We start from the raw sequence: 141253 nt of genomic DNA on the forward strand, positions 1-141253 counted from the left end.
CTATCTGTTCACAGAAGATTCCCACATTAGCTAAAAATGCTCCCAGGCATTACATCCTGGCTGGGAATTCAGGATGGAATTACGTGCAAGATTGATGAAAATTTTAAGGACGCTGTTCATTGTGTTTATCTCAGTTACATTTTAAAGTTAGCAGCCTGAAAACTCAAAAAGCTATTTCGGTTTAAAAAAAATACTAGTAATAACTTCAGGCCAGGTGCTCGTGGGCCACTGTATAATCTTAGCTACTCAGAAGACTGAGATCTGAGGATGACAGTTCAAAGCCAGCCATGGCAGACACATTCATAAGGCTTATCTCCAGTTAACTAGCAAAGAGCTAGAAGCGGAGCTGTGGATCAAGTGGTAGAGTGCCAGCATTGGGTGGAAAGACCAAGCAAGAGTGTGAGACCTGAGTGGAAAAAGTGGCACAAAGTAATCATAATCACTTGAGGAGCCCTGTGTGGTACTACATGTCTATAGTCCTGATACTTCCAAAATGAAGGCAGAGAGATCATAAACTCAAGGGCAGCCTGGGCTACCAAAGAGTTTGTTATTGAAAGTGCTAGAATTTTTAATTCATTTTCTCCTTGCTGGGCTATCTGAAATTCTAGGAAATAATCTGCATTCCTCTAACTTGCCCCTCCATTTAAAAAACAAAACAAAACTGAGGTTGACAACTAAAACAGCAAGACTTTTAGTAGCTGTGCTTTAAAAGATAAAAATATAACCTGTTGTGTAGATTTCTCCAAGGGACAGGTACTGAGAGGTACTGGTTTACAATGGATCCCTTGGTCTCCTGCCTTGAAATAGCTTAAGCATCAGGGCAGCTTCTTTAAAGGCTGGATTTGATACTGGTTGAACCACGTAAGAGAAGTTAGCTAATGGAAAGTCTGAGGAGAAGAAAAAGGCTAATTAGGAACTAATGCTTCTACCATGTGTCAAAAGAGCATACAACTCTGACTCACCCCACGTGAATGTTGTGTGTGCTGGCACAGCTGAGCTACCTAGTGAAAAGCAAGCTAAATCTGAAAAAAGGTAAGCCGTGGAGCTGGCAGGGGTGCGGTTTTCACCAAGTGTGAGCAGCAACGTCGCCACACAGGAGACAAGGTGTGAGGGTCTGGAGACGGTTCGTGTGCATGTGTGCTCGTGTGCACGTGCACCTCCAGGATAAGGCTGCAGTGCGCAGTCCTCATCTGTTCACAGCGCGGATGCATCATTTGGTTCTTTGCTTTGCAGCAATCCAAGTGTCTCTGTCTCCTCCCTTCCGCCAGCCAGGGAAGACCAGATCAGCTCCTCCATTCTTTCTCAGCTCTGCCTTTGTTTTCTCCAGCTGTTAAAGTCCCCTGGCCTGCCATGTGGCTGCGTTCTCCTCTGGGGCGTGCCTGGGTAGTGCCCGCCTCTCTCACAGGGTCCCTGCCTTCCCTGTGACATGTCCCACAAGGACATGAGCTGTATGTGTGTTGGTGGTGTTTGTGCCGGGGCTTGAACTCAGGGCTTGGGTGCTGTCCCTTAGCTACTGTGGCTGAAGTCTGGCACTCTACCTCTTGAGCCACAGCTCTACTTCTGGATTTTTTTTTTGTCTTTCTGGTAGTTAATTGGAGGTAAGAATCTCATGGACTTTCCTGCGTGGGCTGGCTTTGAACTGCAATCCTCAGATCTCAGCCTCTTGAATAGCCGGAGATGACAGGCGTAGGCTGTTTTTACTCCCTTCATCATTGTGCCCTTGGCCCTCCATATCTACACATTCTGTCTCCTCCACCAATGGAAATAATTGGGCAAACAATTATATCCCTATTACACATGTACAGGCTTTTTTTTGCCAATATTCCTAATCAGTTGAGTGTACCAAGTTTTGAACATCATTTGCATTGAACTAGGAGTTCTGGGTAGTCAAGAGGATTTAAAGAATGGGCCAGGTGTGCACAGATTATGTGCAGATCCTAGTGTGTGTTCTGCGGGGCCCTTGTACACGGGCAGAGTTTCCTGGAGCCCATCTTGTCTGAGTCTCCAGGGACAACTGTGTCGAATGGAACTCGTTTCCACTGCCAACTGTTTTCTCCATTCTGATCTTCTAGATACGGGGACATGAGAAAGGAGATCGGCTTTAGGATTCGGGACATGTGGTACAACCTGGGTAAGTGACCCTGGCCGGGCCCTGTACCACTCCTGCGATAAGCGTGCCACCGTGCTGTGGTTGCCTTCCTTCGGGTAACGGTGCGATTTCGTCACGTGTGGCACTGGGAAAGACGATTTCTGAGCTTCACAGCCTGGCCTCGGCTGGGAGTGTGGCTAAGATGCTGTCTTATCTCCTGCCATCACATGACCAGAGCACAACATTTCAACATCTGATTGTCAGTGGTGGTGGTTTACTCATGGAAACTTCCAGCATTAGGGGCCCTACGGAGGAGGATGGAAATGCCTTCTTGATAGTGAAGTAATTCTTGTTTTAATAGTTTCATTTGCTTTCGTTTCAGGTCCCCACAAAATCAAATTCATCCCATCCATGGTGGGGCCCATTCTGGAGGTCACTCTGACCCCCGAAGTGGAGCTCCGCAAAGCCACCATCCCCATTTTCTTTGATATGATGCAGTGTGAGTTCAATTTCAGTGGAAATGGCAATTTCCATATGGTAAGGAATGGCGGGGGCCGGGGGCGCGTACCCACGCAGTGCCCACGCAGTACCCACGCAGAACCCACGCAGTACCCATGCATTGCCCACGCAGTACCCATGCACTCAGCGCTGACTCTTGCTCATTTGCCTTTCAAGATGGAGGAGCCGTTACTGGGCAGAACAGACCAGGGCTCAGCTTGAACTCAGTTCTTGAACTGAGGACCCGGGCGCAGTCCCTTAGCTTTTTCCCCTCCAGGCTGGATCTCTACTACTTGAGCCACAGTTTCACTTCCAGTTTTTTGGCAGTTAATTGGAGATAAGAATTTCAGGGACTTTCTGTCCCAGCCAGCTTTGAACTGTGATCCTCAGATCTCAGTCGCCTGAGTAGCTAGGAAGACAGGTGTGAGCCACCGCACCTGGCTGGCTTCGTGCATTTTAGCCCCACGTGCTACAGAGTCGCATTGCCGTGTCTTCTCTCTACTTCCTCATCTCCAAAGGGTTAATACTGAAAACGATTTTGGTCCTGAGGTTTACCAAGAGCCGAGCAATCTCATTCCCAAGACTAAGATTAAAAAAAATAATAAGATACAAAATGAGACTCTTGGGTGTGGCTCAAGTAATGTAGCACCTGCCTAGCAAGGTGAGGCCCTGAGTTTGAACCCCATACCACACTCCCCAAAAATGAGATCATTAAGCTACTTTTGTATGTATAATTACTAATACAGGACAAAGAAATACAACCAAAGTGAATGTAATATTTTTGGTTGGTTAGTTGGTTGGGTTTTGATTGGTTGGTTGGTTGGTTGGTTGGAGTCAGGACCCTGTTGTGGTAGCTCAGGCTGGCCTTGAACTCACAATCCTCCTGCCTCGGCCTTCTGAGTACTGGGATTACAGGTGTTAATGCACGATCCATGAGGACAGGAAGTGGGATCAGCCCCCATATAAAGGGGTTGGGTCAGATGAGGGAAGATGGGCCGTCTGTCCGTCTGTCTGCATCGGCCTGTGCGTGTGACGTTGTCTGTGGACTGTTGACTCTGCTTGCAGTTCGAGAACGAACTGATCACGAAGCTGGACCAGGAGGTAGAAGGGGGTCGTGGAGATGAACAGTACAAGGTTCTTCTGGAAAAACTGTGAGTATCCCACAAACGAACCTCAAGTGGGGGGCTCTGTTTCCTAGTGGAAAGAAGCGGGGTTCTGTCACCCCACTGTGAGCAGCCTCAGGGTCGCCGGCACTGCCCTGAGCGCCCTCAGCAAGGCCGGTAGACCTTGGGGTGCCGCTACTGGCATTGTCGTCTGCTCTGGGCCTGCCTGGCCCCAACCCAGAGAGCAGCGCAGACATCAGAGAGATGCGCAGAGCCACCCTGGCATTGCGCCCAGGGTTTGAACTCCTGAACTTCAGCGACAGTGCTGGTAACTCTCATGAAGGTGTCCTAGCAGCCAATTAAAAGAATACAAAACAGCTGGGCGCCAGTGGCTCACGCCTGTCATCCTAGCCACTCAGGAGGCTGAGATCTGAGGATCATGGTTCAAAGCCAGCCTGGGCAGGAAAGGCTGTGAGACTCTCATCTCCAATGAACCACCAGAAAACTGGAAATGGCGCTGTGGCTCAAGTGGTAGAGCGCTTGCCTTGAGCTGAAGAGCTCAGGGACAGCGTCCAGGCCCAGAGTTCAAGCCCCACGACTGACAAAAAAAAAAAAAAAAAAAAAAAAAAAGAATACCAAGCATTCCAAGGTCCACTCTGTATTTCATGATCTTGTCACTTTAGGTAGTTGTACCAAGCAGTTTATGAAGACAGTGCTCTTGACACATGCCATCCCTCCCAGTGTCCTCACCCACCCCTCCCCACCCAACCCAACCACCTCTCCTCTTGCTTTTTTAAAAATTATGTAGGATGCACATGGAATTCTCCACCACAATCTTCCCCTTCTCCCCTTCACTCCACCCTACCCTTTTGAGTACCCACTTCCTGTGCTTATTGTATTGAACTTCCATGTTGCCTTTCCAAGGAGTCACACCACTAGAGATGTCCCTTGAATCTACCGTATTTCGGTTAATATATACGTAGGCACAGCGAATTTACTTAGGAGTTTGTGAGCAAAAAATCTAGCTTCCGCATACGAGGAAAAACATGCGTTCTTTGTCTCTCTGGCCTGACTTCAAGCCCGCCAGAAAACAGCAGCTCTGCGCCCACCAGGCTGGTCCCTGGTGGTCACTCCACCCCTCAGCATCTCCACCCTGCAGCTGTGCAGGGGTGATCCGAGGCTCTCCTTCATCCCGCCACCCTCCTGCCGTTCCCTTGCCTCTTCGGCTTCCTTTGCTCCTGAGGAGAAAAGAAGACCTGTAGGCGTTGGCTTAAAATCCTTGGGCACTGGGAAAATTTAAATGGAGGCATGGCTGAAGGAATAGAGTGCCAGCCATGAGCAAAAAAGCCAAGCAAGCGCATAAGGCCCTGAGTTCAAGCCCCAGTACTGGCCACACACACACATACACACACGCACATGCGCACACACACACACACACACACACACACATCTTGCTTTCCCAGGGCAGCCGTGGCTCACACCCGTGACCCTGTACAAGGATCACAGTTCAAAGCCATGCTGAGCTCTTCTAGTAACTAGCAAAAACCTGGAGGTACAGGTGTGGCTCAAGTGGTAGAGTAGCAGCTTTGAGTGAAAAAGCCAAGTGAAAGCAGAAGGCCTGAATTCAAGCCTAGTTCCCCCACACAAAAAGAGAGAGATTTCACTGCCAAGCCTCTTTTTACCACGGACTAGGAGTTCAGCCTTGGAGCTAGTGATTCAACCCACCCCATCCCTCCCCATCCCTCCCCAACACCTCTTTTTCTCCATCCCAGGGAGCAATATCTTCTTTTTAGTATTATTGTTATAATTCAAGGGACAGAGTGTCCAAATAGGATGGTCTATTGTGGAGTTGCTGCGTGGAGAATGCTGGCCGCATTCTTTCCAATCTTCCCGTCGTCCAGGCCTGTATCTGCTGAAAGTTCTCCAGACTTTCATCACCTCTGCCAGCTGTGTCACCCACGGTCATTTTGTGTTTGCCCTGCTCTGTAGGAATTTCCTGGTAGAGACTGAAGCCTGGAGACTCCCAACTCTTTTCTTTTATATTTTTAGGATTCTCTAAGGAACCAGCATGCTAATTAATCTGAGGTGAAATGAAATCGTTGAATGGCCTGTGTTTTAATTTTATTTTGTTTTTCATGATAAGACCTTATATATCCTGTTTGCATTGCGTGTCTGTTTGGCCTTCAAATCTCCCAGCTTGTAACTTTTGTTGTTCTGATCTCCTATGGAATTAAACAGAGCAGTTACATGCCTATTGAAACACACATAATATGTATCCACAGCAAACTACTCATTTACTCATTTAAAACAAACAACAACTCCAACGGTTGATTTTTCACATAAAAATCTTACCGGATTTTTTTTTCACCCTCGATCACTAGCTTGGTAAAGTATTACTGTATACAATAGCAATGCCCCAGAATAGTCCTAGAGCTGGACTATTTAGATTGCTTTCTCATCCATCCATCCATCCATCCATCCATTCATTGTCATGACTGGGGCTTGAACTCAGGGACTGGGCACTGTCCCTTGGCTTTTTTGCTCAAGGCTGGTGCTCTACCACTTGAACCATAGCTCCACTTCTGTCTTTTTGGTGGTGAATTGGAGATAGGAGTTTCATGGACTTTTCTGCCTAGGCTGGCATCTTCAGACCTCAGTCTCCTGAATAGCTAGGAATACAGGCACGAGCCACTGGGGCACCTGGCTCTTTCTCTCATGTTTTTGGGTTTTTCCCCCCCCCCCCGCCTTTGCCTGAGTTTTCTTTTGACTTTAGGAGCTCTGCCCAAAGGGAGAGAATTAGATCAGAAGTTTGGCTCTGCCTCCTGTTGACAAGTCTGCATCTCTATCTGAAAAGTCCCATTTTATCTGAAGTGCCACATCCCCAGGAGGTCCTAGGTTTCTCTGGGTTGGATGTTAACCCAAAGCTTTGCAGAATGCCCATGAGATACACACCAGGCTTTGGGGGGGAACGAAGACAGGAGGAGGATCTTTGATTAATATAGGCAAAGATCCTCCTTCCTGTGATAACGGAAAAACAAAAAGCCCACAAACTGACCTCCAGCGATTGACATTGCGGGCCTGGTGTCTAAGTACAGTGGGGGTTGAGTCAGGTCCCAGACAGCATGAAGGATTTGAGGAAAGGGTGGTATCCCTCACTGAGATGGTCAGCATTGCCTGGACTGAGGGTGCTGGTTTACCTAGCATCCTGTATCATTGAGTCTAGCGCCACCTGCTGCCGGGACCTCAGTCAGCGCACACCAGTGATGCGGGACTGGGGCAGGCAGGTAGAACCTTACTCTCTGCTTTCCCTCCAGGCTCCTGGAGCATTGCCGAAAGCACAAGTACCTGTCCAGCTCTGGCGAAGTCTTCGCCCTCCTGGTCAGCAGCCTGTTGGAGAATCTCTTGGACTACAGAACCATCCTCATTCATGATGAGAGCAAGGAGCACCGCATGAGCTGCACCGTCAATGTGCTGGTATGTTCTGAACCTGCATGCATATAGACACACAGACAGGCAGGCAGATACAAATAGATACAGCCTTGTCTGTGCCTTCCCATCTCCTCCATGGCTGTCTGGAGCTCAGCCCCAGGTCCTTCTCACAGATTCGGGGAACCTGGGGCCTTTATGGAGTCTGTGTCCTGCTGAGGTGAATGCAAACAGCTTTGGCCTTAGATGCTAGCAGCTAAGCTATGGACCTGGAGGATAAATTTGGGAGTAAGACTGGAAACTGCCTCCTAAGCATCCATCCAGCTCCTTCCATCGACCGTCCTCAGCCCCATCTCCCATCTTGCTTCTGTGTGGTTGCTTTACTGTTGAAATTGAAACACGGAGAGAAATTCGTACAAGATGAGTCAGTGCAGTTCTCCTGAGAGCAGAATCATCTGGTCTTACCTACATGAACTGGGACCATAGGTCATAGACCATAGGCCTCAGCGATACAGTGACCAGTGAGTTCCTCCCCACTGAAAACCAAGGCCCTGTCACTACTTGACTCCTCCAAAACCAGGCTAGCAGGCACTGTGTAGGTGAGTTATGGTATGGGTCCTTTAGAGGGTCTCCCACGTTTCTTAGAAGCATGATCCTTCAAGGGAAAAAGAAAGTTCTTCAATTTATCTTCCTTACAACCCAGCACTTCCTTTTCTTATGGGGGAATCTCCCTTTGGAGGAGGTGACACGCTTGAACAGCAATGGTTGTACTTTGGCCATTTTTATAGCCAGCTTATTGACAGGCATTCATTTACATTGGAATTTTGTGACCCTTTCTTGGCAGAATTTCTATAAAGAGAAGAAGCGGGAAGACATTTATATAAGGTAAGCTGGAGGAAATGTCTTATGTTCGCTCTTTATATCATGGTGCCATGTGACATCTTCTTTCAGCAAGCAAATACTCGCCTGCCCAAGCCACTCTTGGTGTATTGAGAAGATGCCTCAAAGTGAGTGAGGCACACAGCATCCGAGATGCAGAGAGTCTGCTCTTTAGACAGATAGCAAATGAGCACACGTGAGGGAGCGGATAAATGGGGCCATGTCAGGGCTCACGGTGGGATAGGGGACTTCCATCAGGTAGTCAGAAGAGGCTCACAAGGAAAATCAATCCACCACGACGTCTTGGCCTGGGGTCTGTGAGTCCCTAAACAGCTAGATTGTACACCAGTGGAGGGAGAGGATCCCTGGCTTTCAGGCACTTCCCAAAGAGGACTGAGACCTAAAAAGAAAAATATAAACACATCTGCCTTGAAGGGAGAGTGGAAGGTACACTGGAGCCAGAAAGCCACCGGGCAGGAGATGTTCAGTGAGCTGAGGAAACAGGAAGAAAGGGAGTCTTTCGCCTCAGAGAGGTGTTCCTATGCATTAGCACTTCCAGGGGCGGGGCAGGGAGCTGGCCTGGAGCTGATCTTGGGATGGGCTGAGTGCAGGATCACTTCCGGCCCCCACAGCTCCTCCGTCTGCCCTTCTTACCAGATACCTGTACAAGCTCCGAGACTTGCACCGAGACTGTGAGAACTACACAGAGGCCGCCTGCACCCTCCTCTTACACGCCGAGCTTCTGCAGGTGAGCGTTCAGCACAGCTGGCCGGCCCGGGCAGACCCAGTGTGCTCCGTCACAGTTCCCCCCTTGGGGACTGAGTTTCACCTGCTTCTTGATGCCAACAGGGAAGAACTTTGCTTAAGGCAAGAACGTTTTCTTGCCTCTGCAATAGCTCTTTTTCCTTATCATGTATTTGCACATGGATGGGAAGTAAAGTACAACCCAAGGGCCTCTTTCAATTGACATTCTAATTAAGGAGATAAAATACATATTGATTGATAAGTAGCCATCAGTAAAACTACTATAGAAATACTTTCCTGTTTATACTCTCTCCATAAGTAAAATTACACCACGGTATGATATAAACACATCTGTATGTTCCTGAGTGCCAGATAATTAAGTACGTTTTTCCCCCCTTTGGAGCTGGTCACGTGAGTGAATATGTGAATATAATTTTGGTGCTTATTAAACAATATGAAACAACAGTAGAAAGGAGTCAAGTTACAGGCATTTGTTTCCCTGACTTGCTTTTATTGGTCTCAATATTGATTGCATTCGTCCTTGATAATTAGTGAATGCATTGTGTTAACCCCAGTGCTGAATGGGTTTCTGTTTTTCAGTGGTCTGACAAGCCCTGCATGCCTTACCTGCTCCAGAGGGACACTTACTATGTGGGGACCCAGCAAGAGCTGAAAGAGAAACTCTACCAAGAAATCATATCTTACTTTGACAAAGGCAAGGTGAGTTGTGGCTTATTTGCTAAGGCGATCAAACTATCCCAGCCTAACTGCACCCCCCTCACTGCCAGCTGTGCCATATTTCTGGATGATTTGGGGTGCTTTTCTAGCTTACATCTTCCAATAACCCTCATTACAATTAGAGAGAGCTTTTCTCTGTCTTATAAGAAATCGAGGCCCACATGAAAAGTATATTTGTTGGTATTTTTGTTTGTTTTTGGTTTCTTCACCCTTTATGTTCCTAAAAATAATGGAAGACTTCAAAGCGCTTTTGGTCATGTAGATTTGTCTATTGGTGTTTATACTTGTAGAAGTAAAAGCAGAAAAATAGTCAGTTTTACCCATCAGCTTTTGTGTTTGTGTACTGGTACTTGCTGAGCTTTCTTTCTCATAGCTGGCACTCTAACACTTGAGCCAGGCCTCTAGCTCCAGCATTTGTCTGGTTAATTGGAGATAAGAGTCTCAAGGTCTTTGCTGCCTGGGCTGGCTTTGAACTGTGATCCTCTAGATCTCAGCCTCCTGAGTAGCTAGATCCCAAGAGTGTGATACTGATGCTTCCTTCTATTAGTACTTTCTTCTACATCACAATGACACACCTATTACCTATGAACATAAATCATTTATCGATTTCAAAAATGACTGTTTTTGCCAAAGCACTGGTGAAATACATGGGTCTCAAAATACCATCTGAGTCAGAAGTTGCTCACCTGCTTCTGTATGCACGCCACTGTAATACTGCAGGTCACGTGGCCTTTGGAAAATGCCACTGTTATATTCATGAGAGACTGGATGGACTAAGACAAGTAAGGTGGGGAGGGGTGTGATGGTCACTGAAACTTCATGGACCCCTAAGTGGGTCTCTGGGGCCCTCCAGGGCCAGGACCACCTGTGGAGACCACCGTGCCACCAGCATGCTTTCCCTTCCATTATGGGATGAGGCACCCTGGCTGCTCCTGCACCGGAGCGCACAGCTGCTGGCTGCCAGTGGTCTGGCTGATAACACATGGCCCATTGCATGGCCGTCTCTGACATCCTGGGTCACTAGCAAAAGATGATCTTAGATGATTTCATGTTACGATGCCATCTGAAGCACTCAGGCTGCACAGGTACACCTGTGGCTGCCCATACAACTGCTAATGACGCTGGAGCAGGGAACGGCCAGGTATAATAGTGCAAAGGAAACGCCAGAGCCACCCGAAGGCCCCATCCGAGAAGGTGGTGTGGGTGAAGTGTGTCAAATTCCACACCACCGTGCCATTAAATGGCACTTTTTCTTTCGTAGTACTGGGGCTTGAACTCAGCTCCTCAGGCTTGCTCGGAAGGCACACAACTGCATGAGCCACGTCTCCAGCTCCCTTTGCCTTAACTACGTTTCATACCACCTCATGGGGTTTTTGTTTTGTTTTTTGGCCTGGTGGGCCTACACCTAGAGCTTCCTACATCCACCTTCTAGATTGCCGGGCTAAGAGGTGCACACCACTGCACCCATCTTTATTTGTTGAGATGAGGTCTCCCCAATCTGAAACATGTCTGGTTCCATACCTTCCAAATAAGGGATATGTCGGGTTCATTTGATCAAGGGGTGAAGCAGGTGAGCCTGCAGGGGAGTAGCAGCTGCAGGGAGTCAAGGCCTACAGGGAATTCATGAGCTGCGGAAGAGTAGCAGTGCTCCAGGCGCTCCCTGGAGCCTTAGCAGGGGGTCAGTGACTCCTGTGCTCCCTCCTCACCCTGCTTCCCTTCTACAGATGTGGGAGAAAGCCATCAAGCTGAGCAAAGAACTGGCAGAGACCTACGAGAGCAAGGTGTTCGACTACGAGGGCCTGGGCAGCCTCCTGGTGAGTGTGGGCCGCAGGCAGCTCAGCCAGGTGCTGGTGGAAGGCCGGGCCCCTGTGCTCTCCCCAGCGCAGAAGCGAACCTTGCTTCTATTTAAAAATAGACAAGGTGTGGTCCCAAAGCCTTGATTATGGATCTCCAGGTCATCTGCCCCAGAAGGCTTGGGACTGAAAAGGGACATGCCTGGGGGGGGGGGGGGACCCAAAGACTTGGAGAACGGAGGCCTGCCCTGCGCAGCTGGCTCTCCTCAACAAGCCTCAGGGTCCCTGCCCCCCTGGTTCCTCCACGCACCCCAGTGCACTGTGCACTGTGCGTGTCTTGGAGCTGTCAGTGATGCTTTTCTGCGGGCTTCCTCCTTTCCCTGATGGCGCTCAGTGTCTCCACCTCCACATGCCCAGCCTGTGTAGGGAGCCCGACTATAGTCTCTGCTCTGCTGTTTAAAAACAAGGAATTAACAATCCTCACTGCTCAGGAGGCTGAGATCTGGGGATTGTGGTTTGAAACCAGCTCAGGCAGGAAAATCTGTGAGACTCTTATCTCTAACCTGTGAAAAGCTGGAAGTAGAGCTCTGGCTCAAGTGGCAGCCCTCTACCAGGGCTAGCTAGTCTTAAGTTAAAAAAAAAAAAAAAAGCTAAGGAAAAGTTCTTAGGACCTGAGTTCAAGCTCCAGGAGTGGCACCGAAAAGCATAAATAAATAAAAGAAACCTCTGGAAGCCGTACACTGCCTCCTGGCACAGAGGAAGTCACGGTGACTCCCTTCTGCAGCCTCTTGGTCATGGGCCACTTTCCAAACACCTTTCCTCTTTGTTTTTGTGTTACTTGTTCACCAGCAAAGCTAACTGGGCTGATCTGTTTCTTTCTGTTCACTCTCCTCCACCCCCACCCCCACTTCACCCCCAACTGTGTCCTTGTTACCTCCCAATGCAGTGTCTTGTTTTGTTTGGCAGAAAAAGCGAGCTTCGTTTTATGAGAACATCATCAAGGCCATGCGGCCGCAGCCGGAGTACTTCGCCGTGGGCTACTACGGGCTGGGCTTTCCCGCCTTCCTGCGGGTGAGGAGCCCACCGGGCCGGGCTGGGCAGGGGGTCAGTGCTGATCCAGATGGCCGGGGTGTGTTTGCAGCTGATGGTCCCACCCTCCATGTGGGAGGTCGGGGCGGAAGGCTGCATCCTGAATTCTGGCCTCTCACCCTACAACCCTGGACACCGCTGGGATTCTGGAAGTTTCTTTGTTACATGACTCCCCAGGTGGCTGGAGGAAAGGGATGGTAGCCAAGAAGCTGTTCTTCTTTCTCCAACATGGCTGCAGGGTGACTTTGGCTTTATGGATTGAAAACTAGAACTCTCTGCTCCTACAAAAGGCAGAGTGATCAGAGAAAGACCAAGAGGCCATCCTGAAAGGGTTTAGGCCATTATATTGTTTCATTCAGAACAGTCTACTGAAGAATCTGTCTGCACCAGTTTCAAGGAAGGTGCTGGAAATACCCTGCACTTACAGTTGCACAACTCCTTGCCCGCTGGTGTTTACAAGTTAATTGGGGGGAAAGGTCCATAATTACACATAAATGTAAAGTGTAAACCATAATCAAAAAAGGTGTCTTGTGCCATGGAGCTGTACCAGCCTGTAGCCAGGAAATCTTTAACTCTTTGCTTCCCAAAAATCTTTGAGACGTTCTCATCATCACCAAAGATGGCGTCCATCCGCCAGCTGGGAAAAGAGTTAAACAAAGTCTACTCCATCCACCTGATGGAGTACTACTCAGTAATAGAAAAAGAACAAAGTGAGGCTTTGAGTTACAATGGCTTCCTCCATCTCTACAAGTCTAGGTTTTCCATCCTCCTCTTCCTACTTAATGACTTCTCTTGCCATCTCTGATTTGCAGAATAAAATCTTCATCTACCGGGGGAAGGAGTATGAGAGGCGAGAAGACTTCAGCCTGAGGCTGCTCACCCAGTTCCCCAATGCCGAGAAGATGAGCAGTACCACACCCCCTGGCGATGACATCAAGTCCTCCCCGAAGCAGTGCATCCTTGCCTGGAGAGCATGGTCTCCAGCGGGGCATGAGGAGCTGGCTGTCTGCCCTTCCCTGGCCCATCACTCAGTTCCTGTTCAGGGGAAATCCTAGGTCCCTCCTTGAAGTCCTCCGAGAAGCGATCATAAATGAGTGTTGAAAGTAAAGGGCTATTGTTATAGCTAAATAAGAAACTTGAGAGCAGAGCTTTCCTCTTCTTCTTTTGCCACTCTGTTATAGACTTTGAAACCCTGGTATCTGCAAGGGAATTGGCTATAGAATCTCTTCCTCTACCCCACCCCAACCATGCCACGGATTCCAAAATCCACAGATGCTCAAGTTCCTTATGTAAAATAGTATTGCTCAGCTGGGCACTGTGGCTCTCATCTGTAATCCCAGCCATCAGGAGGCTGAGACTTGAGGATGGCGGTTCAAAGCCAGCCTAGGCATGAGATAGTCTATGAGACTATCTCCAGTTAACCACCAAAGAACTTGTTAGTGGAGCAGTGGCTCAAGTAGTACTGTGCTAGCCTTGAGCAAAAAACTCAGGGGTAGCACCCAGGCCCTGAGTCTAAGCCCTAGGGGACACACACACACACACACACACACACACACACACACACACACACACACACACACACACACACACACACACACACACACACACACACACACACACACACACACACACACACACACACACACACACACACACACACACACACACACACACACACACACACACACACTGCATAGAACTTGCACCCCCACCCTATATACCGATAAAATCTCCAATAGAATATAGAGATCATACAAGTAGTTACTGGTTACCATTTTAGGGAATAATGACAAGGAAAAAACTCAATGCATGTTCAATTCAGATATAACTATACACATATATAATTGCATGATCTATATTGCATTGTATCTATACATACCTGTACATTTGTTGAAACCATTTCTGACCGCTTATTTCTCACTATTGCATTGATTGCAAAGGATGCCTATTGCATCCTTTGGCCAGGATGGCATCTGACTACAAGTGTCCTACAGTAATCCCTTCCTGCCTTTGGGAGGCATCAGGCAGTGTGGTGTAGTCTGGGCATCAGAAGGGATGCCTGGTACCTGTGCTGTTTCTGGCAGCGATGTAGAAGCACTGCAAGACCAGTATCTTCTTTTCCTTAACAAGCTCTCAGACATGCAGTGTTTCACCGTGAAGCCGGTCATGAGCCTGCCACCCAGCCTCAAGGACAAACCAGTTCCAGAGCAGATCTTAAAGTAAGTAGCTCTTACTTTACACGTGTGTGTGTGTGTGTGTGTGTGTGTGTGTGTGTGTGTGTGTGTGTGTGTGTGTGTGTGTGTGTGTGTGTGTGTGTGTGTGTGTGTGTGTGTGTGTGTGTGTGTGTGTGTGTGTGTACTGGGGCTTGAACTCAGGACCTTTTGCTCTTGCCTGGATTTTTTTTGCTCAAGGACAGCTTTACCACTTAAGCCACACCTCCACTTCTGGCTAGCTGGCTAATTAGAGATAAAAGTCTCACAAATTTTTCTGCCTGGGCTGGCTTTGACCTGAGATCCTCAGATTTCAGTCTCCCTGGTAGGATTATGGGCAGGAGCCACTGGTGTTTATCAAGAAACTTCAGTCTTAGGCATCAGATCCCTAGCTCTTCTTTCCACTTAGAGGACTCACTCACTAGGGTTGGGGATCCCAGAACAGTCTCTTGAGCAGTTAAAAGGCTACAGAGATGGCTTGGTGGGACAGAGCTATGCGAATGAGACCAGGAAGGTGGGCAAGGAAAACCGTCATGGAGAAATAAACATGAGGTTCAGGAGGTACGCCCTTGTGGGGTTGGTGTGGGCACTGTTGGCTCAGAGATGGAGCCATGGTGGACTTCCACACAGGCAGTCCCGGTGCAGGGCAGGGGGGGAGGGTCCATGGAGGCATTGGGGCGCTGTGAGAAGAGGTGCCCCAAGCTTGCTCTCTCCCCGCAGCTACTACCGCGCCAATGAAGTGCAGCAGTTCAGCTACTCCCGGCCCTTCCGGAAGGGGGAAAAGGACCCTGACAATGAGTTCGCTGTGAGTGCACCCCATTTCTCCTCTCAATTGAGGTGCACTGGGAATCCTGCTCAGGCCTCCACCCTCACCAGCACCCATAGCAGAGATGGGGGCCCCCCCGGGAGTCACAAGAGGAGTCACCTGCCTGGAAAACTCCACACTGGGGCTCCAGAAATGGCTCTGGGCCTTCTTTCGACTTGATCTTGACCAACATCATTTTCCACCCCCGGGACCTTTGGAACACAAGGGCCTAGCTGGGTGATCCTGGGGAGCCCGAAGCACTCAGAATCTTCACGTCTTGTGTGGAAACAGGCCCTGTGGGGATGGAGCCTCGCTTTCCCCAGCCAGAGCAGCTCTGCCAAATCCCACATCTCATCTTCTGTCTTCCTTCCTGCCCCAGACCATGTGGATTGAGCGGACCACGTACACCACGGCCTATAGCTTTCCTGGGATTCTCAAGTGGTTCGAAGTCAAGCAGATCTCAACGGTGAGTCATCTGAAATTATAAATCAGAAAGGAAGGGACAAAAAACAAAACAAAACAAAACTCAGCTTTCTGTCTGCAAATATAATAGCAGCCTTTGTACACAGAGCTTGGCCAGACTTCTTAGGCTAACTTGGTGTTTTTCAAAGGAGGAATAAAAGGCACGCTTGTACACCAGTCGATGTTTCAACACCGACTGTGAAGGTCACCACAGTGAATGAGTCTTTGATGGCCCCAGGGGCTTCGTCTCCCCCACAATCTGACGGCAGCCAGCCTCGTTGCTGCAATGCTTGTAGGGGTGTCGTGTCCTTCACCTCGTCTCTCCCACAGCCTGCTGTTCCCTCCTGGGATTCTCAACTCATCATCCCCCCTCCTACCTCCCCCAGTCCTCCTGGCTCTTCCCCCTTGGCCGCTGCCCATCCTATTATTTGCTGAATGTGTAACATAGCCAGCCCTGACTGCCGTGTTTCTCGCCCTCATCCACCCCTGCTTGAGGCCATCTGGAAAGCCTCCCATCGCCCCCATGCCTTCACCTTCTCAGCCCGAGTTCCTGTCTGCCTCTGGGTATGAATCCCATCATGAAAACACCACCATTATGTGTGTTCTGTCATGTTCACATTCCCGCCTTGCCCCCCTCCTGCTGGGTCCTATAGCACTGGGCTGGCCTCCACTCCCTCCCTTCACCAGGCTCCACCTGTCTCCCTTCGTTTGCTCCCATCCTAAGAGGATGTATACTGGAACTTCCGTGCTGTTTCAGCCCTCTGTGACAGATAGAGTCTTGTTCTCTGCTTCAGATGTCTTCTAGCCACTTCTGAACCCAACCAGCTTCCACCAAGTGGCCTTCTCGGCAAAGCCGTCTCTGGAACACCCAAGCTGGGTTACATGCCCTTGGTCTGTGCCTTGTCACAACCTGGGCACATTTCAGACCCACCATGTTTGAATGTCCTGAGTTCCCAGTAAGGCCATAAACAACCCACAGCCTGAGTGATAGTGGGCCCCTGCATCCACAGCACCACCCCAAAGGCTCAAACAAGGCAGCCTTAGCCAGCCTGACTGACTGTGACTAAGTAGTGAGGGCTAGGATGGCTGTAGCCAGTGAGCATGGGCAGACTTTGTCACCATTCCCTGAGCAATACAATCTAACTGCAGCTTCCATAGTATTTATAGTGTACTAGGTTCTGTAATGATGAAACTAGTCAGGGAGATACTGATATAGATATAGATATAGATGCAAATTGTATGCCAAATTATGAGCACTCACAAATTTTGGTATGCTTGGGGTCTTGGAAGCAACCTCCACCAGATGGTGAGTGATGGTGGTATATCTTAATCATTTCTGTAACTGTAGTGCCTAACATGGTACTCAACATAAACTGGGTATAAAAAGGTGTTCAGAGCCGGGCACTGATGGCTCATGCTTGTGATCCTAGCCACCCTGGAGACTGAAATCTGAGGATCACACAACAAAGTCAGCCCAGGCTGACTGAGAGACTTATCTCCAGTTAACCAGCAAACAGCCAGAACTGGAGGCATGGCTCAAATGGTAGAGCACCAGCTGTGAGCAGAAAAAGACAAGGAAGATTTAGCCCCCGTACTAGCGCATGCGCGCGCACACACACACACACACACACACACACACACACACACACACACACACACACACACACACACACACACACACACACACACACACACACACACACACACACAGATATTCACAAAGATTTCCCCAGGTGTGTTAGTGGCTCACACCTGTAATTCTCGCTACACAGGAGGCTGAGATCTGAAGGTCCACAGCACAAAATCAGCTTGGGCAGGAAAGTTTGCGAGATTCTTATCTCCTGGTAACCATCTAAAAGTCAGAAGTAGAGTTGTGGCCCAAAGTGGTAGAGTGCTAACCTTGAGCAAAAAAGCTCAGGAACAGCACCCAGGCCTTCAGTTCAAGTCCCACAACTGACAAAGCAACAAAAAAGATTTCTTCCTGGGCTATGCATGTAGTTCAGCATTCGAGGGCTACCATAGCATATATGAGGCCCTGGTATGCAAGGGAAGGAGGAGGTTTCTTTAATGTGAGCTAAAGTTTGATAGATTCCATAGCATAATTTCTGGTTGGTTTGGTGGTACTGGGGTTTGAACTCAGGTCCCTGTGCTTGCTAGGCAGGCACTCTTACCAATGAGCCACACCTCCAGGCCTTAGGCACATTTTCTGGATTGAGTCTTTAGGAATGAACTCTGGAATACCCCATGGGGCTGACAATGGGCCAAACCAAGGAGGTGGTTTTTCCAGACACCTGGTTTTGAAGACATTGCCTAGGAGGAAATGACCTCTAAGGCTATATCCTACATAGGGATGATTTCCATCCCAGCTCAGCCTGAAGATCCGAATCCACCTGTCGTCTCTGACTTTGGGTCAGCACAGAATCTATCCTAAGGTACCCTGTACTTGGCTGCACACAGGCCTCTGAGACCACTAGCTTCTCCTCACCAAGGAGGCAGAGAACGTTCACCGTAGACACTGCTGGCCGTGTGAGAGTGTCTCTTCTCTTCACCTGTCATGGCGCGCCACAAAACTATCTGAGGAAACTTTGCCTGAGGAACACAACTCTGATGTGTTTGTTCTCACATTTTTTGTGGAATCTTTGCCAGCAGGAGACATCCTTCCACCTGCTCAGGCCATTTGTTTTTGTGCCTTGGACTCAGGATCTCTGACTCATGCTTAGCTTTTTTGCTTGAGGCTGGTGATTTACTGCTTGAGCCACAGCTCTACTGCTGAGTATGCTGATTAATTAGATTCCTTTGCCTGGGATGGCTTTTGTTGTTAGTGGTCGTGATGGTCATGGGGTTTGAACTCAGGACCCAGGAGCTGTCCCTGAGCTCTTTCACTGAAGGCTAGCACTCTACCACTTTGAGCATAGCGCCACTTCCAGTTTTCTGTTTGTTCATTGGGGAAAAGAGTCTAGCAGACTTTCCTGTCCAGGCTGACTTTGAACCGTGATCTCAGCCTCCTGAGTAGCTAGGATTACAAGCGTAAGCCACCCTGCCCTGCTAAGGTTATTTTAAATCGCTCACTTTGTATCAAAGCAGCATTGCTGCAGAAAAGCAAGCTAATTTAGACTAGGAGAATGTCAGTCCAGTGGCCTGAGGGGAATGCTTACATTTGCTGCCGCCCCTGCTGTGGGCAGGGCTCACGCATCCACGTCCCTGTGCTCCTCCTCCAGGAGGAAATCAGCCCCTTGGAGAATGCCATAGAAACCATGGAGCTGACCAACGAGCGGATCAGCAACTGTGTGCAGCAGCACACGTGGGACCGGTCGCTCTCCGTGCACCCGCTGTCCATGCTGCTCAGTGGTATCGTGGACCCCGCCGTCATGGGGGGATTCTCCAACTACGAGAAGGTGAGCACCCTACCCCACCCCCACCCGAGCCACGGCCTCCGCCGAGCCTTAGCGCAGCTGAGAAATCTGTTTCCTGTTCTGTGCTCTGTTGGGTGTTTCTTTGTTTGTTTTCATTGCTCTGCTCAGTGAATGAAATCATCAATAACTTCTTCCCTCCCCTAGCTCCCATGTGGTCCTCTCTGTAAAGCTGATGTTGGGAATTCACGTTGAGTTTTTGATTCCCCCGTGATGGGCCCCAGTGGTAGGATTGAGCATTGATTGGTGAGCATGGTTTTGTCAGGAAATCATAAATACAGCCAGCACACACTCTCCTCAGAATGCCTTCACCTCTACACCCCATTTTGTCTCCAATATAACCTTTTGGATAGATGATTACTGAAAAAGTGCAGGTATTAATACAGTAGGAAACAAATGCACAGCAGTTCATAGCATGTGGAAGACAGGAAAACCACCAGTCACGTCAGCCTCTTCGTGAGATCTTTTGTTGCCAGGCTGGGATAGAACCCAGGGCCTTCCCCATGTTAGCCAAGTGCTTAACCATTGAGCTACACCGCTGGCTCTCACGTTTAATATCTGTACACGTGATTATTAACCTTTAGATATTGTTGCTTGATCTTTTCTTCCTTCTTTGGGAAATCTGTTTTTCACTGGACGATGCTTTGTGAATGATTTTATTTTATTTTATTTGGGTCCAGTCGTGGGGCCTGAACTCTGGGCCTGAGCATTGTCCCTCAGCTCTTCAGCTCAAGGCTAGCACTCTACCACTTGAGCCAGAGCGCCACTTCCGGCTTTTTTCTTGCTTATGTGGTGCTGAGGAATCGAACCCAGGGCCTCAGGCATGCAAGGCAAGCGCTCTACCACTGAGCCACCTTCCCAGCCCTGTGGATGATTTTATTGTATTAGCACACGTGTGCTCACATATGTGGATTGGTGATTGCTGACAATGAACTCTGGCAAGGGATGTTCATGATCCCAGAGAGACCACTGGTTAGTGGTGCTCTTCAGTCACCCGCCGTGGAGCAGGACTGCCCAGGAAAGGAATGCATATGTAGTTAGACACGGCTGGTATGTGAGAACTGAAGACCTATTTCACCTTTCCAGACCTCTTGTGTCACTGTGAAGACCAAGTGCAGGGAAGAGGGGAAGGGGGGTGCATTCCTAATGAATATCTCCTCTGCTCTAGGCCTTTTTCACAGAAAAGTACTTACAGGCGCATCCTGAAGACCAGGAAAAGGTGGAGCTGCTCAAGAGACTCATAGCATTACAGGTACACAGAGCATTCGAGGTGTGCAGGGTACTGCAGGTGTGTACAGCATTGCAATGTGCAGAGCATCGCAGGTGCAGTGTTGCAGGTGTGTGATGCGTGCCTTGCACTCCATGGGCAGCCACAGCGCTTGGCTCCATGATACTCTCCAGGCAGGGCTGTATCTGCATGGCCTGATGTGGACACCCTAGCCATGGTCCTATTGGACAGAAACTGACTGTTACCCAGAGCCTCCCCAGAGCTGAGATGAATGTGCATAAGAAACTGGTTTCACGGCCTCTATTTCATGGACAGTGGTAGAAAGTACAGCCATTAACTCTCAGGCCCATCCCTTGCTGATCTACAGAAACAGCCGGAGTTGGGTGGGATCAGCCCCAGCTCTCGCCAGCCTTTCCTGGGTGGTGCTGGGTCCACTTGTGTCCTCACGTAGCCTTCCCTCAGTGGGGAAGTGGTGTTGGTATCCCATAGTAGCCCCTACCGGCTAACCTGTCCTGCCTCTGCCCTGCCCCGACTCCCCCTTCTCCTGAGCTGCCCGCCATCCCTGCTCTGCCCATCCCCGCAGATGCCCCTGCTCACCGAGGGGATCCGCATCCATGGGGAGAAGCTGACGGAGCAGCTCAAGCCTCTGCACGACCGCTTGTCCTCCTGCTTCCGGGAACTCAAGGAGAAAGTAGAGAAGCTCTACGGGGTCATCACACTGGTAAGCTGCGTCCGAATCGACCTCAGCGGTTCCCAGGCCCCTGTTTCCCTTTGATGACCTTGGCCGGCTTTCCCAGCCACAGCAGAGGCATAGCAAGGAAGAGCATGGAAATAGAGGCAGGAGAGAGACACACAGAGACACAAAGAGAAATGAGAATGTGACTGTCTTCTTCTGCCTTTGCCTTTCTTTTTCTGTATGGTTTATTTTTATGCCAGAATTGGGGCTTAAACTCAGGGCCTAGGCCCTGTTCCCTGGGCTGTTGTGCTCTGCCGCTTGAGCTATAAGCTTCATCCCCATTGAAAAATTTCATAAGACTCCATCTCCAGTTAATCAGCAGAAAGCCAGGCTGAATACCAGCTGAGCCAGGAAGCTAATCCAGCACAAAGCCCTGAGTTCAAATCAGTGCACACCACTTCACTTCTGGTTTTTTGGTGGCTCATTAGAGATAAGAGTCTCATAGCCTTTCCTACCCAGGCTGATTTGAACCGCGATCCTCAGATCTCGGCCTCCTGAGTAGCTAGGATGACAGGCGTGAGCCGCCAGCGCCTGGCTTCGTTTCTTTTTTCTTTTTTCTTTTTTTAATTGAACAAACTGGGCATCTGCGTCAAATCCTCCAGACCGCCTCACCCCAAGCGGCCGTGTGTTTTACAGCCATCCAACCTGACGGGGAGGAAGCAAAGCCGCACGGGCTCCCTCCTGCTGCCCTACATCATGTCCTCCACTCTGCGGAGACTGTCTGTCACCTCCATGGCCTCCTCCGTGGCCTCCACCTCCTCCAACTCCTCGGAAAACACCTCTTCCAGGCCAGGATCTGATGGGTAAGGTTGCACCTGTACTCTCCTGGGGAGGAGGGGGAGGCTGGTTATTACTTGTTATGTTTGCCTGGGTCACCAAAGGGACACATGGTCATTCCCCAGGAGAAAAGCCCCAAATCAGGCTCACTGTGGATCATACCTATAATCCCAGCTGTTCAGGAGGCTCAAATCCATAGATTTGTGGTTCAGGCCAGCTGCGGCGGAAAAGTCCATAAGACTCCATCTCCACTTAATCAGCAGAACACCAGGCTAGAGATGTGGCTTGAGTAGTCGAATACCAGCTGAGAGAGCAAGCTAAACCAGCACACAGGCCCAAGTTCAAGCCTTAGTGCTGAGGATAAGAAAAAGCAGCTACTGCAAATTCAAAATGAAATCTCGGGATCCTACTACCTTCTCACAGACATTGAGACCCCTTGCCCTTGTAGGCACCCACCGAACTTTTCATCCTTTCTATTGTTTGAAATATGTTTTATCATTTGTATTTATTGCATGAATTAATGATATAATCATGTGATATGAAATCTCACGGGTAGAAAATATCCCTCCCTCCCTTCTTTTTCTCCTTCCTCCCTCCCCCCTTTCCTATCTTCTTTCATTTCTTCCTTCCTTTATTCTTTTCTTCTTTCCTTCTTTCCTTTTGTGCATTTGATAGTCTCATTTCTGTACATCCTACCCCAGGATGTTTGTTCACTAGCAACTGATTATTAGAAATTCAGGTAAAGCTGGCCTGGGGGAGGCCTGGTCCTGATCCTTGGCAGTCAGTTTCCCCCACCCTGTGACCCCTGTGGGTGACTTTCCTTCTCCTTCCTGGCTCACAGGTCAATCCTGGAGCCCCTTTTTGAGCGCAGGGCCTCATCAGGTGCCAGAGTTGAAGACGTCGCCCTCAGAGAGGACGGTGAGAACCGAATCAGCAGGTTCAAGAGAAAAGACTGGAATCTGAGCAAGTCTCAGGTCATTGCAGAGAAAGCTCCAGAGCCGGAACTGATGGTAAAACGAGCGAGCAAACAAATACAGAGATAAGCAAAATAAGGGAGGGAGTGAAGGAAAGGGAGGGGAGGGAAGAAAAGGAAAAAGGAAGAGACGGGAGAGGGGGGCAAGCCATGAAGGGGTGCCTATGGGGAGCCAGGCCTCCCAGAAGCCAGCCTCACCAGCGTGTGGTGGAGCCAGGTCACAGGCAGTGGGTAGAAATGCGTGCTGGAGAATTTCGTGTCTCTAAATCACTAGTGGCCACAGTGAAAACAGGTGTCACCTCATGAACTCGTGGTTCCGTGAGTCAGCCCAAGCATGATTGTTTTTCTTCCTTTTTTAACTCATAAAGGATAGTTTGTCCAACCATGAGCCACATCAATTTGTTAAAGAGTGGCAAGGGCAATGTTTTCCTGGGCAGTGAAGATGGCTTATTTCCCACTTAAACGACGCTGCAGCCAGCCAAAAGAGCTTCTGTGGGTGGGTCAGAGTGATGCCCAGTTCGGGTGTCTGCCAGGGTGCCCACCGGAGGATAAAGTGGTGACCTTTAAAAGTGATTCCTGACACTCAGCCCTGTGCAGATTCCTCTAGCGCTGTCCAGAGCGTTGTTGATCTCACCCTTGCTCCCTGTCAGAATGCTTTAATCTAGTTTCCTCTCGGCTCACTAGAGTCCAGCCAGAAAAGTACCGAGGCCCAAGAGTCTCCAGCTGGTGGACAGTCGGCTGACACCCTTTCCTAGCTGCTCTCCTCCTCCTCCCTCCACGCCCTTGAGCCCACCTCCGCTCACGCCCAAAGCTACCAGGACCCTAAGTAAGTTATCTTGTGCCTCTTACGTTCTTACGTTATTGTTGTTTAATGAAATCTGGGCACGTTTTTAACCAAACCCACCACATAAAACACCAGACTGTTGTAAAGTTGATTCAGTTCAGGGAATACTAGAAGTTCCCGAGGTTGGGCAGGGCCTCTGGGTGCAGGATGGACTGTTAAATGTCTCATAGACAGGCAAAGAATGCACCTGGTCCCTTCACAGCTGCAAAGGGATAGATGAGGAACGTGAAGGCCGAAACAGGTCAGGGTAAAGTAACTTTGGAACCAACTCTTGAGTGGTGAGACCTGTAAAAGGGCAGGAAAAAAGCTTTAATGCCATATCTTACAAGGCAGTGAGACATGGAACTACTGTTATGCAAGTGCTTGAGACAAATGAGAAAGACCCCGTAGCCCAGAGCCTTAAGGGAAGTCCATCTACCAGTGCTTAATGGGACACAGGATGGCCTGAGAGCCAGGCATGGCTGGGATGATTTCTGGGTGGATATGGGTATTTCCCTGAGTGGCATATCAGACTACAGAAAAATACCCTCAGTCCCAGAAAACGTTCTCATGTTCAGCTTACTAGTTTGAAGACAAATGGACAAAAAAGGAATATTTTGGGGGACACAGAAATGGAAGAGCAAAGGGTGAACAAATGCACCAGTGGTACTCACTAGACACTGTGGAAACTGGATTGTACAACTTTTTGGGTGGGGGAGAGAGAGCGAGGGAAGGGGTGACATTGTCCAAAAGGAAATGGGCTCATTACCTGATTTACATAACTGTCACCCCTCTGTACATCACCTTCATAATAATAATCTTAAAAACAGAATTTTCAGTTGGGAACTTGTTGGGAAGCGTTTGGGTGAGTGAAGGGTGGGGTAAGAGGCCCTCTCTCCATCACTGAAACCATAGAAACGCGCTCCAGCCATTTGATTGGCCAGCCTGGTTCAGGTGCCCTGTGGCCAGCATTGCTTCTCTCCGCTTCCCTTCCTGTGTCATTTCCAGGTTCCCCATCCTTGCAGACAGAAAGACTGGTGACTTCTGCCCCCCCTCCACCTCCCCCCAAAAGCAAGCCCTATGAGAACAGCCAGAGGAACTCTGCTGAGGTAGGAGCCTGCCCCGGGGTGTGGTTGTCCCATGTGTGGGGGCCCCAGGGGTGGGCGCAGAGCCCTCCCCCAGGAGCACAGCAGTCCCAGCACAGGATTCCCGGCTGTCAATCACGGAGGCTGACCCTCGTCCATCCCTAAGAGCTAGAGACTGGTGAAAGCTGTTCACGCCGCCCATGGAAGACGCATCCTCTGCCCCTCACACTGGGCTGCAGTGGGGTCTAGTGTCTGGATTCACACCCAGAATTCACTTCTGAGTGGAGTGCAAGGCAGTCATGCTGGGGAGCCCTCTGATGGCTGGCTGGCTGGCTAGCTTCCTTCCTTCCTTCCTTCCTTCCTTTCTTCCTTCCTTCCTTCCTTCCTTCCTTCCTTCCTTCCTTCCTTCCTTCCTTCCTTCCTTCCTTCCTTCCTCAATTACGGACTGATGACTGCTAGGCATATGCCAGGTGTTCAGGTGTGTGTGTGTGCATGTGTGTACGTGTGAGTGCATGTGTTTACGTGTGTGTTTCTGATCAGCTCAAGGGAAACCAGGAGTACAAATGCAAATCTCTCTCTCTCTCTCTCTCTCTCTCTCTCTCTCTCTCTCTCTCTCTCTCTCACACACACACACACATACACACACACACACACACACACACACTTTTTTTTAACCTTATATAGCAATTCAAAGCCAAAGCAGAGTTTGGAAACTGAGGGAGGGCAGGGGGAGGAGAGGACCCCCTTCTAAAGGCATGTGTCTGCTCCCCAGATCGCACCCCCACTGCCTGTCCGCAGAGAAGCCAGAGCCCCGCCCCCACCCCCTCCCAAAGCAAGGAAATCCGGCCTGGGGCCTTCGGAGCCGGGAGCGCAGTGAGGACCCATCCGTCCATATTTCTGCACCCTCCATTGCCTTGGACAGACACTGCCAGACAGCCGGTCTCTGGAGAGTGGCTGCTTAGAGGGCCAGGACACTGCTTAGCAGGTCACAACCACTTTTGTTCTTTCAAAAGCTGCAGTAGAGGCTTGGGGCCGTGCTCCTGGCCTCCAGTATGCCTGGGATTCCAGAGCTGCTTGTGCATGCATGCTCGCCAGGCCAGCTCATCTTCGCCGTGATTCCACTGCAGACGTGGAGGCCCGTTAGTGCAGTGGGGGGGAGCACAGCTCAGGAGCCAACTTCCGGGTGGAGTCTGAGTTTGGCTGCGGAAGAATAAGGCCGGATCTGCTTGCTCTTCTCCCACGCACAGCCCAGTGCCACGCACGCAGTGTGGTAGAAGTGGCTGGCCTCAGGCGCACTCTGGGAGCCGACAGCTGCTGTGTCTGCAGTGCCCACCGCTTGCAGGTGTGATCCACACTCCACGTGAACGGTGTTGCTCCTGACCAGAGATTCCTTCGAAGCTCTTTTGCACACGGACTTTCTGCTCCTCTTCCCGCCCTGGGGCTCACGTCCCTGGCTGGATGGGACCGCGGTGCCCAGTTCTCCAGCTCTGTTCCATCGTCTTTGCAATGATGCAGCAGCCCGAGTCTGCTGCCTGATCTCACCCTGGAGAATGCAGTGTTTCCTTTTGATTATTTATTCTTCTTGATCATGGAGTTAATTTGATTACTAATGGTACTAATGTCAGTGGGTCTGTCAGAATGATAACTGGAGTGATTTGGAGGACCAAATAGAATACACATACCAAAACCCCAGGGAGCTTAAAGGCCACATAGAAGACTCCTTGTAAAAAGAAGTCGAAGCTGAACACGAGAAGTGGTGCTCTTGTATCTTACTAATAACTAGCTTGCTAGCTGTCCCCTGATGACACATCCACCTGGAAGAAATCTCTGATAAGGTCTTTAATACCTAGCCCTATTGGACAGGATTTGAAATGTCCCAGTTATTTTGGTAGTGTTTCGATGTTGGTGGCAAGCTCAGGCGGGAGGTAGAGGAGAAGATGCTGAAGGGTCTCCCCCAAGACCTCTCCCAAAGTCCTTTCCCCCCATATCCGAGAGCGCAGAGAGAGATTTCAGGTGATGAGGACCTGCATTGGGCTGCCAGCCTCTTAGTTCGTGTGCATCATCAGCCACCGTGTTCATCGCAAGGACCAACAAAACCAAAGCCTGTGAGACAAGCCCCACCACCACTGCAGAATGTAGCGTACACATTCTAGAAGAGTTATGGAAATGCTTATTCTTTGCCCTCAGGAGAGCCTCCAATGTGATGAAAAATAACAACAAAACATGGGCTTTCAATTTTTAAACCCACTTATCTCAAATTCCAGTGTTTGGCAGACTCCTGCAGAGCACCGGAGTCCTCTGAGCATTCGCTCTGTCACTCTGGAAAGCGTGGATGGTCCTGCCGCACAGGATCCTAGGAGGCTCACAGGACTTGCGAGTTGGGCCTCTCTTCTCTCTGAGAGGCCTGGGTATGGTGTAGAATACCCTAAGGACATTATTGATACTATTTCTTTTTATTCCACATAATGAGGAGTGTGTGTGCAGATTAGTTCTGTACCTACAGCCCTTCTCCAAAACAGGGCATTAGGGGGCATGTCTTACATGGTAATTTATGAGGAGAGAAAATGTTAATAAGGTTGGGAGTGGATCTTAAAGGGAAAGCACTAAGGCCTGCAGAGCAAAATGGGGGCAACAGAGGCAGATGGGAGACCCTGGTGTTCTCTGAGCAGATCTGCCAGTGCCCAGATGAATTCTTTTATGATTCCCTCTCCAAATTACTGGTGTGTGTGTGTGGGGGGGGAGATAGCTCTTTACTTCCAGAAGCCAGGAAGGGCTTGTCAGTATGAGATTGCAGAGAGACTGGATGATCCGCTTCTTTGGCAAGTTTGCGGAGTAGAAGAGTCACATGTTTGACAAAAAGTCATACATAAGGCCAGCCCTGGAGTCAAAGGGGAAGACAGCAAAGATCACGTTTGGAATAAAAGAGAAAGGAGAAAAGGGGTGGAACTGGCCTTTATTTTTCCTTATTGGGAGCTCTGGAGACTGAGCCCTTCAAAATTGTTATAGGCTCTGTAAGGATTGTTCTATAGTTTATTTCTCTCCCTCTTCATCCGGATGACTTGTCTTGCCTTGAGACTGCTTTTTTGAAGATCATTTCTATCCAGTATGTACTAAGTTCTTACTGAGATCCCGGGACACAGGACTAAGCTCTCAGCATGCAGCAAGTCGATGTTCAATGCAAATAGCAGACCATTCCTAGCCGTGTGCTATAGGATTGGACAGGGTATTCAGCTAAAACTGTGGCCCAAACTCAGGGTGCTGGGCCACAGTTCTCCCCCACTCTTTTGGCTTCCCTCCTAGACCCCAGAGTTTCAGTCATGCTCTCCTGCCAGGGAAGCTCACTGCAAACTCAGAAGAAAACAGTGTGGAGCGGGATTTGTGAGACTCAGAATAAAACAGTGTGGAGCGGGATTTGTGAGAGCAACCTACCTTTGTTAACTCTTTATCTCCCCCAGGTAGCGGGGCAACTTCTTATTGTAAAACAGAGATGGGCCATTCCCACAGTTCAGGGCACAAATATTAGAGGTACCCGTGTCACAGACACAAACAAGACTCTTCCTGCCACCCCAGGAGGTGTCCACAGGTGTGGGGCACTGTGTTGTGAAAGATTTTATTTAGAAGGACCCACAAGTTTGTGCCTTTTTCTTCACTCAGGTATTACGCAAGGGGGAGAGATACCCCTCATACCACCATACATAATAATAACTATAAAGTTATGTACCTTCCAGAAAGTCCATATTATCCCATATCCTGTGCAGCTTAGCTCCTTTTCATTCTAAGTGAACCAAAATGAAGGCAACTTAGGAGGAAACTTCTGTACTAAAACTTTGAGGTCCACATACTGGAACCCTCCCCCTCTCCTTTTATTTTTAAATCCCAACTTGGTGCTTTGACCTTTGACTCTTAACTTTTGACATATGCTTTGATTTTTTTTTCTTTTAAACACCAAATGATTCAGACTGGGGATGTAGCTCAGTAGTAGAGTAGTTGTTTAGTAGGTTCAAGGCCTTGGGTTACATCCCCAAGACTACCAAAAAAAAAAACCCACCAAAAAACAGATTTATGAACATTGAAATAATGGTTCTTGTGTACATTGTTGAAATGTTGACACAAATTACCATAATTCTCTGTAGAATCTTGTTAACAAAGCCATGGCTGTAATTGTCTTCAGATTTTATCAGCCTGGCCTACTGTGTGACTTCTGTTTCTATATAAGAGTCATACTGTCTTTCCCTGTGTCATTTGGGGAGTTGATAAACATTGCTTCCTTAGAAGTCTACAAAGATAAGTTGGAAAAATGTTTCCTGGCTGGATTCAGAGTTAAGCCATCAGTTCTAACATATAAGTAGAAGAGCTTGCCTTTCTGATGAATGATTCCAGGTGGATTTTCAAGCTCAGCCAAAGCTAATCTCCTATACATGCTGCCCAAACTCATCTCTCAGTCACCCTTTGTGAGCTGTTCATCCAAACTTGGTGAAAAACTCCTTTGCTATGATTTTGTAACGAGTTGGGGTTCGTGCACAGACGATTAGGTGCTGTGCATTGAAGTAGAAGAGTTTTGTTCAGATTTGCTGTTATTTATTTTTTAAATTAAAAATGGAAATGTATTTTAAAGTTTATTATGTGTTTAGTTTTGTCATTACTCTTAATGAATTGAAATCATGAATGTTGTAATAGGTCCTTTATTGACACCTTCTTCAAAACCCATCCCCCGAGAAGCCCAGGAGCTCCTTCACTACAGCCCTGTGCCTTGCGTCTTGACCTGTGGGGTCCTCGTGTCATCTCGTCAGGGAACTAATAAAAATGCAAACTGCTTGCTTCTTTCTTGCCTTTCCTATCCATGCAATTGGTATCAGAACCCCCAGCTTTCTGACGAGAATTCATTTAGTATGAAGCAAGCCTGCCTTCCCCCGGCTCCCCTGGTGGCTCTCCTCTATAATCTTAAAACTACTCAGAAGGCTGAGAGCTGAGGATTGCGACTGGAAGCCAGACTGGCAGCTAAGTCTGTGAGACTCTATTCCAATTAGCAACTAAAGAGCTGGAAATGGAGCTGTGGCTCAAGTGGTAGAGCGCCAGCCTCAAGCACAAAACTCAGGGACAGTGTCCAGGCCCTGAGTTCAAGCCCCAAGACTGGCACAATAAATAAACAACTATAAAAAAGTAAAAGTAAGCCTGTCTTGTTCCTGGAATCATTATATGTGGTTCTGACCAAGTGTGGTTAAGTAGATGATAAATATTTTGAAAACAATAACTTTTAAGTTCCTGCATGTGCAGTTCAGCGGTGTGGACAGGTGCTCAGCCTGGCCTGGGTTACCATTAGTCTTGTTTTAATACTTGTGTGATCTTCTGCTTCTCTGTCCTTACCTCTGAAAACCTGCTTCCCCAGGGAGCAAACGGTGTTCCCTCTCAGCCCCCAAAGCAAGGCAAAGTGACCACACTGCACAGAAGTGACCAAGTGAACTGGGACTCGGGAAGGCACGATGTGAGAAACCAGAATTGTGAGCATGCATGGGGCTTTGTGTGCGAGGTCGTGTGTCATGAGCACGCACAGGGCTTTGTGTCCAAGGTCCAGCATCATGAGATGTTCAGTGTTCCCACCACGGTGGTCTCTGTGAAACCACACACCCGTGGACACCTAGCCTCCGTGTACAAAGGTTCTGTTGTTCATCACAGATAAAGGCAGAAGTAAAGGAGAGAAATTAAGAGGATCTAGCTAGGCCCAGAGGATCTGTTACTCTGTAAAAGCAATAATGCTCCACGCATAATTAGGCAAGTGCTTGTTAAAAGTTGCAGGCGCCCCTCCCCCCCCCCAAGACCAAGTGAAAGTGAACGCATGAGCCTGGGACCTAGGATTCCCACTGAGAAACCCTCCTCTCCTCCACCATCGGGATCGCCCCAGGCTGGGAGCTCCTGCGGGAATTCTTGGCTATTTCTAGCTCTACAATGCTAAAAACTATTATGAAAAGGATCCGCCTATTTTCACGCCATTCTTTTTTGCTACTTGATAATGTAAGGCCACAGACATTGGTGAATGCATCACACAAAGTACATCATTTTTGTAGGTTTGCTCACTTTTTTTTTTTTTAAGGCTGCAGACTTCAAGTAACATGGATGAGGCCTTCCAATCGAAGGGATGGATCCAGTGCTCAAAGTCCATGGATCGAGTGCTCCTGAGTGCAAACTCTGCTGAGTTGCAGGCCCCTACATAGATTCTATCAGAAGCCATAACAGCAGTGTCAATCAGCCGGGCAGGATCTTATTCACTTGAGCTCCGCAGCTACCTCCAAAGAAACTTCTCCAGAGAGGAGATGTGCCCGTGGAAATCTGATGTTCCAAGTACAACATATACATTAAGTGGTCATGGTACCTTTAAGAATGTATTTGAGATTGTAGGTTATATTTGTTTCATAAAAAAATAGTTGCTGAGTGATTGGCAAATAGAAGCTCAGCTCCTGCTTGTATGTATTAATGAAATAACACGATTGTTCTTTTGTTCCACACATGGACTACAGATGTCATCACTCCCCTACTTTTCTGACCCCTGTTCGAATTTCATAGCACCCTCTTTGTGGGTGGAGGGGCAGGGAATAGGGGAACAGAGGTTTCATTTGTCTAATGAGGAGAGAAAAAGGAGCCTACACATTCCCCGTGAAGTTTGTGACTTAGACAATACCTAAGCTGGGTTGTGTTGTTTTGGTGGTACTGGGGTTTGAACTCAGGACCTCACACTTGAAAGGCCCCACACTTGAGATGTGCTACCACCCTCTCTTCCCACCCCCCCCTTTAGTGATTCTTTCAGATAGATCTTTCATTCTTTGCCCCAAGACCAACCTCAGAAGTGGATTCTCCTACCTCTCTACCTCCTGAGTAGTTAGGATTACAGGCATGTACCAACCACCATGCCTGGCCATTGAGTTTTTCCAGTGGTCTCCTGGGCCATTTCATGGTGATCAGTGAGAATAAATGGAAACACTAGTGTTACAGTGCCTGGAGCCTATGGAGAACTACGGGTGAGGCTCAGAGTCCTGTTTCAGCTCCAATCCAGCTGTCAATACAGCAATGGTGGACGTGGGAGCAGGCTGAACCAAGCAGGGCTCTTACCTCCCAGGATCTCAGTTTCCTCACATCAAAGATAATCACACCTGTTTTCCCTCCATGGATTAGTAACAATGTTTGTGCGGTGGTGGTATGCCGGAGCCTGACTTTGGTCTTTGTGGAGAGGGTAGGGAGGCAATGCTAATTGAAGGCTGAGAGACATGGGGACTCAGGCTCTTGTCTTCAGTGGACTGTCTGGACAGGCAGGTGGACACTTACTTTGGGTCTGCGGTCCTTCTAGTATTGTGGACGTGGTTACCTCTAAAGGTTCCTATGCTGGAAACTTGCCCCCAAGGTGAGGGTATGTGAGGTAGGGAGACTTTAAGGACTGGAGGTGTTTGGGTCACCGTGGCAACTCCCTCAGGGTTAAGTTTTGGAGGTGGTTTCGGTCTTGGGACCACGTTCATTACCGTGAGGCCATGGCCACTTCTGCATGTGCCCCCACCGTGCTTTGCCAACCACCTTGTTACCAGCAGCACACATGGCACCCTCTCCGTAGGTTGTGGCCTGGGAGGTGGACGTTCCCAGCCTTCAAAATCAGGAGCCAAGGTAAGCCTTTTCCTTACCAAGTGCCCAGATGTGGGCTTTGTGGTGTGTTGTGGTTGTTGTTGAGATATCTCAAGCTTGGCCTTGAACTCTCAGTCCTGAGTGTGAGAGGAGGCATAGGTGTGGGTCACCTCATCCAGCAGCAGGAATTAGACTAAGTCGGTCGTACACTTTCTGTGTGTGCCTGGGCCAGAACCTATGGAGCCAGAGGGTCACTGGACCAGCAGCCCCGTGAGACCCCTTCTCCCATCCCCAAGGCCTTACTGGGGTTCCACCTGACTTTGGAAGGGGTGAGGACAATCTAGGGAGAGAACTCCTTCCCACATGGCTGGGAGTCGTGGCTCTGCCTTAACTTCTGTGACTAATGGTCAGACATGAAGTTTGGGTCCTATGGAAGCTAGATGAACCAGTGTCTTCTGATCAGCATGCACTGAAACCGTGACTATTGCCCTGTGGATTGACAATGGGGGAAGGGGGAGCAGAGACACTTGATGTCACCTCATCCCCCTCCAGGGGAGTTAGATGTTTGCACATTTCTACCACTGCACCCATGGCACATCGCTTTATTAGGAAATAGGGCAGCTCGGATGGGAATGTCTGAAAGTCACACGATACACCCATACATACATAATGGGTCACAAGTTTTTTTGTCACTGCTACACTTCAGACTTGAGGAGACGCCAGCAGATGGACTTACATCTTCTGCCCTGTTTCCTCTTCAATCAGACTTTGCTGAAAAACACAGGTAACAAATAGTATCCAGTTTGATCCGGCCAGCTGAGTTTTGTTCTATGTGTGACATTTTGATTTCTAAAATAGGGATTGAGGAGGGGCAGGTCCATTTGTTGTCATGAACAAGACAGTAATAGAGAAGTCAGTAGATGGAAATTTTTCCCCCCAGTCATAGGGCTGGAAATCAGGGTGCCTAGGTGTTGTCCCTGAGCTCAGGGCCAGCACTCTACCACTTGAGCCATAGCACCACTTCTGGCTTTTTCTGAGTAGCTTATTGGAGATGAGAGTCTCATGGCCTTTTCTGCCCAGGCTGGGCTAGCTTTGAACCACAGTCCTCAGATCTCAGTCTCCTAAGTAGCTAGGATTACAGGTAAGAGCCACCAGCGTCTGGCTTTCTTTTGCTTGAGATAAGTTCCCATTGGGTAGCCCAGTTGGTCTCAAACTGGTTTTGTGGACCAGTTTGACCTTAAACTCTCAATTCCTTCCTGCCTTAGTGTCCTGAGTACTGGGATTACAGGTGTATGCCAACATGTCTTGCAAACTATGTCTTGTCAAACTGCTTACTAATAGTAGTAAGAAGAATAAAATCTATATAATAATAGCTTCAGGACAGAATATGAGGAAAGAGATGACAGCAATTTGTAATCAATGTGAATTAAACCAGCCTTTCTTTCAATTCCTTTGTAATGCCATGTTTGAGAGAATTCATTACTTATTATTTTTATCAGGTATTAAGAAAGTTTAGGGCATGGGAGTTGAAATCATTCAAGAAAATTAAGTTTTATCTTCATACATGACTTATTCAGACTTTCCCTCTTCTGAGCATAATGGATAATTGACCATAATGCTTTTCAGACAGCTGCAAATAAGTGACCCGTGGAACTCAAAGTGGCATTGCATTTTCATAGCTTCTGTATTCCATTTGATTTGTATTATGTTTTCTTATCAAAAGCCTATGTCCTATCAAAAGCTCCAGTATCTCATACCTATAATCTTAGCTACTGAGGAGGTAGAGATCTGAGGATCATGGTTTGAGACTCATCTCCACTTCACTAGCAAAAAGCCAGAAGTAGAGCTATGGCTCAAGAGATAAAGTGCCAGCACTGATCAAAAAGCTCAGGGACAGTATCCAGGCCCTGACTTCAAGTTCCAGTATTGGTGCCTATATTTAGTTAGTAGATTTCCATTTTGGGTGAGAATTTGTTCTACAAAAACAAAACAAAACAAAAAAAAAACCCGTAGAAATCAAATCTGTGGCTTTCTAAATATACCAGTTTGGACTTTTACATTCCAAAGTGGAGAAAAATCATCTAGAGATGTTTCTGCTTTCAGCATTTCCCAGGATCCTCCAAAACCATGTCTTGGAACAATTGCTTAGGCAGCTGAGGGACTAGCTGAGTAGGTTTGATGGATGTACTTAGAGAATTAGAGTATAATTAGCCAACTGTACTCTAATTATACTTTAAGAATTAGCAGTGGGAAGAAATTTGTTGGCCAGAATTTGCAAAAAGTGTTGTCAAGATTTCAGTGCAACTTCAGATGAGAAGACCAGCTCTTTCAGCAGGGAATGCTGTCTAGCCACACAGCAGGGACACGGAGAGATAAAAGGGACCCCAACAGTTAGGAAGGTAGCCCCCACCCCCTGGCAGTGCTAGGGGTGTTAGTAGTACTCAAACCTTTCCATCTCTATAGGGCTGAATCAAGATCACTTCCAGAAGACCTGGGGGCGTGGCTCAAGTGCTAGAGCCCTTGCCTAGCAGGAGGTTCTAAACTCAAACCCTAGTATGGCCAGAAAGGAAAAGAGGAAATCACTTCAACTCACCAAAGCGGCACGTAGGTCCCTCAGGGGAGAATGAGTCTGGTGGACGTTGCATTCGAAGCGCTGGGGTTCTACCAGTTGATCTACCTCTTTGGCTATCTGAAGACAAAGAATATGATTGTTGGAGATAGAGCTAATCTCCACCACAAATTATCTGTGGGGCATGAGGTCCAGGAGTGGTAGACCCAGAAAGAGGAAGAGAGTTGCAGAATCAGGATTGGGGGGAGACACTAAGGGCAGAGCTGCCATTGGACATTTTTTTTTGCCAGTCCTGGGGCTTGAACTCATGGCCTGGGTGCTGTCCCTGAGCCTCTATGCTCAAGGCTGGCGCTCTACCACTTGAGCCACAGTGCCACTTTTGGCTTTTTTGAGTAGTTTATTGGAAATAAGAGTTTCACAGGGACTTTTCTCCCTGGGCTGGCTTTGAACTGAAATGCAATCCTCAGATCACAGCCTCTTGAGTAGCTAGGATAACAGGCATGAGCCACCAGTGCCTGACCCATTGGGCATTTTTACCTGGGGACTGGAGATGCTGTGGACAGGAAGGATAGACATGATGAAAGGAAGTACTTTGAGCATATAAAAAAAATGGTACACATAAAGAAACAAGAGCTTAGAGTTGTGAATAGAGTTGGCTTTTGTTTTCTGGCTTTTACTGAGATTTATATATTATTTATATATTATTTATTATATATTATAATATGTTTATTATACATGTTATATATTATATATATTTATATATTATCTCTTGAGAGGAGACTTTCAGATTCTGGGACTTTATCTTGTTTCTCAAAAACAAACAAAAAACAAAAGCCATGCCTGTGGCTCATACCTGTAATCCTAGTTACTGACGAGGCTGAGATCTGAGGATGGCAGTTCAAAGCTAGCCTGGGCAGGAAGTCTGTGAGACTCTTATCTCCAATTAAAGTGATGCTGTGGCTCAAGTGGTAAGGCACTTGCCTTGAGATGAAGAGCTCAGGGACAGCGCCCAGGCCCAGAGTTCAAGCCCCACAACCACCACCAACAATAAAAACTATTTATTTCCAGGTAAAACGAAATGGTTTTAAGTTTTTCCAGCTAATTTTCCCTTACTTTTTTATGTTACTCAGCTAACATAAATAGCTTTTTGCATGTGTGTTCTGGGACTTGAACTCAGGGCCTCTTGCTTTTGCTTAGCATTTTTCTCACCAATGGTGCTCTACCACTTGAGCTACACCTCCAGTTCTGTCTTTTGTCTTTCTGTCCACTCTACTTAATTGGAGATAAGAGTTTCATGGATTTTTCTGTCAGGGCTGGCTTCAAACCTCAATTGTCAGGTCTCAGCTAAGAGGTGTAAGCTACCTGTGCTGGGCAAGAAGTCAGACTGTATAATTTTTTAAGTACCCCACGACAATGCTGGTACTCGTACTATAATCTAACCTATATGAAATTAAATCTATACTTTTCTACTTCACAATATTTTCCCCCAAAAGTTTGCTAACTCTTGGACTCCAAGTCTCCAGCTTCTTTCTGCTTAAACGTCTGTCTCCCATCCATCCTCGATATGAAAGATGCTGATTGAATGTCATAGAGATCTGAGAGTCTCACACGCTGTCTTGCCGGTGTTGTCATTGGTCCTGACCCACTTCTTTCAGTCTTTGTCTGAATTGAAGGTAGGAAGATGGCTTCTGCAGTGTGCACATCTTATCTTCGGTGGCCTGTGTGTCCTGGGTAGTCATAGTCTAGTAGTCATAGTCATGTCATAGTAGTAGTCATAGTCATAGTCATGACCAAACTGTAACAGATCAGCTAGGCGAAGCTGAGGGTGACTTACCTCTTGGAAAGAATCCAGCAAGTTCTCTGCATTTCTCTTCCCTCCGGGGCGCAATCCATAGGACCAGTGCTGGCTGGAGCAGGACTCCATGCACAGTGCCAGCAAAACAAGTGCAGCCAGCAGCTTTGGAACCGGCTCCATGCTGCGGGACATCCATACACAGAATGCACCAGTGGCAGTGGCGGGGGGGGGGGGGAGGAAGAGTGAGGAACTACTCTGGTACAACCCTGCATGGGTATTGTTAACTCTTCAGAGGAGGGATATGGGAGTCTCACGGTTTTTACACACAGGCATTGAAACAGAGAGACATCTGCTTGCTTGTTTGAGTTTCTAAACCACCAGGGACAAACCAAAACAAAAATGTGTACACACGCGTGGGTGCGCATGTGCGCTCACACACACACACACACACACACACACACACACACACACACACACACACACACACACACCTGTACTTTAAACTCTAATCTTCAGTACTATTTTTGTGCTCATTTTATTATTTGCTTATCAAAACCCAGGATTCAATTGTTATCAGTCCCATATTCTTGCCATTACATTTTACTCATTGGTTTTCAACTATTTTGCCTGGACCACCTGCTTTGAAAAGTAGTCCCTTACTAGATATTTCTGGCTCATATAATGTTGCTTAGCTTTCAGAGGCCTAGACGGTAGTACTAAGGACATTTTGCTGACAATCTGTCCTGAAGTCTGGCTTGTCTGTCTGTAACAATGACAGACAGCACGCCACATTGATCAAGGTGCTGAGTCCTAGCACTTTCCTTGCTTGCTGAGAGCTTCTAATTGTTCATTGTCACCTGCCTCTAAATTAATTTTCATTTAATGGGGAAGTGGCTAAAATTAACTGGTCAATGAGCTTTTGGGTTCTTTTCAAAAGGCTGCATTTGTGGGTGTGCTAGGGTGACAAGGTCACTAAAGGTCAAGGTGTCCTTAGGCACCATCATACCTGGTCTTAACTTTTAGGGGTATAAAAAGCCCCGGAGATATACAATAGCATACACACACACACACACACACACACACACACACACACACACACACACACAAACGCACACACGCACGCACACACGCACGCACACACACACACACACACATTTTACCTGTTTGGAGGCAAAAGCCAACAGGATCTCAAGCTTCCTTTGAGGTGAGTTGCCTACTGTGATTTTTCTATTCTCCTAGCTTCCTTTTTATATGACATTTTTCTAGGCCATTGAAATCTTTCCTGCTGGTAAATTATGTTGCACATGAAAAAAGTGTTTTTGTAATAGTCATTTTAAAAATAAAGCCCTTTAATGGTGTATATAATTGGGACACCCGCTGGTGTATCTGTTAAGTTTACTTGTCAGGCCATTTAAAACCTCTGCTAAAACTTTTAGAGCTAAGACCCCCATTCAAAGAGATTAAGATCTTAATCTTAATTAAGATTCCCTTGAGGAAATTGGCAGCCCTCCCAAGAAAAAAGATGTCTGATATTAAGTGAGGTTAAATGTGTACACAAGAACTTCCTCCAGAGAGAATATGCAATTAGAAGTCGGGACCCTTGGAAGCTTGTCTTAGTTGTTAGGATTCCATTTGCACAAGGAAGGATTTAAACCAGGTGATCACAGAGTTGTTTCCAATTTTAACCATGTGCTTTATTGATAGGTGATCATTGTCATTTTACCAACCCATACAGGACCCTAAAGCAGATGAGACCGAACATGAGAAAACACCCCCCAGTTCCTTTCCCACCAGTCCCTCCTGCCCTCTGAAGCCTTTGGTAGCATAAGGTAAGAAATCCAGCACTAAAACAGATGGAGAGTGAGAACATACAACACAGATGAAAACTGATGGATCTGCTTGTTTAATAGATACTTACAGTTAAAATATGCAAACCCATGTACCCAGCACATCAAGCACAAGGGAGAAACAAGTGCATGGAATAAGCACCCAAATGTTTCTTTGAGTCAGGGTCTAATATATTGCCCAGGCTGGTCTGAGAACTCGAATGATCTTTCCATCTCGGCCACCTTAGTACTGGGATTGCAGGAAATGTGACACTAGCCTGGCAACTTTATCCACATTTTATAGATATATACCGCCCCCTACTCCAAGGCATGACTTTGGACATGTTACTCACACAAGCATTTAAAAGATAACTAGAACTCTTTACTCATTCATTACCTTCCTATAATTTACTGATTTATATAACCCATGATTGTCAAAGATTCTATCCTATTCCATCACCTGTTAGTAAGCCCTGGCATCTAGTCAGCATTCATTAAATATAGGTTTGAATAAATGAGTCGAGGAATGAATGAGGCAGCATTTTTTATTTTTTATTTATTTATTTTTGGGTCCGGTCATGGGGCCTGAACTCTGGGCCTGGGCGCTGTCCCTCAGCTCTCAGTGCTCTACCACTTGAGCCACAGCACCACTTCCGGCCTTTTTCTTTTTGCTTATGTGGTGCTGAGGAATCGAACCCAGGGCCTCAGGCATGCAAGGCAAGCGCTCTACCACTGAGCCACCTTCCCAGCCCGAGGCAGCATTTTTTAAACCAGATTAGTCTTCATATTTCTTCTAATTTTGTTTTAAATATCTTCTCTGATAATTAAACCTTGATATACACTGAAAAACCCAACGTGTTCATTTTAGAGTTGATTGGTAACTTCTCAGGTGACAGTCATGGAACTGGAAATAATGTCATTAAGGATTTCAAGTAAAGAGCCATATAAATTTCAAGTACAGAGTTCACTTTCCCCTGGTTTGCCCAGCCTCTTTCATGATTGTTTTCCAGTTCTCCAGGGTGAAGATGGGGATACAGCTAGTGGGGAATTCTAAATTAAGACTGACTTGGAGTCATTTTAAGTATTTTAGATATGGTGACTAAAGAGTAGAAGCTCACCTCACTCGACTACACACAAGGAGAGGTTATTTCTCAGTAAGAATTCGTTAGGTTTGAACAGTGTTGGTTCAAAGTGTTCAATTCCGTTTCTTGAAGGGTGTACTTCTAAGTGTTGCTAAACAGAAACTCTGGTTTTGGTTATGACTACTGGGGATGCAAGTTAAGACTTGGGAGTCCTGTTATGTGGACCCAACCCCTTACTTCTGGACAAGACTCACAGGGTTTCTTGTAGGTGTCAATCAACTGGTATTGAACTTGAGAATTGCTCTGAAATGTTTAAGATGAACACAGAAACATGGTCTGAGATTATTCAATAAGCTGCACGTTCTCTAAATCTGCATTGGTCTGGTCTTAGGTACAGAAACCTTAAAGATAAAGGCAAAATTTGTGTCTTACTTTCTCTACTAATAGACGACCCAACTACTATGCAATTAAATGTGTTTTGATGTTTAGTGACCTGCTTTTTTGGGCATCTCATAACTCTATTTACTAAAGAATTCAATTTAATAAATTGGGTTTAAGTTGGATTTTACTTTGTCCTATTTTTTTTCCTCCAAAATTGCTTCATTTCTAACACTGAAACACCCCAAAGTTATAATGATGATGATTTCATAAGCTTGCTGAAGGGCAGATGAAAAACATCTTTTCCGTCCTAATGTAAAATCTCAGCAGGAAGAACTCAAGGTTAACTGCAGCTGACATGAATCACCAGGTGATGAAAGGGGCCCAGAAAGCTAATCCTCACCTAAGGTGCTTCATGCTGAAATAATTAACCACTTTTCTTTGCAGTAGTGCACCTTTTGATTTTAAATATACTTTTCCTTAGGGACTTAGTACAATTCTAGGAATTTTTTTTTTCATATATTAAGCATGACTTAAAAACTGATTCCAGGGCAGCATTCTAGTTAAAGAGAACAGAGAAAATATGCGAAATAATTGGTTTATAATGGAAACCTTCTTAAGAATCTTGACAATATTTCTTACAAAAATTCCCTTGGAACTATAGTAATTGAAGGAACTAGATTCGGTTACATCTGTATTGCTTTACCAGGAATGGGCTATGTCTGGTACATGGTACTGTTTGGTACATGATGGGACAGGCATCTATGCTTCTGGTTGGTTGCTCAAGGCCAGGTGTTTGGTTGGATACTTTCCTATGTTCTGAGATAATGGCAGAGCTGTGCAGTGGTTCTCTACTCCTGCTCATTTAGACTGTACTCAAGCAGAGAACTGAATTTTATCAATGTATATGATCTAAACAATTTGAGTTGAAGACTTCTCCCCAACCTCCCTCCCCCCAACTCAACTATTTGAACCCATGTGCGTAGACTGCACTTTCCATCCCTGGGGCAATATTTGGAAACTTCTTTCTAGTTCTTTCTCCTAGTTGTCAAACAAAAAATGTGTTGGAAATAGACCAGATATTTAACTTTATAAAGCAAGTTGGTCATGTTCATCAGCTAAAGGAACTCAAACAAATTAAGTAAATCATTGGAAGGCACTGTCCTCTTTCTGTTCATAACTAATATTGTTAGCATGGTGCATTCTGAAAACAGGATAATAATCACGTCCAAAGCAACAAATCTGCAATAATGGACTTTCAAGCAGATTAGTCCATAACAAACACTATGCTACATTTCCTACCCACCCCCCAATCCCTGGGGAGGGTTGTCAGCCCATATCAGAGAAATGCAGGGAAATAATAGAAGGAATATCTCTCCAACATTTCATATTGTTTATTAATGCAGTTTCTAAGCACACTGTGTTTCAATCTTCCAGCTCCTTCTGCAGTTTTAGCTTTGTCTACAGAGGTACCCTTAAGTGAACAAACATACTCTATAATTTGTGAAAATATAGTACAGAGTGAAATGATTTAAATATAATTTAGGCACATATTGATTATGAAAATAGATATCTTTCAATACAATACTTCTCTGTCTTGGTAAAAATAATAAAGCAAAGAAAATAATTTATTTCTACAGTTGCTTTCCTTCCCCTGTAGAGAAGCGCCCTCCTCGCACAGAGCCGGGTAGCCCTTCTCTGCTGAGGAAAGCTTTGCATATGTCGAGAGAGAAGCTACAGAAAGACTGAAGCCATGTCGTCCTCCTCCAGGAGACAGGGGGTTCTCCGCGGCACACTGCCGAAGGTAAGATGAGGCTGTCGGACTCAGAACCCATTTGGACTCAGCTTCCATCCCTGCTATTGGGGCACACAGAAGGACACTGGACGGGGAAGGAGGAAAGGCTCCATCTCTGCTGCTGTAACAGAGATAACGACTCAAGAAAACTGGGCTAAATTTTGATTAAACAAAACAAAGCCAAAACACATGCAACAGAAAACAGAAGTAAAAGAAGCAAAGGTGCTGACCAACTGGCACTACACCTCAGACCAGCCAAATGCCTTTTGAAATGCATTTTTTCCGGTGGCTACTATCAGACATCAGCTTGAAATTCCTCATTCCCCAGTCTGCGGTTTTCCGCTGACCCTCCCGCCATATGGTCTTCTACTGCCACATTAACTCTTAAGTCCACTGCAATTCTAAGACTAAATTTCTAAGCTGGCCCTATGAATTGGCATTTGGGGTAAATGAGTACTAAGGATGCACCTTTGGATTTTTGGTTCTGAAGTACCTTTCCATGCCTGTGTTGATCGTGTACTAAAAAAAAAAAAAAAAAAAACAAAAAAACCAGACCAGCAGTGTTGGTAGATGGACCTTGCCAAGAATGACCCTGCACCACGCTCATCCTGGGGACACCAGTGCTACGGGCACATCTGCCTTCATCTGATTCAGAGTGACGACCACGGTACGGTCTTTCCTCCCTCTCTGCCTCAGTGAGAAAGAACAAGATATTCTTTTCATGTAGCTACTTGTTCTAAAAAGTAAACATCATAAAAATGAACCTGAAAACAAGAGCCTTAGGGAGTCTGAGCTCACCACATTCATAAGGTGTGCAGGTATTTAAAGGAAGGAGGCTTCACTAAAGCTATTTATCAACCTGAACGACCTTTTCAATGTTCTCATAAAGTTTAACAATTTAAATATCCATACTGCATCTAGGTATTCAATAAATATAATTGCATATGTTGTGCTTTTCATAAATTAAAATTCTCAAATGCATCTTCAACCAAGATGGTATTTCCACATCATGCCTATTTAAAAGCAAAGGTAAGAGCTACTATTCCTGATCACAAAACCAGGCATCCCCCACTCCATTCAAAAGGCAGCAGTATAATCTAGATTCCTTCTCTACGTCTATTAGTGAGTGCTTTTCTTAAAACCAGAATGGGGGGGGGGAGGAAATCCACCTTTCCCCCTTTATGCACCACTGAGAAAAAGCATAATCCGCTAAATGTTTTTTAAAATTCCCTTACAGTGTTATTTCTTCTAGACATCTGAGTGAGTGGAGAAAGAAAACGATTAAGTAAACCATCTTTCCTCTTGGCCATCTTGCTCCAGCCCCTGAAACCTCATCTGACACTCTGCGACATATGGAGTGGCGTCAGCATCTCTTCAAAGATGGCCCCCTTCACGTTGGAACCTCGTAGGTTGGCTTCCTGAAGGTCACACCCAGACAGATCACAGTTCTGCAAGACCAAGGCAGACTTGTGTAATGCATGTGTGGAATTAAGTTCTCAGCTGATACCTCACGAAATGACTGACTGTGGCCATATTAGGACACTGCTCCTGTAAAACCAACCCCTTTCTGGGCACTTCGTCTCACCTATCTTAAAGCCAGGTTCTTCTATCTATATTGTAACCCTGAGCCACAAACATGTCCGCAAAACATGTTTACATGCTCAACAGAAAGGTGAAAAGGAAGCATACCCACTGTTCATATATTTTAGAAGGAGGCATTGAGGATCCAGAATGAATTCCTATATAATAACTATTATCTAAACCAATTTACCACAATCCCACACAATAACAAAAGAAATGAGATGAAGAAGCCTATTTTTAAACATAGTTAAGATTTTAATTATTAAGAAATGGGGTGGATCTGTCCATTCTGCAGCCCTAACACTTGTACAGCCGGAATGGCCTTTCACTGAAGGTGCAACTCTACAGGCCCAATTTGGTGACTTCAGGTAGATGCATATACAACGGCAGGATGGAGCTGGATATTAACTGAGGGCAACAAAGGGAGATGACACGGAGATTCTGCTCAGGTCTCTGGGGATGGCCGAGGCTCAATTACAAAGTTAAATTAACTTCCTTGGAATTTTAAATTCATGAAAAATGTAGTACACTAGATGAATAAAGCCTCCATCAATCAAATGTACTGCATGGAAAAGACCCAAGGACAAGGAGGAGGAAGCTAGCAGGCTGAACGTCACCCGTGCCATCCCTGGGGCAGCGGTCTCTGACTGGTGGTAGATCAGCTCTCGAACTGAAACTGATGTGGATAAGGGAAGGGAACCCAGCCCCCCAGCTGCATTGGAGCTACCTGGCTGTTGTACCAGCCAACAGCTTTGCTTGTGACTCCAGTGAATTGTGCATGATACAATGGGTAATTCTGGACTCCTGGAACTCATCAGATGCTGTGAACTCACCTCTAAATCAGTTCCTGCGAGAGTTGCCCCTCTCAGGTTACAGTTCTTCAACTTTGCATTTTTCAAGGTGGCGACTCTCAGGTTAATTCCTGTCATCTGACTTCCTTCCATATCCACACCTTTCAGATTAGCACCTGCAGGATACAGAGGAGTTCAACTTAAAACTCCTATTGGAAATGAACCTGAAATCTCAGTTTAACTAGCTTACATATATAGACTTCCACGTTATGATTTGCTTATGTATGATAATAGTATAAGAATACCTCATCAGTACTTTGAGGAGAGACATCAACTCTGTCTTTTGATAACTGGTCCTTTTATAAAATGCCTCCATAAGTTTATGAGAAGGGACATGAGTCCTAAGCCTCCTAAACACACAAGTCAACAATGTCCAGTTCACGAATACAACAGCATGCTAGTGCTTTATAAAAACATGACAAAAAAAAAACCCAACCTTTCTGGCTTTGTGCATAGTGAAATTCTGCCTTTTGGTCAGTATAAGAATATTTTATTCTATTTGAGGTAGGTATGGGTGGCTCATGTCTGTAATCCTAGATACTCAGGAGGCTGAAATCTAAGGCTCTCCATTTGAAGCCAGCCTAGGAAAAAAGTCCACAAGATTCTACCTCCAATTGACTAGCAAAAAAGTCAAAATGGTTTATTTTATTTTAAAGTCAAGATGTTGATTCTCCAAGTAAAGCCTTATTGAATAGTCAAGGCTTTATTTTCTTGGAGTCCTCAGTTTTGCACAGCACAGAGTGTGAGCACTGACCACACGCTGAAGCTGACGGAAACCAATCTATCCAGTTCTACCCTTTACAACCACTTTGCCGGGCCATTTCATTACCCTCAGCTCTCATCATACAACAGGTGTTTACACAGAGGCTCTCACCTTCCAAGTTGGCTTTAAGACCAGAGGGATCCTCAAAATTACACAACTTCAAGGATGCGCCTTCTGCATTAGAACACAGCATCTTGACCCCCTGGAGATTTGCACACTGCAAGAGAACAATCTTGGTTAAGATGTATACTTTGATCCCACATAGTGCAAACAATAAATCACATAGAAAAAAGGAGGAAAAGGCCAAATTCAATACATTCAATATTTGCAAGACTTTTAATGGAAGCCAGGAAGAACTGATTTTTTTAAGTTCTCTTGGAGAAGAACTGTTTCAGGGGCTGAGGGCCTGGCTCAAGGGGCACAATGCTTGCCTACCAGATACAGTTCAGTCCCCAGAACAAAACAACAAAGAATTGTTTCAAAAGAAGCAAACACCAAATTTACAACATGCACACTTCACATGAGACATACTGGTTTTAATTTTCCTTATAGCCCAAAAGGATTCTTACATCAAGCACTGATCCTGAAAGATCAGCTCGTTCAAGATTTGCACAGCACAGATTTGCATGAGCAAGGTTGCAGCGGCTTAAATTGGCCATTTTGAAATTAATGTATCGTAGGTCCAAACGAGAAAGATCAGCACCACTGAAATTTAACCCCTGAAATAAAAAGCACAAAGTGTCATTGTCTTTAAATCATCTTCTGAATTAAATTTAATCTCTACAGCTAACCATCAAAGCTTTTCAGAAGCACACCATAATTCAGTCACTTGGGAATTTATTACAAAACACAAATGCAATTTAGATCATGAATATATTTCTTAAGTGTGTTTCTCATAAAGAACTCTGCATATATTAGGATATAGTTTGTCTGTACTTCACTTATACATAGAAGCTTCTAAGGAAAAATCTCTACCAGTGACATACCTGCTAATCATAGTGTGATTTTAGTTAAAATTTTAGTAATGCTTTAAACCTCATTAATTCAAGAACTCAGGAATTTTATTAAGAAACAAATGGATATTTGGGTTTTCAAAATCTGGGCTGCTATAATATGTAAAGATAAAAGTATATGCTACTGACTAACCACACATAAGCAACTGGGCAAATACTTTTTAAAGTATTCAAAAACTGGTACACTAGGCACACTTAGATAATAAAAATGGCAAGTGTATCTCTCTTTGGATAGCCATTATCAAAGGAAATTAGTGGTGTGGCCCATAATTAAATTTTATGTTGCAGGAAAAAGGAAACCAAGACAAAATCAGAACAAAAACCCTAGGAGGGGGTTGGACCCAACAGAGAGTGCCGGAGGATGCCACTGTCCAGGGAGTTTATTTGCATGGATGAAGACAGAACAATGAAACTTGTTGGAAAACAAAACCAAAGCTACTCGTACTTGTGCAATACAAATGTCACATAAGCATGCTTTGGTTACCTGACAACGCAATTCTGATTTGGTTGGTGTGGCTAGGAGAAATCGAACAAATTCCTTTCGGGATATTGGCGAATGGTCCTCTGGTGGTTGGGAGTTCTTAAAAAAGGTATTTTAAGAAATTAGTGGGGCTTTTGGGGGATACCCACAATAAATCACTGCTGATCAAATTGAAAAATTAAAAAGCCTCACCTTTATTGCCACTTCGAGGTGCTCGATCAATGAGTCAATGCCAAAAAACCTGGCTTCTTCTAACACACCTGTGGGAACAAGAAGCAGGGCACTGTCGCAGCCAGCCATTCGTTTCCATGTGTGCTACATTCTCACAATGGAACTGAAATTCAACACATGAGTTAAGAGCGGGCAAGGCACTCATGTTTACAAAGTACAAATAAAATACTGAGAAATATCTACAAGCCAGCTGCTCTGCAATGGGAAAACCAGAAAACTAATTCATTCAAACAAGAGCCTTCCATTTGCAAAATTATTTCAGATAATTACTTTAAACTGGCCACAAGCAATGGATTTGGTGATTTTACTGAGAATCCAATAAAAACGATTAGTTCATTTAATCTTAACATTTCATCTACTTTTTTAATGGAGTGAATCTGATTAGGTTTGCCATAAATATCTTTTACTTACTGAACTGAAAAATGGTAGAAATAAATAAAAGTTTACATCAGCCTCACAACAAAACTCTGAAGTATAATTTAGAAACTATTTTTTTTTGGGGGGGGGGTCAGTTATGGAGCTTGAACTCTGGGCATGGGTGCTGTCTCTGCGCTCTTCAGCTCAAGGCGAGTGCTCTACCGTTGGAGCCACAGCGCCACTTCCGGTTTTCTAGTGGTTTATTGGAGATAAGTCTCACAGACTTTCCTGACCAGACTGGCTTTGAACTGTGATCCTTAGATCTCAGCCTCCTGAGTAGCTAGGATGACATGCATGAGCCACCAACGCCTGTTTAGAAACTTTTCTTTTTAATGTACTGTTACCAAGGCTTGAACTCAGGACCTGAGCACTTTCTGTTAGCTTATTCCGATTCAGTAGCTACACCCCTCACAGTTATCATTTTGTAGTAGTGGGATTTGAACTCAGGGCCTCTACACTGTAGCCATCACCCCTGCCCCACTGCCTCTTCTTCAGGTGTGGTCTTATGTCTTGTCATAGACTGAAATCCTTCTACCTCTACGTCTACCTCCTGCATAGCTGGGATTACCGATAATGTACCATCAGACCTGGCTTGATTCAAAGAGAAGGTCTTACTAAGTTTTGTTGTCTGAGCAGGTCTCAAACTTTGGTCCTCCTGGTTTGGCCTTGTGCATAGCTGGGATTACACGTGTGTGCCACCATTCCTTGACCTAAACATGATCTGCTCTGTGAAAACCCAACTCAATTTCTAATGATCCAATTATCATTAGTGTGCCTATGGAGCCACACTAGCACATGGTTTTCTGTTCATGCCAGGGCACATCTCTGGACTTCCCCCATAGGACAGCCACGTGAGAGTACCTCCCTGCAGAAATCCACTATAAAGTAGTTCTACTGGAGCCTGTCTCGGTTTATCAAGATCTCCTGAGATCTGAGCATTCCTGTTTAAAGCAGCCTGGTCAGGAAGTCTATGAGACCTTTATCTCCAATTAACCACCAGAAAACTGGAAGTGGTGTTATGGCTCAATGTGGTCCAGCGCTAGCCTTGCCCTGAGTTCAAGCCTCTCATGACCAACAACAACAACAAGAAACCCTAAAGTTGGGTGCCATGGCTCAAGTCGTAGAGCACCCAGCTAGTAAGCATAAGGCTGAGTTCAAACCCTAGTACCAACATTGCCACACACACACATACACACACAAAGTTAGAATCCATCTTTAAAAAGCTGACATGGGGGCACATGTGACCCGTCATCCCAGAAACATAGTGGCATAAATAAAGCATGCCCTCAAAAGGGACCACGGGACACTTTCTCTCTCTCTCTGCTCAGGTTTGGGATGTGATCACATACTCTGACACATGCTCTGGCCATGATATGCCACTTCCTGTCCTCACCAGGGACTAAGCCCATACAAGCCTGCTTGATCCTGGATTTAGAGCCAACCAAAACTGTGAATTAAACTCTTCTCCCTCCATAAGTTAGCTGACTGGAGTATTTTGTTGCAATAATACAAAGTTTACTAATACAGAAGTCTATAAGCTTTCAAATGTGCAATCATTGCTTTGTAATGAGGCATTTGTTCACTTTGTGAAGTAGGTCAGGGTAATAAAATCTAATATCCCCTTTCCAAAAGGTACTCTGAGGGACTTTCCCCAAGTTAATTTTCTAGTAAGTTGTAGAACTGAGGGTCCACTAGAAAGAATCATAGGGTCCCAAAGCATGGCTGCTTCTTTGCACCACTCTATTTTCCAATGTAACAAGATCTGTAACTTAATGCCAAGTCAGTCACAATTTAACTCACAAAAACAAAGCAAAAATCTTTAAAGTTCTTTGTGATGGAATTTAAATCTTAGAATCTAAAATTAAAAAGTATGAGTTTTATATATATATATAGATATATAGATATATATGTATATCTATATATATACAAACACATACACACCAGTCAAAGAATACCTATGCCCATCTCTCTCTACATACCTTTGTGTGCCAATAATATACATCTGAAAAACTCACCTAATAAGTTAATGCCATCGTTTACAATGAGCTGTCCATGACGCAAATAATTCAAAATGGGTTCAAAGTACTCAGGACTTCGATCAATTAAGAAAGCTCCTCTGTGATCTTGCTTATTCCCCCAGACACCTGTGTTTTTATTACAAAAAGCCCCCCAGGAACAAAAAATGACATTAGAATATATGCAGGAAAAGCTATCATGTACCCTCAGTTTTTAATCCTGTAAGAATTATTTTACTGCTAAGTCAGCACACAGATACAAATAGATCACAAAGAACAGGAAAAGCACCTGGTACTCACCTCTGTCCTTGAACATGTGGGCCAGCATACTGTCGGGTTCCTTATTCACTAAGGTGCTCCTAAAAAAAAAAATGATTTCTCTGTGTTTTGGTGTTTTTTTTTTTTTTGGTCAGTCGTGGAGCTTGAACTCTGGGCCTGGGCGCTGTCCCTGAGCTCTCCAGCTCAAGGCCAGTGCACCACAACACCACTTCTGGTTTTCTGGTGGTTAACTGGAGGTAAGAGTCTCATGGACAGTCCTGCCTATGCTAGCTTTGAATTGTGATCCTCAGATCTCAGCCTCTTGAGCAGCTAGGATTATAGGCGTGAGCCACTGGCTCTGTGTGTCTTTATAAACAAACATGTTTAAGTCAAGAGTATACTTGACATGCTATATAACCTGGTAGGAGTGATGCTGGAAAATAAAAATGTAAAGTTAAGTTGCCTTTTACCACAGTTCATTGGAGCTTCCTTTGATTTAAATATTGTCTTAGCTTCCTTTAAGCAAGATATACAACTGCAGGGCCTCACTTTATGCCTGGACTGTGATCCTCCGACTTGTGCTTTCCCATGTCCCTGAGATGACAGGCACATACCACTGCACCCAGCCAGTGGTTGAGATGGAGTCTCGCTTCTTTTGATTGGCTGGTTGGCCTCAAGCTACACCGGCCTGATCCCCACCTCAGGCGGCTGGGATTCCAGGATTCACTGTGACCAGTGACAAATATTTCTGATCTAACATTTCTCTGATAGTTTGTCTCAGTCCAGGCTGACAGCAAATTCGAAATCCCCTTGCCTCAGCTCCCAAGTGCTGGGATGTTAGGTGTGCATTACCACTCATCTAATGCTGTTCATTTTGACTGTACATACAGTCTTTTAAAAAAGTAATTTTCTATTGAGATTAAGTGATTACATGAATCTCACTAATTTCACAGAATTTGTGAGATAGTGATACTTAAAGTCACAAACACATTTTAACCTTTATAAGGCAAATTGTCATTATGATGGTCTATAACAGTCTTTTTTACTCTGACTCCTCTCTCTCTCTCTCTCTCTCTCTCTCTCTCTCTCTCACACACACACACACACACACCCATACAACCTACCGTGTAGTTGTAAAGTACCGTCCTCCGACATTTAGGGTTAGCCAATCTGTGTTAGACCCAAACAGTCCTTCCGGTGATTTAGAATCTGTCTGAGGATCTAGATAGGACATGCAGAAAATAATAAAAAGTGTTAAGACTGAGAATGCTGTAAAGATGGCAGTAGGATAAATTTTCAACTCAATCCACCATAAAAGCATCTGATAACACTATAGGACAACCCATGGCAGAACCTAGGACAAAACGAGGCGACAGGGCATTCCTACCCACGACCCGCACCCACAGCCGCAAGAGCAGCTGCTGTCAGCATTTGTGAAGGAAAGCAGAGAAGTAACAGCATCCACCATGACACAGAATTCCAGATTGTTCCATAGGTGTTGCCTTCAGAGTTCAATGTGCCTATTTAACTATAGAAAATAGATAAGGGGCCAGCATGCGCACCCCTAGAGTGGGTAATACAAGTCAGCTGCACTAAGATCTAAAGTGCTGGAAATTGTCTTGTTTGCAAAGCAACCAGGCAAAACTCCCTCATAAGGACAATGCCCCAGAAGATAAGAAGCTGGGGAGGAAACCAAGTTCAACAAAAAGACCAGAGACAAAAGAAAAAGGCATTCAGGTAAGAGTTATGAAGGCTTACCAACCCAGAATTTTTTTTTTTTTAATGAATCCTGTATTATTTAATACTGCAGAGAAAACAGAAAAGAACATGAGAGTCATGGAACTTAGAAAAAGTATCCCTGCCATGCCTCCCTTCTCAGGTTAAGGAAAACTAACTTCATGTAAAATGAGCAGCAAAGAAGTATTGAGATCAAATCCATAGAAAAGCATTTAGAGAATAGAAAAAAATCACATCCCTAGAGACAATGAAAATGTATCAGAAAGAAGTGCCAATAGATTAAAAATCATAACCTAATATCCCAACAGGCTAAAATGAATGCAAAAGATACAACAACAACATAACATAGGATTATAAAATTCAGAAATGAGAAAATGAACTCTAAAGCCATTTCAGAAATGATGATTATATTAGAAGAAACACAAAGAATAAACACAACAGATAATCCCTAAAGGAAAAGGTAAAAAAGAAATGGCCTTAAAGGTCAAAAGAGAGAAAAAAAATATTTACAAAAGGTTTCAAATGTTAAAAACAAGTGTTGAAGAAGAAAACTGAGGGAAGAAGATCAAACTTGTAATTTAAAGTTCAAGAAAGTTTTTCTAAAGTGAAAATATACATTATTTAAAAATAGATATTGAAAGAACATACCACATACTGAGAAAATAAACCCAGAAACCTCGCACACAAATACACTAGTGGAATGCTCTACTTAAGGGAAGAAAGTCTTTTGGGTGATCTAGGAAAAAAGATCAACTTTTAAAGAAGTTCTTCATGTTCTGGTGGTACTAGTTTGAACTGGGCTTCCTGCTTACTAGACAGGTGCACTACTGCTACATCCATACCTCCAGCCCCTTTTTTTGCTCTGGTTGTTTCTTCCCACCCCCAGGCCTGAATCTACTTACTACATGCTTTAAAAAAACAAAAAACAAAAAAAAACAACTTAATATTATTTTTATTTATTTATTTTTGGTGCTGATACTTGGTCCTGAACTCAGGAGCTCATGTTCTTGCTTGGCTTTTTCAGTCAAGGCTGGCACTCGACCCCTTGAGCCATACCTCCAGTTCTGGCTTTTTGCTGTTTAACTGGAGATTGAAGAGCCTCACAGACTTTCCTGCCTGAGCTGGTTTGGGTCCTTAATGCTCACATCTCAGCCTCTGGAGTAACTAGGATTACAGGTGCAAGCCACCAGCACCAGCCTAGAAAGCTTCATTCTTTTGAGAAATTCAGTTATATATGCTTTATTCCAAGTCTAAGGGTAATAATATGAGTGTGCCTTTGTGTGTAGCTGATGCCAACTATTTTTGGCTGATATAATTTTCTGCAAGGAATACATGCTTGTAAATATGTGACAAAACACTCAGAGAAAATTTTGATAATTACTAACAAAGAGAAACTTTTAAAAGTTATAATTTCTAAAATATCAAAATAAATCAAAATCAAAATCATCTTATTTTATCATGAGTTATAAATACTTCCAAATCTGGAACATAAAAAGGAATATAAAAGAGTAACTACATACTCTAAAGCCATATTGAAATGATCATATAATTCAAATAAAAAATATACTTTAATATGGACAGCCAGTGATCCTGGAGAACTAAGTATAACTGAACAACTTTTTAAATGTTAAAGTTTGAAATTCATTGAAAAATATTTATCATTTCTTTTTTTTATCATTTTGGCAAAAGAAAACGGCTTTTATGTTACTTACCAATAAATGGCTCTCCTTCACACACAAACAAAACATCATCATCCCTGGGAAAACAAAAAAATTTAAAAGCCACCATCATATCATCTATGGATTATAGGAACTGTTCCTTAGAATTCGGTACAGGATAGAATGTTGCTATCAATCCTGTGAAGAAGCTAAATTTCCAGGGTTTTATTTACTCTTGGAACCTAATTTAAATTCAAATAAGATTTTGTACATGGATGATTTTTTTTTCTTTTTCAGGGCCTTGTGCTCTCCCTTAGCCTTTTAATTCAAGGCTGGTACACTACCACTTGAGCCACACCTCCACTTCTGACTTTTTGCTGGTTAACTGGAGATAAGCACCTCACGAACTTTCCTGTCTGGGAGGGCTTTGAACTATAATCCTCAGATCTCAGCTTCCTAAGTAGCTAGGATTACAGATGTGAGCCACCAGCAATTGCTCGACAGGATACATTTTTGAAGAGAAAAAAACAAAATAAAAATCACAATGCAAATTATGTTCATTTGGCCTTCTTGTTAATTTAAGAATGTTCTATTATGCTGAAAGGATATGATTAAAGCCACAGTCAACTTCTATTTTTAATCTTAATTCTTTACCTGTGAATAAACCATAGAAATTCTTTCTAAACTCAAAAGCAGCTACATGTTTTAGAAATAAAAATAAACTTCCATATCAGGAAAAATACAAGGAAATCTAAATTCTTTTTTTTTTTTTTTTTTTGGTCAGCTGTGGAATTTGAACTCTGGGCCTGGGCGCTGTCCCTGAGCTCTTCAGCTCAAGGTGAGTACTCTACCACCTGAGCCACAGCGCCACGTCCAGTTTTCTGGTGGTTAATTAGATATAAGAGTCTCAGGACTTTCCTAGTTTTGAATCTCGAGCCTCAGATCTCAGCTCCATGAGTAGCTAGGATTACAGACATGAGCCACTGGCGCCCGGGGGAAATCTTAAATATTTAATGCTCCCATGTCATACCAAAATGTAAACTGATGGACTCTAACCTGCAATTCTAGATATCAGTGCGTGTCTGCCTTCCTGCCCAGCCCAGCCCAGTGTCAGTCTAAATAAATGATAAGACTATACTGGAGATGGAAGCCAGTGAGCAGGTACACACTGCACAATTCCACTATATCCTTCTATGCCATACATGACCTGTAAGCCATCCCAGAAGCACATTGAGGTTTTCTTAGAAGCAGAATTTGTTTGAAAATTAGGTTGATCCAATCATCCACAGAAACTGAAGATGGACTAGAAGACAGGTTCTGAAAAACTATGAAATCCTCTTGGTTTGTTCAGACTTTCTCTACTTGCTCATGTGCTGGTTAACTTTTTCAGACTAGAATACAAGTTTCCTTTCATTAACAAAAATCCGTGACCTGGGTCAGTCTATGATCAGCTAAGTCCTATAATTTTTCAGATGTTTAGCTTCCTTGGTTGTAAAGTGAAAGACTAAAACTGGTTAACTTCAAAGCAGAACAATACATTGAAAGGTCATCTGTCCTGGATTTACACAGAGATTGCCCTTGGTACACACTGTAATTTACTGCATCATTATCTTCACATCATCAATTTTAAAAACTCATGTTTTGCCAATTTAGCAACTCACAGAAAAGCAACCACACCATCGCTGGCATTAAAAAGTAATTTGTGTTCTGTTTACCATATTTTCTGTTCATGATCTCTTTCCTGGTCCAAAATTCTGACCCTCTAAGGAAAGAATGGGATGGTTGGTTTAAAAAGATATCTGCCTAGGATAAAAACCAAAAACAACTCTCCCAAAGTCCTATTGTGGTACTGGGGCATGAACTTGGGTTCTACCTCTACTTATAATTCTACTTCATTAAGCATGTGTTCACAAAATTAAGTCTCTGTGATGTTTACAGAATATGAAGCATTCTCATGAAAAGAATTTAGCAATAAACAGACGTATATAGAGCTATACAGGAGGCTGAGATCTGAAGATCATGATTCAAAGCCAGCCAAGACAGAAGTCTTATCTCCAATGAACTACTCAGAAAAAGCTGGAAGTAGTGCTGTGCCTCAAGTGGTAGAGTGCTATCCTTGAGCGAAAAACAAAAAAACAACAACAAAAAACCCCGACGCTTAGGGACAGTCTCTAGGCCCTGAGTTCATGCCCCAAGATGAACATACACACACAAAAAGGCTTCATGCCAAGCTGGGCATGGGGGTACATGCTTCTAATCCTACCACCTGGGAGGCTGAGGCAGGAAGATCATGAGTTTGAGGCTAGTCTAAGCTACATGGTGAGAAACTGCCAAAGAAGGGGAAAGAGAGGGAAAGAGAAGGGGTAAAGAAAGGAAAGAAAAGGGAGGGAGGAAAACAACTGCATGTCTTATTAAATCTATGTAAAGTACCATAAAGAAGAAATTTTTTAATGCCACGTGTGAGCTTTGCAGAAAGACCATCAATATACTGAAATATACTAAGAGTTCTATCTGATCAATTCATCTTAAGTCCAAAGAGCTAATTCTAGACAATCACTTTGCCATCTTAAGGGAAACAGCACAGCACTAAGAAGCCAAAGGCACACTCCTGGCTGTGTAGAAAAAGGCGACAGTTACCTGATCAAAGCAATGTCATCAATCAGTCCGCCTTTCCCATTGTACACACTGGTGGCTTTTATGCCAAGTTTACTGCTAGCCACAGAAAGCAAATCCGATAAAGTTCCATACACAGCAACCACCTGTAAACACACCAAATTAATTTGAACAGTGAATTTCATCACCCACAAATTATAAACCACCTCAGTCTAAAAAGCACTAAGAAAATCTGATTAGGATGAGATTTCAAGAGCTGTGTAACAGGATCCCTCTATCTTCTAGGACTCATTTATTTACTGAAGCCCCATACTGTAGGACCCCAAAAATATAGGCTAAGAAATTCCTAGAGACCAAAAGCTATCCACAACCTTACGCTACGTTAAGCAGTGCTGTGGCTGTGCAGATAGACTGCATGTGAATCTAGGCTCTGACAGCTGTCATCTGCACACCAGTCTTTCTTTTTGTGTGTGCCAATACTAGGGCTTGAACTTGGTGACCTCATACTCTTGCTCAGCTCTTTCCACTCAAAGCAGATGTTCTACCACTTGCAACATGGCTCCACTTCTGGCTTGTTGCTGTTTAATTGGAGACAGAAGCCTCCTAGCAGTTGTCTGCTTGGGCTTGTGAACCATGATCCTCAGATCTCAGCTTCCGGAGTAGGCATAAAGTCAGCAGTGCCCAGCTGTGGTTTTCATATAATGGACTTCAATGAAGCAGTAAAAATGAATAAAGTTCCAAAGGATTGCATATAATATGATACCAACGATACACAATGTCTAAAAGTTACCAAAACAAGAAACATGTAGGTTAGGTGGACATACAAATGTGATAAAACTATTGATTAAACATAAAAAATAGCAAAATATGAAATTCATGAACATAGCTATCTTTATAGGAAGGCAACAGAACAGGAAAATAAACACAATAATTGCCAATATACTAGTGCTTAGAATTGTATGGCAGGTTTATGGATATTTGTTACATTATTTTTCTCTTAAGTATATGTGTTAATTTTCTTTTTGGTGGTACTGGAGATTGAACTTAAAAGCCTCATGTTTGCTAGTCAAGTGCTCTACTACTTAAGCCATGTGCAGATATATTAACATTCCTTATTGCATTCTTTTGTACAAATGGAATATAACATCAAAGATTTAAGCATAAAGAGTGAGCTCTTATAGGGTTCTCACTGATGTTTAGATTTCAAGAGGAAGAGGTTCACATACTTTTTTACCTTCAGTGCCAACAATGTAGTGAGTTCAAATCTGAGGAATCACACACACACACACACACACACACACACACACACACACACACACACACATTATATAATCTCAAATCAAAGCCAGAAGGAAAGAGTTATTTCCTGGACCAAGAATGTGAACATCAGTATAGAATGAAGATGTTTATTAACTACTGTCTCTAGTAGTTTGTTTGGTAGCTCATTAATAATTAATGAGCTCCAGTGGTAGCTCTTTAATAAAAAGCACCTGGTGAGTATTAAATGAATGAATGAGGTACACTGAAGGCCTATGATTTGCACAACTCATTACTGAATATTCAAGCATGTTATTCTCAAGATGTACAGAAACTGGTTTCATGAACAACAAGTTGCTTAGTAGCCGTACATATATGGATGTCTGGATCTTCATTTCAATCTCCTTAGTGTCAAGGGCTACAGGGAGTAATAACAAGAGAATGGGGACTCTGAGGTTCAACAAGAAAGGTAAGAGATCGTTCCAGAGTAATTTAAAGCACCACCACCAGTTTTAAAATCCCAATTTTTTAGGACTAGGGTCTCTAAATACCTTTTATTTCTTTTTTTGGCCAGTCCTCGGGCTTGAACCCAGGTCCTGGGCACTGTCCCTAAGCTTCTTTTGCTAAAGGCTGGCACTCTACAGCACCACTTCCAGCCTTTTCTGTTTATGTGGTACTGAGGAATCGAACCCAGGGCTTCATGTATGCTAGGCAAGCACTCTACCACTAAGCCACATTCCCAGCCCTCAAAACACTTTTGGCAATACAAACCCATCCCAAAGACATTTTGGGGCGTGCACTCATCATATAGTTATTTATAAATTACATAGCAGCATCAGAAAGTACACATGTTCCCAAATGATAGAAGGATTCTTATTTACTTGGACTGTGAATTGGCTAGAAAGATCCCAGAAATATTTGCCACTAGATTCTATTAAATACGAGATTGATTTTAAACATTCAACATTCTAAAAAGGGGGGAAAGAAGAAATATAATCCCACAGCTATTTGTCTTCATATGCTGGGAAATATATTTAAATGTCCTCCTAATTAGGATGACCTCACCCTATAAATGGATAATATTCCAAAGAACAATATACATTGAGGGGAAGCTGACTATGAATAGCAATTATTATAGAGTACCTCAGTCTTTTTTAAGAGTTGGCATTTTTGACTTGAGATCCAAAGGACTCCTTTTATTTTTTAAGTCTCATAGGTTTGTTTTTTTTTTAATGCCAGAAGCAGCAGCTCTGCCATTTTCTAGTTGTTTACTTTGCTCCCATAATTAATGCTATCTTCTATCTGCAGCATCTTTGAATCACTTGGCACTGTGGCAAGGGTTACTTTAGTTGAGACTAGATGCTACAAAAACAGTGGCCCTGTCTGCTTCTTTCTATCACAATGTGTCAATGGATTTCAGTGAGGCTGCTCCCTGTTACCCTTCCTTTGGGGGAAGCCTGACAAGACCCAGAATGCAGATGCCTGGGTTTTGTTGTTGTAGTTTTACAGTGATTAAGTCTTTTTTTGAGTAAGAACATGAATAATACACATGTTTTGTCCTGAACTCTGATGGATTGTCCTATAGACTCGGTGGCAGGTACATTTCCCATGGGAAAATGATTCTGGAGAGTGCGGAGGCCTCCCTCCAACATCAAAGTACTCCTGACTTATTCATCCTGATATGCCAGACAGAAAGTCTAACGTGAACCTGTGGTGTAGGAAAGAGATCTGTGCCTCCCCACCCCCAGTCCCGCAGCTCTCTGGCCCAGCATGACAATCACAGAACCACCTAGGAGAGGAAAAAACAGGTTACTTTTATGACCAGGAAAAATAGCAGAAACGAGGTAAAGAAGACAATGTAAATGATATAGACATTCTAGCTGGTGGATGAGAAATCAAACTCGGCACTGTTTTAACATGTTCTTCAGGAATCCTGCCAATCCTATTTATATGCATAAATATTAAATATATAATATATATACTTCAGACTGTTACGTGTTATTCTGCTCTTTTGTCAAATAAGTCATTTTAATATTTTTTAATCCAGCCAAGAGGAATACTGAGCTGGGGGATATGCTCTGTAGCCTAGTAGAAAGCATTTCAACTTTTATGATCTCTGTAGCATACCATATATTTATTTGTAATTATTTGAAATGGACTGTTCTTGGTCTTCTTGGATTCTCTAGTAAAAGGTTAACTCCAAAAATCTCTCCTGGTGAAAATTAGGATAGCTTTAAAAAACAAAAAAGCTTTAAAAAACATTGAAAATGGTATTGGATGAGGACTAGTGGCACATGCCTGTAATTCCAGCTGTTCAGGAGGCAGAGAGGGGAGGATCCGGTCAGAGGCCTGTCAGAGCAAAGTCAGCTGGAGACCCCGTCTGAAAAAGCAAAAGCAAAAGAGCTGGGGGGCGTGGCTTAAGGGGTGAGTTCAGCCTCTAGCATGGAGATGAAGAAAATGAAGAAGAAAGAACAACTCAGCCAGTCTCGAGCAACAACACGATTCAATAGATTCGGAAAAGATTTAGCGGATAGTTACATATTTATGATTGGGTCTAAGCCTCTTGTCTTTCAGAGTAACAGAGCAGAGACGTTTGCTTTTGAGGTCCCATTACCCCCACCACACCCAATCTCCAGTAAAAGTTTAGACTGTGAACACTAGCTAAGCTATACAACAGATTTAGCAAGAGTGACACATGATCAGAGAGGCTGCCAATGTGGTGAGGCGCTCAAGAACGTGAACTGATGCAGGTACTGCTGGGGCATGGGCATTCAGCCTCTGAACCCAGGACACACGACACTAGAACGCACGAACCCCTTCCGGCCCGTGCGTGTGGAACACCGCCGAGTGGCTGGAAAACCACTGAAGATGAAATACTTTGAGGCCGCTCTGCTGTTTAAAGTCGGCCTTTCCAGAGGGTGCTGGGGGTGAGCGCCTGCGATCGAGCTTCCCCGAGCTTCTTTCCAGGCTGACTGTGCGCTGCCAGGGCACAGCCAGCGTTTTCCCAAGTAGCAGAGCAACTTTCAGGGTTGGGGCAGTGCACGGCACCGGGGGAGGCGGAGGAGGTTCAGGATCCCTGCGGACTCGCTGGAGAAACACATGAGCACCACGCCCTGGACGGAGGCCTAGCCGGGGGTGCCGGGCGGAGCCGCCCGTTCCGCCCTCCCAGGCCAGGGGTCGCGGGCCGGGGGGCCCCGGGCGCCCGCAGCCAGCACCCCGGGACTGCGGCCGCCGGATCGCACCGCGGGCCCGCTTCCTCCACGCATTCACTTCATTTATTTCCCGCGCCCGGGTCAGCAGGACCCGGGGGGCGCGGGGGCCGCGCGGGCGGCGGGTGACAGCGGCCCCCTCGGGTGCCCCGCGGCCCTGGGGCCCCCGCGGCTCCGGACTGGAGCTCCGGGGGGAAGGTGGGAGGAGGACAGCGGCGGGCGGGGCCCGGGCGTCCCGAGGCCGCGGGGCCCGGCGCACCCCCCCTCACCCCGATCCCCGGGACACCCCCCCCCGGCGGCGCCCCCTTACCTTGCCGTTCTTGGGGCTGCCGTTCAGGAACAGGGTCACCCGCCTCATGGCGCGGCCCCCGCCGGGTCCGGAGTGCGCCGCCACCCTCCCCGCCGGCCCTCCGCCCACCTCCTTCTCCTCCCGCCCGACCCCTCCCTCCACCCACGCGGACTCCCCGCCCTTCGCCACCTTCCTGCCCTGGCTGACACGCGCGCACACACTCACTCACACACACACCACACACTCACACTCCGCAGTCCCACACCCCACCGCGGGCCGGCCCTCCTTCCCACCCCGCCCCTCAGGCGTCTCAGCCTGCCTGGGGCCCTTCCCCCACCTCCCCGTGATCGACACGGAGCTGTGCCCAATCAACTCGCGGCACTCGCCAGAACTCAACCAATCACAACCCTGCATTGGGAGGAGCTCGGAGACGAACCCAGTCCGGGTGGAAGGAGGGTAGAGAGCCTGAAGGCTAGTAGACGGACAGGAGTATCAACCAATCAGAGCAGAACCTAAAGCCAAACGGCGGCGTTAAGATTTACTGAGCAGGCGCACGCTCAATTCTAGGTAATACTCATTTGCATCTGGTGGGAGGGGTTTAATGAAGGAGGTGGGGCTCCAAGAGGCCTACATACCAGTCAATCAGCACTGGCAGGCGGTTCTAGTCCCGGCTACTCGGCCAACCCGGTCTTGTATCATGATTGGTCCAATGAGTCTTTTTTCGAAGTTTACAGCCTCCAATCAAAAGTGGGAGGAGGGATTACACTAACCGAAGGGTTGCTCCGCGAGGCTCTTCAGCAGAAAGTAGTCCCGGGCTCCGTGTTGCAGCTGGCGTCTCGAGTTGTGGGTGTCTTCGGCCACTTGGGGTGGCTTTTCCCCGCGCTCAGGACGCCCTTGCCACGCACGCGAGAGCGAGGGAGGGCCGGGAGGGCCGGGAGGGCCGGGGCTCGCGCACACGTGCGGGCCGGCGCGTAAAGATTCGCGCAGTAACGCCTCTGCCGGGGGCGGGGCCGCGGTTTGAATCTGGCGGCGGGCGGCGGGCCGCGGGGACGTCGGGAGCCGCGGGATCGGGACCCGCTCGGCCGGGAGCAGCCGGCCAGGCGCCTGCGGGGTGCTGCAGCCCAGCGGGCCCCCGGGGTCACCCGGACGACGGGCGGGACCGCGCGACCCTCGCACGCAGTTTTCCGAATCGGTTGGGGCCCTGGGAGGTGCGGTGGGCGTGAGAGGTAGGTCGGTGCGCGTCGGGGCCCGGTGCTGGGGCCTCGGTGCTCCTCAGTGCCGGGCTCACGGAGCCCTGCCCCGCATGACCGGGAGGCTCTGAGGAGCAGAGCTCCTGGGGCTCCCCCCCCCCCCGCCCCGGGCTGGAACTTGTGGGAATGCACCCGGCCGCTGCTGCTAACGCGGTGCGGGGGGGGAGGGCCCAGAAAGGCGGAACAGCCCTGGCCAGACCTTAACGACGGCTGCTTTGTGTTCTCCATTTTGTCTTTAATTTGCACCCAAGAAATACCCTCTGTACTTCCGTGTCACTGCATTGTATTCCAATGCAGTCTTGAAGGAGGCTTTTTCAGCCAGTTGCATGAATTGATATTGGCGGTGGGTCCCCCCCCCTTCCCCCTTTCATCTTTCAGATGGATCCGAGTTCAAAGGACCAGGAACCCTGTGAAAGCAAGGAGTCTGCTGTTAATAACTCCGGTATGTGGCGATCTCTGCTGCCTCCTTGTGAAATTGAAGCCTCAAGTATTTCTTCCGACAAGTGATGTCTACCCCCTCTTAACGCTGCTGTCTGTTTTCAGAAAATGCCTCTTTTATTTTGGGGACTGGAAAGCTTGTGACGCCCCAGAAGAACCTCACGGAAGCAGCTCCTAATTTTTGCACCTCAGATGCTTTTAAGTCACCTTTGAACTTTTCCACAGTAACAGTGGAACAATTGGGAATTACACCTGAAAGTTTTGTTAAGAACTCTGCAGGTAAGAAAAGTTGTCGTTAAGAATAACTGAAGCATAGTTCAGTGTCATTTGTATGTGTGAGTGTGTGTGTGTGTGTGTGTGTGTGTGTGTGTACACTTGTTGGTACCAGGGCTTGAATTCAGGGCTTTGTGTCTTCTCTTAGTTTGGTTGCTCAAGGCTGGTACTTTACCACTTGAGCCACACTTTTACTTCTGGCTTTTTGGTGGTAAATTGAAGATAGGAGTCTCATAGACTTTCCTATCCAGGCTGGCTTCAAACTGTAATCCTTTACCTCTCAATCTCCCAAGGATATGGGAGTGACACCTGACTGGGAGTTGCACTTCTATACTGACTGTTTTATAACTGAGTATCCGAGTTGACTGACCCTGGAAACCTGGACTGTTGTGTGCATTGCAGTTTGTCTAGCAGCAAGGATGACCAAACTCAGAGCCCCAGCATGGTCATGGTCCTAAGTCTTGTGCTTCCTGACCATCTTGGAAAGAATAGTGCAAGGAACTTTTCAACCTGACACATGAGATCCAAGAAATGATATGATATGAATAGTTCTACATTTTATGAGTACGTATAAGAGGAAATCAAAGAGCAATTAAAAAAAAACACTGACAGACTGGGTTCTGCACCTCTGTCCACCTTCAAACTTTAGAAGTGAGATTCATTTGTAAAGTGAAGCTCCACAGGGATCTTTTCCACAATTTTCAATGGGTTTAGAACTATGGCTAGTTCTGCTTTTTCCTAGGCATACATTCTAGTGATTACACTTGATAATCACAGTAAGCAAAGTAAGAGATTATGCGATTAGGATGGAGCAGTTCTCAACTGTGTAATCAAGGTTTTGTGAGTATGCATTGAGAGTTTCATTGCAATGACAAAATATACGACACAAGCCATTTAGAGTGAGGAAAAGGTTTACTTTGGCTCAGGTTCCAGAGGTTTTGATCTGTGGTTGCTCGCTCTATTGCTTTGGGTCTGATGTGAGACAGAAAATAGGGCCTTGAACAATATATGGAGAAACAAATTTCCTCCTCATGGCAGGCAGGAAGCAGAGAGGGAGCGTGCTACCGGTGAGACTGCACCACCCAGTAATGCCATCCTCCTACAAATCCGTGGACTCAGTCAGGGCCCTTGTGATGCAGTGACCTCTGTGCTCATATTCCTGATTATCTTACTGAACTTGCCTCTTTTCACTTAAAGCACAGAGCAGCTTCTTTTTTTATCACACCTGAATTGCCAGCATCACTACTATTGAGCATAGAGTCATTACCAAGTAAAATAAGGGTTGCCAGCTCTGCCAGCCTCCAACAGTCTTACCTGATAGCCAGGATATCCAGGAAGTGACATAATAGATGGTGGTGTTTGCAGTGGAATGATCTGTGTCCAGAGCAAGATGGAGCTGGCCAGCTTAGAGTGACACAAAATTTGTAACTTATGAATTGTTTATTTCTGTCCTTTTCCATGAACTGTTTTCAGACTGTAGGTGTCTGAAACCATGCAACAAGAAACGGTTTAGGGAGGACTTACTGTACAGGTGTCGTGGCGAATAATTTTTTTCAGATTCTCAGGGATAAGACTTAATTCAGAAAAGGAGAAATTCTCAGTCCAAGGCAATCCATTATCCAATTTTTTGTGCAGAAAATGTGGAACAGAAATTAAAGATAATGAAAGTGTTTTTGTGTTTTTAGTTAATAGCTTTATTAATGACTTATGAGCAGGTGCTTGCCATTCTAGCAGCATGGGCTAATTCAGGACAACACACATCCCCTGATTTCTGCTGATGTGCAAACCACTTCGCCAGTCTGCACTGTGTTTATTCTGCTTTCTCTGGGCTGGGGTATCATGGGCATTGGACATGATCACTCGTGATTGCTTTGTATTGTTCCAATTTGTAAGAAAGCTTTCTTACAGGGAAGTCATCGTCCTATCTGAAAAAGTTCAGACGACGTTCTGCAGTTGGAACCCGGGGCTCTCCTGAAACAAACCACCTGATCCGCTTCATTGCTCAGCAGCGGAACTTGAAGAATGCAGAGAAATCTCCGCTGGAGAGATCCTGGTGTTCCCCTCTCCAGGTGAGTCCTTGCTTTGCTTTGTTAAGCTCGTGTAAGATGCTGCTTCCGGGTGTATCTACCTGATTTGGATCTGGGGAGCCAGTTGTCAGTGTGTGTAGAGTGAGTTAAGTGTGCTTGATGAGGTTGAGTGTGTTAAAAGCTCTTGATGAGGTTGAGCATGCGCGTGGTAACTAGAGAGCTCTTTTTATTTGTATATATAATGTCAATTTCTCTAGCATGAGGTGAGGCACTGTTTTCTTTTAGTAGCTTGTGTCTGGTGTGTATCTGTCCGTCCGTCCATTGGTTGTCACCATTGTCTCCCTTCCCTCTCCACACGTCCACCTCTACCCCGCTCCCCAGTCTAGAGGTTTGAACTCTGGGCCTACGCACTGTCCCTAGTGCTCTGCCACTTGAGCTACTTTGGGGTTTTTGTAGTTAATTGGAAATAAAAGGCTTACAGACTTTTCTTGCCCAGGCTGGCTTCAAACCACAATATTCAGATCTCAGTCTACTGAGTAGCTAGGGTTATTGGCATGAGCCACCAGCACCCAGCTAGGGTTTATAATAGTTTTATGATAACTTTCTATTGGTGTGTAACAGACAAGGGTTCTCTAGGACCAAATGTCTTTAGATAGCCTTGTAGAAAAGAGCAAATGGTTCATCTTCTGTTGCCAGTGCCTTAGCCGGAGCCCAGGTGGTGATTTCAAGCTGTCAGGCCTTCACGGACATAATGTCAGCTTGATCGAATGTCCCTAATGCACTAAGAATGGCCAGTTTTGTGGAGTCACCCTAGCCCTTGAGTATTCTGTGAGGTACGAAGTCCTTGTGCAGCACTTTGGAAGCACACGCACAGGTGTGCTGGGTGTTCTAGAACCATCTCAGATAATGGAGCTGTGTGCCGAGCCAGCTATTTCATTTTTATGGAGAATCATTTTTATGTGAAAGAGAAACTGACAAATCATGGTAGTAAGATTGGGAATGCGACTGGCGTTTTCTCTAAATGAACAGTGAATCTACCACATCTACAAGTGTGTGTTGCCAACAAGAAAATTTGCATTTTTCTAAAGGATTTTGAAATTTTAGAAAACATGTAAGTTTGACAACTCCCTGATAGGCTTTCTGATTAATCAGTGGTGACATGAATGTGATACTTGGATACTGCCTAATAAAATGTGCCAAGATTTGGAAAATCTGCATAGCATAATGAACCCATGTTTTTCTCTATGTGCATGTTGTTTGAGACTCTTGAATGAGTAAAAGCCTCACATTCAAGCCAGCCTGATAGTTCTTAACATCACAATGTGAACCGTGCATTGGTAGGATTTCCTGTTGCAACCAGCTTTTAAGAAATCTTCATTGAGCTGGGCACAGTGATGCACCCCTGTCATCCCATAGCTATCAATGAGGCTGGGATTGGGAGACTCAAGATCCCAGGATGATCCTACCAAAAATTGAGACCCTTTATCAAAGCAAATAGAGTTGGGGGTGTGGCTTAAGTTGTGCTTTGTGAAGCACAACTCTTGAATTCAAACCCCAGTACTGAAACATGAACACATGCAAAACTTTGTTGGGCTTGTTTAGTCAGTTACACAAGAATATTCATAACTTTGAAGACACTATTAAATACTTCTGATACATAGCAACATATACAATCTTTGGAGTGCTCACTAATTTTTTGTCATAGGAAGGTTTTTTGTTTTTTTGTTTTTTTTGGGTCCGGTCGTGGGGCCTGAACTCTGTGTCTGGGCGCTGTCCCTCAGCTCTTCAGCTCAAGTGAGCCACAACGCCACTTCCAGCTTTTTTCTTTTTGCTTATGTGGTGCTGAGGAATCGAACCCCAGGGCCTCATGCATGCAAGTCAAGTGCTCTACCACTGAGCCACCTTCCCAGCCAACAAGGTTTTTTTTTTTTAAATTCTCTTTAATAGTTGCACAAAGAGGTTACCATTCAGCAAATCAGTTTATAAGTACAGTGCATCTTGATTGATGTCCCCCCTCTCATCATTTGTCCCCATTGCTCTCAGTAATTTTCTAACAGCAGTAAACGTTTCTCAGATCTGCTGTGTGGTGGCTCAGAGCAGAGAGGCTGAGCTTTGTTGCTTTGGTTTGATTCTTAGCCTTGTTTACTAGTTGTGTGTTGGGGCTGGCTACTTATGTCCTCTGTCTGTTTCCTCACATACAAAATAAAGGTGATGTATTATCAGCAAGAATTTTAAAATTAAATCTGGCATAAATGAAACAATGTGCTTATGCAATTCCTAGGACACACCTGGGCTTTTAACTCTGTAGATTCTTCTCAAAGTGCTATGTAGGTATGTTACAGTTAATTTTCCATTGCACAAATTTTGTTTTTCTGGTAGTTACTAAGTAACTTTCCCCTTCCTGGTTTAGACTTCTCATTTATTATACAATATCATCTTCAAATTTACCAAGTTACCAGAGGTGACTTTAGTTTTTTACCCCCTTAGGTTTTTTGTTTTTAGTTTTCTCTTATGTCTTACCCAATCTGAATTCCAGTCCCAGCAGTATAAAATCATCTTGCAGATATTTTTACAAGATTACATTAATAAACGTATTATGTATTCACAGGGTAGAAGATCAGGTAGTACTGCTGGGCTATTTATTTATTTATTTTACTTTTTTTTTTTTTTTTTTGCCAGTCCTGGGGCTTGAACTCAGGGCCTGGACACTGTCTTTGAGCTTCTTTTGCTCAGTGCTAGCATTCTACTTAAGCCACAGCGTCACTTCGGGCTTTTTTGGTGTATGTGGTACTGAGGAATGGAATCCAGGGCTTCCTGCATGCTAGGTGAGCACTCTACCACTAAGCCATGGCTATTTATTTCTATAGGAGCAGTTTGGAGTTCCTTTGTCTGGGCTTTCATTTTAGCAGGTGTGGCCTATAGGGCTCTTATTCCCTGTGTCTTAATGACAGTTGTGCTACTGTTTCCTCCTCTTTCCATGCCTGGCATTCACTGCTGGCCTCCAGAGGGAACAGTGCGGAATGAGCCCTCCTCTTTCCTAATGCTCCCTTCTCATGCTTCCCAGTCTCTCTAGCTTTCTTCCGTGATGCCAGCATTTTCGGGTGTGGACGTCATTGCTCCCTGTGCATTATTCTGAGCTGGGTTTTCCTTCCAGGTTGTCCTGTCTTCTTTCCTGGGGTTCTTGCCAGACGCCTTGGCTCCTCTTCCTGCCCAGTGCCCCTCCACAGAACTTCTAGAACTGCTGGCCTGTTCTGGCTGGCCCTGGTCCCCCACCTTTTCTGCTGTGGCCTGTTAACCCCAGTTAGGCTTTACTTCTGCTGCCCTGTGGACTAGAGAATTTTAGTTTCCTGTACTAAACAGCATTTTAAAGTGCTTGAGTTCCTAGGACCTTAAACCAGCCATGCCACGATGTAATATGAGAGCAAAAAAGCCACTTCAGGGTAGTTTGTGTGTCTTTCCTCTGTTAGAGAGTCTTTTGTGAAGGTCGTGTGCTGTTTGTCATAAATGTTTGCATCACCACATGTATCCAAATTTCAGCTCTCCTGTTATGTCACAGAAAGTTGGTTTTCTGAAAATAGTTAACTAAGAATAGAATGAAGTGTATGAACAGATCATCAAACATGTCTCCAAGACTTTAACTACTTTTTCTCCATCTGATATCTGAGAAGGTAATTTTTACTCTTACTTGTTGATGAGAATTTAAACATTGCCACAGGTTCTAACATCAGTGGAAATACCTATGTAGTAACAGAAGAAAAATCAGAATTTTTTTTTGTATGAACTGATATCTGTTTCTTGGCAGTAATGATAATTGAAATCAGGCTCTGCCAGTACCTGCTAAGCAGGTCCTCTACCACCTGAGTCACACCCCAGTCTTTTTTGCTTATAGTTTGTTTTTCAGATAGTCTTGCACATATTGCCATAGCCAGCTTTGGACCAGGATCCCCTTCCCTTCCTCCCAAGCAGCTAGGGTTACAGGGATGTGCTACCATGCTTGACTTGTTTTTGAGATGAGACTTACTAACTCTGTTTGCCTGGGTTGGCCTAGAACTGTCTTCCACCTGTCTTTTCTGAGTGGATGAGATTACTGTACTGAACTCTTAAATGTTGTACAATAACTTGTTATGAGATAACTTCCCATTATTGATTACTTCTGTTCTGCTAGTATGATAAAGTTCATTTCAGTAAGTAATCTTTGTCTGGAACCTGGTCAGCAGGATTTCAAGAGAGGCCTTGGACTTACCCCACCGGATTTTTTAAAAAAAATGAATGACTGACTTTCTGCCCCCCAAGGAGGTAATTTCCCTGGCAACAAAAGGTGACACTCAGATGACTTGAGCACACTCTGATAAAATTCACAAGTGGGCAGCTTCCTTCTGCCCCTTCTTCTTTGTCTGTCTCTGGGATTCCATGTTTTCTGAGATTTGCTCACCTGCAAATCACAGGGAATGCCTTTTGTCTGCCAGTCCCAGGCTGCTTTTGGCTCATTCGTCTAATGTTACCAGCTTGAGACTACGCATAAAACATTAATCACTCTTTCTCAGGTTTTGAAAAGTAGGCTGGAGCAGAGGGCCACAATGCTTATAGCACAGGCAGTGTCCAGACAGGAGTGTGTGCTACACTGGTTCATTCATTATCTCTCATCTTCAAAAAGCCTTTGGGTATTTGGTGATGATAGGCCTAGAACACAGAAACTGTTGGATTTATAAAACTCTTTTTATGTCTGTCCCTTCACAGGGTAGCCCTGGACCTTATCGAAATGTTAGTTCTTTAAGAGAGCGAATATCTGCTTTCCGGTCAGCTTTTCACCCCATAAAGGAAAACAAGAAATTGTCTCACTGTCCAGAATTCTCAGAGACAGAAGGTGGGTGTGAGGCAGCAGGCTTGCGTGAGTGGGAAGACTGCATTCAGGCTGACTGACTTTTGGGTCCCAAGCTCCTGGGACCTGAGAAAAGCTTAATTTTGTAATGTGAAAGTCTTTACATGGACCCTCACATTTAAAATTCAAGTCATTGCACACATCACTGTGCATTTCTCGCTTCTCTGTGCTGAGGATAGAGCCCAAGGCCTGGGCATGCTGGGCAAGTGTACCACCCTGATACACTGCCAGCCCATCCGGTTTGTCTTGACCATGGTGAGACAAGCCTTCATTGCAACATCGTCACAATTGAAGAGGTTGGAGTTAACTAGATCACTTCAGCTTTTGCACAGGGCAAAATCTGAATGTGCTTGCTTTTTAAGGAATGGCTATTGTTTGGCAAATGTTTATGTGAGTGCCAATACCCAGTTTTGGTGGTAACCACAAGTATGTTCAGGCTGACAGCAGAGTAGTCTGCCGTATTTCTCACTGGATCTGAGATTATAATGCAGTATGTTATTTTTCAGTCGTTTTGAATTTTTCAGTCACAAAACACTTTCAAGTATCAGGACTGGACAGTCTTGGTCTTAACTGAGATAATTATAACCATTCCTCTGAGGAATCAGTTTACCCTGTTAGGTTCCAGAAGATTCTGTGCCACTTGTGAAACTCTTCCTGATTTGTATTTGTAGACTATAACTTGCTTATTTGAACTTTTGCCTAGGCTTTGAATTTTTAACCTGGGCCATCATTGTAATTCTGTAGATGTTAAATTCCCATTTTTGTAGAGAGAACATTGCAGTTATATTTTTTTCACAAAAATTACATAGACGCGAAACAGAACAGCATTAGATCATAAACATTCCCTTTACAGTATTGAAAATGGGTGGCTTCCTAGCAAATTTAGAAAGCCTGCCATACCATGTCAGAAGTGTAAATGTGACTCAGTCTCTGTACATCACAAAGTGAGAAAAGCTTTATTCTAATAATGAAATTTTCGATTATCTTTTTAGTAGTCATACTCTTTTTCTTTCACTCAGATTTTCTTTTTGAGTGATAAACATCTTCCTTTTCATTGTTAAATTAGACATAAACAATGAGTTGTCATAAAAGTACTATAATATACTAGATTTTAAAATAATACTTTAAAAGAAAATACTACCAGCTACTCAGGAGTCTGAGATATAAGGATGATGGTCCAAAGTCTGCCTTGGCTGACTTACTTTACCAGCAGAAAGCCAGGAAGTGGAGCCACGGCCCAAATGGTAGAGCACCAGCTTTATGCAAAAAAAAAAAAAAAAAAAAGCCACGTGAGAGCATGAGGCCCTGAGTTCAAGCTCCAGTACCAGCACACATACAGAAAAAAGGGGGGTGGGGAGGTGGGAGGAGATTTATATTCCTGTGTCATTGTTTCTATTTTCTGTAAGTAGCTGAAAAGGAACACCTGGGTGAATACCAGCAGTATGGGTCCTCTACCAACTCATCCAAACGTCGGAGAATATCCTCGCAGAGCAAGTCCACTGACCCTTTCAGTACCTTGGATGGAAAAGCCACGGAGGATGTGCAGGAGTTGACCGCTGGCACCCCGAGGCGGCATGCTTCTGCTGCTGCTGCTGGCCTTGAGGTGAGCCACACCTTCTCCATAGACACACACACTGGGCTCATAGGCAGTATTCGTTCAACCTCATGGTGACTGGGTTTTAAATTTCAAGTATGTTTCCTACACGCTAACTTTACTTTTACTAGTTCTAATAGGTAGGTTACTTTCGGCCACTAATTGGATGCAGAAGACTTTATGGAAAGAGCCCTGGGGTCTTCTGCGTGAGGGGACGATTCGGTCTTGTCTTCAAGCCAGTTTTTGTTTTCTGTTATTGTTTGTGCTAGTGCGAGGCCTGAACTCAGGCTCTCATGCTGTCACTTGACTTTTTCACTCACAACTAGTGCTCTCCCATTTGAGCCATGTCTCTCGTTTTGGCTTTTTGCTTGTTATTTAGAATTAAGAGTCTTGAGGATTTGTCTCTCTGGGCTGGCTTCAAACTGAGACCCTCAGGTCTCAGCCTCCTGAGTAGCTAGGGTTGCTGGCGTGAGTCTGAAGTGCTTGGTTCCTCAAGCAAGCAGCTTTTTGTGCTTTGGGCATATGGATGGGGGGTGATTTAAGCATCAACTCCAGCTGCCTGCAGTAGTGACTTGGGATTGTGTGTGTGGCGCTGTTATGCACTTCCACTCACTGGCCCTGCCTTGCCTAAGTCTGGTGGGGAAGCAGTATGCTGTTCAGCCATTCCTGTTGTTTGCTCACTTCTTTCAGGTAGACTTAAGGAGTTTTCTGGCCTGTGACCACCAAAGCCTATCAAGATTCTTAAAGGACAGGGCTGTAGTTTTTCCTAAGGCGGGAGGAAAATACCTCTCCTGAAGTTCATTGACCATCATGCAACTATGAGTGACCACCAGTTTCCAGAGTGCCTCCTTTTTTTTTTTTTTGGTCAGTTGTAGGGCTTGAACTTTAGGCTTGGGCGCTGTCCCTGCACTCTTCAGCTCAAGGCGAGTGCTCTACTGCTTGAGCCACAGCGCCACTTCTGGTTTTCTAGTGGTTTATTGGAGATAAGAGTCTCATGGACTTTCCTGCCCGGGCTGGCTTTGAACCATGATCCTCAGATCTCAGCCTTCTGAGTAGCTAGGATTACAGGCTTGAGCCATCGGTGCCCGGCTCAGAGTGCCTTCTATTGCTTTGTGCTCTTGGTTCTAGTTTTTTCCAGGAGCTTCTTGCCTTCTTTTTGGGAAGAGGCAATTGCCACATCGCAGCTGGAACTCTTTTTATACCTGCTCTGTCACTTAGCCCAGTGCATGACTAAGTGCATGTTGGTTAGTAGAGATTCCCAGATCTAGTGGGTTTCTTTTGTGTCTCAAAGTTGCCCCTTCTGCTATATTCAGGTTAATATAAAATCATCATCTGACTGAAGCAGTAGTCTTGTGCCACCACTCTGAGCCACTTCTTAACTCTTGAATGTTTCTTCCCCAGAAATCATCCGCCCTTGGGTTTGCCCAATCTGGCTTTGCAGTTGAGGAGTCTGTTTTTGTTCAAGTGCTCACAGAGGCTTCAGGCGGTAAGTATATCATCTAACTCAGTGCCAGTGACATTTGTGATTGGTGTGGCCATACTAAAATTGGGGGACACTAATGAGTTTCTACATTTTTAGAACTCTTGACCTAGGAAGTATATTGTTGACTTAATGTTTTTAAATGTATTGTGGACTTAACCGTTTTCTGAGCAATCTTTTCTTTTCGAACTGCTGTCCAGAGTTCATGAATATTTCTAGGCTTGTCAATACTGTGTGGAGTAGGGTCAGCCAAGCATAGTAGTCCACACCTATGGATGACACACAGTGAACTCCCCCACTCCGAGGGAAAAAACAAACTCAAGACCTACAGTCAAGCATATTTTGTTAGAGAATCAGTATCCTTTCACTTCTGTTTTCTAGTGTACTGAAGGTGTTTTATGTGACAATCATTTAGCCTTTCCCATCATCAATTTGCTTGTATCTGAGTTTCTAGCAAGTTGTTAGGATTGTTTTTGTTCTGCCTGGGTTATTTTATTATTTTATAAGTGCTGATGATACTAGGACTTGAACTCAGCCGCCTACTCTCATTTGGTGTTTCCATTTCAAGACTGGTGCTCTAGCACTTGAGTCACACTTCTACTCCTGGCTTTTGTGTGTGTATGGCTTGCATGTGTTCTGTGTGGGTGTGTGAGCACATGCGCGCGTGGCGCATGCATGTGCCAGTTGTGGGGCTTGAACTCAGGGTTTGGGCGCTGTCCTTGAGCTTTTGAGCTCAAGGTTAGCTTTCAGCCACTTGAGCCGCAATTCTCTTCTGGCATTTTGCTGGTTAATTAGAGATAAGAGTCTCACAGAGTTTCCTGCCCAGGCTGACTTTGAGCTTTGATCCTTAGATCTCAGCATCCTGACTAGCTCGGATTACAGGCATCAACCACCAGCGCTTGGCTTGTTTGGGCTATTTTAAAGTAAAAGTTTTTGTTGTTGTTGTTTTTTGTTGGTTGTGGGGCTTGAACTCTGGGCCTGGGCACTATCCCTCAGCACTTCAGCTCAAGGTGAGTGCTCTACCACTTGAGCTACAGTGCCACTCCCAGCTTTCTAGTGGTTTATTGGATATAAGAACCTCAGACTTTCCTGCCCGGGCTGGCTTTGAACCGTGATCCTCAGATCTCAGCCTCCTGAGTAGCTAGGATTACAGGTGTGAACCACTGGTGCCCGGCTTCAAGTAAAAGTTTTTATAAGACATATAGTTGAATATTTATTTTTGTGGAACTGGGGTTTGAACTCAGGACCTTGCATTTACTGGGCAAGTGGAATACGGTCGAGGCGCACTTCTGGTTTTGCTGCCTTTTAGTTATATTTAGCCCATTAAAACCTTTCTGTTTTGTTAATTGTGCTGGGAATCCATCATGCAATTATATTCTTACCGTCTTCTTCCAGATAATATTGTATAGCTTTGCATAAAATACAGAAGTGGACAGCTCTAGCTCAGGCCTGCCACTCCATGGCTCCTCCAGCCCTTTGCACTATTGGTCATGTATTTACTTCAATGTAATGCCATAGATGTTACCAGTTTTGCTTTAAACTATCAGATAGAATTCAAACAGGTTAAGTTTTTGCAATACTGGGGGTTGAATTCAGGGCTTTACCCTTGCAAGGCAGGTGTTCTACCACCTGAACCACACCTCCAGCCCCTTTTGCATTACTTTTGGGGTAGAGTCTTGTACTTCTAGCTCAGACAGGTCTTGGACCTTGATCCTTTTACTGAGGCCTCCCATGTAGCTGGGTCTATAGGCCTGCTGTTGACACCATGCTGGGCTTGTTTTATTATGATGAGGTACTAAACTTGCCCAAGCTGGCCTTACACCATGATCTTCCAAATGTCCGCCTGCTAATAGCTGGAATGAGCAGGGCAAGCCCTGCGTCCCGTGAAATTCCTTAATAGTCACGTTATTATCTTTGCACATGCCCCATATCAGATGTCTGTGGTGTGAAACAAGCAGGCTTGGGCGTCTTCTGTCTCTCACGCTGATGGCTTTATCTCGAAGGACGGGTGGTTGCTGACGGCGTGGAGGAAAATGCTGTCCCTCTGGATGGGCTCCTAGCAGGAGTGAGCGCCCGCACATGCCCGGATGTCACATCACCCTCCATGCCAGTGTGCACTGAGGACACCCTACTGCCCCAGGCCTCTGTGCTTCGTTCTGTGTTGAAGAAACCTGTGAATCCACTTCCCGAGAGCAGGCAGGTAGGAAGATCCCATTTCCTCAAGCAATTGATAGTGTCGAAGGATCTATTCCCTTCCTCTATGCTTGCTCTCCTTTCCTCTTTCTTGTTTTCTTCAGTTTTGTGGTGTTTGATTTGAAGTCAGCCTCTGCCTTGCCAGGAGGGTGCTTCACCACGGAGTTGTGCCTCTAGCCCTCCTTATACTCTTATTTTGAGGCTTTACATTTTACCGGGGCATGCACCTAGACTAGTCTTTTTATTTTATACTTTCTGCTGTAGCCAGGATGACAGGTGTGAGCTACCATACCCAGCATCTTCCATTGTGAGAAAGTCTTGCCGATATTTTTGCCTAGGCTGGCCTGAGACCATATTGTGTAACCCGTGAGTGATGTTACAAATACCCAAATGGCCCTTGGCAGATAAGTCTCCCCATTTCTGATATATAGTTTTTGTTGTTGGTTTTTTGTTGGTTGTGGGGCTTGAACTCAGCCTGGGCGCTGTCCCTGAGCTTTTCTGCTCGAGGTGAGTGCCACAGAGCCACTTCCTGTTTTCTGGTGGTTAATTGTAGATAAGAGTCTCACAGACTTTCCTGCCCAGGCTGGCTTTGAACTGAGGTCCTGAGATCTCAGCCTCCTGAGTAGCTAGGATCACAGGCATGAGCCACCAGTGTCCAGCTGATAGTTGCTGTTTTAAATGTTTTTTGTTAAACAACTTCATTTGGGTTGAAGAGCTCATTTGGATCCCTAATCCCTCCACTACTTAAGGTGTCTTGTTTTTCTTTTCTCTTACTTCTCTTAATGACATCACTCAGCAAACTCCCAAGTCATACCACTAGAATCATAGGATGGTATTGACAAGTGAGTTGATGAATTATAAGGGATATTGATACTGAGTTGGGCAACATTGATTGGTTTATGAAGTTTGGGTTATTTATGTACTCCTTTAGTTGTTTTGATGAAAACAAATTTGCATGTGATTGATGTATGCCGTGTAAGTTTTTTCAGTGTTGTACCTTCATGTTCTGATCAGGAAGATAACTGGCTTGGGATATAGCTGTTCGAAGGACATTGCTATGGGTAGGACTGTGACTTGAGCAGGTTCTGTTGTGGGAAAGGGCTACGCTGGAGAAAATGGAACTAGTTGATGGGAGCAAGGACTGGGGAGAAAGGAGTGGTGATTGAGAGATACTTTGAGCTGGGCTCCCGTGTCTCATATTTATAACTCTAGCTACTCACGAGACCTAGATCTGGGAGATTGTGGTTGAAAGCCAGCCTGCCTTTTTTTTGGTTTTGTTTTTCTTGTTTTACTGTACTTCTTACACCTCAGGCCATTTTTTAAAATGATAATTCTTTTTTATTTACAATATTGACCTACCCAGTTCCTTCCAGCTACTCTAGTAACTAAACAAATGTCTGTCATTGAGTATTTCATAATACAGGCTCTTTATCCCCCTTTTTAAATTATCTTCAATAGAAGTACCAAGGAGAGTGAATTCAACATGTCAGTTTATGAATACAGTGTGTCTTGATCTGTATTGCTCATTCCATCTACACACACACGCACACACACATGCACGCACGCACATCCAAGTCTATCCCAGCCCCTTAAGTCATCTGGTTCCTTATCACCTATGGATGCTGAGTATTGACCATGTTTACCCACCCTTCCACTCTCCATTCTTCTGCCCTTTCCCCATCCACCTCAGACAAGACATTGTTTCAGCTTCATTGTGAATAGCCATTTTCACCTGTCTACTAATTGTTCAGAGGGGTTACACCTTGAGAACTCACCCCTGGGTAGAACATTCTTCCTGCAGTATAGTTGTGTATATGTGCATCTATTCCTGCATGTGTTCATATTTGTATGTGGAGCAAGCCCCTGTACTGACACTGGTGTTTAAGCCAGAATGATTATGAGAATTAAGGTCACGCTGAGTGCTCCAGCATCTGCCTTGCAGGGAAACATCAGGCTCCATTCTCAGTGACTGTCTTGTTTAGGAACACCACCACAGCCTCTGCAACCACGGGCCGCGTCCACGCTTTGTCTCCAGTCCTTCAAGCTGTTGCAAAGAACAAAAAGCAGGTAGAATATTTTTTTAATTTAATTCATTTTGACACAATAAAACAGGATGTGATGCGTCAGGTTTTAGTGATTCCAGAGTACATTGATGCTTCTTTTATTCCATGCAAATAAAGAGCCCCTGGGACCAGTAGAATGATTGCAGTCTCAGAATTGGTCTAAGCTGAGGATGTGGCTTAATGTTAGAGGGCTTGCATGTGTGCCTGTGGTCCTGCCTCTCCCCCCTCCCCCCATTTGCCCTCCCCGCCCAAAAATCTGTTTCACCTATTTTTAACCTCCTGGTGGAACTTGTAAACAACATTTCATTCCTGTTTTATAGACTTGGCAGATATACACATTTTTACTTTTAAATCTGTGCCATGTTTTTATTGGAAATTTGCTTCTCTTTTTTTTTTGAAGTTGTTCTACAAACTCTTTTAGTAATACCAGTAATAGTTGAATATATTGTGTTGAAATATTCTAGTATATGCCTTTTATTTATTTATTTATTTGTATTTTTTTTGTTGGTCGTGACGCCTGAACTCTGGGCCTGGGCGCTGTCCCTCAGCTCTTTAGCTCAAGGCTAGCGCCCTACCACTTGAGCCATAGTGCCACTTTGGCTTTTTTCTGCTTATGTGGTGCTGAGGAATCGAATCCAGGGCCTCATGTATGTGAGGCAAGCACTCTACCCCTGAGCCACCTTCCCAGCCCCTTTTGCTTATTTTTGGTGTTAGTGCAAGGGCTCTGACTCAGGGCTTTGCACTTAGCTTGACCTTTTCACTCAAGGCTGGTACTCTACCACTTGATCCACAACTCCACTTCCAGCTTTTTGGTGGTCAATTGGAGATAAGAATTTAATGGACTTCCTTGCCTAGGCTGGCTTTGAACTGAAATCCTCAGATCTCAGCCTCCCAAGTAGATAAGATTATAGGTGTGAGCCACTGGCACCTGGTTAGTATATCCTTTTAGATAAAATAGTTTCATTTTCTCACGTGTTCACCTTTCCTACCCATTGAAGATGAAGACGCTTGTAAGGTGCTGGCTCCACACACCACGAGGAAGAGGAAGAGAGTGACCTTTGGAGAGGACCTCAGCCCCGAGGTGTTTGATGAGTCTTTGCCAGCAAACACTCCACTGCGTAAAGGAGGCACACCTGCTCGACAGAAGGACTTGAGCAGCATCAGCCCCCAGCCCTCCGACCTGTCACCAGTTCCTGAGCAGTTACTTCAACCCAATTTTGATGACAAGGAGGAGAATCTTGTGAGTGTGATACATCAGCTGTTCATCCGGCTGAACCTGTTGAGTGCGAGCACTGACTATATTAGAACTCCTGACAGAACTGAAGGAGGAGATTTTTGGCTCCTGGTCTCAGAGGTGTCCCAGCCCTAAGGCAGAACCTCCCAGCGGCTGGGTGGTAAAATGGCTTCTGTACTGCCTGGCAGCCAGAATGCATGCAGAAGGACAGGGAGGGATTGGAAGAAGAGGGAGAAGCAGAAAGCCAGCTTCTTAATCTAAGTAAAACCCAAGTAGCTTAGCTACTTGGGAGGCAGAGATCAGGGGATTATGCTTTGAGGCTAGTCCATGAAAAAAGAAGTTCCAGAGGCTCCATCTCAAGCAGTGGGCCACGTGCAGTTATAGTGTGTGACATGTACATGTTATTCCAGCTACAGGAGAAGTGCAATGGCTAGTGCAGAGTGACACAGGAAAACACAAGGCATAGGGCAGCCAGGGCTTAACACAGGACTCTCCCAAGGGACTAGGATTTGCAGGGTTGATGCACCAGCATCTGGTTACTTTGATTTTATAATACTTTTTTTTCCTTTTTAGTTGATGACAGTAAACATTTTATTGGCAAGATGAAGAGTCAGCATTATACAATTATCCTTTCGTGCTTAGATTTCTTTTTAATCTTTTGTTATTGTCTTTCTCCCTTCCTTCCCCTACCCTTTTTTTTTTTGTTGTTAGTCATGGGGTTTGAACTCTGGGCGTGGGTTCTGCCCCTCAGCTCTTCAGCTCAGGGCTAGCACTCTACCACTTGACCCACAGTGCCACTTCCGGTTTTCTGAGTGGTTTATTGGAGATAAGAGTCTCACAGCCTTTCCTGCCTAGGCCAGCTTTGAACCGTAATCTCAGATCTCAGCCTCCTGAGTAGCTAGGATTACAGGCATGAGCCACTGTCCCAGGGCCCCCTACCCTTTTTCTTCCTTTCTTCTCCCCCTCTCCTCTTTCCTTCCCTTCCTCCCCTGAGAGATGGTCTCATACGTCATCTTGACTGGACTGAAATTTCCTAACCTGCTGAATACCTTACAGGCATGTACCTCCATGCTCTGCTACAGTTCTCATCTTTATACTTATTATTCTTTATACTTATTATAATTCCTTTTGACAGAATAAGCCCTTCTCATTTTTATTCTGAATAAAAGTTCATATTATTTAGCCACTGAATTTAAGGAGATTTCTACTGTTTTTTCCTTTTGTTTAGGAAAACATAGAGCCACTTCCGGTATCGCTCCCTGTTCTGAGTCCTAATAAATCTTCACCGTGTGAGGCTGTCTCAGGTAGGTGTCATCTCAAAACTCACAGGTCTGCCTGTCACGTGATCTGTTTTTTTTTTTTTCTTAATGTTTATGCCTGGTTTACAAAACCTGATACAGTGGTTAGAAAAGCTTATAAGAAATTACATCCCAGTCTCTTGCTTTATATGGGTACCACTCTGTAAACTTGCTGTATGCAGCCTGCTGCTTTCTCAAGTTAAGTATTAAAGCAAGCTACAATGCACAAGTGAAATTATTTGAATAGTTAGCGTCACTTTTTTTTGGCATACATTAGTTGTATACTGGGATTTCATCATGACATTCCCCAAAATATGTACAATGTACCTCCTCTATCTCACCTCATCCAGCCCTCTCCCCTGATCACCCTTTAAACAATGTCAACAGTTGCCATACATGCATATAAAGTTCTTGGGCCATCTTTACCCTCATTCCCTCTCTCCTCATCTGCCTTCCCCTCTCCTGCTGATAGCATCCAGTAATGACAGCTTCATGACAGTTTTTTCCCATTTAGTATGATGTTGGATATAGTATTGTCATATGTGGCCTTTGTTATGTTCATTTCATTCTTGCTGTTCCTAGTTTCTTCAGAGCACATAGTGTAAAATGCTGTTATTTTATCAAGGCTTTTTCTGTGTCAGTTGAAATGATTATGTGATCTTCATCATCAGACTCTTATGTGCTGTGTTGTATCTATTGATTTACATAAGTTGAACCATCCTTATATCTCTGGGATTAAACCATTGTGATTGTCTGATCTTATTAATGAGCTATTAATTGAATTCTGTTTGCAATTTTTTTTAAATCATTATGAGTCAGGTAACAAGTGCATTTCTTTTTGAATAGTGTCACCATTTCTCATTTTCTCCCAGTTTTTCCCTCCTGACTTCCCTCCCACATGAGTTGTATAGTTTATTTTCAGCATAGTTTCTAGTGAGTGTCACTGCTAAATTGTTCACTCTGTCCCACCATTGCTCCCTTATGTTCCCCAAAATAGATCAACTTACATATAAGAAAATATACACAAATAAAAAACAGAAGGAAAATAAAAGAACAAGAAGCAAAGTAACATAAAATACTCTTGTTTCTATTTCTTGGATTCATTTCAGTAAATATCATTTTATCTGATCATATGCACATAGCTATTGAGCCTGTATGATCCTCTCCAAGCTTATATCCTTCTTTGGTCTCACTGTGTGAATATCTAGAGTCCTGTATAATTTATAATGTCCAGGTATATTTTTTTTCTTTTTATCATCCAGTGTGTTTACTTGTAGATTTATAGGCACATGTTAGTTACCACGAATGAAGGAAATCATGCAACCTATGTTTCTTTGGGTCCGGCTTGCTTCTTTTACTTTCCAAGTCTTTCCATTTCCTTACAAAGGGTACACTATCATTCTTTCTGATGGAAACATACATTGTGTATATATACCACATTTTTTTTGATCCATTCATCTACTGAGGGATATTTGCATTGATTCCATATCTTAGCTATGGTAAACGTTGCTGCAGTGATCATGGTTGTGCTGATAGCTTTAGTGTGACTTTCTTTGTGATCTATTGGATAAATGCTCAGGACTGGAATTGCTGGGTCATAGGAAAGCTCTTTGTTTAGTCTTTTGAGGAACCTCCATACTGCTTTCCAGAGTGGCTAAACAATTTTATGTTTCCACCAACAGTGTAGTAGGGTTCCCTTTTGGCTACATCCTCACCAGCATCTGTTTCTGTTAGTTTTCTTGATAATGGCCATTCTAACTGGATGAGGTAGAATCTCAAAGTTGTTTTGATTTGCATTTCTTTTATGACCAGAGATGCTGAACATTTCTTCATGTGCCTATTGGCCATTCTTACTTCTGAGAGGTCTCTTAAGTTTTTTTGTTTTTGTTTGTGTTTTTGCCCTCCTTGGTTATGGGGCTTGAACTCTGGGCCTGGGCACTGTCCCTAGCTCTTCAGCTCAAGGCTAGCGCTTTACCACTTGCAACAGCGCCTCTTCCAGTTTTATGGTGGTTAATTAGAGATGAGAGTCTCATGGACTTTCCTGCCTGGGATCTCAGATCTTAGCTTTCTAAGTAGCTAAGATTAGAGGTGTGAGCCACCGGAACTCAGCCCTCTTTAAGTTTTTAGCCCATTTATTAATTGAGTTGTTGTTTCTTTGAGGTTTTATTTTTAAGGAGTTTCACTTTTTGAGCTCTACGTGTACTTTAGATATAAGGCCCTTGTCTGACACAGAGCTAGTAAAAATATCCCATTCTGTGGTCTATTTATCTTTGCAAGTGTTCTGTTTAGAATGTTTGTGTCTATGTCCACCAGAGATTTGTCTAAAATTCTGTTTTTGTTGTATTTGGGAATATTATAATACCGACTTCATAGAATTTGATAGCATTCTATTTCTTCCCTTTCTATCTCATGGAAATGTTTGAAGGGTATTGATGCCATTTCTTCTTTAAAGGTCCTATGGAATTTGGCTATGGATTGGTTTTTTTAGGCATTTTTTGTTGGGAAACTATTACTGCTTCAATTGCATTGCTATGATCTATGTTTGTTATAGATCTGTTTAAAGGTTTATATCCTCTTGGTTCAGTTGGGTAGGCCAAAAACATTATCCATTTGCTCTGGATTTTTCAGTTTATTTAAATGTAGATTTTTTTGAAATATTCCCCTATGTTCCTCTGGAGTGAGAGAGAGAGAGAGAGAGAGAGAGAGAGAGAGAGAGTGTGTGTGTGTGTGTGTGTGTGATGTCCCATTTGACCTCTGAATTTTATTTATTTGGGTTTTTTCCTTCTCCTTTTGGTCAGGTTGGATGGGGTCTATCAGTCTCATGTGTTTTTTTCAGATAACCAGAATCTTTAATCTTTACACTTGTCTTTCCATTGTCTTTCCATTTTATTACTTTCTGCCCTAACCTTATTATTTCTTTCCATCTACTAATTTTGCATTTGGCTTGTTCTGTTTTTATTTGAGATCATTCTGATTTTCAGTATAGCCACTGACATTTGAAAAACCCTTAACATACTAGACTACCTTTTATTCATATTGATAAAAGCAATCAAATCAAAATTTTCCTAAACTTTAAGAAATTTAAATACAATATTTTCGTAGCTTTATTAATGCTCTCATTTCAACTATTCCACAAAATGTGGTTTGAAATAAATGGACATTATGAATAATGTGCATTTTAATGTGTCTTAGTAATCATGTGTTCACAGGGTTAGGATTTAGGGTGTTGTCTTAGCATTGAGATATGTCACATGCAAAGTAGTAAAAGTTATTTAGTAAACATTGAAGTTTCCTTTTTTTTTTAACACTTTTGGGCCTCTGAATTTGTTCTTCTTAGTAATTTATGTTTAAATATATTATAATAAACAACAGTGAAATATCATAAGCAAAAGTAATTTAGACTTAAAAAGTAATTTTTTTTTTTTTTTTGTCGGTCGTGGGGCTTGAATTCTGAGCTTGGGCGCTATCCCTGGACTCTTCACCTCAAGGTGAATGCTCTACCACTTGAGCCACAGCGCCACTTCCGAATTTCTAGTGGTTAATTAGAGATAAAATTCTCACAGACTTTTCTGCCCAGGCTGGCTGAGAACCGTGATCCTCAGATCTCAGCCTCCTCAGTAGCTAGGATTACAGGCGTGAGCCACTGGCACCTGGCTTAAAATGTAATATTTTTTTAATTAATTAATTTATTTATTTTTATTTTTTGTGAACACACTGTACAGAGGGGTTACAGTTACATGGGCAGGTTAATGCGTACATTTCTTATCAAGCATTGCAGCCTCCTCCTTTGTTTTAAAATATAATATTTTAAGCAAAAGCGAGAATGATGGGAAGGGGTGACACTGATCACAATGCATTGTATTAAAAAATTGACAAGTTGTATTGAAACCTCTTCAAAATAAAAACTCTTGTTTAGGAAAAACAAAGCAATGGTAATATCCAAAAATAAAGCATCTAGAGTTTCCACGAGATGATGCATGTAATATTTCTGTATTAGCAACCTGTTTTTTCTTGTCTTGATTATCAGGCACAGAGACCTTTATTTCTTCAAATAACCCTGAAAAAACGTCTTCCCATAAAGTCAATAGAGTAACCCGGACTTCTAACAGAAGGAAGGTAAGTGGTGAAGGCACAGATCTCTTCATGATAAACTTTTATGGGTCAAATCCTTATTTGGTCAATGTCATTAAGAGTTGATACCTTATCCTATTTTGCATGTAATCCAGAGTAATGATGTTTTGCTAATTTGATTTTGACTAATCCTGTAAGACTAATCCACTGAAGAACACAATGCTTTCAGAATTACATTCTTGTGGAAGATAATCAAAGTTTTGAGGTCTACATGAGTTTATGAATTGTATAAAAGTGTACCCAGATCTAGAAAACAACATAATGGCAACTCTCTCTTAAACTGTCATTTGATATGTTTAACACTGGGTTTCATCTCGGAGTTTTAATAACTCACATTGATAGATATTTTTTGCTGTTTTATTAAATTCCATAAAATTAGATTTTCCTGTAATATCATAGTATGTTATTTTGTACTGTGATTGGAAGGAAAACCAAGAATTCCAACTCCAGGTAATAATTCCTGGCTTTCTTTTAACCCCACAGTTATATACTGAATTATAGATTCTCTATGTAGTTAAAGTTAGTTCTTTCTGTCTTTCTAATATAATTATGTAGCATCCTTATACTTCTGGATCTGTGTTTGCCAAATCAGATGATGATGATTGGTGTTTCTGTCCTTTGCATTTTGGGTATAGTGTCTGCAGTAGAACTTGCAGTTGGGTAACAGGATGTAAAATGGGGGGTGGGCCTGGGCTGTACCCAGGGGTCGACCACTTAACTCATTAACCTTGCCAGGCCCAAGTGTGATGGAGGAGAGCCAAGTGAGAACTTTGCATTAAAATGTAACTGCTTAGCTCTATATAGTAACTTTACTTTAACTTTCCTTTTTTAGCAATCAAATATTTGCAACTTGGAGAATATGGAGACCCCACCTTGTAGAGAAAAGAAAACTAATAAGAGGAAGTCTCAAGAAACCAAGTGTACAAACAAAACAGTTCCTAAAAAGAATCAGGTAAATCACCTAAATAGAATGTTGTGAGCCAGGATTGGTGATACAAGCCTGTCATCTCAGCACTCCAGAGGCTGAAGCAGTAAGGTAGAGACTCCCACGCCAGCCTGGCTTACACAGTGAGACAGAACAAAATTTAAAAATGTTTAAGAAGTGCTATGTTTATTGAAATACAGAAACATAACTTTTTTCATGTTATAATTGGACCTATGATTACTTAGGCTGTTTTATCCTAGAGTTGAACAGCCATGAGCCGTGTTCTACTCAGCCATTAAGTACCTGAGAGACAGTTTATCTTTGTGTCACATATATCTAGCACAATAAACAGTTAACACTAAGGAATGGAGTGGATTCTTGCCTTTGAACCTAATCCCACATCATCGTACCTTTTATTCTTTCTTTCCAGTTTTTATTTTCAATGAAGCAGGTTCTCGATTGCCTAGAAGTGTCACAGGTCCTCCTGTTTCAGGCTCCCACATGCTAGGATGCAAAGTATGTGCTACTGTGCTCAGTTTCTCAACATTTTAATGGACTTTCAGGTGCCTTTGGCTCATATGTATAATCATAGCTACTCAGGCTGATGGGGTCGTAGTTCAAAGCCAGCCTGGGAAGAAAAATTCACTGAAGTCCATTTCCAAAATAACCAGCAAAAAAAAAACAATCTTGGAGATGTGACTCACATGATTGAACACTTGCCTAGCAGACATGAAGCCCTAAGTTCATATCCCAGTACCACCAAAAAAAAAAAAAAAAAAAAAAAAAAGGAGGAAAGAAAGAAAAGAAGGAAGATCAGCTCTAGATTTGTTGTTCCTCCTTCCCTCTAGTACTGGATCACAGTAGTGTTCATGTTTTCAGACGCTGTCTGAAGTCTGGTCTCATTTTCCTCACGTTGCCATTCCACTGGAATTATTTTCTACTTGTTGAGTAACCTAGTTTCTGTAATCCGCACATACTTTTTAGTTGTGTTCTCCCTAGCCATCGACTACTGTATTGAGCATCAGAGTCTGGTGAGGGCTGATTTTTTTTTTTCCATCCATCCTTTTTTTTCTAGAATTCTACTCTTTACCTTCATCAATTAAAAATTTTTGGTTGATTGATAATTTTGGTTTGATTGATAATTATCAAGTTTGAAAACCAAATCTTCCTGATCCATACATGTGTGTTCACCTCCCTACTAGACAGCTTTTATTAAGCCATCGATTTTTTTTTTGTCATTTACATTTTTTTTTATTGTGAGAATACCCTACAGAGGAGTTACAATTACATGGGCAAGATAATGAAGTACATTTCTTATCAAGCATTGTTGCCTCCTCGTTGTTTCCCCTTCCCATCCCTTCCCATACTCCTCCCCTCCCTCCACTGATCCTCTCCCTACCCCCCACCAAAGTTGTTAAGTTCATTTTTCGACATAAAGATTTGTACATCTCATTGTTGCAATGGGTCCACCTGTATCCCTAGTTAAACGATTTGGTTTTTTCCCTTCCCCTCCACAAATAGCAACATCAAATTCAGTGAAAGTATGGGTTATACTGTGGGGGAGGGACATACAAAGCAACATAGAAATCATCTTATAAATATGATAGAAACAATTGCATGAAAGGAAAAAAAAAAACATTTGAATCTTATCTTGGGGTTCATTCCCCTAACATCAACTTGTCTGACCTTTTCTGCTTGACTCAGGCATATACTAGTTATTGCAAATAAGGGAAACCATGGGACCTATGTTTCTTTGGGCCTGGCTTACTTCACTTAATATAATTTTTTCCATGTCTTTCCATTTCCTAACAAATTGGACAATGCCATTCTTTCTGATGGAGGCATAGAATTCCATTGTGTATATATACCACATTTTCTTGATCCATTCATCTACTGAAGGGCATCTGGGTTGGTTCCATATCTTTGCTATGGTAAATAATGTTGCAATAAACATAGTTGTGCTGGTAGCTTTAGTGTGTTCTTGTTTGTGATCATTTGGGTAAATGCCCAAAAGTGGGATTGCTGGGTCATAGAGGAGCTCTATGTGGAATCTTTTGAGGAACCTCCATTCTGCTTTCCAAAGTGGTTGAACAAGTTTATACTCCCACCAACAATGCAGTAAGGTTCCCTTCTATCCACATCCTCTCCAGCATCTGTTGTTATTAGAGTTCTTGATTATAGCCATTCTAACTGGGGTGAGGTGGTATCTCAATGTTGTTTTGATTTGCATTTCTTTTATGGCTAGAGGGGTTGAGCATTTCTTCATGTGTCTATTGGCCATCCTTCTTTCCTCTTCAGAGAAGTTTCTCTTTAAGTCATTAGCCCACTTATTTATTGGGCAGTTGTTTCTTTGAAGATTTGTTGTTGGAGGATTTAATTTTTTTTTTGAGTTCCAGGTATATTTTAGATATGAGATCCTTGTCCATTGTATGGCTAGTGAAGATCTTCTCCCAATCCATGGGCTTTCTATTGATCTTGGGAGCTCTGTCCTTTGCCATGCAGAAGCTCTGCAATTTCATGCAATCCCATTTGTCCAACCTTTCTTTGATTTCTTGTGTTTCTGGGTCTCTATTAAAAAAATTTCGGCCTATGCCAAGGAGACCTAGGGTTTCTCCTATTCCATCCTGTAATGTTTTCAGAGTGTTTGCTTTGACTCCGAGGTCTTTGATCCATTTGGAGTTGATTCTGGTGCAGGGTGATATATAAGGATCTAGCTTTAGTTTTCTACAAGTAGTTAAAATTTTGCCAGCACCGTTTACTGAAGAGGCTGTCTTTCTTCCATTCTATTTTTTTTAGCTCCCTTATCAAAGATTAGATGGCTATAGGTCTTTAGGTTCATTTCTGGGTTTTCAAGTCTATTCCATTGGTCCTGGTGTCTGTTCTTGTGCCAGTATCAAGCTGTTTTGATTACTATGGCTTTGTAGTAGAGTTTGAAGTTTGGTATTGATATTCCTTCAGCACTGTTCTTTCTGTTAAGGATCGTTTTTTGCTATTCGGGGTCTTTTATTGTTCCATATGAATTTTTGGATTGCCTCTTCTATTTCCTTGAAAAATGAGGTTGGAGTATTGATAGGTATCGCATTGAATTTGTAGATTACCTTGGGAAGTATTGCCATTTTCACGATGTTGATCTTTCCAATCCGGGAGCGTGGGAGTTTTTGCCCCTTTCTAAGTTCTGTTTTGATTTCCTTTTCCAAGTTTTTAAAGTTTTCATCATAGAGGTCCTTCACTTCTTTGGTTAAGTTAATTCCTAGGTACTTTATTTTTTGTGGGGCTATTACGAATGGAGCTGCTTTCCTGATTTCAGCCACACTTTTCTCATTGTTGGCATATAGAAAAGCCATTGGTTTTTTAGGGTTAATTTTATACCCTGCTACTTTGCGAAAGTTTTGAATCACCTTGAGTAATTTGGGAGCGGAGTCCATGGGATTCTTTAAATACAAGATCATGTCATCTACAAAGGGAGAGTTTTACTTCTTTCCCTATTTGGATTCCTTTTATGTTTTCATCTTGTCTTATTGCTGTAGCTAGTTATTCTAATACTAGATTGAAGAGCAGTGGAGAGAGAGCATCCTTCTCTCGTTCCTGAGTTTAGAGGAAATGGCTTTAGTTTTTCATCATTGAGTATAATACTCGCTGTAGGTATGTCATATACAGCCTTTATTGTATTGAGGAAGGTTCCATGGATTCCTAGTTTTTCCAGAACCTTCATATAAATGGGTGTTGGATCTTGTCAAATGGTTTTTCTGCATCTATTGAGATAACCATGTGGTTCTTATTCTTGCTCTTGTTGATGTGATGAATTATGTTGATTTGTGTATATTGAACCAGCTTTGCATCCCTGAAATGAATCCTGTTTGATCGTGGTGTATGACTTTTTGGATGAATTGTTGATGTCGATTGGCCAAAATTTTGTTGAGAAGTTTTGCATCAATGTTCATCAAAGAAATGGGTCTATAGTTCTCTTTCTTTGATGAGTCCCTGCCTGGTTTTGGGATGAGGGTTATTATAGCTTCATAGAATGAATTTGGTAGTGAACTTTCTCTTTCAATTTCGTTGAAGAGTTGAAGGAGTATTGGTGTGAGTTCTGCTTTGAAGGCCTTGTAGAATTCCGCTGTAAAACCATCTGGTCCTGGGCTTCTCTTAGATAGGAGGTCTCTTATTGCTATTTCTATTTCAGTGCTTGATACGGGCCTGTTAAGATGGTTTAACTCATCTTGGTTTAGTTTTGTAAGCCATCGATTTAACCCCAACATGCACACCCAATGCAGCCCATAAACTTTCTTCTCAAACTCCCTAAAATGCTTTTCATGATTGAATGACATTGATACCCTTGACTCATCAAATCTAAATCCTGGTTTATTTTCTTTTGTTAGGTCACATTTTAAATGATAAAGATTCCTTTTGTTGGAAAAAATTGCCTAAGTTCAAAACTAAGCATATAACTTGTTCCATTTAATAACTGACTTCTTTCATATGTATACTTTTAAAAACGCTGATGAATAATGTACATCTATTTTTTTATATCAAATCAGTGACCACAGAATTCAAGAATTGACCATTAGCTTGTTCCAACTCCTTCCCATTCCCTGGTGAATTATTCTAATTTATGTAATAAAAGGAATAGACTTATAATAACCTTAGAAAGGGAAGGGAATGAGGGAGGTGTTAAGCAACAGACAGCAGCGCTCAACGAATTTCTAGAAGACGCGGCAGATGGGAACATGTTGACAGATAGAAGAGGTGGAAAGATTTACAGCTCAGAATGTGCTAGGAAGGAGCTAGAGGGATCTGGGAACCAGCCTGCCTATGGGAGTCCCAGGAGACTCAGCTCGGAATTGGCAGGTACAGTGGGTTTGGAGAGCAAGAAAGTGGTACTGAAAAAAAACAGATTCATGGAAGTCCTCTATGTGGAACACCGCGTAGCAGTTGGCACGTCGCCTGCTTCCCCCTTGAGCCCCATGGCAGATGTTGTCATCTAGGTTACAGCCCGAGTTCTGCCATTCAGGAAGTCTTCACCAGTGCCACAGCTGGCTCTTGCCTTCCAGCAAAGCCTGGCAGTGGATTTTCCCCAGGCTCCTACCTGGCCTGGCCCCACACAGAGTTCCTTGCAAGGAGGAGACTGAGCTGGAATGCGGACACCCTTATCAACTCATCCAGTCTTTTATTGTTGTTGTTTTGTCGTGGTCCTTGGGCTTGAACTCTGGGCCTGGGCGCCCTCAGCTCTTCAGCTCAAGGCCAGCGCTCTACCATATGAGCCACAGTGCCACTTCTGGTTTTCTGGTGGTTTATTGGAGATGAGTCTCACTGACTTTCCTGCCCGGGCTGGCTTTGAACCTCAATCCTCAGATCTCTGCCTCCTGATTAGTTAGGATTACAGGCGTGAGCCACCGGCGCCTGGCTCATCCAGTCTTTTCTTAAATAAGAATTAGAAGGTTGATATTCATTCATTCATTCATTCATAGTTGCTGAGTAGCCTTGTCCGTGCTGGGCACTGTTAGAGGTATTAGACCATCTGTATAAACAAAGTCATGCTAAAAAAGGGATGTTTTTTCTTCCTTGTTTAAACTTACTTGAAGATTCAAAAAAAACTCACATAACCTCCAGACTCCTAGCACATTGGGAAGGAATGGGAAGATGAGAGTGGCCAGCACTCCTAGCCCGGGTTGGTCCCGTGCTACACCTCACGTGCTAACTCCCACCCCACCCCAACCTTGTGTCTCGTGTGTGTATGTGTGTGTGTGTGTGTGTGTGTGTGTGCGTGCACACGTGTGCACACGTGCACACATGCTACTGCAGTGGCCACCTCTCAGAAGAGGACAGGTGCACAGTTGAGTTACTTGACTAAGGCTGTGGAGCAGTTATGTGGGAGAAACGATTCCAATGCTCAGTATCTGGCACCAGGGGATGAATGTTTCTCTTTTGAAATTCGTCTGTGAGCCCCACCTTCAGATTTTTCTTTTCTCTTGGCTTTGGCATCCATTGACCAAGCCAGCATTCCCCATCTGCTCCACGGAATGTCAGCAGATGTTCCCTGAGAAAAGAAGTTTGATGGAGAAACATTGCACCCGGCATTCTCTTTCTGTGTAGAGAGATTATTTACACTGAGAACTTCTCAGAGTCTTAATGTTAAATGTATGTTATATATCACCAAGAGGCACATTCATCATGTGCAGTTCTAAAATTGTTTTCTTGTGGAATGTTGTGTTTGGTTCTGTTTTTATAGCTGTCGAAATCTCAAGGAACAAAGTTCTGCGCTATTTTTGTGCTCTTTGAATCTCATCCACTCTCTTTTCTTTTTAAAGTACTTTAAGTAGTTGTTCAAAGGATCCTTGATTCAACATACCAGTTTATGCAACAATGTATCTCAATCAGTGTCATCTCTGCCATCTCCTCCCCGCATCTCTCCTCACCCACCTTTAACGTCTCTTTCTCCTAAGTCTTCTGGTTATCATCCCATGATTTTTCTTCGTTGGGTGAGAGGAAGCTCGAGGTGTTCACACTTCGCTGCACCCGCAGGGAGGCCTCCTTGCTTTGCCTTGATGCTTTGCACACACGGCCTCTGCTGCTGGCAGTTGGTGACTGCTGCTCCTACCTGGGTACCCTGGCTCTGGACTGCTGGAACTTATCCTTGGTCTGTGTTTGCTGCCCCGCTTTAAGATCCTGCATATTGTTCCTTTTCTTTCAAAAGCCCTAATTGGGCAGAACCGTTCTTCTGAACTCTGACTAGGCCATCGTGCTTTCTGCAGGCCAGGTCACCGAGTGGCCACACAGTCTGTCCTGCCCATGGCTCCGGCCCAGGCACACCGCTAACACCATGTCCTGTGTGTGCCTGTCTCATCACACACGGTATTACCAGGCACGTGGCAGTTTCTCCATGGATGTTGGAATGAATTCTGTTTCTCAAAAGCATGTTTATCTTGAAAGCCTGTGAGGATATTTTCATTCCTTTTGCTCTAATTTTTTTTTTCTTTTGTTGGTTTGTGGGCTTGAACTCAGGGCCTGGGTGCCGTCTCTGGGCTCTTTTGTTTGCTCAAGGCTAGTACCCTATCACTCTGAGCCACAGCTTCACTTCTGGTTTTTGAATGGTTAGTCAGAGATGAGACTTTCATGGGGCCTTTTCTGCCCAGGCTGGCTTTGAACCATGATCCTCAAATCTCAGCCTCCTGAGTGCTGGAATTACAGGCGTGAGCCACCCAGCACCTGGCCCTTATCTTTGTGGAGTGTTTGAGTTTCCCTAGAGTCTTCTCCATATGAAACTGTCTTTTTTTCTTTGTAACAGAACATGTTTTTCATTTGTTAATTGATTGTTCTGTGATTCTGTATTCCAGAAGTATTTAAACATTTTTGAGTTTCATGAACATTTCTTTCTATTGTGGAAAATTGGTTATTGCTGAGCCTTGTGTATCTATCTTCTAATGCTTGCTAAAACCCTTTCTCGTCGTTACCTTTTTCTGTTTTGCCTGAGGAGCTTGTACATGCTAGGCACAGCACTCTTCTACTGAGCCAAACCCCAGCCCCTGTAATTTCTCCATTTTAATCACAGTTAATGTATTTGTTTGAATTGGTTGAGCTAGCTTTGTGTGTCTTCAGGTTGTATCTAAATGCCTGTGGTTTCTTCTCTGAGGCCTGTGAACAGGAAACCGGTTCCAGTAGCCATCAGCAGGTAACTTAGGCTAAGATAATCTGTGATATTATACGACTACGTCCTATTGAGGACAAATGCCTCTTGTCCAGATGTGCAGGATCCAATCTGGGCTCTTGTTTATCCAGCAGTTACTTTGGCAAGTAGAGGAAGCTGTTGTACAGTGTGTGTGTTGGATTCTGTTTCCTATTTTTCTGACTTTGCGTAATTTACTTTATTTCCTACCCAAAAATTTCGAATAGAATAAAATCTTACATTTTCTGGTAAAAACCATATAGTAATAAGTTTTAAAGGGCAAAATGTATGTGTGGTACGTGGCGCTACGTGTTTCTCAAGCATTTTAACACATCTCCTCAGGTTGGAAAAAGCTGCAGAAGGAAGAAAGGAAAGGGGAAGAAGAATACTCAGAAGTCTTTATATGGGGAAAGAGACATTGCTTCCAAGAAGCCCCTCCTGAGCCCCATTCCTGAGCTGCCTGAGGGCAACGAGATGACGCCTTCAGGCCCCGGCTTCTGGAGCACTTGTTCAGGTATCTGCCCTTCTCCTCCCTCTTTGTTCCAGTTCCCTTCCTTCCCTCTCCCACTCACTGTGCAAACTGCGCATGTGTGAATCTAGCCAGGACCGCAGGAAGCATGAGGCTGTCCTCATTCATGACCCAGCAGCTCAGGACCCAGAGCCCCTGACCACTGCACGCAGTTCCCGGGGGAAGTTAGTTCTGATGTCCTACAATTTGCTGCTTAAAGAATTTTGTCACAATGAATTGCATTTGGTTGCCTTACTGAAGAAGGCAGTAACTCAATATTAGATAATTCAATATTGGATACATCTCATAAGATGTATATAACTTTTTAGAAAACAAATAACTTTGCAAAAATTATTAATATATATATAAATTTTGAGGACAAAAATTAAAAAATTTGCCCCACACTGTTTCCTTAGAGATGATATCTTCTAGGAATAATACAAACTAAGATTATTACCTCGAAAGTAGTGTTTATAAGCAAAGATCAAGGTTAGTTAAATAAGAAATGGCTTGGAGTTGCTATTGGCTCTTAATGCCTGAGTTTTAACGTGACTAATGTGGCCACTTGGCATGTTGATATTTGCACGGAATAATTTTTAAAAGAATAACGACCTTTGTCCGTCATCCACTATGGTTATTGATGAGGAGTTTATTGATGAGGAGTTGTAATTCATAGGCTCAGGGATGGAGGAGGTACATTCACCCGAGGGTGAATGGAGAAATGAAGACCGCCTACCGCCTGCCCCTGCTTCACGCACCTGTCTTTTCTCGTGGGCCGGGGGACCGGAGGGCACTGACTCCACCGCTTTTAAGGTCGCCCAAAGCCGCTGATAAATTTCCAGGAAATGCCAGTACTAGAAACAAACATGTTTGTACCCAAGGATGTCACTAAAGGGTTACAGGCAGTTTCCCTTCCTGCTTTCTCTCTATCCTCTCTTGTTCTCCTCCTTGTCCCCGCCGACCTTTTCCCTGATCCGTTGGATTTAATGAACAATTCGGTTTCTGGTGATATTAAGTGTCAGAGCTACGGAAGAGCCCAGCTGCTGGCCGGGCTGTAGGCCTCGCCGGAGCCCACCGCCAGCCCCACGCCCCGCGGGAGCTCTTGGAAGCCGTGCTTTGCCTAGGCTGGTGCTCAGGGTTGGCTGTGTGCGATCTGGGTTTGTCCTTGCGCTCCTCCTCCCAGCAGCTCCGACCAGCGTGGTCCCCGGGCGGGCGGGCTGGAGACCTCCCCACTGGAGAGCTGGCACCTCCCGTGGCCTTTCCACCACCGGGAGGTGGCCTGAGAGGCTCCTGGCGGGGCAAGTGGGTCGGAGACGGCGGGGAGAGACCCAGAATACAGTGCTCCAGACGCCGGTGGTTGACAGAGGACTTAGAGCTGGGCATCCTGGCGGCTGCTCTGCCCTCACAGAGTTCCCGCGGGCCAAGCCTGAAACCCCGGGGCGGAGGCCGCGGCCGCGTGCAGGCCGGCTGGCTGGCGAGCCCGAGGCCCGCGCCCGCCCTGTGCCGCCCGCCCCGTGCCCGTGCCCACGACTGAGCCTTGTTCGCACCCCGCAGGTGACCGCAGCGCCCTGGGCCTGGAGGACGCGCGCGCCAGCGACGCCGCCAGACGCAGAAACCTGTTCCCGGTGCGCCCCGATCTCCAGGTCCCCACGCGTCCCCACTTCCCCCCGGACAGCCCCGCAGCGCCTGCGCCCGAGGCGGGGCCGCGCGCCGGGTTGGGCGACGGAGCCCCCGAAGCAGAGAGCCGGCCGGGAAGTGCGGGCGCCCCGGAACCCCCCGAGGGGGACCCCGCGCCCCGCGAGCGTCCACGCGGCCCGGAGCTGGCTGCTGCGGGCCCAAGTGCGCGAGAGCTTTGCCCCGGCTCCGAATCCACAGAGGGTGCGAGCGGGAAGCGTGAGCGCGGAGACTGCGCTGCAGAGGGACAGCGGCCGCGTGAGCAAGGCGCGGGGGACCCACGGGGAGAGGCCCCCACCGCGGAGGACGCTGCGGGGCGGCCTGCGGACGCAGACCCCAGCTCCAGGCCCAAGAGGCCGCGGGGGCGCCCCCCACGCCGTCCCCGCTGCCCGGGCCCTGCGCACGTGGAGACCCGGGAGAGCCACGGCCCGGGCGTCCACGTGGAGACCGCGGAGAGCCTTGGCCCTCCCCACGGCCCGGACGTCCACGCGGGTCCTGCAGAGAGCCTTGGTCCTCCCCACGGCCCGGGCATCCACGCGGGGCCCGCGGAGATCCTTGGTCCTCCACACGGCCCGGGCATTGGCTCAGGGTCCTCGGAGAGCCTTGGTTCTCCCCACGGCCCGGGAGTCCACGCGGGGTCCTCGGAGAGCCTTGGTCCTCCCCACGGCCCGGGAGTCCGTGCGGAGACCTCGGAGAGCCTTGGTCCTCCCCACGGCCCGGGCATCGGCGCAGGGTCCTCGGAGAGCCTTGGTTCTCCCCACGGCCCGGGCATCGGCGCAGGGTCCTCGGAGAGCCTTGGTCCTCCCCACGGCCCGGGAGTCCACGCGGGGTCCGCGGAGAGCCTTGGTTCTCCCCACGGCCCGGGCATCGGCGCAGGGTCCTCGGAGAGCCTTGGTCCTCCCCACGGCCCGGGAGTCCACGCGGGGTCCTCGGAGAGCCTTGGTTCTCCCCACGGCCCGGGCGTCCATGCGGAGACCTCGGAGAGCCTTGGCCCTCCCCACGGCCCGGGCGTCCACGCAGGGCCCACGGAGAGCCTTGGCCCTCCCCACGGCCCGGGCGTCCACGCGGGGCCCACGGAGAGCCTTGGCCCTCCCCACGGCCCGGGCGTCCATGCGGGGCCCACGGAGAGCCTTGGCCCTCCCCACGGCCCGGGCGTGGACGCGGCCCGGCTCTGCCAGGAGCTGGCCGAGGCCATGGAGCAGTCCCTGTGCGCAGCCGGCGTCCAGCCCAGGGTGCGCCGCAGCTCCCGGCTCCAGAGAGACTCCTGCGGCCAGGGGCTGGTGTGGGTGCCCGCGCCCCCCGCGTCCAGGCGGAGGACCGTGGGCGCGGTGGACAGCGGGGGGCCCGGCGCCCCCGGCGGAGGGACTGAGGAGCGCCCGCCCGCCGTCCCCATCCCGGTGCCCCCGCAGCGCTGGTGGCGGCGGAGCTGCAGCTCCACGCTGGCCAGCGCGCCCGAGGCCCCCCAGCCCTTGGGCCGGCCCAGACCCCGGGGCCGGCCCCACCAGCCGGCGCCCTGAGCCGCTCCCCTGCCACGCCCCGTCCCCCCATCTCAGTGCCCTGCCCTTTGTAACAATAAAAACCGCGCAAGTCGACGGACTTCGAAGGAGAAATGAGTGTGTCCGTCATTGGAAGCGGAGGCAGAAGCGCGGTCTAGCGGACGTCCCGCACACTGGTAAAGGCTTTCGCTGTTACCTACGGACAGGGTCCTTTCAGAACCCCACTATAGGCCCGACTTTAATTCTCACATCTGAAGCGCTCTCCACCACCAGGCGTTTAGGCTGTTGTCAAAGCAAACCTGAGAAGTGACTTTTGATTTTGGGGTTCGTTTTTTTAGGTAAAATGGATAGAAATAGTGGAACTTTATGAAAACTAAGGTAATGTAAACTTGAAAACATACAATGAGATGGTAGAGGCTGAAATGATTAAAAGTCTTCTAGCAATTAGGAAAATGGAGATCTTGGGACCCGATTTGGGTTGCATTTAAGAGAAAGTTTGATGCCTCATCTGCCTTCAATGAAGTTTTTACTTTAATAAGTTAACATCAAATCTTAACATTTCAGAAAAACCCCTTCAGTGAGAATTTCGGCAGCCTACCATTGTAAATGAATGAATAATTTAGGCAGAACTAATGTGAAAGCATGCTTTCAACAAGATTCTCTGTGCTTTGAACATAGAGGGAGAGACTGGTGTTTCATGAAAATAGAGCATTTTCATCTTTAAAAGACCAGATTCACTTTATTTAACTTTGTCACAGGTAATTTGGGACTTAATTCATGATTTTCCATTTAAAAATGTGCAAAGCAGAAACTCTTGAAGGAGTTCTAGAAAATTAGTTCACTAACCAGAACTGGTAGCACACTGCTTTCTCTTTCAACATCATTTTCAGCAGCTTCATTTTCCATCTCATAATATCTGCTGCAGTTGCTTGCCTGTTTCTTTGCTTCATCTTTTGCACATTTCCTATGAATGTTTCGGTGGTTCAGATTGGAAATCTAAATTGCTGTCTATTTGGACTCTGTGAATGCTTATAAATCGTTCTGTCATTAAACAGTTGTCTCTGAAATCCTGTAAATCCTTAAGTTCTCTCTGTCCTTGATTGCAGAAACATGTTAACAAATAGAGCTCCCAATAAATAACACAACAGGGAAGAAAGCTCCCGCTGGGCAGCCGTTTCCCCCTTGTAGATGGAGACTATTTGTTACCGCCCTGGCACCGGCAGGTCTGGAGCTCCTGCTGGTCAGGGCTAATGTATTTTACATTAACACCCAGAGCCATCCCAGCCTCTTGCTGCTCAAGGGTAGATTGTCCAAACGTTTCTTTAATCTTCACATGTAAGTTATTTAGGGTTTGGTATGGTGGTCAAATCCATATCACTGACAACAAACTGAAAAAAGACTGACTTAGGACGATTTTTGGTTTATAATGAAAATAACAAGAACAAAAGTTTTTCAGAAACCTGAGTTGGAAGTTTAAAAAACATGTTTGCATCGCTCTTTTGTTAAAGGTGAAGGTTAAAAACCTATTGTCATCAGCCTTCCCACCTTCCTGAAAATCTAGCACCTCCTTGTCTACTGACACCCACAGTTGAAAGCTTACAGTTTACCAGTTCTGTTTCAGTGTTTCATGAGAAATATTTTTTTGGTTTTTATGCCACAAACATTAGCAGTTTTTCTCAAAAGGCCAGGTCTGAAAAATCAAATAGTCGCATTCTTACCCAAAGATTTCATAAACTGTTTGGTCATGCTCGCTTCCTTTACTATTTCTTTCCGGGAATGTTTAAATCAGAGACACAGCTTCAAGGTAGTTTTTTCCTGCCTTTTTCCGTCCCTCATCTTCCCCTGTCCCTGCAGGTTCCTGCTTCTTCCAGAAGGTGGCAGTGTGACACCTCAAGTTTTCCCTTGTGATAGCGGAAGACCCAGGCCTGCTCTCACCTCCTGTTCCCTGTGCCTTGCTCTATTAGCCCAAATCACAGGTTTCCATTAGAACAGTACAGAATTGAGAAGGAGAACCCCACACGGACACCGTCCATCTCACCCAGCTCTGTGTGCTAACACAATGGGGTTACCACGTATGCACCCTTCTGCAAGCAAACTTCAGAAAAGTACAGTGAAAATTCCCTGCTTGGGATTACACAGTTTTGATTTCTGTTTTTCCTTGTTGGCAAGTACTGGGGTTTGAATCACTCTTCCACTGGAGCCACACTCCTAGCTTCTTTGTACTTAGCTTTGGTTTTGGGTAGAGAGGGTCTTGCACTTTTGCCTGGGCTAGCCATGATCTTCCTGCCTTCTGCCTCCCGAGTAGCTGGGATTACAGACGTGTTCCACCATACCTGGTCTCTGTCTCCAGATTTTGCTATTGAAAATTGTGCCACACAGGGCTTGTGTGAAAACGTCAGTATGACAAAGCGATGGTTTTGAAGTTCTTTTGTGTAGATGGGAACTGGCGAGCAAGCCCCTGTTGCACACTTGGCATCCTTGCCTTTGTTTCCATCATTTTTTTTTCCTGTTACTTTTTTCCACTTGGCCTGTGTTTTCTCTCACTGTACCTTCACCAGAACTCTATAGAGATGAGGGACACATTTAGAGCTGGCCTAACCAGGACAAAGCTGTTGACAGGTCTTATAGCGTGACATACATTCGATGGAAACACATTTGGGGCCAGGTGTATGGAGGTAAGAAACCATCCGGTAAAGTTGACTGAAAAAGAGCACATACAACAGTAAAGTAATAGAATATTTCCAGCATCTTGATCACTCTGCGAGCCCCACCCTTCACAGCTGCTCATCTGATTTTTCTTTATGGCTCTGCCTTTCCTAGAATGTCATAGACATGAGATCATGTAGTGTCACTCTGTGTCTGCTTTTGAGATTTATGTTCTGTGGCACAAGTAGTGTGTTGTTGAGTAGTATCCCATGTTCTAAGTATACCAGCATGTGTTTGCCCGTTCAATACTTGATGGATATTTGCATTGCTTATGTTTTTGGCTGTTGTCAATAAAGCTACTCTCCATTTACATGTGTTTTTTTTTAATAGACATGTATTCGTTTATCTTGGATTTCAGGAATGTGTGGATGGCATGTTTCCTGCAGTGTCTGCGCTGTTGGGCATTTGTATGGCTAGCATGCTGAGGTTATTTGGTAGCATGTAGCGTTGTCCACCGTTTCCACGTAGCCGTGTTTGGAAGTGCGTGGGATTGAGCGATGCTGGCTTGTACTCTCCAGCAGCCGGTGATGTGGGAAATAACCCGTGAGGCTGCCTTCGTGAGATGTGCCTTTGGTTCTTTAACTCATTGTTCTGTTGTTTTCCTGTTGATAGTGACGTTTTACTATTACTGAGTTAGAAGTATTTTTTAAATGTAGGTCCTGTATTTTTCTTTTCCTTGGTCTGGTTTATCTTATTTTCTTGAAAAACAGAAGAGGAGCAGTTTTTGGGTTTTTTTTTAAAGTGCTTTTTACTTTTTGTGTCTTTAGAAATTTTCCAAGATCTCACAGTTTTTTCCTCTCCTCCATTCTCTTCTAGAACTTTTACAGTTTTACTTCTCCTGTAAGTCTGAAATCTACTTGGAGTCTGTTGTGTCAGATGAGGGTAGGCTTTTTGTGCTTTTTGTTTTGTTTTTGTTTCAGCATTTGCTGAACGCGTATCCATTCCCCGTGGATTACGTGGTACTTGTGTTGAAGTCCTGTGCCCTTCTAGCTCGGCTCTTTCTGACTTCGTTCCATTGCTCTATCATGTCTACTCCTGTGCCAGCATTGGGGCATCTTGCAATCTTTTTTTCCCTCCTGTGCCTTTTTATCATAATATGGTTAAAGTTATTGTGGGGCAGGGCAGGAGAGACAGAGGCCAGTAGAAGAAAAGTTAGCCCACTGTCCAGGAGCTCGCTGCCTTGTACAGAGGAGAGGCCGGCCGGGCTGGGGAGTCAGAGTTCTGAGACTGAGGCCAGAGGCCTGTGCGCTCAGTCCAGCCCTCCCTGAACCGGTTCCCTGCGGCTCGAATATTCCACATCATCATCCTGTGTGGCTGGGAGATTGGTTGCCATCCATTCCCCCTTTCTGAATGTGGCAGTCTAGATAGCAGTAAGAAAAGTAAATTGAATGAAGGCTCAAAATCAAGCTTGCTAAAAAAAACTTTTTTTTAAGAAAGGATAACTTTATCTTTACAAATCAAAGTGGTAAAAAAAAAGCTTAGTATAAAAATGGTTACTACATGCCTTAACGTTTGGGAATTATTCCTTAACACGGGAATGTGTTCAGCAGGCCACCCAGGTGGACAGATTATATAGATTTACTGATAATGCATTTGCCAGGCATGTATTCAACAATTACTGTGCACCAGGCTTCCACCTCTAAGTACGATCACGGTCCAGATGCTCTGTTTTCTCCAAGGAGCAGAAGGACACTGAGGACGAGGGGGTGAACAAGCGCTGCCCTCACCGCCAGCCCTCCAGGTGGCACTGCTCTGGCAGACAGGGAGGGGGTGGGGGGAGCAGGGCTGGAAAGATGTCAAGAGGCAGAATGGGCTCCACACTCGGGTTTCCATTCAGAGGCCAGGCTGTGGGTGTTAACTGCTCCAGTCATGACTTCCATCATACTTTAGCCTACAAATATGACTGGACAAAGCATGGGTTTGAAACTGCACAGCTTGCAAATTGTACGTACAAGTTAGAAACTTCAATGCTATGCATTTCTGTCAAACTCCTAGGTGTCTTTGTCCCCTGCAGAATTTCACTCTGGGTTTGAAATCTTAGATCAAGTGACTGGAATTAGCATTAAAATAAATAACTGAGCAAAGTTTAGTCTTAAGTTCAGCTTGCTTGCTAGGTTGGTGCTCTGACACTTGAACTATACTTCCAGCTCTGCCTTTTGCTGGTTATTATTGCATAGCCTCTGAGGTACAAAGATTGTTCATTTTCTAAGTCCTAAGGATTTCCAGTTTGTCTTATGTTCTGGCATGCCATTGTACATTCCTTGATGAATTTCTGCTTTAAAAAAATTAAGCCACAAGTAGCAGAGTGTTTTAAATGAGAACAGTAATTATGCCAATCAGCAGACACCAATTTTTCTTCTGTTATCTTCAACCAAGATCATATTTATCTTGGTTAGGACCTGCAAGATTCATTAGAAAAATGTTTGGGGGGGGGCTGGGAAGGTGGCTCAGTGGTAGAGCGCTTGCCTTGCATGCCTGAGGCCCTGGGTTCGATTCCTCAGCACCACATAAGCAAAAAGAAAAAAGCCAGAAATGGCGCTGTGGCTCAAGTGGTAGAGAGCTAGCCTTGAGCTGAAGAGCTAAGGGACAGTGCCCAGGCCCAGAGTTCAGGCCCCACGACTGGACCCAAAAAAAAAAAGAAAGAAAGAAATATGTTTGGGAACCGAGGAAGTTGGAATTAAAGCACTTTTTGGAACTGCTACTATTATTGGTGCTTTCAGCATTATATCACATATGAAAGGGGAGAAGATGGGCATGACTAGTGGAGAAAAATACAAGCTTGCGTTTTGTCAGGTTGGCTGGAATTTCACCCTGAGATTTCCAGTGAGTGAGGAGCTGACTTGTTTAGTACAATAGAAATGACTTGGGGTGCAAACAGACTGGCATTTTGAGTTTTCGATGTAACAGAGAAGCTCAAATCACATTACCTTTTGTAAAGCTCTTAATTCCTCATGTGTATGCCTGTGAATTTTTTTAAGCTGTGAAGTTTGAAGGTCACTATTAAATCTGTTTCCAACATCTAATTACTTATTTCATAACCTTCACCCCGGCTAGAATTTAGTTTACAAAAGTTCCACTGTGGTCATCTTTCCTGACCTTAAACATAGTGATTTGATAGTGGTATTTCTGATTTTGTCATATAAAACCAAGCTGCATTTACAGTATTATCATAGCCAAGGTGCCTGTCCGTAAAGAAGGAAATTATATCAGCGTTCTCTGTATGGGGCTGTCAGATGTCTGCTAAGTGTTAACAAAAGTCTGTCCTACGAATGTTTGTTTCAAACTGGAATCTTTTTTTTTTTTAAGTATAAAATTGCTTTCAAGTGGTTGAAACCAAAGAGAAAATGAATAAAAGAATTTTTCTGTTCAAGGAAGTTTAGTGCAATTTATACCAGTTACTTGATTGTAAAATGGCCCATTTCAAATACCTACCATTTAAAAACATTCAAGCTGTCCAAATCACATTTATTCACTGCAGAGCAAAGACACGCAGGCAACTAATCTTGTCTTTTCTTGTTTTAAGCATACATTGGGAGCGAAGATTTCAAAAGTAATCCTTAACTCAGACCTGAAAAACCTGGTGTTGGTCTTGGGTGGGTTCCAGTGACCCCGTGCCCCCCTCTTCCTGTCCCCTGTGTCCATTTGGAACTGGGTAGCCATTTTTGTTTTTGGAAGGGAAAGGAGACAGATATAATGAATGACTTTTATTGTGCAATATTTCAAACTCTCTTGAATGCATTGGAATGGGATGGAAACTGTTCTGCCCTGTGTCGTAGCCAAAACAAACAAAACCTATTCCCTAAACCTGGAGGTGCATTTCTCTCAAAGTGCCAGTGGAGTTCAGCATTCAAGCAAGAACCTGGCTTGACAATTTTTAGCCCTCTTTTGGCTGACTATTAGGATAGGTCATAGCCAAAGCAAATACCTTGGGAAAAATTAATGCACATATTTACAGCTTGCAGGTGGCATTTTTTTTTTTTTAGCTCTTAAAAGTTGGGAGATTTGTCTTAAGGAATTACATTTGTGGTAATACTTTTTAACTAGACCGCTTTCTTGCTAATATTTTTCAAATGAACTCTGATAATGTAACTCCAAATGTAAATAAATTCTACAGAGGTCCCTGAAGAGTGATAAATACTTGCATTTAAGTATTTAAACCTTTAGAGATGACTAAGAATTGGAATTCTAGGAATATCAAACCAGGAAATACTAAGGGCCCTAGATAGTAACCTTTTGTGCCCCCCACCCCACCCCAATCCACCTTAAGACGTATCAATGGCTCTTTGTGACGGGGTCTCTAGCACTGTTTACTGCACCCCTGCCCCCACTCACACTTAGGTTGTTAAGTACCCCCACAGCATCCTCGGGGAGAAAGTTCTACACAATCAAGATAATTCATTCCATAATAATACCATCCAGTTTCATGACCCCGACAGAACATATTTATTAGCCCTGTAATATCTTGGAATTTACAATACCTATGACCAACAGGCCCTTGGTTTGTGTCTTAACCAAGAGGCATGGAAAGGGATTGTAAGAGGTGGCCAGCCTCACAGTGGTAGGCAAGGTTTCCTCCTCCTTTTAAGGTCTTCCTTTTGAAATTGAAAATCTGGTGTTTGCTGACCAGTACTAAGTCATGGATAATTGAACAGATACTAAACAAGTGCTGTCTGCATCCTGCATCAAAATTAGGAACGCGTCACCAAGATGCAAGGATTCCTGCTCTGCAAGTACAGTCAAGGCCAGTGACCAGCCTGGCTGCCATGTTCGGGACGTAGAGTCTGTTTTGTGTCGTTTGTCCTGAGTAAGTGGGTGGTTATTGAGGCTCCCGGTAGTTGAGCTGTCAGGGTGCTAGGCCAGTGTGCAATGCAAAAGGAAGAAGAACAGGCACTAGAAATTTCTTGGGATTAAAAAGCAAGCTCTAACATTTTTTATTTTAAAATGCCATTTTAAATTCTTAATATTCTAAGGATATTTTGAGAGACACGACATTCTTCTTTGAGTAAACTTATGCTGACTGAACACTGATTTGTCTCAATTGTGTGTGTGTGTGTGTGTGTGTGTGTGTGTGTGTGTGTGTGTGTGTGTGTGTGTGTGTGTGTGTGTGTGTGTGTATCCCCATATGTCTGTCTGTCTATCTGGGGCTTGAACTCAGGGCTGGGTGCTGTCCCTGAGCTGCTTTTTCACTCAAGGCTAGTGTTTGGCCACTTGAGCCACAGCTCCACTTCCAGCTTCTGAGTGGTTAATTGTAGATAAGAATCTCACTGACTTGTTTGCTTGGGCTGGCTTCAAACCACAATTCTCAGACCTCAGCCTCCTCAGTAGCTAGGGTGACAGGCATGAGACTAGCACCTTCTCAATACTGTACGATTTTAACCCCATGAGAACTGAAGGTAACTTCTTCCCCAAAGTAACTTATTTTTTGATTAAAAAAAAAAAATCTCTTAATTCCCACTGTGGCTCCTTTCCCCTCAGAGAAACAACCCTTTTTCCCTTTCAATAATTAATTTAGGTCCATCCAGTTATATAATCCATTTATGACCCTTAATAGAGGCTTTGTCAAATGTTGGATTTTTGTTTTGGATTTGATTTTTGTGCACTTCACAGAGTAAGACACACAAAACACATGAGGCACTGTCATGGGTCTTCGCATGGAAATCCAGAGCAAGACATAGTGTTCTAATCTCATAAATAAGTTGTGGTACGGGAAGAGATTGGACAGGACTGGGCTGTTTATGGGTGTGAATTCGCTGCCTCTGTCTGAGACGTAGGCAGCAGGAAGTCCTGCCACTGGTGCACCACTGCTCCTAGCACCACTGCTGACATCCGCAGTCAGTCATCCAGACCCTCAAGAAGAACAATCACAAGTTACGTCTGTTCTCTTCAAATAAATTCCATTACCTTCTCTAAGAGACATATTTGGGAATCGGAGATTCTAATCAGAAGAATCCAGAAGGAACCCCGTCATTAGAATTATTTCTTCTTCATTCAGGTGCCAACACTTCAAATAGACCATTCCGTCAACTTGTCCCTAACTCTGAGGCCTGGCCTACACTAACTACTTGCCCAGTTTCCTGTGGCTGGCCTGGAAATCCCCACAGGGACTTGGGCCCCGCATCTCAAGAAAGCATGGCAGGCATGCCCCTGTCACTTTGGAGGTGGGTGTCCTTTGGACATTTTCCTGTTCTCCCCTTTCTCTGCCTGCCATGTACAAGCTAAGAGCTGTGAGCATCAGGCCAAACGCTGTAACGATATTAAGATGTTTTCTTCAACCTTGTCCCCAGAAAGATTCTCTTTCCAAAAGATTGTGCTCCTCTGGGCATTACATCATGAATTGATTCAGTTCTTGGAGGAAGACACTGGACAAAATAGAATAGATGACCTCGTGGGGAGACATACTTAGGTTGTTAAGTAGTCCCTTCAGAAAGCTGAGAAACTGCTTATATATGGCCGCACCGGCTTGACCTTTCACCTTCCTGCAGCCGAGCACGGAGCTTTGATTCTGTAAAGGTTTATGTTTGCAGGGGAATCAGAACGTTTCTCCTTTATTTCTTAAGGAACACAAGTCTTCTCTGTGCTTGACATGACTCATACTTGCTGGTGTTTCATGAGCTGGGTTCTACCACTAGGGCCCTGGGACAGGTTGAAAGGCGGTAGCCACCAAGTGCTGTCCCTGCCATGTAGAACCTGGCTTCTCCATGTTCAGCAAGAAGGGGTAGGGGGCAGCTGCGGTGGCGATGGATGCTTGATATATTGAACTGTCCCCAGAAGATGTTTGGGCATCGTGCCCAACAGAAAAGAAGGCAACACTTGTCAAACATTTGGAAGGCCTCCATTGCTGTGCTCATACAGATAGTGTGGGCTCGTGAGCAAGAGCCATGCTGGAGGAGAGGATCGAGTTTCCTCTTTCTTGGGAACTGCTTCTGGGATAAGGATGTTCATGATGGATGGAATAACGCCTATCCAATAAAGAGTGCACTAAGAAATGTGGGAGCTCTTTTCTTTTCCAAGATCACAAGTTGGAGTGGAAAGGGGACCGTGTAGAATTGGCCGTGTCCCGCTGCTGGCCTCAGCTCATGGTGATTTGGAATGCAGCATGGAGGGGAGGGAGAAGGAACGGGAGGGATGGAATAACAGAGAGCCTTTCAGCACCAAAGGCCCATCTGGTGACTAGAATCTTGTTGGTGTCCAAAGCCTGCTTCACAGACTATAAGGCCATGTGGAAGAGCCGGCTGGCCAGCTCCATTGGCAGGATGGATGCAAACTGGATGGGTAGGGTCTTTTCTCTTGTTTCTGAGCATGTCAGCGAATCTCAATGATTGTCTTGTCTCATAAATCTCCAGTGAGAAGATTAGCAGAGCCTCCCCAGAGCTCTGCTCTGTATTCCTTTATCCCAATAAAATGGCTGAGTGACTCCAAGCCAGAGCCCCGACTCAGCCTAGACGAGGGTTCAGCTCTGTTTCTAAGGTGAGGGCACCAGACACCAGCCAAAGCCCCTGCTGGACTGTGGTGGGTAAAACATGGAGGGCACCATGTCTCTCTACTCTCTCGGCAACTTCCCGTGAAAGTATAGTTATTGCAAAATGTTTTAGCTGGTGCTGGTGGCTCATGCCTGAAATCCTAGCTACTCAGGAGGCAGAGATAGGAAGATTGAAGTTCAAAGCCAGCACACACAGGAAAGTTCTTGGTACTCATCTCCAAGTAACCAGCAAAAAGCCAGAAGTGGAGCTATGACTCAAGTGGTAGAGCTCTACTTTTGAGGAAAAAGTCAAAAGAGAACAAGAGGCCCTGAGTTCAAGCCCCAGTACTAGCGTGCGTGTGTGCGCACACCCACACACACCCACACACACAGACTTTTAAGAGGTAAAGTGCTTAATACAACCATAGCAAGAGTCTGTCTCAGTTGCCAGATATGGCAATTTTTTTTGATGTGGCTGCCATGGAAATCAGTTCCAGCAAGCCCACCTTATTCACAGATTTATTACACATGCTTTTGAGCAAGGGTAGTCATAAATAAATACAGCAATAGGTGAAAGAAATTTCAAAAACTAAAACTTAAAAAAAAAATCCTGCAGCCCTCACCCAGCTCTGTGGATGTGTTACCAGCAGATCCCACGAGGGATGTTTACTTTTGAGAACATCTGTCTCTCAAAAGCGAAGGTGCCCCCCAAACAAGGTAAAAGCGAATGTGCTTTGTGTGAGTGATGAAGTGAACTTTTTGGATTTGTTGATAGGCGTCCTGTCTTTCACGGAAGTTGGGTAGCATTGTGGGAGTTAAAAACATCACGCGTGGTATAGTACTGACCTCTGTCCTGACCTCACCCCCAACTACGGGGGGGGGGTCTCAGTCATCACCTCAGCCCCAACGCCTTGCTCCAGTGCCCGTTCAGCAACCTGCTGCCCAGGGTCCCCAAGAAGAGAAGCCTCCCATGCTGTTGCCATCTGCATGCCATCACCCCCGCAGGTGTTTTCCCACGTGCCCTCATTTTCGGGGATCATGCTGCTTGGCCCGCCTTGCAGCTCAGGAAGCTGAGTCGGAGCTGTTGTGACTTGGCCCCAGTCCCAGCACTCATCAGGGGCAGGACTGGGGTTCGGAGTCCGCCTGCCTCAGTCCGGTTGTCCATTGATGTCAGTGTTGCCATGGGCAATCAGGAATCCGCTCGGTGCCAGGCGCGTCGATGTTATCCAAATCTATCTTAATGTCCTTGCATACGTGACGTGATCCAAGTCTCTTTGCTCCATTTTGGGAGTCTTCTCCCCACTTCCAGGCCTGCTCTTGTGTCTGGAGCCCTCAGCTCCCTCCTGTTTTTTTTTTTTTTTGCCACAGAAAGCAGTCCCTTTCCCGAATGCCAACTGCACTCGATGCCACTGTGCGCTCACTCCTTGATTCCATTTTTCTTAAGTTGTTGGGAGGTTATTGTACAAGCTGGTATCGGACACACCAGCTTCGGCAGGACTGGTGAGCCTCGCTCTGTCATTTTCCTAGCCATGGAAAAATCAAACAAGTCTTCTCAGCACCCAGCGTTATCCACCTGTGGTCTGGCAGGCAGGAAGCCAGGGCGGAGGGCTCCAGCGCGTCCCCGGGCTCTGGCCCTGCCGTGAGGGTGGTGCTGGTGGGTAATTCAAGCGGAGCAGCTGTCCTCCAGCCTGGGAGACACCCCAAGGCCAGAAGAGACCTGTCTGCGCTGTGCCAGCAATGCCATTTCTGTGGGAGCAGCCACACTGGCGCGGGTCCTGTCTTGAGGGCTTTGGACAGCAAGCGCCAAAAGAAATGTTTGTCAAGTGACCGTTTATTAGCAGCTAGTGAGTGGAACATAGTTTTCGTTGGCATGCCGGCTTTGGAGTTGAGAGGCTCAGGAGAGCCACGGGTTCCCTCCAGCTCCCGGCTCTGGCGCTGGCTCCTGAGGTGGTATCAGGAAGTTGAAGGGAGAAAACAGGACTTCTCTCCTAAAAGAGGGAGCTTCTGAATTTTGGGATAATGATGCTTCTTTCTCCAAACACAACTACAAAGCACACTTAGGAGCCTATCATACGTGTGTGTGTGTGTGTGTGTGTGTGTGTGTGTGTGTGTGTGTGTGTGTGTGTGTGTGTTGTGTGCACGCTCGCACACCAGTACTAGAACTTAAACTCAGGGCCTTACCACCCACTTGGATTTTTCACTCAACTACTTTTTTGCTCTACCACTTGAGCCGTATCCCCGCTTCTGGCTTTTTGGTGGTTAATTCGTGGTAAGAGTCTCACAGCCCTTTCTGCCCTGGGTGGCTTTGAACCCCAGTCCTCAGATCTCAGCCTCCTGAGTAGTGAGGATTTCAGGCATGAGCCTCTGACGTTTAACGCTTTTTTATTTTTATTTGTTTATTTTTTGACCGGTCCTGGGGCTTGAACTCTGAGCCTGGGTGCTGTCCTTGAGCTTCTTTTGCTCAAGCTAGTGCTCTACCACTTGAGCCTCAGTGTCACTTCTGATTTTTTTTTCCTGAGTTGTTTATTGGAGATTAGACTCTCGCAGACTTTTGCTTTCAACCACAATCTTTAGACCTCAGCCCCCTGAGTAGCTAGGATGACAGGCGTGAGCCACCAGCGCCCAGCTAGCTAATACTTTTTATTTTGACACCACTTTATACTTAAAGCTGTAGGGGTAATACAAATAGCCTTTATTATGATTCCTAAAAACATGAGCATTTTGTTATATTGCTTTCCCAATTCATTTTAGAGGTCTCTCTGTCTCTGATTTCCCCTTTCTCCCTTCTCCCTCACCCAGGGCTTTGTCCAGTGCTCTACCACCTGGGCCACACCCCCAAGTCCTTTGGCTTCTAGTTTATTGTTCAGGTGGGGGCTCACGATTTTGCCCAAGCTTGTGTCAGACTTCTGTCCTCCTACTTTCCCCTCCGGAGGGGTTGAGATTACAGATGTGGGCCACCATGCCTAGCCTTGCTAACCCTTTTGCTTTTAGATTGTTTATCAGACTTAACTTTGCCTGGACCAGCCTCAAACTCATGATCCCCCTTCCTCTACCTTGTTGCAGGCTTAGACCTCCATCTCTATAGATACATCTTTTTTTCCCCCCCTGAACCATTTAAGTAAAGTTGTAGGCAAAGAGGTTTACCCTAAAATGCTTCAGTGTACGCTTCCCCAAAATGCAGAATGACTTACTAAGGCTATTCCTTATTTAATTGGAGCCATGGGAAGACTTGACACATTTCCACAGGCCATGCTCTAACCAGCTTTTACTGAGCAGGGACTTCATGCCAGGCACAGTGTTAGATGTGTTGGGAAAGCAGCCCACAGCATTCTCTCAACAGGAGACAAATCTGTGAAGTAGATTCATCATAAACTCCATTTTGCAGGCCCAGGAAGACTCAACTTTCCCTAAGGACTCTTCTTGCAGTGATTAAACTGGGATTTGAACCCATTTCTTAGGACGATAGTCCCTGTGGTCTTTCCAAACAGTGCCTTTGCTGATAGTAAACTGATCATTATTTTCTAGTGTAAAAATGAGAAACTACTAGGCACACTGGTTCCCACCTGCAGTCCTAGCTACTAAGGAGGCTGAGGTCCAGAGGACTGAGATTCAAGGCTAGCTGGAGTAAAAAGTTCTTGAGTTCTTAAATAGTAAATAGTTGGGTGTGGTGGCTCATACCTGTATCCTAGCGATGGTAGGAAGCATAAATAGGAGGATCACATTTCAGACCAGCCTAGGCAAAAAGAAAAAAGAAGCACAAAAAAGAAGAAGACAGGTGGTATAGCACCTTCCCCTAGAGTCCAAAGCCCTGAGTTCAAACCCTGACACCACGGAGGGAGAAGAAGAGGGGTGGGGGTGGGGAGGGACGGAGAGAGAAGCCGGGAAACTAGTTGAAGACAACTGTAATAAACAAGAGGGAACGTTACCAGGGCCCTAGGTGAGTTGTTTTCAAGTTCTTCCTGATTCTAACAAACGCTCCAGAACTTTATTTCAAAATTACCCCTCTCCTTTAACATAAGGTTTGTCACTCACTAGAAGCCCACCCTTTGATGCTCAGGTACCTTTAGTCAAATTAATTTTGTGAAACGGAGGTTTATTTTCCCACGGACCGCTGAAGACGGCGTCTGGGTTTGCGGTGGGGAGACGCCCATTCCCGACCTGGAGCCGTCCCCTCTTGGCAGACCCTGTCCAGCAACGAGAGCGCATCATCCTCTTACCTCCCAGCTGCATGCAGCTGACAGCCAGGCCAACCCGCTTCTGCCTAAACTCAGATCAGCAGGAGGAACACGACTTATGAGGATGAGGCATCCTTTGGGGAGTTTCAGCACTGGAGAATCCTGGCAGGATCCTTTTGGAGCGAGTATCATTCCTACCTCAATAAAACCTTGTGCTTGGACCAGCAATCCTGGCCGCCGGCCACGTTAAAATCGGAGGGGAGATGAGTGTGAGGGGGCCATGCACTAGAAGTGAGGGCTCCGAGCAGCTTGGGCTCCTCCAGTTTGCCATTGACCGGCCAAGTTGAAGAAAAAAAAGACATCCTGGCTGTCTGGCTGAAGAACGTGGAATCGGGGACACAGAGAGGTTTAGACCTCAGGATCTAGGGTTAGACTGACTTGGTTTTGGAACCTAGATCTAGCCCTTATCTGAGTGACCCTGGGTGAGTGTGACTCTCACATTTGTGAACAGAGATGAGAACCAGGTCCACATTCAAGTTTGGTTTGTGAGACTTCTATAACTCACGTAAAGCATCTAGGCTACATCCTGATCCTTTAAAGATGCTCATAAAATAATAGCCAGGCGCGGGTGGCTCACGCCTGTAATCCCAGCTACTCAGGAGGCTGAGATCTGAGGATTGGGACTTGAAACTCCCAGCAGGAAAGTCTGTGAGACTCTTATCTCGAAGTAACCTCTGTGAAAACCAGAAAGTGAAGCCGTGGTTCAAGTGGTAGAGTGCCAGCCCCAAGCCAAAAAGCTCAGGGACAGCTCCCAGGCCCTGAGTTCAAGCCCTCCGACTGACACAAATAAAATGATGGAGAGTTAAAGTAACAATAAACTTGACTCTTTTCTTGGCTCTTTTTTTTTTTTTTTCTTCTCCCTGCCTGTTTTTTTCTCTGCTGCTTCCCACACCCTCCTCATTCCATCTGCCCCGACTCAGCCCCATTCTGGCTGATAATTATTACAGAACATTCAGTTCTTGGCATTCTCTGTCGAAGAAATCAATGATGTTGAGGACCCTGAAGAGAATTCCTGATTTCATAAAGGCTTAATAAAAGTCAACAATCAAACGAAAGCTTTTCCGCCCTGAATCATTACATTCTCTTGTTGCTGAACATCTGGGGAGAGGGAGGCCAGGCCCGGCCTGGGCCTCATCAGAACATGGCTGCATGGACTGTGGCTGGGTCGAGGTTTCTGCCTCATTAGGAACATAAGCCATTACTCCAGGACTTTCTTTCTGGAGCTGCCACTTAACCATGTGGGTGAATTATTTCCCAACTTTGAACTTCAGTTTTCGAATTGGAACAGGTCAGACGAGACTTGCTATAATTGATGAAAGTTGATGAAAATACCACTCAGGTTGAAAGCTTCCTCATAAACTCTCATGTCGTTTCCTGGGAATCCGTCTCAGCGTCGCGGCCACTCCTCAAGCGTGGAGATGGCATCCCACGGTACAGGAGGAAGAGCTTAAGACTTGGAGGGGGAGGCAGGCCTGGCCTCCGCTACCCCCCGGCCCCAGCCCACCGCGAGTCATTCCCTCCGGGATAAGTGGGTGAGAGCCTTTTAACTGGGGAGGGCTGGGAGGACCGTTTGTGGTCTCTCGGTACAGCGCTTGGAAGGAGGTTGTTACAGTCCTAATCCGTTCATGCAGCGTTCCCCAAGTTTTTGTTGCAATCTATCCTTTATGTCAAATTGCATGGAAACGCTTTTGTATAAGTACTGAAGAGTAATAAAAATATAAATAAACTAATTAAGAACATAATTAACAAAGGAGCATGAATTAAATCTGACACAGAATTAAATCTGTGTCTCCCCTATCATCCCAGCTACGCAGGAAGTGGAGGAAGGAGAATCATAGTCCTGAGGCCGAGCCCCCAAAATGCAAGAGAATAAAACTGAAATAAAACTGAATAAAAACTGAATAAAACTGAAAAGCAGGCCAGTGCCGGTGGCGCATGCCTGTATTCCTAGCTACTTAGGAGGCTGAGATCTGAGGATCACAGTTTGAAGCCAGCCCAGGCAGGAAAGTCTGTGAAACTCTTAATCTCCAATTAACCACCAGGAAAATGGAAGTGGCGCTGTGGCTCAAAATGGTAGAGCACTAGCCTTAAGCAAAAGAGCTCAGGGACAGTGGCCAGGCCCTGAGTTCAAACCCCACAACCAACGAAAACAGCAACAATAAAACACCCCCAAAACTGTAAAGAAAAGTGTGTGTGTAGGGGGAGGAGTGTGTGTGTTTGTGTGTGTGTGTGTGTGTGTGTGTGTGTGTGTGAGAGAGAGAGAGAGAGAGAGAGAGACTCAACTGCAAGATATGAAAATGGTTTTCATTTCCAATGCAATAGTGTTAAATACATAAAATATGCTTTCAGAGCTAGAAAAGGCTTTAAGTGACTTTATAGAATAATATTGATGTTTATACTCTTGAGATGCCTTAGGAGAATTTATGTGGTAAGAATATCAAAATTAAACCAGGAATGAAATATTAATGCTCTCAATGGGATTAATTTTGTCAGGTTTTCTTTACCTGATTCTTCTTAAATTTGCATAGAAAATTAAAAAATTACTTTCTAGTTATAGAAACAAGAGGAGAGATAATGGTAAATACATAAATGCAAAATGAATTGTCAAAGTTCCCCAGAGAAACAGAACCAACAAGAGGTCTGTGTGTGTGTGTGTGTGTGTGTGTGTGTGTGTGTGTGTACGCGCACGCATGTGTACCCATGCACATGTGAAGAGATTTCTAGCAAGCAAGTGGTTTATAGCTACACAGGCTGAGGAGTCCACCGTGTACACTTGGCATCAGAGACCTACAAGATGCCAGTGTGAGCTGCAAGTCTCAGTTTGAAGATGTCAGGAGAGACACCCCATACCTAGGCCTTTTTCTTTTTCTATAGAGGCCATCAGCTCATTGGATGAGGCCCACCTAGAGGAGGAAGGACAACCTGTTTTATTCCGTCTACTTATTCTCATCCACGAACACCCTCACAGATGCATCCAGAACAATGGTTAATGGAATATCTGGGCATCCCAAGGCCCAGTCAAGTTGACGCATAAAAATAATCCTCACCCTGCAGCTACAGAGTATTTGGGAAGTGCGGGGGGGGGGGGGGATGGAGGAGGGGAGAAGCCTCAAAATTTGCCACCTGGAGATAACTATAATTAGGGTTTTAGCACATTTTGTTCTAGTTTATTGATTTATTTATTGCCAGTCCTGGACCACTAACTCTGGTTCTGGACACTGTCCCTAAGCTCCTTTTGTTTAAGGCTAGCACTCTACCACTTGAGCCACAGCACCACTTCTGGCTTTTTCCTAGTAATTTGTTGGAGATAAATGTCTCATGGACTTTCCTGCCTGGGCTGGCTTCCAACCCGTGATCCTCAGATCTCAGCCTCCTGAGTCGCTAGGATTGAGTCACCAGCACCTGGCTACTCTAGTTTTTATTTTTTTCCTCCCTCATTTTTAATGTATTACAGATGAATATTCTAACCACCCATTCCATTTGAGTAGCGATTCCTGGTTTCTTGCCTTAATAAGAAAGTCATGAGGGTTTCCACTAATTCCTCTGATTTTCCTCTTACAAAACAATTATTAAACAGACTGCTCTGAGTATAGAAAAAGGCTTTTATTACAACCACATAAAAGTCAGGTGGCCCCGGACTATGTGTCTCTCCCCAAAGGAGAGAGAAACCTCTTTCCTTCCATTTTATGAACTGTGACAAGGAAGGGCGTGGTGGAGGCTGGGACGAAGGTCTTAACTCATTTCAAGGAGACGCCAGGGTCTTCCAAGAGATGGGAGCACTTGTTTTCCTGATGTCATTGTCACAGTGTGTACATGGATTAAAGGATCATAATGTATGCCATAAAGGTACATGGATATTACGGTCCAATAAATTTAACAAAAAGCTGATGGGGGAAATATGAACTCAGGGCGCAGCTTCCTGCTTCTCCCAGATCAGGCACTGAGGGTGAGCCATTCCATCTTCCCAGGGTTGGAGGTGTGAGCCACTGACCAAGCCCCCCCCAAATGAAGGGCAGCAGCCCCTTTGAGGAGAGAGCGATGGCTTGTTCAGCATTTTAAACCCTTTAGCCAGTGTCCTTTATCAGGGATGGATTTATTGGATATTTACACAGCGGGCAGGAGGACTTGAAATCTGCCATAAGCACTTCCTGCGATTTCAGGGATCCAGTGTTGGCGGTCAGAACAAGGGTGTAATTCATATCTGCAGGTGCTTATTACTCTACTATCAAGGACTACAATAACATCAGGCCTGTGGAATCCACTGCTCCCCGGGGGCCTATTTGTATCCTGATATGCCCACGTCCTTCCTATGTGTGTTTTCCTTTCCGAGGAGCTCTCATTTCCTTCAATAGGATATGTTTTATTTCATCCCCTTTCCTGCCTTTAGTCATATTAATGTCACCGCACTGGCTGGTTAGAGCTGGGCCTGGAAGTAACTTGCGCAGCCACGTAAGTAGGAGCCTGGAAGGCAGCGCCTGGGATGCATTACGAGGAAAACTGGAAAGGAACCCTTCCTTCTGGAGTTCCGTGGACATGGAACACAGTGAGGACACAATGGAGGGCCATGGTGGATACAATCCCCGGGGGCCAGCAGGGGGCAGCCAGGAAGGAGAAGCAGGCTTTGGGAGGTGTCATGTCCAGCTAGGAAGTTGGTTGACAGACACAGGTTTGGGTAAATTTTCTCCCTCCTCCTTACTCCCTGCTCCACTCCTCCTCCCTCTTTTCCCTCTCCTTCTCTTCTCCCCCATTTCCCTTCTCCATCTCTCCTTCCTTTCCCTCCTTCTCTCCTCCCCCTTTCTCTGTCTCTGTCTCTGTCTGTCTGTCTGTCTGTCTGTCTGTCTGCCTTTCTCTGTCTCTCTGTGTGTGTGTGTGTGTGTCTCTCTCTCTCTTGTTTTCATTCTCACTCAGTCATTTATCTGAGGTAAATATGTGGTCACCAGCAGTATTCTTTGGTAGAAAATGTTATGGGCCTCAGAGAAAATGACTTGTTTCTTGTTCCCTATGTTTTCTCTCCCCAATTTCCCCACTGTAGAATGGCGCTAGCCAGACCTGCCTGATGTTTTATGGTGCAGAAATGTATAGACAGAAAAACCTATTTTTTTCAGAATGTATATTGTAGGTATACTCAGAGTCCTGTTCAAAGTTACTTACACAAAACTTTCCCAGGAACCATTTTGCCTTGTGAAATGTAGATAATTACTAGACATCTCTACTATTAATACACCTATAGATTTAGTGGTATTTTAATTCACATACCATAGGCTTACTCATTCCTATATCTATTTTTATTAGCCCATAGTAATTACTCAAAGGTGTTGAATGAAATTGTATTTCCACACAAGCATACATTGTATGTTGGTGACATTCACTCTCTCTATTGCTTTCTTCTCCCTACTATAGCTGTTAAAGTCTTGTCTGCTAGTGCAAATCTCAGCTAGAGACCCCGTCTCATTGTTATGGGATGGGGGGGGGGGAAGGGTCTCTTGGGGAGAAGAAGACAGGCAAGGAAGTGGTTCATAGGCACTGGTTGCTATTCACTTTGGGTTGTAAGTTGGGAACATGATAGGTAGTGTGCTCCAGTATATGTCATGCTTAATGTGTGTACATCGTATTCTGTTCTGTGCATTATATATCATGTATGTATGCATGACATATTCCACATGTACCACAGTTCAGGTTCAGGCTGCAGTTCGTGGGGTTCCTGATGGGAGGGCGGCTGCCTGTCTTTGGTTGCTGGTTAGGAATATTTCCTTGTGTGAATTGCTGCTGTCTTTGTTGGCAAGGCACAAACATAAATGCTATGAACTTGAGCCCTGACCAAGAATTAATCCTGGGATTTTAGAGACTGAGGAAAAAGTTTTTTTGAAAGATGGAATTTGATGGAACTTTAGAATATCGATTTCTTGGTGGGGGAAGAGCAGCTCAATGGAATTTTGGAGTTGCAAACGGAGAGACTCTTTGCTTACAAAGGATTGATTTGGATTTCAAGGAAACTATAAGCTCTTAAAAGAAAGGTGGTTCTGCAGAATCATGTAACAGTTTCTCTTCCAGTCTGCTGTGGACAGGAGGGGTTCTAAGAAGGTCTGTTGTGCAAAATTTCCCAAGGCTCTGTTTCCTACTGGATGGAGTAGTACCTGGACATGGCCTCTCTTTCTCTTTCTCCCTCTCCTATCTATCTATCATCTATATCTATATCTATGTATGTAAATCTATCTCTATCACTTTATCTATCATCTATGGATCTATCTATCTATCTATTGTGCTCTCAGATGCTTGCTGCTTTTGCAATGTGCCTATGTGACTCATACAAAGTAGCTCTTCATTTTTGGACAGTGAACCATGGACTTGTGCTAGGAAGGTGAGGGGAGAGTGGACGGTGGAGAAAAGCAACTGAGGAAAGGGGAAGGGCCACCAGTGGGGGGGGGGGGTGGTTCTTGTAATAGTCAGTCTGGCTCCATCAAAAACAGTGAATCACTTCCAGTAGTTCAGGAAGCAGACGCCAAGGTGAGGTGAGGAGTACTCTAGCATCCTTCCTCTCCTTGGAAACACACGTCCTCACGAGCCCATCTCCCTGGCATCCCAGTACTACTCATCTTCATTCTGTACCCTTGAATCGTCTGCTCTCCAGGTGATGGGCACTGCCAGGGAAAAGTCACATCCGGGCCACGCAGCATCTTGGCCTCTATCTCTCCCTGCTTTCAGGAGCCAAGTAGCTGTTCCACCCGCAGGCCGTTGACCGGCTGGAGTCTTCAGCTGGAGATGCCAGGCCCAGAGGCTTCAGCTACTGAGCATTCACAGTGGTTTGATCCCAGATTCCCTCCATGGGCAGAACACAGACACACACTGCCCTTCTCCCCGGGTGATTGTCTCCTTAGAAGATTCCACCATCTCAGTACTAGACCATGAAGGATTAAGCTCCCAGCACAGGCCGCTCCAGAGAACCAACCACACCAAACCGCAGCACCTGGAATGTCAGAGGGATCTGAGAGGAAGTGATGTCATCAGAAGAGAGACTTCTCTTTAGGAGCAATGGCGGCTGTCCGGATAATGGATTCTCTCAAATGACTGGAGAGCATAGGGGGCGGGCGGTGATAAACAGCTGCTGCAGAACACCGAGGCCACAGCTGAGCTCTCCAGTGACTAGGCGCAATTTCCCTGGATGAAGGTATGTTCTTATTTTAATTGACTCCATTCCCCCCCCCCCCCCCAGAGCAGTTGTACAAAGGCGTTTCAATTCCACAAGTCAGGTTATGAATATGATGTATCCTGGTCAATGCCACCCCTTTCCATCATTCTCCCCCATTTCCCCCTCCCATCCCTACCCTCAAGTTTTGTAGTTCAAATGTTCCATAGAGTACGTTTGAATATCATGAGTGCATTGGCTCACACTTCCTTCTCTTCTCTCCCCCTCCTCCAAACATGTCAAAGTCCTTTTAATAGATGAAAGATTACAGTGTGGCAAATGATGTTTCTTTTATTATTTTTTTCTCCTCATCCATACCCTTCTTGAAGACCTAGGATCCAAGCAATAGGAAAAGAACTTTGGAGCTGTAAAGATGACACACTGATTTCCACAACATGAAAGATTTCTGTTTGAGGTACTCTGGGTCAGATGCAGAGATGACCTCTTCTGACATCAGTGCCAGAGGTCTCAAAGGGAGGTGAAATCTCGGGGTGGACTTCAGACCAGGGACAGGAGTTGAAGACTGGGTAGGGAGCAAAGGACCAATTAAATTAGAAATAAGGAAAGAGTTGAAAGAGAGAGAGGAAGAGAGAGACAAAGAAATAAGAAGAGAGCCAGGTGCCGGTGGCTCATGCCTGTAATCCTAGCTACTCAGGAGGCTGAGATATGAGGATCCTGGTTCAAAGCCAGCCCAGACAGGAAAGTCCATGAGACATTTATCTCCAATAGACCACCAGAAAACTAGAAGTGGTGCTGTGGCTCAAGTAGTAGGGTGCTCGCCTTGAGCCAAAGAGCTCCCCCTCACCTCTCTCTGTCTCTCTGTCTCTCTCTCTCTGTCTCTCCCTCTGTCTCTCTCTCTCTGTCTCTCTCTGTCTCTGTCTCTGTCTGTTTCTCTCTGTCTCTGTCTCTGTCTCTGTCTGTCTCTCTCTGTCTCTGTCTCTCTGTCTCTGTCTGTCTTCTCTGTCTCTGTCTGTCTCTCTTTCTCTGTCTCTCTCTGTCTCTCTATCTCTATCTCTCTCTGTCTCTGTCTCTCTGTCTCTGTCTCTGTCTCTCTCTCTCTCTCTCACACACACACACACACACAAAAGATGGCAAGGCTTTGTTCTACAGATCAGAAACTTTTTCCAGGCATGAAGTTTGGGGGAACATAACGCTCATCGTTCGGGAGTCATTTGATGATGGTTGCTTCTGATGTCCTCTTTTTTTTTTTTTTTTTTTTTTGGTGGTAGTGGTCCTGGAGTTTGAACTCAGATACTTGTACTTGTGTTAGACATACATTCTACCACTCAGCCACACCCCAACGCTTTCTGCTGGTATTATTTTTTGAGTATGGCCTTGGTTTCCTCCCAGGCAGCTAAGCCTTGATCCTCTATACTTCCTGCAAAGCTGGGGTGACAACACACATCACACTTAGCTTTTTGTTTTTTTGAGATAGGGTCTTGCAAACTTCTTATCAAGGCCAGCCTTGAACCTTGGTCCTCCTGTGTCTTTCAAGTGGCTAGGATTACAGGCATGAGCCACCACACCTGACCTGAATGCTTTCTCTTCAGAATCGTTGGTTCCCATGTATTGTTCGGTCTTTGGTTGTTTCACAGCTGATACTAAATCAGCTTGTTCCTTCAGCTTGGCTACCAGAGGGAAATGTGTGCTTACTCGCTCAAGCCCAAAGCCTCACTGCTCCATTCCTTTGGTGGTGTGAACATCCACTTGGGTGTGGTATGGGAGAGGGATGTAGCTGGGGCGGAGTGGTCATTTCCCGGTGCTGGGTGACGGGAGGCATGGGAGGGGGGCGCAACAGGGAGCAACGTGCTGATTAAGCAAGGTCCCGTCTGCGCTTGCAGCTTCTGCGGGGCCCAGCCTGTGCTGCGCTGCTGCAGCTCGGGAGCCTCACACTGCTCCTGGCCGTCCAGCCAGGAGAAGCGCTGCTGGTGGAGAATTCCACGTGGATGGTTGATGTGGTGGGGAAAAAACTTGGAGGGGGAAAAAACTTGGAAAGCAAAAATGGGGTTCGGTTTCTAGGGAGCGGAGCTTGGTTTTCTTTATTTGAGGAAATCTCAAGTTAAAGAAGAAAATGGATGGGGAATAATTAGACACAATGGGTGGTATCAATCCAAGGAGAAAGATAATTCATCAACTTGCAAGCAACTCATTTAAAACTGTGAGTGTGGTTTATCTGACCTGCATTTGGGAGCAAATATTAATGAAGAAGTAACAGCGGCCTGGGCCTTTCTCACTTGCTTTCATTTCCCTCTAGATATCTTTGATAGAAACTAATTATCAATGCTCTTGATTTAATTTGGAAAAAGAATTGGATGAAGGTTTTTCTGCAGCCCCATGTCAGCGTTTATCACCCAAGAGAACGGAAGTTAACCTCCGCTTTCCCCACCCCCCCCCACACGCCACGGCTCCAGAGTCCATGGAGTCCCCTTTAGAAAATATGAAAATTATTATTATGGTGATTATTATTTTTTAAATAAAAATTTCTTGTGGGACTGCAGAAAGACCAGAGGAAAACTTCCCAGTGTAAAATTATTTTTATTAACCCACGAAGCAGATACCACAAAACTTGCATTAATTGAAACCCAGCTAAATTGAATTCATTTTTTTCTTTGTGCACATCTACTTTCAAGAAAAAAAATGTAAAGGCAAAAAAAGGGGCCATTAAGACCTTATCTTAAAATAAATTAGGATGGTAATATTTAGGATCCTTTCCATATTCATCCCAATCATGTGTACTTTCTATATTTTATCTGCAGTATATTCTTAGTTATAGATACTCTCCAGGACTGTATGTTTAGTCCTCCTCCTCCTCCTCCTTCTTTCTTCTTCTTTCTTCTTCTTTCTTCTTTCTTCTTCTTCTTCTTCTTCTTCTTCTTCTTCTTCTTCTTCTTCTTCTTCTTCTTCTTCTTCTTCTTCTTCTTCCTCCTCCTCCTCCTCCTCCTCCTCCTCCTCCTCCTCCTCCTCCTCCTCCTCCTCCTCCTCTTCTTCTTCTTGGCAGTATAAAGTTGAGATGAAGGGCTGGGCATCGTGGTGTATGTCTGTAATCCCAGAAACTCATGATGCTGAGATAGGAGTATCATGGTTCAAGACTAGTCCAGGAAAAGTTAGCATGAGGCCCCATTAGAAAAGAAACCAAAAGCAAAAGAGCTGGGGGAGTGGTAGAGTGCCTGCCTAGCAAAGACTAGTGTTCAAACACTAGTACTGGAGAAGAAGAAAGAATAACAGAGACAGAGACACAGAGAAATGACGCACAGAGACAATGGGACAGAGAATGGAAGGAAGAAAGAGAAAAGAAGGGAGGAAGAAAAAAGAAATGAAGAGAGGAAAAAGAGAGAAAGCAGAAATGGCTTAAGTTGTAAAAAAAAAAAGAGACAGAAACAGAGAGAGAGAGAGAGAGAGAGAGAGAGAGAGAGAGAGAGAGAGAGGAGAGAGGGCCTAAGAATGTGGGTACAAGCCAGTGGCTACTTAGGAGACCGTGATCTAAGGATTGAGATTTGAAGCCAGCTGGGGCAGGAAAGTCTGTGAGACTCTTGTCTCCAACAAACTATTAAGGAAAAGCTGGAAGTAGCGTTGTAGCTCAAGTGGTAAGGTGCAAACAGAAAAGCAGAGCAGTAGGTGGCATTGCAAAGACATTTATTGCCGAGAGATTGGCTGAAGCTAGTGTGAAGCTTGGCCCATGAGCACAGGCCACATGAAGGACGAGCTGACAATCGTAACTGTGGGAAGCCACCGCTCACAGGCAGGCTACTGAGGCCTTCCGGCTGACTGCTTAGACCTGTTGTAGGTGCTGGAGCACAGTATGTGCTGATGGACATAGCCGCCTGTGGAGTCTGAAGGCAACAATTAAGGAGAAAAAAACAAAGGAAGCTAAGTATCACTAAGTGGTCTAGTCATTTAGCTTGGTAGAAGGGCTATTATTAAAATTAGCGTAATGGGAGAGGAGGGAGCGGTGCAGGGCTGGAAGGCTCCCTTGTGTGCTGCTGTTGGTGGGTTTTGGTGCTAGGGATCAAACCAGGGCCTTGCACATGCCAACCAAGTGCTCAACTGAGTCACACTGTCCCTTTGCCCAGCCCCCAAACCTGCTTCAGACAGACGGGTCTAAATGTGCCTGTGGGAGGAGGTGGCTTTTGAGCAGAGCAGAGCAGAGCAGACCAGGGACAGGACTCCTTAGCAAGGCTTACAAGAGCTGCTCAGTGTCCCTGCTCTCGTGGCTCTTTTCCCTGTGTATCACCTGCTTGTCTATTGTAATTGAACACTCTGTGACGCACCAGCTTCCTACCTGACCTGCCTGCCTTCCTCAAGAGGAAGCAGCCTACGTGCCAGAACTTGGGGAATTCTGGAGCTTTCTGCTTAACTCACCAGACATCACAAGAAAATGAGAAGTTCTGTGCCATGGCTTCTCCACTCCAAAAGACAAAAACAAAAAAAAAAATTTTAAAAAGAGAAGAAACATTTGAAATATCTTAGGAGTCTCTAAAATGCATCTGGTACTTTCATTTAATAGCTAAGAATACCAAAGGTGATTTACCTTTCTGCAATGTGTCTTGATTATGCTCAGCAGTCATTGTTCTGGGCCCTGGGGACCCTTGGAGCTGCGAAACACTAATGGCCTTTGTCTATTGATTTTATTCTTTTTTTTTTTTTTTTTTGTCCATTGTGGAGCTTAAACTCTGGGCCTGGGCGCTGTCCCTGAGCTCTTCAACTCAAGGCGAGTGATCTACCACTTAAGCCACAGCACCACTTCTGATTTTCTGGTGGTTTATTGGAAATAAGAGTCTCATAGACTTTCCTTGCCCGGGCTGGCTTTGAACAGTGATCCTCAGATCTCAGCCTCCTAAGTAGCTAGGATTACAGGTGTGAGCCACCGGCGTCTGATTTTACTCATTTTTATATACTTGGGATCCTTACCCAGTATCCTGGCAGAGTAGTCTGTCTCTTCCACTAGCATTTCTCTCCTACTGCCTCTTCCTTTTCAGATGTGCTGTACTTCCACTATTGTTGTCTGAGAATATAGAAAAACAAGGGTAGGAGACGTGGCTGTGGAGTGCTGGTGATTTCTGGGTGAGAAAATTCTCTGGTCCATGAGAATTTCATAATTTGGCTTTCCAACGTAAAGGTCTCCAGACTTCTTTACTGACTCTGCCTTGGGTTATAGATCCTGTGGCCTGGACCACAGGACCTGTGTGGTGATAATTCAATACACTAGAAGTCCTAGCCCTGCCTAGACTGGAAAGCCCTCCTCCTCCTGTGGTCACGTGCTGGTGCCTCCCAGACATGGCTCAGCTTCTCTCTAGACACTAGTGTTAGTCTCTGGGCTGAATAGCCGATTCTTTATCCTGACCCCTTTCCTTATCTGAAGTTTTTATTAAGTAGGGAAGATTATGATCATTAAAATGATCACATCTCCCAAATCTGGAAGCAACTCTCTGAATAAGATCGTCCATTTACAGGCGTAAGATAGATGGTTTTGAACAGAGATGCCCACTGTGTTGACAGTCTGCTCATCCTGAGGGGTAGGAGAAAGGCAGGACTAAACCTTGTAGCTTCTGTACCAGAGAGCCAGGCCTAGGGATAGAGGAAAAGCCCAGCAGAAGGGCCATGGGATGACATGTGAAAATAGACATGCCTAACTCTTGGCCTTCATGGTGTGTGTGTGTGTGTGTGTGTGCGCGCGCGCGCGCCCTCTCCTCCTGGGATATAATGGAACCGTCAGATCATGAGAGTGGGTTTCAGTGGCTGAGTACATGAGGCTCCCTCCACCAAACTTGGCCACTGCATCCTGTGTCCTGGAGTGGTCCCCGTCAGTAAAGAGGAAGGCCTGGGACAGAGACTGATCTGTCATCTAGACTCTGATAAGACCGGATCGAAATCATCCTTCACAAAACCCAAGGGAGCTAGGGAGGGGCAAAGAATGTGGGGGGAACCTCAGATACTCCAGCAGATACAGGCCAGCTGCAGCTTCAAAGGCCAGCTTCTCTGGCCAGCCTTGCAAACTTAGAAAGAGATGTCATGTATCTTCTCATATATATATATATATATATATATATATGTACATATATATATGGAATCTCCATCCATCTGGAATAGATAGAGATAACATCTAGGATGGCTGAATAGATAGATACTCTTGGAATGGTAGGTGAAAAGAATTAGAAAAAAATAGTTTTAGGAACAAATCAGATGAATAATTATAATAGCATATATCTATGGGTTAAAAGGCCACAAAGATTTTCTAATTACCTAAACAGCACATCATGCCTCACTGTAACATTACAGATATCTGTCTTTCTAAGCACTTTCCATCACCAGAGATTTGGGATGTCTTAAGGAAGGTCTTAGACAAGTCTTGGGGCAGCTCTAATTTTTTGGGTCCGGTCGTGGGCCTGAACTCTGGGCCTGGGCGCTGTCCCTCAGCTCTTCAGCTCAAGGCCAGCGCTCTACCACTTGAGCCACAGCGCCACATCCGGCTTTTGTTTTTTTCTGCTTATGTGGTGCTGAGGAATCGAACCCAGGGCCTCATGCATGCAAGGCAAGCGCTCTACCACTGAGCCACCTTCCCAGCCCTCTAATTGTTAACCTGACTTCCTGTACCTTTCATCTACTGAAGCTTGCTTATCTCAAAGAAATGACTCCAATCCTTTTTCCTGTGCCAGGCTGGGAATTTGTGGATAACTGCTATGTCTTTTTCAAAGTTCAAAATCTACTTGTCAACTTTTGTTTATTTAATTAGTTTCAAATCTCATAACTCTCCCACCCACTTTTCTCCAAGGAAGTGGAGGGTTTCTCTTGTTTCTGTTACTCCCCGTGGCCACATGGTCTAATTAGCAGGTTTTGGGGGGGGGGCAAGACAATTACTTCTCTGTGGATGGACTCCTGTCTCTGACAGCAGAGTACAAGCCCTCACTGGATTTACAGTTCATAATCTTTTGAACCCAAGTTACTGCTCTTCATGTGGATTTTACTGGTTTCCAAACCCAGAGATGTTGGTCATATCCCACATAGAACTGGGCCTTTTTGGTGACATCAGTGGATATCATCACCTCGAACCTGCTCAGTGACAGAGCCTAGGCCCTGAGTTCAAGTCCCAGGACCATCAAACAAACAAACAAAATCCATCAGAAGACAAATCCCAAGAATTACCTTATAGATTCTGCATAAGGAAGTAAGGAGAAATACTAGAAGCTATAAATGGATGTTCTATAGTGACTTCCTGGGGAGCAGGGTGCGAAGATGAGGGTCTGAGGAGTGGGATTGGGGTGTGGGTGGGGGCCAGTTCTAATGAGAGCCCAGGGATAAGGCAAGAGATAGACAAGAGGCGCATGTTACATTGACCTCGACATGAAACAGGTCAAGAAAAGACTGGAAGCCAATCGTTTCTGGGGATCTGGTGATGGAAACTGAGGGAGTTGGGTGTTCATCACTTGGCTAAGACTTTCCTGGCCTCCCTGAAGGAGGCTTTTCAAGCTGCTGAGGTCACTAGTCTGTGTGGAAGGAGGAAGATGCTCAGGCTGCTAATGGCTGGAAGTTGGCCCATTGCCATAGATAGTGTGAGAAGAGTCAGGGCTTGACATCTTTTATCTGTTCCTTATCTGTTCGTGTGCTGACTTAATGAACCTGTCATCATTGTCCTCTCTCAGTCACCATGAATGTTGAGCAGCTTAGGCCAAGGACAGATAGTTCTACGGAACAATGTAGAAACCTCCCCTCAGGTTGACAGCCATCTATTAATCACAAGGCTTTGAGGGTAGCCAAGTGCTTACAAAGCCATCTAACGATATCAGTTTTTATTCCAATTTCTAAATCTGGTCCAAAAATGCCTTGCAGTGCATATTTATTCCTAGTGAACCCATTCTGACTCTCAGTGACCATTGTTTGCCATTCAAAATATGTCTAACATGCATTCCCTTGAAAACTCACTTGGAGCTGGGTAATGGTGATTCACGCCCATAATTTTTAGCTACTCAGGAAGCTGAGATCTGAGGATCACAATTTGAGGCCAGCCAGGCCAGGAAAGTCTGTAAGACTCTTCTCTCCAATGAATCACTGAAAAGTTGAAATGGAGCTGTGGCTCAAGTGGTAGAGCACTAGCCTTGAGCATAAAAGCTCAGGGACTGTGTTCAATCCCCAAGACCACCAAACAAACCAAAATCCACTTCGAAAGTGTTCTAGATATTATAAGTAAACCTACTAGTATTTTTGTTTGTTTTGTTTTGCTGGTCCTGGGTCTTGAACTCTAGACACTTTTTTTCTATGGCTTTCTTGGAAATTGAGGAATGTTTATTTTCTCCATTGTGTGGAGTTTTCTTCTTTCTCCCATTGTCCAGAAAATACCTACACTGTTTCAACTTTCATCATTCCTGCAAAACCCTGGTAGTATCCTTTGTGTAGACCTAGAGACACAATTCATAGAGAAGAAGGCTAATTGACCTTTCTCTTCCAGTGTTTGCTTTACCTTTGCGAACATGAAGATCAATTGAACTGAGATAACATGAGGACTGAGACTGAATACAGTGCTTTCATTTCTACTCATGATCAATTAATACTTAACCCAGGCACAAGACTGCCTTATTCTTCTCGTCACTGATAAATAATCAGAATCCTTTCTTAGTTATCTTTGATTCCTTTCAGAGCTTTAACCCAGAAAAAGTGCTTATACCATAATTACAGGTGTCAGATATTATTTCCGCTTTTAGTTGTGAACGTTTATTCCAGAAGCATCTGTTCTCTGTATGACATTGCTCCGTAGTTTCCTAATTGTGGAGCTCCACAGTATTCTTGTCTTTGCATAAAGTCAGCCGTCCTCCAACATCATTTGCTTGAAGCAATTTTAGTGGGTCTCCTTTATCATTAATCAAATGAGCCTAAGCTGAACAACTAACAACCATCCGTCCATCCATCAGTCATGGAGGGCTCAACTGCGTAGCAGGGGTTCCTGAAACAGGCCCAGAGTGAGATCCCTCTCTTCTCTTTCTGGAATATTTTTCCCTCTTAAAAGAAAATCCCATGATTCAATTACCCAGATCCTCCTCCACATTTTCTATGATGTTACCTGATTTCCATGTGATGTAACTTACCCCATCCTGTGTAGGAGCCTTCTGTTCTCATTGGAGCTTCTAATGCCTGCTTCCTCCTTTGCCCACATGACATCCACCAGGCACGGGTCTCGACTTACACTGAAGTAACTGAAGGACCTCAGCATACTGGCATTTCTCAGTGCTCAGTCCCCCGGATGGCACAGGTCACAGGCTTTCCCAGGAGCATGGCAAGTCCTATAGGCAGTGCTGGCCTCAGGTCCCTCGGGCCCTGGGCTCCTCCAGCCCTGGGAGACATCTCCAAGGACAGGACAGGTTCACTCTACACACAGACTTGTCACCACTGACTGTCCTTACAGGCCACGGGATTCTCTCCTGTCTTTTGTGCCTCTAACACATGTCCCTTTTGGCTTTGTTGCTGAGGCTCTGAGGCTGTCACTTTCATGGTGGTTCATATGCGTGGTGGACCCACTCTGTAGAGAGGTTCCTTTATGCCCAGTTTGCAAACCAGTGGGAGCCAGTGTGTCCCAGATTCCACTGTGGGCCTTGTGATTACCACACTAAGAAAAATAATGAATAGAAGCCTTCTTTTTTTTCAGTAGCTCCCCTAAAACATCAAAGAAAAGTACCACAGGAATAGGGTTGTATGTGTGAGTGTGTGTGTGTGTTAGAGAGAGAGAGAGAGAGAGAGAGAGAGAGAGAGAGAGAGAGAGAGAGAGAGAGAGAGAGAGAGAGAGAGAGAGAGAAAGGGTCCCCACCCTTAATATTCCTGTCCTCCTCATCTGTACTTCCTGGCTTTCCAAGTCATGGAAATTTACAGGTAGGTTGGAAGTCACAAAAGGAGAAAGTGTGGAAATAAAAGAGGATGAGAGAGAAAAGGAACAGGTTTTTATCTCAGAGGAAGTCACGGCACTTCAAACTAAAATGGCCTATGGCGTCCATTTGGCCTAACCCCTTCATGTCACGATGAAATATGACCATTGGACTTGCCATTTAATGTGAATCTACTCAGGGCAGGAAACATGAAGAAATGGAAGTGGAAAGATATAGGTTAAGCGGCTAAGTTTACAAAACCCTGTGAGGGTCAGAGCCAGGACCCAAAGCCCACCCACCTACCCAGCACTTCCGTACCCCTGGGCCCTCTCCTAACACCCCTCCTCCCCACGTGTCCGAGGAGGAGGGAGAAGAGACAGGACAGGGAAGTAAAGGCCAAAAACCTAAAAGAAGGAGAAAAAGTCCATTTGGGTGGGCTCTTGGTCTCCCTGTGGCTTCCTCTTCTCTCAGCAGAAGCAAGTTTACAGTGGCATCACCTACTCCCTCTGAACCACGTGCTTTCCCATCTTGACACCAAGTTCTAACTGGCAGGAGACTCCTACCAGGCCAGACCGCCCCGACTGCTGCTGGATTAACTCACGCTCTCAGGTCTTGTTTTCCTCTCGAGCTTGGTCCACCTCTACACTGTTCTCTGAACCATCATAACATTCCTGCATTTTCACCTAGCCTCGCATAGAAAAACACATCCAAACAGGCTCTGACAAGGATTTAACACAGAACTCTCCAGCGATTTCATTGCCCATCTCCCCCACCTGATCCTTTCACATTCCCTTTACTTCTAGAAAATTCTCCAGGCCAAGACTTTGGTGTGGGAGTGTGGGGTCTGAGGTCGCACAGGTCTGGTTTCAAACAGGCACTTGCCCGTGGGGATGTAATTTAGATAGTAATGGTTACCCCTAAGGATGGTGAAGATTACCGTGGAAGGCCACTGTTGTACATCCATGGTACTTGGGGACCATAGTGTGATCCATACCTGTTGATGACGTGCATGGCATTGAGTGGCATCTCCTGGGTTTGAATCCTCATGCCCTCACTGTCCAGGATTGTGATCTTGGAGCAAGTAGCTTGATGGGTGTTGTTTGGTGGTACTGAGGATTGCACTCAGGGTCTTGCACTTGCTGAGCAAGTGCTCTCTCACTCAAGCCATGTCCTCAATTCTTTTTGCTGCCTGCTGTTGTTGTTGTTATTATTTTGGATAGGATCTTAAGTTGTTTTTTTTTTGGGTCCGGTCGTGGGGCCTGTACTCTGGGCCTGGGCGCTGTCCCTCAGCTCTTCAACTCAAGGCTAGTGCTCTACCACTTGAGCCACAGTGCCACTTCCGGCTTTTTTCTTTTTGCTTATGTGGTGCTGAGGAATTGAACCCAGAGCCTTAGGCATGCAAGGCAAGTACTCTACCACTGAGCCACCTTCCCAGCCCGGATAGGATCTTAAGTTTCTGTCCATCCTGGACCACAATCCTCCTATGCTTAAGCTGAGCATGGTAGCCTGTGTTTCTCATCTCTCTCATATTGTTGGACATGGGGTCTCTAACTGCACCCCCCCAATCCCACATCCCTATCCTGGCCTTGATTATATATATATAATCCTCCCACTCTACCTCCTAGGTAGCTGAGGTTACAGATGTGAGTCACCACATCCAGTTACTTGATTTCTTTATATCTTAGTTTCCTTATCCCTAGCATCGAGATGCAAGTTGTGACTGCCAAATAGGTGTGCAGACAAACTGAGGTAGGGCCTGGCCTGAGGTAGGGCACAGGGCCTGGCACCTGCTAAGCATTAGCAGTCATTACGATTTCTTTACGCATGCCCCAGTGTCCTTGGGGACAGCAGGCAAACTGGTTTAGAGCCGTTGATCAAAACATCTGCCATCTGCCAAGTGCAGCGTTGGCACCGGACTTTCCACAAATGTCCTCACCCCGGAGAGCCTGGCCTCGGCTGTGCCCGGGGAGTCAAGCATCAGGTTTTATGGGTCTGACGATGTTTGAAATATTGTAGGAGACAGTCAAAGAATACTTAGACCCACTCTGAAAAAAAGAAAAAAGAAAAAGGGCCGTTCTTAATTTTCATCTTTCCTGTGAGTCAGAAAGATATATACTCTCCAAATAATGGCGGTTTCCTTGTCCTGAAGTAAAGGCTGCTTGGTGATACAATAAACAGGACCCCATCATCAGGGCTGCATAAAACATGGTCTGACATTCCTTTAAAAGTAAGAAAGAAACACGACCACAGCAGCTGACCTTTCCGGGAGGGCACAGCTGTTTCGTGTGGTTGGAGGGACCCATGGTTTCGTACTTAGGGCTACGATATACGACTGGCTTTCCACAAAGTGTTTCCGTGAGAAATGACAGCGAATTCTTCTGGAAGGGGTGCACCGATTCTTCAGCATGCGCCTTGCCAGGCAGAATTGTCTTTCCTCTGTGGCATCTTCCAGAAGGGAACATGGCAAACGCTTGCGATGAGAAGGCTCCTGGGTGCACAAAATATGCGTGGGTTCGAGAGTCCCCGGTATGCGTGGGGGTTCATCACGGTCCTCCTATCAAGGGGTCAAGGATTTTGAAGACCTGTCCACTTTGGAGGAAGCCTCCAAAATACAATACCCTGAAAGTGTGCCGGGATGGGGTGGGGGGAAGGGAATGGAATTTAATTAATTAATAAATTTAATTAAATTTGTGAGAGATGGTAGGTGATTTTTTTAAAATTTCATCTACAAATGTTTGTTTCTCTTGTGAAATGTTATTTGTACAATAACAGAACAGTTGGTGAAAAGTGTCATAAGTCTAAAGACAAGGATTTCTAATTGCATAAAGATGGACGTAGTTTCTTCTTCTGCTTTACACCTTTACGCTGTATAACACAAGTAGAAAGAAGCATAGTACCTCCATTAAAATTTGGACTCGGGCTTTGCTCCACATCAATGGTAACTGAACACAATTCTGTGAAAGTGGGGCTCCCTGGATCTCCCTCCTCCAGATTAGAATAATAAAGCCTCTGGGAGGGGATTTCGGCAGCCTCTCCACAGGCCAATTATGGCCAGCCCTGAGTGCCAACATAGAGCTGGGCTCTTGTTGCTCATGTCCAACCTTGCCAGTGACCCGCCAGCGGCTGGGCATTGAGCACGTATTCCAGTTTGGTAGAGATTTGTTCTCATTTATCTCCCCCACCCTTGCCCCCCATCATCCCCTGTGTGATTAGAGCTCACCATATGCAAAATGGCTCCCTTGGTTTAGAAGTACAAGCGGAGGCCCTGACACAGTTGACTTGTTGGTAATTAGACCACACTGGTATTGAACCTATGACCTCAGCCTCATTAGAGCGACATTCAGGCTAACTGAGCTGACCAGAAACAGCTTCAGAGCTGTGAGTGATAGCAAGGTCTTCAGAGCAGGGTCAAAGGCCTATTTACACTCTGCAGTGGTCTAAGTGGGTTCTTTCTCTCGTGTGGCAGCGCCCCTCCCTCTGCTTCTGTATGCCCAGCACCCAGAGCTGCTGTCCAGACCACACCAGCCTTCCTTCCCAGAGATCGTCCTGTAGAGCGAGGGTTAATGGAAGGTGAGACAAGTGTTTAACAAGACTCTTCCCAGACCCCAGCTGCTAATGGCTAATAGTGAAAAACACAGACATTAAACTCCATTGCTTTAAAAAGCTTCCTTTTGAAATGACACTCTTTGATTTAAAAAAAAAACAAACCATGTCTGAAGTGATATCCATGGTCAATCATTATTTTGATCCTTTGCTTCCTAGAAGATCTAATGACGGAGGATGAATTCGCATTCTGTGTAAACAAGGAATGGGTTCTCCCGTGGTAGAGGCTAACACACTGCAGGACCCAGAGTGGTGAGAAACCCCGGCGCTCCCCACAAATACAACAGAGGTAGATTCAAAATAGTCCAGGTCCATGCACTTCCAGTCAGTGGAAAGACAGCCAGTCAGTTAGTGAAAGGTGATGTGTGCTTCAGAGCACGTCCGAAGTAAAGATTCACATGTGAAGAAAAAAACTATAATTTTAAAGATAATTTAGTAGTTGTAAAATAATCCTAGAGGGCTTTTCTGGGTGCATGAAAGTACAAAAACCCATAAAGAAAAATATAAAATCATTTTGATTCCACAAAAACCTACTGTGAAAACTTATGTGTTTATCAAATTGTGAACAGCACCAAAAGGAAAACAAGCAAAAATATCTTTGGTGTTTCTGGAAGAGTTAGCTTCAAGATCTTTATAATGCATGAGGAAGAGTTAATAAAAAGCATTTAGAGTTGTTGGGCACCAATGGCTCATATCTGTAATTCTAGCTACCTAGCAGACTGAGATCTGAAGATCAGGGTTTGAAGCCATTGAGGGCAGACAAATCCCAGAAACTTTTAATCTCCAATTAACCGCACAAAGCCAGAAGTGGACATGCAGCTCAAGTGGTAGAGCACCAGTCTTGAGCAAAAAAGCCAAGTGAGAGTGTAATGCTCTCAGTTCATGCTCCAGTCTGGGCACAAAAATAATAATGACAACAAAGAAAGGAAAGAAAAAAAAAGAAAAGTCAAGCAAGAAAAAGATGGACGACTTAATAGAAAACAGATGAAAGAAATGGATATCATTTTACTGCAAAAAAAAAGTATATGGTAAATCCATGAAAACTCTATTTAACTTCCCTGATGAAGGCCACACATTGTATGGTGAAAACAATGGGAAATTAATATATCTTCCAAAAAAATTATCGAAGATAAAAATGAAATGTTGACAACGTTGCAGGCAGATTAGTCATTTTTATGCCACTTGGGGTTATTTAAATGACTATCACTTTTCTAGAGGGTTATTTGGCAATGCAGAAGAAAAACCTTTAAAAGTGTTTTGAAATTTTCTACTTGCAGAAATCAATCTGAGAGGATTCATCATAGATCTATACAAAGAATATGCTATTAGAGTGTTGATCAACACAGGGTTTTTTAATTTGTTGGTTTGAGTTTTTTCGTTGTTGTTGCTTTGTTTTTTGTGCGAGTCCTGGGGCTTGAATTCAGAAACTGGGGCGGCTGGGGTGGGGGGGCGGAGAGGGGGCTGGTCTCTGAGCTTTTATGCTCAAGGGTAATGCTCTATCACTTGAGCCACAGCTTCACTTCTGGCTTTCTTTCTTTTTTTTCTTTTTCTTTTTTTCATTTTGGTGTGTGTGTATAGTTAATTGGAGATAAGAGTCACAGGGAATTTCCTTCCCTGAGCTGACTTTGAACTGCTGTCCTCAGATCTTTGCCTCCTAAGTAGCTAGGATTACAGGTGTGAGATACCAGCACCTGGTGATCAATACAGTTTTACAACTATGAATTGGAAGCATCTGAAGTCCCCTGGTTAACTGTTTCACCATGTGTGGTACACAATTGGGCTTCTTGTAGCCATAGTGTGTTGTGGGAAGGAATTACATTTCACGGACAAATATTCACTATTATCCTCCTTAAAAAATTATAATTTTACATTATCGTGTTACAAATTATTCATGCATAAAGAAGATGGTAGAAAGTTTATAGGATATATATTAAGCTGTTAAAACAGTTTTCTCTAAGTGTAGGACTTACAGTTAAAATTTTTATCTGAAGTTTTCTTTCTTTTTTCACAGTGAACACATAGTATTTGTGAGGAGACAGGATATATTTTGTTTCTCTTATGACAGATGCCACAGTTAAAGCAAGGAGATTAAGTGGAACTCGGTATAAGAAATTTATTAGACATGGCATTAGAAAGATAAGTAAGCCTTGGCACATAGATATGAACTTGATTTTGTGGTTTTCGTTTTGTTTAGGGTTTTTTTGTTTGGTCAGTCATGGGGCTTGAACTCTGGGTGTGGGCTCTGTCCCTCAGCTCTTCAGCTCAAGGTGAGCACTTTACCACTTGAGTCACAGCACCACTTCAGGTTTCCTGGTGGTTAATTGGAGATAAGAGTCTCACGGACTTTCTGCTTGGTCTGGCTTTGAATCATGATCCTCAGATCTCAGCCTCCTGAGTAGCTGGGATGACAGGCGTGAGCCACCGGCGCCTGGCTGGACTCTCTATTTTAGTGGCTCTCATGTGTCTCCATAAGATGGCAGGCATGGAAAAAAGAAAAAAAGTCTAGTTTGTCATTCTAAAATATCCCCATCACATTCATCTCTACATCCCCCTATAGTGAGAATCACTTCTTGGGCAAACTAGCAAGGAGTCTTCCTTTCTATGCAGTCTTGGATCGGTGCATTCTGTGTCTTTGGTATTTTATGACAGACCTTGGGTGGGAGGGGGGGGAGAGGATTTTTTTCCCCCTATCTATAAGAACAGAGTATGGCTTTGGTATACTGCTGAAGCCCAGCCCCCCTTTGTGACATTAAAGGGTCATCCAAAAGAGAGGATGGAGAAGTTAGGAGCGTGGGGAACCACTCTATAGCTGTCAGTCGTTATTTCCATGCCTTGCTTAATCCCAGAGCTCCTCAGAGCTCACTAGCTTAGGGAGTTGGAAATTCTCCTATAGCAAGCAGGGTGGACAATTCAGCAAGGATTAGGGCCGTTACTGTAACTTCCCTTGCCAAGTCGGGTACGAGTCCTGGGGAAATGTATGTGACACGGTCAAGTGTGAGGCTCCATGATTGATTCCTCTGGCTCCAGCTTGGTCCTAATGAGCCCAAGGCCCAGGCAATTGGCTTCCCCCAGGGGAGCTGTTAGCGTGATACCCTTCACCCTTGCACACGGTGGGGAGTGGGTGAGAGAGTATGAGGTCAGACTCCAGGTTTACTGCGTTTCCCCTCTCACACAGTGCCACCGCTCTGAGGAACGCACACAGGCAGACTCTTGGAGCGTTACTATCTGACCAGTGACGTCGTCTCCCCAGCTGCCGGGCCCTCACATAGCAGAGGCCACCTGCACAGGTTTCCAGATTCTTCTGCTGTCCGATTTGGACCTAGATCTTCCACACCGCAGGCTTCAGTGTTCTTTCCGCTTCCTGAGAATGGCGAGTGATCCTTCAGCGGTGTGCATCTGGAAAGGGTCGACTTCGAATGCTTTGTGTGGATTCCCCAAGTCCTCTGCCTGGCTGCCACTGTGGTTTGAAAAGTTGTCCAGTGTCCTTCCTTTCTGCAGGACTTGTTTGAGTACCTCACCCTCCACCCCCACCTGATGCCCTTTCGAGTGTCTGGGTTTACCAGGATGGTGAGATGTGAGTTATGGACCCTCTCCTCTGACCAGCTGATTTCTAGGCTCCCGTGCCTGGCAAAGGCTGAGCTTGCTGGCAAAATGTAACTGGAAGACCATGTGATCAGAGTCTCAGTGACTGCTATTAGGTTGTAACCCCTTCCTCCCCACCCCTTTCTTCTCTCCTCCTGTCCTTGGCTTGGTTCTGTTCTTCAGAAAGGCCCTCTGCCTGTGGTCACAGCCACTCTTGATGTGACAGCGCCTGAAGGAAAAAGACAGCTTCTCCAAAATCTTTACAGGAATCCAAAAGAAGTGTTCACCCGGCTGAGGGATTACAGAATGAAGCTGGCCAAACAAAGTCATGTGTTTGCTTTTGTAGCCTGTCTGTACCTGCTAGGACCAAAGGAGGTGGAGAAGCCACACAAAAGGGATGTGAGCCCACAGATGATGATTGTTATTGTCCTCCTTAACCCTCCCTAAATTTAATCGGCTAGTTCCTCTCCCACTTAGAGCCCAATGGAACCACAGAATCTTCTAAAGGATCCCAGACTATCACACATGCAAATCAGAGAAGTCTCTTTCTGACAAATTATGTGGAGAGTTTATTTTGTCATCAAAAGTATCACGTAGGAACTTCTTTAATAAATGAGGAGATCGGACTCCGGTGAGGAGTGTGTGGTTCTGGCATTCAGGTGGAGGGTAATTGAGGAAATTGGAAAGGGTCTCCTACAGCCAATTGGCTGCTGCTTCTCGTGTCCTTGCTCCTTGATGGGGGAGCTGTGATCACCATGTGGGCCTCAGTGGTCTCCAAGTCCCTCTTCCTTGGTCAGCTGGCCCACCTGCCATTGAGAGGAATAATGGTGCTGGTCACTTCAGCTGCAAACAGCATCGCTGTCTGTGGCCACCGCCATTCCAAGGCTCCACCAGGGAGGGACGTGTGGCCACACTCACTCAGGGCGCCGGCTGGGGGTAGGAATTCCTACCAAGGAAGGAGATACAAAAGAAGGAGACAGTATGAGAAGATGCACGCAAGGAGGCTGGGTCACGGTGGATCTTAGAGGCTGCCCCACCAAGAGCACACTTGGAGGCCCCATTACACCACAGGCTGGTGGTACCAGGTGGAGAGTAGGGGTACGCCTGCACCAAGCTTCGCAAAGATGAGAGCGTCACAGGAAACTCGGAGTCTCTCCTCAAGGACTGGGAGACTTAGCCTTAGCGTGGAAGGGCCTCGAGCTCTAAGATGGTCACAGGAAGAAAGGTAAGAGCTCACATCATGTACATGAGCATGGGAATCGTACCGGCCCCGTTGTGCAGAGAGGTGAAGTATCTAAGTTGAAATTATATGGTGGCCAGGAATGGCAGAATGCTATCAATACATAAGGTGTCACCGCTGCATTCCTACCGTAGATACATTTTATGAAATGTTAATTAGATCTCAAAAAGGAAGACAGGAAGACAGTATGAGGTAGAGTGGGAAATTTATTATTGTTTTATACTGGTTTTAGAGGTGCTGGGGTTTGAATTCAAGGCCTCCCAGACGTGAGGCAGGCATTCCAGACTTGGTCTATTGAACGCCGTGGCTCAATGTTTTCATTTGTTTTCAGATGGGGCTACTGAGTTTGTTGTATCTACTGATCGAAGAGGGCGTGTGTCCTGGCTTTATGAGCACAGTAAATGTTTTGTTCTGTGCTGGGATTCTTATTCCTGGTCTATAGAACGCTGGCGGGTAACAGCAGCATAAACCCAGCAGCTTCCCTTCCAGTGTTCACATCCTTCAGATGCGCTGAAAGAGGAAGAGTTGGATTACAATAGAATAAAAAAAGGTTGAATTACCAGCCATATTTAATATCTGTTCACATTATCACCAAGAGTTCAATGAAATAAAAAACCACTCCAAATGTATAATCAATGTGAGTGCTCATTTGGAGTGTGGTATCACAAGCCTTTTTAAAAATTGGCACGCACTAATTGTACAAAAGTGTTCCGCTGTGAAGGTTCCATACATGCATACACTCCCCATCACCCTCTCCTCCCACAATTCCCACCCCATCCTCCTCCCCCACCCACTACTGCTCCTCCCCAAACAGTCCCCTTTGACATGCATATCATATTCCTTACATTTCTTTCTTTCTTCTGTTTTTTTTTTTAAAAGCTCTAGATTCCTCATAGGAGAAAAAAACATGCAACATGTGTCCGAGTCTGGCTTATGTCACTCGACTTGCTAATCTCCCGTTCAGTCCTTGTTTTGCAAATGATATAGTTTCTTACGGCTACATACTACTCCATTGTGTACTGACAAGTCTTGCCATATCTTTCCTGGTTGCTGTGAACTGACACTGGCTGGCTTGACTTGTCAGTTGCACTCTTCTCTCCCACGTTCTCCATATGGTCTTTCCTTGGTGTGTGTCAGAGAACAGTTCAGCACCTGCAGGAAGAACCTAATACATGTGCAACCAGCATTCTGTGAAGAGCCTTGCAGAGGGCCAGCTTTGCAAAGGTTCTGACACAAGTCATTGGTGTTCTGTTCAGTTTAGTTTGTGTGTGTACCAGTCCCAGTCCTAGGGCTTGAACTCAGGACCTGGACACTGTCCCTGAGCTTCTTTTGCTCAAGGCTTGCACTGTACCTTGAGCCACAGCTCCATTTCCAGCCTTTTGCTTGTTAATTGGAGATGAGTCTCTCAGATTTGTTGGTCCACCATCCTCAGATCTCAGCCTCTGAGTAGCGAGGATTACAGGCATGAACCGCTGATGCCTGGCTCTCTGTTCAGTTTTAATGTGTGAAGACATCTGAGGGTACGTTTAGCCTTAAAGGATAAAGCTAATGTTTAAACATACTTAAATCAAGTACTTTTAGAAATCCCATGGACCTGGGTCCTGGGGTGGAGTAGGGGGGCAATGTATACTCTGAAGTTATTTGCAACCCATCCTGGGCTTCCCATGCCATGGGTACCATTGTCTGCTGGCCCCTGGTTGGCTGGTGGTTCAGCTAGGTTGGTCCCTGGCTTTGTACCAGCTCGCTGATTAGAGTAGAAGGCTGGAGTTTGGAGGTTGGAGACTCATGGAAGAAAAGCCAGGTAGACATTTATTAAAGAAAAACACCAAGGCAGTTAGAACTGAACCCTTCATCCGGGTCAGTAACCCCAGACCTAAAGGGCACAGAAGAAGCCCTAGTATCTGTTCTGCCCATCAACTACAAACGCTCACATTCCTCAGGAAGAGCGGAGTGTCACTTAAACTGCCTTGTGTCTGTTTCCTCCTGCAATTAGAGAAGTCTTTGTAGCTCCCGGACCAAATGAGTCAATAAAAAAGGGCTTAGTTGTCATTTGGCACTTGCACAAAGCCAGCTCCAGCCAGCTCCGCTCACAGCCTTCCCACTCACAGCGATTCTCTCTCCACACCCGGCCTCCCCATCTTTTAAACCAATTAAGGAACTTTAGGTTTGGCTCCAGTGCCACAAAAGCTGTTCTTGTGGAGTATTGAGTTTTTCAGTCAACAAGGAGAGGCCGGCCAAGATCCCTTTATCTCAAAGACAAACAAAGCAGTTAATGAGGGAGGTGGGAGGACTGGGAAGGAAAAGGGGACATTCTGGAAGCTTTAGCAATTCTTTGGAGGAGATAACTGTGATTTGATGCAGACTGCATTGTAGGAACTTGAGCATTTCTAGCCAAGAATGGTGCTAGGCAGTGTTGGCCACAGGATGGCAACAGAGAGCTGTAGATGCTCTGGGGCCTGTAGCTGAATAACTTTACTGGGTTCCTGGAACTGAGAATCCCCCTTTATCAAGTGGAAGCAAGATGGAGAATTTTGCCCAAGTGGTGTCTGGTTCGTGGCTGTTTGGGCCCTGTCTTTTCCCTTCTCCTGTGCCTTCTCAGCCAACATGGACACATTTGTCATTTTGCACTCATTAGGAAAACAACTTTGGGTATACATACCGTCCCCCTTCCTGCCTCTCATCCCCTCCAGTGTCTGTGGGGGATACAACCAAATAAAGGTGGAAAAGACTCAAGCATATTTCATCTGTACTGAATATGTACAGTTTTTTCCCTTGTCTTGATTTCTGAAACAAGGTATAGGTATGTACACCTGTTTACATTGCATTGAGTATTTCAGGTCATTTAGAGATGGTTTATCATATACAAAAGGATGCACACAGATCTTACCAAATGCTATGTGTTATATGTAAGGGTTCCAGGCACTTACTCATTTGAGGGCCTAGAATCAGTGCCCCTTAGATACCAAGGGGCCTCGTATTATTCTAAATTCCCAAAGAAACCACTAAACAACATTATACAGTCTTTCTTTAAGATAGAAGTTATTGCTGTGTGTGTGTGTGTGTGTGTGTGTGTGTGTGTGTGTGTGTGTGTGTGTGTGTGTATACACACATGCTAATTCTGGGTTTGAACTCAGGGCCTAGATGTTGTCCCTTAACTTTGTTGCTCAAGACTAGTGCTCCACGACTTGAGTCACCATTCTACTTGTGGCTTTTGGTGTTAATTGGAGATACTTGTCTTATGGACTTTCCTGCCCAGGCTAGCTTCAATCTGCAATCCTCAGATCTCAGCCTCCTGAGTAGGTAGGATAAGTGTGAGTTCCAGGTGCTCAGGCTGGATATTGCTTTTTTGAAAAAAAATATTTTTTAAAAAATGAGAACTAATTAGCAGCACTCAATGGGTCTGACATTGTCCAGGACAGTAGGGAGGGCTGGCTGCTGTGGATGGCCGGGCCTCCCTTCCTGGTCTAGCCACTTGGCAGACAGCACAAGGTTCGATGGCAGGAGGGAGAGAGAGAAGCTCAGGTGGCCTCCTGCACATGGTCGGGAAAACGTGAGTCGTGCGCTGGACTCTTCGGCCTCGGGAAGTGATGCTCTCCTGGGCCTTGATGCATGTCCTTGTTCTTCACATCAAAAATTGCTAAGGAGCCGGAGCAAAGTAAGGAGACAGAAAAAAACAGGGACATCTTGTTGTGGCCCTGGAGCTGGTGATCCCTTTGGCTTTGTGTTCAGTTAATAAAGTGTGGATGTGGCCAGCTCACCTATGACTTGGGCAAGGAGAGGAGAGAAGGGGAAAAGAGAACTGAAGAAGAATGGGGAGGTGAGCGGGGGCTGTCTTCTAGAGCCTGCGAGACACCGAAGCTGGAGTCCCAGCGCCTCTGCCTGGTGTCCAGGACCATCTGCCTGGCTGCCTTGCCAGGCTGTGTGTAGTCACAAGGAGAGCCAGACTCACACCACTGGGAAGGCCAGAGGCCTGGGGCTGGCTGGGGGAATCCAAATGGCTGATGGATGAACAGCTGGAGAGGCCTCTGGCTTGGGGCTTAGAGTGAATGTCCAGACAACACCCCAACCAGTGTCAGCCTTGTGGAGAATTAAGCAGGATTGCACAAGTTCCTGCCCGCCCCCCCTCTCCCCCCCCTCCCCGGGGCACTGCAGCGGCCTTACCCAGTGCCAGCTGCTGATTGGACTGGTGGCCTGGGGCATCATGGGAAAGCTCCGGGCCAGTGCAGAGGTGACAGGGTGTCGGGAAGTGTGCATGCAGAACCAGAGGCAAGGAGCTCTGCGGTGGGGGCTTTGGAAGACTCATCTGGGAAGGCCCAAAGCAGTCAGAACCAAGGACAGGACTTCTCTGGAGACATCTTGAATCAAATTGAATATGACCTCATATTGACTTGAATAACACCACTTCATATTTATATAACCTTATATAACAAGCAAAACAAAAGAGTGCTTTTGGCTAAAAGCATAGTGAAAACACCAGAGAGGGAACTTCTCTTCAGAGGTGACAGAATGCAGTTGTGGTTTGGGATTCGATTAAAAAACAATTGTATATGGAAAGTTAGCATTTGCTGTGGCTGAGGCGTTTGTTTGTTTGTTTGTTTGCTCACTGCCAGCACTGGGGCATGAACTAAAGGCTTTATGTTCTTGCTTGGCTTTTTTTGCTAAAGGCTGATGCCCTACCACTTGAACCATACCTCCATGTCTGGCTTCTTGCTGTTTCATTGGAGATAAGAGTTTGTCTGCCTACGCTGGCTTTGCGTGGTCATCCTCCGATCTCAGCCTCTTGAGCAGGATTACAGGTGTGCGCCACTGGTGCCTTGGTTTAGCTTCTTGCGTCTTAGCATCACTGGATAATAAGCTAAAAGACTTCCTTCTTGACAAATATTAATTTTATATTTTATTTTCCTAGTTGTTCTTGATCTCCCTTTATAAAGTAACAGGAGAAATGTGGGCCCGGTGGCAGCTGTCAGGAATCCCTGCTCCTTGACAGGCAGAGACAGGGGGATCACATGATCCGGGCTAGCCCAGTATTAGAAAAACCTCAACTCAAAAACAAAGAAAGCGGTACGAGTGTGGCCCAAGTGGTAAAGTGTTTGCTTAGCACGTGTGAGTATTGGGAGGTCCCTTACCATCCTTGGCTGTGTGAGGCCAGGGTATGGTCTGGCTTGGAGAGACTGCTGAGTTGTGTGTGTGTGTGTGTGTGGGGGTGATGGTGCTATGGCTTGAACTCAGGGCATAGGCAGTCTGCTGAGCTTTTTCACTCAAGGCCAGTACTCTGTCATTTGAGCCACAGCACCACTTCCAGCTTTTGCGTGGTTAGAGATGAGCCTCACAGACTTTCCTTCCTGGGCTTGGCTTTGACCTGTGATCCTCAGATCTCAACCTGCTGAGTAGCTAGGATTACAGGTGTGCGCCACTGGTGCCTGATTGAGCTTTAGGTTTCTTAACAAGACGAGCTAATAGAAGACTTCCTTCTTGAGCAACCCGACGTGGCTTTGAGACATGAGAGGTTTTTACCTGGCAAGGCCTAGCGGTCGTCCATCATCGCAGGTGAACAGGAGCTGGCGTTATCATTCTGAGGGAGTCTGGGAATCCTTGATCGTTTTCATATAATGAGTTTGGGAAATCTCTGAAGCCATCCAAGGAATTGCCTTGGCAGGCAGTAAAATGGCTCTTAAACTCTTCTTCAAGTTAGCTACTTTTTTGGTTGTTCTCTTTAGTCTACAATCACCCAGCTATCCAGTGGGATTGGAACTGGCCCTGCCGGAGCTTCCTACAGCAAGACTTCATTAGACTGCCTCATTTGATCTTCGCATGTAAAATATTCCTAACGCTGGGTCCCCTGGCAAACACCCTGAACAAGTTTCATTTCAATAATATTGAATATTATTTATATAACCTCTATATCTAAGGAGCTTAAAAACACTTAGAGCTCATGCTTCATTACTCAGTGTAGCTAACAAAGAAGCCAACTTATCTCCTAAGAACAAGT

General features: G+C 45.3%; 4 protein-coding genes and 1 long non-coding RNA gene across 9 annotated transcripts in view; 3 read left to right on the plus strand and 2 right to left on the minus strand.

Annotated features, from left to right (window-relative positions):
- Dock5 (dedicator of cytokinesis 5) overlaps positions 1-29487 on the plus strand; it is a 145213-nt gene extending 115726 nt beyond the window's left edge. For both annotated transcript variants that reach the window (XM_070016684.1, XM_070016685.1), the window contains exons 32-52: positions 2073-2131; positions 2472-2626; positions 3653-3738; positions 7005-7164; positions 7961-8001; positions 8653-8743; positions 9340-9459; positions 11202-11291; positions 12237-12341; positions 13172-13313; positions 14497-14578; positions 15290-15374; positions 15754-15840; positions 19055-19231; positions 20415-20498; positions 21058-21195; positions 21847-22013; positions 22829-22997; positions 23645-23786; positions 24792-24892; positions 25641-29487. In XM_070016684.1, coding sequence (XP_069872785.1) covers positions 2073-2131; positions 2472-2626; positions 3653-3738; positions 7005-7164; positions 7961-8001; positions 8653-8743; positions 9340-9459; positions 11202-11291; positions 12237-12341; positions 13172-13313; positions 14497-14578; positions 15290-15374; positions 15754-15840; positions 19055-19231; positions 20415-20498; positions 21058-21195; positions 21847-22013; positions 22829-22997; positions 23645-23786; positions 24792-24892; positions 25641-25745 — 2386 coding nt within the window. In that variant the 3' untranslated portion in view covers positions 25746-29487. The remainder of the gene's footprint in view (positions 1-2072; positions 2132-2471; positions 2627-3652; positions 3739-7004; positions 7165-7960; positions 8002-8652; positions 8744-9339; positions 9460-11201; positions 11292-12236; positions 12342-13171; positions 13314-14496; positions 14579-15289; positions 15375-15753; positions 15841-19054; positions 19232-20414; positions 20499-21057; positions 21196-21846; positions 22014-22828; positions 22998-23644; positions 23787-24791; positions 24893-25640) is intronic.
- Positions 29488-33064: 3577 nt separating this feature from the next.
- On the minus strand, positions 33065-37026 carry Gnrh1 (gonadotropin releasing hormone 1). Its single transcript, XM_070016007.1, has 3 exons — positions 36874-37026; positions 35064-35159; positions 33065-33241 (listed from the first exon to the last, which is right to left on the minus strand). Exons 1-3 carry the CDS (start codon positions 37024-37026, stop codon positions 33203-33205), a joined length of 288 nt encoding a protein of 95 aa, XP_069872108.1. The 3' UTR covers positions 33065-33202.
- A 4473-nt stretch (positions 37027-41499) lies between these two features.
- Kctd9 (potassium channel tetramerization domain containing 9) lies at positions 41500-60623 on the minus strand. Of its 2 annotated transcripts, XM_070016686.1 has the most exons (12): positions 60310-60623; positions 55558-55679; positions 52975-53018; positions 50650-50746; positions 49568-49626; positions 49268-49396; positions 46797-46864; positions 46608-46703; positions 45680-45829; positions 45222-45327; positions 44330-44463; positions 41500-43363 (listed from the first exon to the last, which is right to left on the minus strand). In XM_070016686.1, exons 1-12 carry the CDS (start codon positions 60355-60357, stop codon positions 43247-43249), a joined length of 1170 nt encoding a protein of 389 aa, XP_069872787.1. In that variant the 5' UTR covers positions 60358-60623; the 3' UTR covers positions 41500-43246. The 2 variants fall into 2 exon arrangements, with proteins under 2 accessions (XP_069872787.1, XP_069872788.1); XM_070016687.1 differs by lacking the exons at positions 52975-53018; positions 55558-55679 and having other exon boundaries at positions 60310-60363.
- Positions 60624-61061: 438 nt separating this feature from the next.
- Positions 61062-95508, plus strand: Cdca2 (cell division cycle associated 2). 3 transcript variants are annotated; one of them, XM_070016689.1, is made up of 15 exons: positions 61062-61131; positions 61917-61980; positions 62082-62255; positions 64158-64318; positions 69014-69140; positions 70562-70758; positions 72151-72235; positions 74233-74429; positions 76405-76489; positions 77484-77725; positions 78948-79023; positions 83045-83133; positions 83981-84100; positions 92076-92247; positions 93796-95508. In XM_070016689.1, the coding sequence occupies exons 2-15, from the start codon at positions 61917-61919 to the stop codon at positions 95430-95432; spliced, it is 3426 nt and encodes a 1141-aa protein (XP_069872790.1). In that variant the 5' UTR covers positions 61062-61131; the 3' UTR covers positions 95433-95508. The 3 variants fall into 3 exon arrangements, with proteins under 3 accessions (XP_069872790.1, XP_069872789.1, XP_069872791.1); XM_070016688.1 differs by lacking the exon at positions 61062-61131 and adding an exon at positions 61356-61514; XM_070016690.1 differs by lacking the exon at positions 61062-61131 and adding an exon at positions 61356-61514 and having other exon boundaries at positions 70565-70758.
- Positions 95509-114423: 18915 nt separating this feature from the next.
- LOC138823070 (uncharacterized) lies at positions 114424-132588 on the plus strand. The gene is made up of 4 exons (XR_011370730.1): positions 114424-114483; positions 116514-116976; positions 130602-130694; positions 132454-132588. It is a non-coding gene; the product is annotated as an uncharacterized lncRNA (long non-coding RNA).
- The last annotated feature ends 8665 nt before the right edge of the window (positions 132589-141253 follow it).

The sequence above is a fragment of the Dipodomys merriami genome, unplaced genomic scaffold, assembly GCF_024711535.1.
Source record: "Dipodomys merriami isolate MVZ:Mamm:240054 unplaced genomic scaffold, mDipMer1.0.p SCAF_12, whole genome shotgun sequence".
NCBI classification, from domain to species: Eukaryota; Metazoa; Chordata; class Mammalia; order Rodentia; family Heteromyidae; genus Dipodomys; species Dipodomys merriami.

Bases quoted from the DNA above. Each gene is read 5' to 3' on its own strand.
- Cdca2 (XM_070016689.1), top strand. From the start codon at position 61,917: ATGGATCCGAGTTCAAAGGACCAGGAACCCTGTGAAAGCAAGGAGTCT. The intron at 69,141-70,561 runs GTGGGTGTGAGG...ATTTTCTGTAAG, and splicing joins AGAATTCTCAGAGACAGAAG to TAGCTGAAAAGGAACACCTG. The intron at 72,236-74,232 runs GTAAGTATATCA...TTTATCTCGAAG, and splicing joins GCTCACAGAGGCTTCAGGCG to GACGGGTGGTTGCTGACGGC.
- Gnrh1 (XM_070016007.1), bottom strand. From the start codon at position 37,026: ATGTCCCGCAGCATGGAGCCGGTTCCAAAGCTGCTGGCTGCACTTGTT. The intron at 35,160-36,873 runs GTAAGTCACCCT...CTTTGTCTTCAG, and splicing joins TGCTGGATTCTTTCCAAGAG to ATAGCCAAAGAGGTAGATCA. The intron at 33,242-35,063 runs GTGAGTTGAAGT...TGTGTTTTTCAG, and splicing joins GGGACCTACGTGCCGCTTTG to CAAAGTCTGATTGAAGAGGA.
- Kctd9 (XM_070016686.1), bottom strand. From the start codon at position 60,357: ATGAGGCGGGTGACCCTGTTCCTGAACGGCAGCCCCAAGAACGGCAAG. The intron at 46,865-49,267 runs GTGAGTTTTTCA...TTGTTCCCACAG, and splicing joins CGATGGCATTAACTTATTAG to GTGTGTTAGAAGAAGCCAGG. The intron at 45,328-45,679 runs GTAAGAATCCTT...GTTCTCTTGCAG, and splicing joins TTTCAGGATCAGTGCTTGAT to TGTGCAAATCTCCAGGGGGT.